Raw genomic sequence first — 113,061 nt, 5'->3', positions numbered from 1 at the left:
TTGTAAATGTCAGAAAATTATTAACATATTAGCCGCACCCGACTATTAGCCGCACTTCCGGGTTTCCACCAAAATTTTTGTCAAATTGCTGCGGCTTGTATTCGTGAAATTACTGTACACTTGGGAATACTCTCAGAAAGGAAACTAGTCCAGAGCTGAGCATCTTGGAAGAGTGTGGTACTCCAACTGTACCCTCACCTTTGAGAAGGGTGGATGGAAGGTCCTCTTTCTCTGCAACTGCGTTAGGCTGGGTGATGAGCCATTGAAATGGACACTGGATACTGCCCTTCCTCTCCCCTCCCCCCCACTTCCCATCCCCAAGATAAAAAGAAATTAGAAGAGGCTGAAGTGCACAGCTTTTTCCCTTCTAGACCTTGGGAACATGCAAAGAAACACACAGGGTCATTTGGCTCTGAAGGCTGAGGGATGCGAGTGCTCTGCTGCAGAGCCTGCGGGGAGCATGAGTCACATGGATCGCCTCGGCAGATCCGGGCTGACAGCATCCACCAAATCACCGCCTCACGTTGCACTCAAAGGGCAGAAATAAACTGGGTAGCAGGAGGGGCTTGGGGAGGTAGTGCTGTGGGACGGGGTTGTTTCAGCCTGTGTGTTTCTAGCTCAGCAGAACTGGACAGGGCAGTATATCCTCATCTGTGTCCAACCTCCTCCCTCTGCTGGAGCAAGGAGGTCTGTGGGTCCTGACCGAGGGCCATGCATTGGAGGTGGGTCCGAAGGTCTGAAGCATGTGCTTTTCCCCTTCTGCAGCCCAGAAACACGGGGAACAGCAGTACCAGAAAGACTGATGTAATAGGAAAAATCAGCACTTCACATATTTTTCCAAACTCATGCTTTCTGTGGTGTTTCCACATCACTACACAGAGCTCTTGCTGACACTGTCATTTTGTAAGTATCTCCATGTATGCCATCATCTCAGGGCCACTCTGATGGGGTGTCACCATATGATAAAATAAGTCTGTCATTGTGTTTGCTGCTTTGCAGAGTTGTTTATTGCTGTGGTTTGTGTCATGTATTAGTTCCATTGCATGGTGTAGATGCACTCTTGTCACACCTAGCAAAGGGAGAAGTCCCAAAACACTTCCTGAGAAGGAGGACCAGGATACATGGAAGACAGCCTGTCAAGTCCTGGCTTGGCAAGATGTAACTGTATTCCATTCCAGCTGAGGACTCATCTACCTTGACATGTTTTGTGCAAGCTTGTTCTTATCTGGTTTGAGGCTCTACCTCTGTGCTGCCTTGAAGCCCACGTTGAAGCTTTCAGTATCACACTCAGATGGAAAGCAAAGCCTAACTAGGACTGACTCTGTGGATGACATTTCTCTCAATCAGGGCAGTCCATGCATCTAGGGAACAAAGGAGGTCGTCACATGAAAAGACAGACAGGAGAGCTGCCAAAAAAGAGAGATTTATAAGATTAGAGCCTACAGTGGTTTGGGCTTGCAGATGAGCTTCAAGTAGAGTAGGACAGAGTCACAACTTCTGAGATCAGGAGACCCACTGAGGAATTGTACAGTGTTGAGGAAGGCCTGTCAATGCTAACCAGGCCACCTGGAAGCAGATGCTGGCACCTTCTGCATCGATGGGCAGGGGTGTGAGCCTGAGTGCTCTTTGCAGGTGAGTCCCAGCTGTGCATGGGGACAGAACCTTTGGTCACTTGTGAGGACTCTGTGTGCCTCTTCCAGCCTCTGGAAGAGAGGAGAGCTGCATCCTGGCTTTGACAGCTGTCAGGCAGCTCAGGCACCTCCATGTTCTCCGAGCCACCGGTGCTGGCATTGTCTGCTACCCATGCATTTTATCCTGGACAGGCCAGGTTTGATGGACCCTGTGCTGATAAGAAATTAACGCTACACTGGCTGAAACTGGGACACAAGGTTTTTAATAAGCCCCATTAGCTTAGTCTTTTATTGTCAGGCTGATTCTCTTACTGAAAAAGTCAAGGCTGGTGTTTTTTGTTAAAGAGATGGTTGGTTCAGCTGTCAGAACCTCAGGTAAGCATCTGAACTGCTGGAGATGGCTGCAGTGCTAAAGGAGTTCCCAAGAGATGTTCACCCAGCCTGATTTTTTTGTCCTATCCAGACATCAGGTGGTACTAGATAATCTCTCTGCTCCAGATACCTGTGAGTGAAAAGATGAGCTGCCTTGGGTACTCAAGCAGTTGTTTAAGGTGAAGAGTCTGAACTGCAGAAACAGGGGTAGTTTTTTGTTGAGGGGACTGTGCCAAGCAGTTTGGCATGACCATTACACAGACCACCACTGACTTTGCGCTCATTTTCCCACATACAGCTCCTAAAATGGACCTGTCCTTAAGCCATGATGATGCCTTGTTTAGCAGATTGATGGGCCACAGCTGGCTCCCAAGATACGCTAACAGTTCAAGAGCAGGAGCAGGAGCAACTGCATGCACCAGGATATGGACCAAGGCTTTCCCAAAATTAATGTACAGTAAATTCACGAATACAAGCCGCACTGAGTATAAGCCGCATCTCTGGGTGTTGGCAAATATTTCGGTTTTTGTCCATAAATAAGCCGCACCCGAGTATAAGCTGCTGTGTCGTTCGCAGCGAGGACCCACGTGCAACAAAGTTGCCAATTAGTAACAGAACCGCGGGAGGGCGGGGTTTACTGGCTGAGCTAAGGCTGTGCAGGCTCGGGCCGCTCGGGGCTGCTGATGGGGCCAGGTGGCCCAGCCCGGCGCTGCCGCTCAGGGCCGGCCGCCGCTGCCACTGGGCTCGGGGCCGGCCGCCACTGGGCGCCACCGCTCGGGCCGGCCGTCGCTGCCACTGGGCTTGGTTACCCCGGCCCGGCGCTGCCCCGCAGTGGCAGGCAGGGACGGAGCTTCCCCCGCTACTATGGCAGCGTTGGCGGGCGGGGACGGAGCTTTCCCGCGCCCGTGGCGGCGGCGGCGGGCGGGGACGGAGTTTACCTGCTCCTGCCACGGCGGCGGTGGGCCAGGATGGAGCCTGCCTGCTCCCGCCACGGTGGGCGGGGATGGAGCACCCCGCCTGCTCCCCGAGCCGCGGCAATGGCTGCACGGGGCCCCTGCTGGCTCCCCAAGCCGCGGCAATGGCGGCGCGGGGGCCCCCCGTCTCTCCCCCGGGCTGTGGCAGAGGAGGGAAGGAGGGAGCTCTCCCGCCTCTCTCCCCTCCCCCTGTGCTGCCTGCAGGGTGCCAGGCTCCACCCGCCGCACAACAGAGTAGTAATTTGTAACAATCGCAAAATGCCGGCTTTGCAGCTGCTCAGCTCGGCTCAGCACTCTGCCTGGCACTTCTGAGGTTGTAAATGTCAGAAAATTATTCACATATTAGCCGCTCCTGAATATTAGTCGCATTTCCGGTTTGGGAGCCAAATCTTAGTCAAAATGGTGCGGCTTGTATTCGTGAAATTACTGTAGTCATATGCATGCAAGCACAAGTTTTAGGAAGGAAAGCCGTGTCAGTGTGGGCCTTTGTCACTCCTGTTTGAGTGAGGATGACGGTGGAGGATCAGGCCTGACACCAGTGGGGCCCACACCTGCTGCCACAGCTGCCTGGGCTGCGTCCCCATGCAGGGTTGTGGGGTGGAGGATCTCCCCCAGCTCACAGGTGTTGCCTGTGCCGTTGTTGCCGCCTGTCTATTGTCTGTCAGTAACAGTGTGATGCTGGCATGACTGCTCCACAGAAACCCCCTCCTCCAGCACCAGGCATCCCCCTGAGGGTCTGGACCACAGGGAGTCCCTTCCCATAGCCCAGTGCCCCTCTGTGCCTGTCCCCAGCAAGGCCAGCACAGACAAACAAGCCAGAACTGCAGCCAGTGACAGCTGTAGGACCCCAAGGCCTTTGTGACCTGCCACTAGCAGACAGCAGTGCAACTTCTATAAACACAAGACTTCTGTGTACATATTTTAACAGCATTTTTCTTTCAGGACGTTCTGTCATCTCTGAAACATGCTTTTAGTTCCATCTGAAATTTCCTGGGCTTTTCACTCCCTCTTCTCATCTCCAAAAAAAGGGTCATTTTGGTGAGAAACATTTTCAGTGGTTTTCTCAGAAGCATCTGCTCTCTGCACTCTGCGGGATTAGACAGCTCAAGGCTGGTTTGTTCTCCTAGGAAATTATTTTCTCACTCTCTTCCCAAACTTACCTTCTAAATCAACATTCAGGACTTCTTCAGACTCTGACTTCCAGAATCTATTGGTATCCTGAACTACCCTCCCAACAAAATTAGTTCTGAATTATCCCACTAGTTGTGCTGTTTTTACTTGTTTGTTGGCTTGTTTACCTTGGGAGAAGTGAAAGCTACATGCTGAGGGATAGATATGGGGGATCAGATATGTAGGTCTAAGGGTAAATATTTAGGGCTCAGACTGCCCAGGAAAGACAAATGAGCATGGACAGACAGGTTTCACAGAGAGAAAAGAGCTGGTGCATTAAGAAAGGCTCATGGGCAGCCAGAGAGGTTGGAGATAGTGAGAATCAGCATTTCACATCCTAGCAGGAAAGAGAGAAATGTGAATTTGAACCAGACAAGAGTGCCTCAGAAAAAATGTAGTCCAGCTTGCAAAAAATAACTCCCAACCCCAAAGTAATTTATTGTCACTCAGGCAGATAAAAGAAGCGCATAAAATTGGTTCCACAAGAAGGTCAAATTAAGTGCATGAACAAAATACAAGCACATTATATATGCATGAATATATATATATATACACACACATATCTTCTGTTCAGCATCTCTCATTATAGAATGGGGGATCAATCATAACTCCTCAGGGTTTCTTGTCTTGTCCATTGGCTCCTAGCCAGACAACCTCCCTCCACGGCATTAGACTAGGGGAACGATGAAGGAATAAAGAATTACATTAAAACAGGAGAAAGGGAGATGGATTCACAGAGCTCTATGGGCTGCCAGGTGTTTAGGTACAGGCAGAGACTTCAGCAGTCCTTGTGATGCTGGTGTTGCATTATTACTTCTTCAGTCGGCTGCAGGAGAAAAGTACTACATGAGTACCACCCCCCACTTTTTTTACATCGAGTAATGACTGTCTGTAGCTGAGGATGCAAACAGTTACTTGAGCATCCACATAGCTGCAGTTTAGGTTTCAGTTACACTGAGCTGCTTACTTGGCAAAGAGAGAGAACAACTGTATCAGCACTTGTACTGCACAGATTTATCTAGATTTTGATGTATCTATATAGGCTTTGTCCTCACTTTATGGGGATTATTTTTTTAACCTTGATAAAATGTATGTGAAAACAAGGTGAATTCTTTTACATATGTTATGCTCTTCACCACATATACATCCCAGTGATGCAGCATTTACAAATAAACATTCTCACTGAATTCTTGGTGACAGTGAAAAAAAAATTAGGTGAAACTATCACAGTTTGCCAATGTCACCAGTGAAAACGAAGCAGAAGTCCTGTTTTGTACCCAAACATTCATTAAACTTGTTCATGCAATCATTTATACTTCCCTTTGTGCTCCATTTCCAGTGACAGAAAGGCTGTCAGTGTTTCCAACAGCTGCTTCTGATGCCTGATACCATCTAAGCTTAAGGACATAGAAGAGAGCAGATTCTCTGCTGAGAAATCCTTGCTCCCATGAAAAGGGTCATGACACAATAGTATATTTCACATCACCAGTGCCTTTAGGAAAGAGTAAAAATCAGAGTGTTCTGTGGTTTTTTTTTCTCTTCTTTTGTTACTCCTGGGAGGTTATTGGCAATTTTCACTAACTGCAGTCCAGAACTGTGCTAGCATAGCTGGAATTAAATTGCGGACATCATGGATTTTTAGAATTTGGGTTTCATCCTTGTGCTTGGTTGTGTACCTTCCACCTCCACAACCTTGATATCCAGATCCAAATCCTCCCAAAGGACTTTGGAGCTCCTGCTTGGGTTGAGCTAACATCTCTCAACATTAAGATAATTTGAGTGAAACCACTCTGCTCAGAAGTTTCCCAACACAGTGCTACCATGGGTTTGGGATTTAGCATAGCTCATAACTCTTAAGCAGGATTTAACATGAGTAAGAGCTGAAAATGCTGAAATGCAGCTATACTGTTTCACCAAAGAGGTTAAAGTTAAATTTCTCCCCATTCTATCACCCAGCTCCTCTCTCTTGAAAACAGCCTTTGCCCATTCTGAGTGCCCTCATTGCCACTTACTGTTGACACTGACATGTCTTGTTTTCCAGCAAGTGTTGTCTTGCTTGTGCCATTCTTTTTGCCCGTTGCTGCAAGGAGGGAAGGGACAAAGAACAATTGGATATTTTTATGCTTCAAATGCTTTCCTCTGTAGTAAAGCTGTCTGACATCCGCAGACTGCCCATCTCAAAAACTTGCTTGAGTCTAAGGATTGACCCTTTGTCTGTTCTGCCCTGCATCCAGACAGGAAATCTGACTGCTCCTGTAGTTTGGAGAGCCAGTAATCTCGGCACCTTTCACAAGGACCGTGGCACTCACCCGTCTTCGCTGCCAGCTTATATTACTGATGATGCACAGGCACCCAAGGGCAAACACCAATAAACTGCCTCCAACACTTGCTCCAATTATCACATAGTTAGTCCAAACAGCAGCTTCCTCTGTGGGAGAAGAAAAGTGTTTAGACACAGAAACAAAGAGAATTTTATAGCTTTAAGGTTGAGGTAGGGACATGATGCTAATTTCCATACCCACGTGGTAATGAAGGCTGATCTTTCTGTCACTGTCTTCTATGAGGTGACAGCTCCACAGCCCTGCAACACTGATGTTCACCTCCAACTTTACTTCATTGTGCTTTGAGTTCTTAATGTCCATCTTAGTCCCATTCACACGTTCCCAGCGCAAGTACGCATTGGGTTGGAGCGGTCCAGAGACTTGGCAGGTCAGGGTCATATTGGCCCCCCTGGAGAGTGGCCCAACAGGCTTAGCTGAGACTGTAAAAGTGAGAAAAGGACATGTGAGTGAGGGGAAGGGAAGATGGGTCCATCCATGCTCTTGTGGCTTGCAGGTTTTTCCAGCTCCTCCACTTCATGACCCACTTCTCTTCCTCTCACCTTTCATCACCACCAGCTCTATCTTGCTCTGTGCATGTCTTCCTTGGTACTCCAGTTGGCACTGATACTGGCCAGAATGGTTGAAATGCACTTTGGGAAGCTTCACTTCTATGGTACTTTCAGGTTTTCTTTCAGGTATCTCAAACAGAAAGTTGCTGCTTTTTTTGGTCTCATGCAGCTGTCCTTGTGCTGTGACATTGAAATCAAGCAGCTCATGAGGGTTTGCACTTTCCTGTTGTTTCCAATTCAGCTGTCCTGTGAAACCCTCTTTCCATTTTATCTTCTGGGTGTTCAGATGCCATGACAAGATGACACTGCTATCAACAGTTGCATACTTTCTTTCCAAATTTGGATTCTGAAAACCTGAATTTAGAAGAGAAAAGGAATACAGAGGCAGGAAAAGCCATGGTTACGCTTCCCCATGTCTACCCTTGATCCAGGGTGAGGCACACTGCACTCAGCTTAAAAATTACTTGGAGAAAAGCCACAACATCCTCCAGGAAGGATAAACAGAGTCTGAGAATAAGACAGCAGAAAGATCTAAAACTCCCAAGCACAGCAGAGCTGAGAAGAACAGACCCTGAGGAAAGGAGAATCTTCTCCTCACCAAGCCTGGAGAGGAAAATGAATGGCAGAGTGTAACAGAGCTCAGGGAACAGAATAATCCCCAAGCTGCATTGTTGGAAGCCCTGGGAAGTCAGTCCTGGAGCACCAGTGCTTGGGATGTGGAGATTAAAAGTTAAACTTATGAGATGAAGGAAACACTGGTTCCCAAGCCTAGGTATGAGTTCCATTTTTGTTATCACATACCTAATACCTTCACAGCAAAGGGGATGTTCTGATCAATCAATGGAGAGTCTGAATGGACCTGACACACCCAGGTCCCGCTGTCCACAGCCTCTAGTTTCTTTAAATTCATTATGTATTTTTGACGGCTCTTGTTTTGTAATTCTGGCATTACTGTGTTATTGTTACTGTCAAACAATGTGATTCTGAGATCGAGTAGAGGACTGGATGAATTTTGCATTAAAATCAGCTCAGGGACTTCATTTTGCAGAAAATGCCCATCCAAAGAGATCATCACTGTAAAAAGAAAAAAGCACAGCCAGTCAATTCCTCCTCCTGCGAGAGAGAGACAAATGTTACAGCAAAGAGAACATGGAGATGCTGTGCTCTGGAGATGGAGGAGAAATGAACTATGATAGCCCAGGACAGAAGAAATGCAGCTGGATAAATAATCCCAACAGAGATGTCTCCCCAAGCTCTATGATCCTCTCCCCTCCACTGACTCACATTTAAAGATGTGCAGTGAGGTGCGGACTTTGTGAGTGCCATATTCACAGGTGTAGATGCCAGCATCGGAGAGCTTCAAATTCCGCACCCACAGCTGTTTATATTGCATCTTGATGACAAATCGATCAGCATTGAAAGCTGGTTCTTTTGAAAAAATAGGCTTGGTTAGGAGGGAAGAAGTTTCTCAGCTGTATGAAAGAAGAAGGGGTAATGAATTGGAAACCTTACTTTTCCAAGATCTACCCTTTTCCATATACCATAAAGGAGTATCATAGTACTTCCAGTGCACAACTGTGTCCCGGGGTAATTTTGAGTCAGGAAGTATGCCTGTGCAGTTTAGGGTCACCTCCCCTCCTGCGAGCCCAGTCTGGAATTCGTGTTGGTGAGCCATACTGGAGATCAGACCTGAAAGTCAATACCCACCAAAAAACCGCATAAGTTCACTTTCTGAAGGGTAGCTCAGTAAACACTTCCCAGCCCTCCGAAAAGATTTTGATATTTCTCCTCCCTTTCCAAAACACTGAAATCATTCTCAGTTTCTGAATTTATCACTCCTTTATATAATTAATTAATTAATCAATCAAGATCTTTTATTACTTGGCTAATGGTTATTCTCTTTCATACATATTCAGAGAAAAGTAAAAATACCAGTTTTCATGTTGGGACCATCATTCATAATTTTGAAGTGTCAACAATTTTACTGAAACAACCTTTTTCCACTGGATAAGACTTAGTTATTCTACTGGTAGCAAATGAAGGACAGCATAGGTCAGCCCTCCTTCACTTTCCAGTCAACACTGACAAATTTGCTCACACCTTGCTTCCTTCTTTTTGCATGGACAAAGACTGAAAACACAGAAAAATTAAGAAATAAAGTGAAAAAAGAAAGAAAGAAGGCTGACCTAATGTCAGGTTCCTGCTCTTGGGAATCGGGCTATGTGACAGTATAAGAAATAGGATGTATAAGGTTGAAGAAACATTAGGAGTGGTTTTCTGGGAGAATAATTTCCTTTCTTTCACTCTAAAGAAGATTTCTGCAGAAAACCTTAAGAAGGAGATGAAATTGCCAGAGATAAGATTGGAAATAACAGGGTTGTGGTGTCCTGCCTCACTGCTTGTAAGCTCTCAGAGATGCCTTACTTGCAAATCCCCCAGGTGACCTGAGTAGTAAGGTGCTGTAGAAGTGTAAAATGAAAAGTTTACATGAGTTTAATGTAGGGTTTGCCAGAAGTGACATCCCTCTAAGAGGTAATCTGCAATGATACCAATACAGGATTTTGATAATTGCACATTGGACTACAGAAGTTTATGATTTTGTCTTAAACTGTGAAATTAGAAGTGTGATTAATAAAAGTTGGTATCTTTTGCTTTTCATTTGGTTCTAGGGTGCTCAAGAGATTTCCGATCTGTCCGCTGTGACCAGAGGAATCAAAGCTGAGTATCGGAGAAATGCAGGCTTGGCCTTATTCATTGTCTTTCCTTTCTTGGAAAATGAGCACTAAAAAGTCCACCAAAACTTGTAGCATTAGCAGTCAAGCTAAGCAAGCCAGTAGCGTTCAATTTGCAAGGGCAAATCTGAGATGGGATTCTGAAGATCATATCACAGATGTGATTAAGCATCACAGATATATTTTTGCCCACACAGTTGGAGACAGTGAGGCAGTATTTTCTACTCTGCTTGGTGTGTATCCTGGTTCTCACTGGACCCCTCCCTCCTGCATCTCTATGGGGCAGCTCCCCAAACCTGGCGATGCACCCTGGTTTTGGCTGGCAGGCACAGCAGGTGAGCTGGGAACAACCTGTGTCCCAAAACTAAACCATTCAAGGAACCTTATACAACACATCAGAAAGAACCTAGAAATACACTGAGTATTGTGAGGCTTGTGAAAAGGCTGTGAGAGCCATGAGGGTTTGCTGAACCCAGGACTCACCTAGATGCAGAAGCAAGAAGGCGGCAGGCACGCAGCTCACGGCTTTGCCGCACGACTCCATCGCTATGGGAATGCTCCTCCCGTCCACAGAGAGCAGGGCTGGAAAGGCTGTCACTGCCAAGGGATCTTATCCTGGAAGACCCAAATGCTCTGTTAATAATGTTTGATTTTCAGACCTTGATGGATTCAACCTATGTTCTCAGTCTGCTCCCACCATCCTTCAGCAGCAGCAAAATGGAAGTTCATTGGGAAAGTCACCAGAGCCCTTTGTATCAGCAAAGAATCCATCTGTAGCATGCCCCTGGAGTTTGGTAATAAACATTTCATTTTACTCATCCCTAGGCTTCTGGCATTCATCAGGCAGCAGCTGTTTATACTGCCAAGAGTTCTATGCTTTTTTACTTCTCTATGGTGGGTTATCATCACTCTTGCAGAGATTAAAGCTAAACACATACAGGGCTGCATTAGCAAGAGCACAGCCAGCTCTGCTGGAAGTAGAGTGAAGTAATTATTTCTCTCTATTTGGCACACCTGAGGTCTCATCTAGGATACAGGGTACAGTTGTGGGCCCCCAGTACAAGAAGGATGCCAACAAACTGTACAGAGTTCAATGGAGGGCTAGTGAGGTGGTGAGGAAGTTGGAGCACCTGACATACAGAGAGAGACAGAAAACTGGTCTTGATAGGGAGAAGGGAGTCAAAGTGGGATCTAACTTCAGTTTCCCATTATCTAATGGCTACACCTAGAAGAATAAACCACATTCTCCTCAGATGTGCACAAGGGAGGAACAGGAGGCAGCAGCCATATGTTGAGCAGGGAAATGTTGATAGATAGAAGGAAAACTTTCTTCCTACTGAAGGTGGTTCAGTAATGGAATAGATGCCAAGAGATGCCAGGCAATCTCCACCATTGGAGATAATCAGAAGTTGCCTTGTCAAGCCCTGAGCAACATGTTGTAGTTTTAGAGTAAAATCAGCTCTGAGTAGGAGAATTAACTGGAAACCTCCCAATGTCCCTTGCCATCTAAATATTGCCATTAAATTTTGTGATTCTATGATTACAGCCACCTTTAGGCTGTTGTTAATACTTTTCTTCAGGTTTGAGTTTATTGTTTTGGGTTTTTTTAACTCCTTACCTTAAAAATCTCAATAACCAGCAAATCTGATGTTGGAATGACCTGCTTGAATTCTTGGGACTGTTCAATGAAAAGTATGGGGAGAAGGAAGGAATGCAATCCAAAAGAAGAAATTGCATTAATGGTAGCAAAACCTTAAGTGGGAACTGGAAGCTAATGGTCATGTTAAGGTGACTTATCAAATTAGATGCAGTTTCTGACTGTAGCAAAGACCAAGCTAATAGCTGCAGCTGGGTGGGCTGAAGGGGACCATGGCTGCTGGTGCAAGGGCACTACTGAGCTCTCCATCCTTAAACCAAGCATATATCACAGAAGGGAAGCCAAGCAGCTTAAATGCTCTGGGGAGTGAGCAAGCCAGTGAAGCGACCTTACTTCTCTGAAAGCAGGGAGTCCCCATGTCAGGTGTGGGACAGACTGAAGGCTGGAGTCTTAATGGGATGAAACTCAAAAGAAATTACTGAATAATTTTCTACAATACTTATATGTACGATGTGCAATATTAAGTGTAATATATTTTATGAGAGGATAATTTAATACTGAAATTAATTTAATGATCAGAACATGTGAAGCTATCAAAGAGTAGATGAAAACATCAGCACTACGTTTAAATAGAGATCAGGTCAGCACAACATCTGACATCCGGACCAATGTGCGCACATGCACAGATTAAAAATACGTGTGCAAGAGCAAGACAGCAGCCATATGCACCATCAGAAGAGAAACAGGTGGCAAAGACACAGTCAGAGGAGACTTGCGGCTTGCCACGTGCTAAACAAAAAACCCACCCCAGGCCAGGAAATATTTGCATGAGCTGTTTTCTGCGAAAAATGTAAAACAAAGGAGCAAGCGCAGATGATTGGAGGTGACTCCTAAAAAGATGCAGAAGCAGTGATGAAGCAGTTTGCTGGGTTAAGCTACAGAATAAAGAAAGGGGCGCTAACAAGGCATCTGTATGCATCTCACTCTGAAGGAACATCGATAACTGAAAACTGGCACAGGGCGCTGAGCAAGATCCATTCCTGAGGTGACAGAAGAAGCCTCATCCCTGCTGTGAAATCTCACATCACCTGTTCCTGTGGGATGCAAAAGTCAGCCCCCATTCTAAACTAATATCTGTGAATTAACAGTTTGGTGATGGGTTTCAAATTTTTAAAACCATTAAACTTTATATAAAACCTGAAGGTAATGGAACAAGTAAAAATTAATGAAATCGCTGAGTCACACCTCATAATTTTGTTTTGACTGGGAATCTCTATTCTCCTGTCATATGGCTTCAGTTTGTTCTTTGCCTTCCTGCTTCCTGGTTATTGAGCAAAACCACACAACTAGAGCACTGTGGGACTGGTGAACTGCTGACCTTGTGCATCTTGGTAGATGTAGATTGATGCACCTTTGTTCTACTATTTCTTCTCTTGGTTTCACAACTTCTGCATTCCCACTTTGTTCACACTAATCTTTGTATTTCTGTGGCAGATCTCCACAGTGTGATGTTACCACCTACATGTTACAAATCAATGAGGAAAATGGGTTGCCTTCAGCTAGGATTTCTTTTACATGCTTTCCCTCTCTCCCTGTTTATTTCTACTTCTCATGCATGCCACCTCCTATTCCCTCCTGCCTTTCCATCTCCTTCTGCACCTCCCCCCGCCCCCGGTCAGATCACAGGGATGCTGCTCTGGAGTTTACAGATCTCAGTGAGCAAGGCTCGATTGTGATAACCGAGGAGCAAGCTGCTCTCATTAGCCGATGCTTGTAGCAGACCCACAGCCTCCTTATAGGCAGCCCAGCTGTTTCTTATGGTGGTACTCATAAATTAAGCGGTGTCACAGAATGTCCCCAGGCACTGGAACAAACTCATCAGTCCTGTTAAATTGCTAGTACATTTCCTGACACATTTTTGGCCAGGGATAACTCTGCTCTCCCCAGCAACTCTTGAGATGCATTTAGGTGTTAGTATGGGCCAGGGACCTCTCCCATTAGGTGACTGGCATGTGGCCAGTACATTTTGGAGGTTAAGTGAGTTTAATAGCCCAGACTATCTCATGCCAGCTGGCCTCTGTGCCAGAAACAGTCCAGGCATACTTGATTTATTAGCACATCTAGCAACAGAGGAGCAGGGCTCCCTCCCAAGTGAACATTGATTTCCTTTTCATTTTAACTTCCCCCTCTTACTAAACTGGTTTAATTTCCTTCTTGACTTACTTTAATGATCCCTGCCTCTCTGAGGAAGAGGAAAAGGAGAGCTGAGGTAGTGAGTGGGCTTTCTCCAGAGAATGATGCCTGCAGGACCAAGTCATGCCTGGAAAACATCTGCCTGAGAGCATGGCTGGCAGCCCCTCGGTCCCTCCAGCACTGAACCTCAGTGGGTGATGGCTGCAGAGACCTTTCCACAGGCTGGCACTGGCATGACACAGGAGGGAACTTAAATTTAAAAAAAACCCAACAAATGAAAACTCGGCAACCGCTCCTGATGCAGAACAGGCCATCTTTTCTCAGTGTGTTCCTGTGCCTCTTTTGTGCAGTGTGGTTTTGTTTTCTCCTCTTGCTCTTGTTTGTGGCTGTGCTTTTGATCTGACAGCAGCTCGTTCTGTCAGGGTTGAGGGGCCCCCCAGCCCTCCCTCCCCACCAGGGCTCCACACCTCAGCTTCCGCCGCGGCATTTCCCCTTGCGGTGCCTGCCGGGCCAGGGCTCAGGGATGAGCTGAGCCTTGCCCTGCTCAAGAGTTAGGCTCAGATGTGGGGCTCTGGGCTAAAGGGCCTCACCTCTCTTCTTCTCAGTTTAAAAATCTGAAACAAAGCTGACTTGGCTCTTTTACCAAATAGTGGTTTCTTTGAATTTACTTCTTAACATTAAAGCAAATGTCAGGTGAGCAGCAGGCAGGGTGAGAGACCAAGTGCAATGAAAATAGCCAGCAGAAAGCAAAGTTTTGACAGCAGTGAAGGTCATTTCATGGTCCCTACTGTCCCCCTGGACTGTTCGACCCTTCCTCCATTTCCTCCTGAGCATCTCTGCGCTTCCAAGAGCATATGCCACCCTCCCATTGGAGCTACTGGGAGAGGGAAGCACTGGAGCAGGATCCGTGGGATCACACAGGTGAAAGCAGCTGAACCTCCCCGAGAGAGGTCCCAGCATCAGGACAAGGCAGGGTGATGATGTCACTGTGTCAGCATCAGCTGAGCTCCCCTCAGCCATGAAGTAGCCATGCCCAGTCACATTCCTGAAACCATGTGGAGGCCACAAGAAGTGGCTCCACCTCCACAGCCCAGGCTGCTCCCGTCTGGCCTAAGGGGAAGCCAAGACTTGCCCTTCTAAAGCCACCAGAGGCTGTCACTAATCAAGGTACTGTGATGCACTCTGAAATCAGCTCCTTCATCACCCTTCCAAGCCCTGTATCTGCTTGGGATGACATTTGGGTATCATCCCTCCTTAATTTTGCTTTGGTGAGCACAGGGTCTCCATGAGGCTGTGGCAGATCAGGTGAGTATGGTCCCTGGGTGCTTAAGAGCCACTAGTGGGGACAATGCTCAGTTTGGATGAGCTGAGCCCTGCTGTGCTGCAGGCAGCTTTGGCAGACATGTTTGTGAGACACTGGGGAGGACAAAGGAAAAGTCGGGGAGACCCCATCACAGCCTTTCAGTATTTAAAGGGATCTTATAAAAAAGATGAAGAACAACTTTTTACATGGTCAGATAGTGATAGGAGAAGGAGAAATGCTTTTAAACTAAAAGAGGGCAAACCTTAGGAAGAAATCTTTTACTCAGAGACTGATGAGGCATTGGAACTGGTTGTCCAGAGAAGCTAAGGCTGCTCCATCCCTGAAAGTGTTCAATGCCAGCTTGGATGGGGCTTTGAGTGACCTGGTCTAGTGGAAGTGTCCCTGCTGTGGCAGGGTGTTGGAATGAGATGTTCTTTAAAAGTCCCTTCCAACCCAAATCCTTCTGTGATCCTATGATTCTAACCTTTACCAGGGACTGTTGAGTTCATAGTGGAAAACATTGAGTAGTAATCTGAGCTCAACCTTCACGCACCGTGTGGAAGAAGGAATATCTGAGGTGACTGATGGAGGCTGAGTAGGATATGCCACTTGAAAGATTCAACTAGAAATGAAACTCCTGCTTTCAACAGTGCAGCAGCCCTTGGAAGGGGAAAACAAATCTCTTTTCTGTTGTCCTGAAATTGAAAAGATCCCCTTTTTTCCAAGAAATCCTGCTCACTCAGCCTTGAGCTAATGGATCAGGCTGCATTGGCAGCTAGTGTCAGGCAGTGAGCCAGTCAGCTTGGATTAGCAGAACAGACCCCTCCGGTCTCAGCACGTACAGATGTAAGTAGACATCCTTACTTAGCAAGAGACCGGCATCTTCTTATTTTTGTAGGCTTTTTATAGAATAAAGTTCCCCTTCCTGCAGGGTATGTGGAGAAGGTGATAGCAAGTGGCAGCTGGTAGAGGGTTGCTCCCCAGTGCATTTGCAGCCCTTGGGGATATGCAGTCACCAGTGACAGGCCCTCATATAGGACATATTTCCCTATATATGGGTTTAAAAGATCCATGAGATCCCCAGGCTCTGAGGCAAGTTGAGCTTTTCATATCTCCTTTTTTTTCCTGCCCCTTTCAGAGAAAAATCCAGGGAGACAAACAGTTTTTAGTTAAAATTAAAAGGCCTCAGAGAACTGCACAGTCAGAAGTATTATCAAGTCAAAGGTTTAAGATGATTTTACAACAGACCTTTAAGCAAGGCAAAACCAATCCATCTGTGCAACTTGAGTGGAGTAACAAAGTTTGTAGCATTAAAAAACCCAAAAACAGTCTGGCCTCTTAGCAAAAGGAAGAGTTTCCTTACCTCTTTTCTCTCAGCCTCTCCGTTTCTGTCTCCTTGTGTTTGTCACCTGCCGTAATTGATCTCACCCAGCTACAGCTGAAACAAAAGAGGAGTGAAGTTGATGTTCAGCAAGCAGATGTTTGGTTGGCCTTGATGTCTCCTCCTCTCCAGCCAGAGTGACAGCAAGGTCTTGCTACCAGTCCAGGTTCTGCTGACATCCGCCGACTTCTCTAGGCAGATGGTGATTCTCCAAAGGCACGTGATTTCGACTCTGGGTGTGAGCAGCAATGGACCTGGGCGGAAGGCGATGCATGGCAGCGGTGGAGAGAATGAGTGTGCAAAGCAGAGAGAGCCTATTGGCCATAGGGCAGCTGATGGAGGCCGTGACAGGGCTGAAACCTGGACGTGAATGGTTGGGAGCTGGTTCTGCTCCACTGAGGAGGAAAGCTCATAGACCAACAGGTTAGCTGAGCAAATCCAACCCATCCCAGACCTCCCGCACTCTGTAAGGGTAATTTGAGCTCCATTTCCCAGCCTGTCTCCTGCACCACCACTGAGAGGAGGCACCTCTGAGGAGCTGACCCCAGGCCCACCTGTGTGGAGTATGTCTGAGATTAAGGGCGAGATGAGAGAATATTTTCTGTGTAGCAGTGGTGGCTTTTTCTTAGCTGTCTGCCAGCACCCACCCAGCTGCACCTTCATTCCCCCTCCTCAGCAAGGCAGAGGGAGAAGATGTGAAAAACTCTCTCAGGTCAGGATAAGGACAGGGAGATCTCCCCCCAGCTACTGTAATGGACAAAACTGACTTAGCTTGGGGAAAGGCTAATTTAATTTATGGCAAATTAAAAACAAATAAATTGATAAAATAGCGATAAATTTAAAAACAAGCAAACAAAACAAACAAAACAAACAAGCAAACACAAATTAAAAACTAAACCCCAAACAAACTTTAAAAACCTTCTCCCACCTCTCTTTTCTTCCAGGCTGAACTTTGCACCTGACTCTTCTGTCCCTCCTCCCTCCTACAAAGTGTCACAGGGAGCAGGTGATGGGAGTTGTGGTCATTTCAGAGCACTTCATCTCTGCTGCTTCTTCCTGCTTATGCTGTTCCTCTGCTCTACCGTGGGGTCCTTCAAGGAATGCTCTGATGTGAGTTCCTCCCATGGACTGCAATTCTTCAGTTCATCTTTACATTAGGAAGATGTTTTTTACAGTGAAAGCATTCAGTCACCAGAACAACCTCCCCAGGGATGTGGCAGAGTTGCCATTGCTGGAGGCTTTCAAGGGTGCTAGATAACCTCATCTAGGAGCCCAGTGTGGCTCCTCCACAGGCCACAGCTCTTGCCAGAAAACCTACTCCAGTGTAGGCTCTCCACAGGCTTCAGGGGGATCTCAGCTCTGGCACCTGGAGCAGCTCTTGCCCCTCCTTCTCCCCTGATCTTGATGTCTGCAGGGTTGTTTCTCCCACACATTGTCCCTCCTGTCTACCACAGCTGCTGTGCACAGGTTTTTACCCATTATTAAGTACACTGTCACAAAGGTGCCACCAGCACCACTGATGAGCTCAGCCTTGGTCTGCAGTGGGTCTGCTCTGGGGCTGTCTGGAGGTGGCTCTGGCTGACATGGCGCTGGCTCCTTCTCACGTCTCACAGAAGTCACTGATGCAGCCCCTCCAGTACCAAAATCTTGCCCTGTAAACCCAGTGTAAGGTTAGTCTTCAGTAACCTCTACCAACCTGCACCACTACTGAATCTCAGCTGTTTCCCTTCTCAGTAGGGTGGAGGAGGGGGCTGTTGTGGTTTCCCACCCACATTTGGTCTCTCTCTCTCTGAATCCCAGCCTCAGCCAAGGTGGCGGAAACCCACTGAGCCCCAGACATGGCTGAGATTGCATCTCTGTGCCACCTACTCTTCTCCTTTAGGCACTGACTTGCCCCTTTGTCTGCAGGATGGAGATCCAAGGTACAACCAGGCTTTGGGAGGAGCAGAGACAGACAGCCACAGCAGCAAGGTTCACCATGTGCCACCAGCTGTGACAGGGACAGCCGTGACCAGACCTTCAGCACAAGAGATTCTCCATTGATTGTGACTTTGGAAAAAGATGATGTCCTATTTCAGAGAGGAAGTCACCTGCATGAGACAAGAATTTCCCAGTGTGGGATACAAACGGGATGGGATGGGATGGGATGGGATGGGATGGGATGGGATGGGATGGGATGGGATGGGATGGGATGGGATGGGATGGGATGGGATGGGATGGGCACTCTGCCAGTGTCCAGAACTTGGGAAAGCCCTTTTCTGAGATACAGTTCTCCTTCAAGAACTTGACATATCACATCAGCATCTTCAAAACTCTCTTACATGTGTCAAATAGAAATGTCCTTTCTGGTCCCCAGCTGTAAGAGAGGGGATGTCCTGGGGGGGGGAAAAAAAGTTAAGAAAACTCAGGTTGGGGATGTAAGACTGTGGCATATCAGTGCTTGGGGATCTGAGGCATTAAGCTGATGCTTCAGTTTGTGCAGATTTTGGCTTGCATTTTGTCTCCCCAGCACACTGTAATGCACAAACATTGGCTTGTTTTTAAACAGTTGGTTTATGTCACTGCAAATATCTACCAGAAATAGCATTCCCTGAAGGGGTAAATCTTGCAAAATGCACTTGAACTTGCTGCAGAGTTGCAAGGAGAAGCAGGGCTGTGGGTCTGAGGAGGCAAAGCTGCAGGCTTGTCATGTGAGAATGCCTGTTCTGGATCCGCTGTCAACCTAGGGTGGGGATCTATCTCTTGGAGCTGCTCCAGTTGTACGGTGAACAGGTGCCTCTGGGACCAAGGGTCACAGCATGCAGTGACGTGTTTGTATCACTTTCATCCAAGCATCTCAAAGCACTTTGCAAGCATTAATTAAACCTCAGAATCCAGAAGGGATGAATAATATTAGCCATTCTGTCTCTCTTCTGAATATAATATTCCTCATAAATATTTAACTGGTTTTTAAGTTCTTTGCAAGTCTGGTTCTCACCTCTCTGGGACAGTTGCTGTACTGCACCCCTGGGGAAAGGGGGCTCATCCAGCATCACACACTGACCCTGCAGCACAGCGAGAACAGCCTGAGCACTACACATAGCTCTCCCCCCACAAATCAGTGGCTGTCATGTTTCCCTGCTTTATCCCCTGCAGAGACATTCTGCGCTGTCTCTCTTTGCTCTAATCCCATCACCAGCAATTTTTTTGCAGTCTGGGGTTGGAGAGAAATGGCTCCTCTCTGCGAAGAGAAGCTTCCAGGCTGTGCTGGGTGATGGTCACAGTCTGCAGACTCTGAGTGTCTCCAAGGAAGTGAGAGATAAAGGGAGAAAAGGGCCTCAGAAATCAGATGTTGAGAAAGACCTTTTAACTGGTTTCACTGGAAAGTCATGATGCCTCCAGAGATCGTCTCCTTAAAACCAAGTTCCCTGCACATCAGTGAGGGCTATGAGTGTGCTCTGTAGTCTGATAGGTAAAAGATACCCAGATATGTTAGAAAATTAGTGATTGCCAAGTGGTGTTGGAGAAAAGGAAGGACAAGTGTTTGATGCAGCATAAAAAACAGATCTTCAGGCACCTGACTGTCAGTGGCTTCAAAGGCCAGGAGCGTTCTCTTTGCAACAGAATTGCTAACACCTGGTGAGCTTCTCGAGGGGCATTTCTGATGCTAGATGTGGGAGCTAGAAACAACAAGCTGGCTGCTGAAGGGGCCCAGTGATTTGCCCCAGCACAGCTGTTTTACTCAGAAACTGGGGAGAGATACCTCTCTTCAGGCACTTGGAAGCCTGAATTGGGAAGAAAGGGCTCCCTTCAGATATCATGAGAGAGTATTTTCTTTATAGCAGTGGTGGCAGATAGCAGATATCATAAAGATTCGTTTGCTGATCACAGTGGAAAATCAGGAACTCTCCAGAGAGAGACTAGTAGAGCAAGACTAGCCAAGGTGTGCTGGGAAATCAGGGACTTCTTGGAGGGCACTGGACAGGGGAAATCAGGAACCACTCCCTGCAGAAGTGTGTCACCAAAAGTGACAGGAGCTAACCAAAACCACTTCCCTGTAAAGGATATTTGAGAAATGCAACAGGCAGGAGAGAGGTAGCTGGGGTAGTTTTTAGGAACCTACATAGGATGCATATCGCTTACCAACTCGCTGTTACTGACCTCGGCAAAAGCGAGGGGGAGGAGCTGGTGACAGTAATTGTTTTGATGCGCAGCTGGAGGTGTTCCATCAGCACAGAATCCCGCCGCACAATGCACTAGATGGCGGCATTGGCTCGGGACAAGGAGCTGGCAGGGACCGCGGAGCAGCCGCCGGTGTCCCCGCAGGGCTTTGCCGGCCGTGGGAGCTCATGGAATCGCAGAGAGGTTTGTGTTGGAAGCAACCTGAAAGATCATCCAGTCCAGCATCCTGCCATGGGCAGGAACGCTTTCCAATAGACCAGGGTCCAACCTGGCCTTGAACACTGCCAGGGATAGGACATCCACGACTTCTCTGGGCAACCTGTGACAGTGCCTCACCACCCTCACAGGAAAGAATTTCTTCCTAATATCTAATTTAGGATTTTGAAGGGCTGGGGAGTGCCCGAGTGGAGGGTCCTAACTGAGCTCCTGACAGCCCCCAAAGCTTGTTAGGGAGTTTGCTGGTGCATCCTCCTTGGTCCAAAACCTGTGTCATTTTACATACAAAAAGGGGGACTGCTGACCTGGTGACAAGAAAGAAGATACGGAGTGCTTGTAAAAGAAGAGGAACATGAGAAACGTCAGTAAAAATGAGAATTACCAAATCCTTCCAAAATCTGCCCTTGTGCATGACTTCCTGCGTTTCTGAGCACCAGGAGTGTCCTTCTGCCACGAGACCCTCTGAGACCCATCCGTCCAGATGGGAGTGATACCCTTTCCAGAGCACACCATACGACACCTTTTGGAGGGAGCCACATGGAACTGGCAGGCCAGCGGGATGGAAACCTAGGAAAGAAACTCTTGAGCATGATGGAATCCACAACTATGAAAAGACTGTCCCAAATGTTTTGGACCTTAGTGGGAGGCACAAGATTCACTACCCACAACAGTGTTCCCATAAGAAGCTTGGTTTGACAGGTTTGCCTTTAGAAGGCAAAAGTAAAACCCTATGTATTTTGGATTTATTCAGTAAAGTGTTGAAGAAATAGAAACAGAGTACTAAGTCATGGGATTTTTTTTTTGCAGGATTAGTGTTGATATCGTTCCAACAAATTTGACAAGCAAATAAAAAATTCAGTGTACCTTAGTAGCATACATAATTTGAAATCTGGTTTTAACATTTTATTTTTTTAAAGGCTGTGCAGAATACACAAAGACCACAAGAGATGTATTTTTCTTGTTGTTCTTTTGTCAGATTATGCTATTTGCTAGCACTTAGCCTCTCACTGTAAATCCCTCAGAAGTCTGGGTTGCAGAACATCTGGACCTAGTTATGATTTTTTCTAATGATGTTGGTCTTTCTAACCAAAAAAAAGATTAGTTTGGGATGAAAGATGGTCTTCCTATTCCTTTTGGAGGAGTCCTACGCAAAGGAATTTGCATGCATAATACTTTCTTTGCATTCCTTAAGCCCTTGTCTCTGCTAAAAGGGAATCCACTAGATTTCCTGTGGGGTTTTTTTTTAAATTTTCATCCACTGTACAATGAGTTTTCATGGTAAGGTCTAGATAGCTCGGGAGCTACAGAGTTGGCTTCTGCGAGAAGCTGCCAGAAGCTTCCCCCATGTCTGATACAGATGCCAGCTGGCTCCAAGACACTGATGGCCAAGGCTGAGCCCATCAGTGATGATGGTAGAGCCTCTGGGATGACACAGTTAAGTGGGATGGAAAAAAATTAACAACCACAGCAAGAGAGTTGAGTGAGGCTATGGGGTAGGAACGGCCCTGCAGATAGGTCAGTGCAGAAAGGAAGGGCAGGAGGTGCTCCAGGTGCCAGAGCACAGATTCCCCTGCAGCGCATGGTGCAGACCATGGTGAGGCAGGATACTGTCCTGCAGCTCATGGAGGACCCCATGAGAAGCCCACACTGGAGCAGAGTCGTGGTACCTGTGGCTCCCTGGGGAGAGGAGCCCATACTGGAGCAGGTTTGCTGGTGGGACTGGTGACCCCAGAGGGGACCCATGCTGGAGCAGTTTGTGAGAAACTGCAGCCTTTGGGATAGACTCAAATTGGAGAAGTTCATGGAAGGCTCCCTCCTGAGGGAGGGACCCCACATTGGATCAGGGGAGAGTGTGAGGAGCTCTCCTCTGAGGAGGAAGAAGTGGCAGAGATAACATGTGATGAACTGACTGCAATCCCCATTCTCTGCCCCCCTGTGCTGCTGTGGGAAATAAGGTAGAGAAAATTGGGAGTGAAATTAAGCCTTGGAAGAATGGAGGGTGGGATGGAGTTTTTTTAAGATTTAAATTTATTTTCTCAATAGCTTTCTTTGATTTCATTTTATTGGTAATAAATTAAAATAATTTCCCCATGGTGAGTCTGTTTTGATGTGATGATTATCAGTGAGTGATCTCTCCCTGTCCTTATCTGGACCAATGAGCCTCTTGTTATACTTTGTCTCCCATTCAGTTAGAGAAAGGAGTGATGGCGTACCACCACATTCTGGTATGTTGAAAATATTTGTCTGAGTTTTGCGCCTGTAGCTGTATCCTTATGGAAAAGCATCAGGTCTCTTTCCTTCATATGTCATTTGCTTTATTTCCTGTTTCTATTTATTGACTCCACTTGAAACAGGTTTCCAAATTTATTTGTTTTATTGCTTGCTTTTTTGGTCCTTCCACCTCATCTCTACTGACTTGCCTTGTGCCATCTTGATTTGGAAATAGTTTCCTATATATAGGAATAGTTTATAGGAAGGAAAATCTAAACTGCATAAATACTTTCAGGCTTCTGCTCACTGTAGCTGCACCATGTCAGGCATCTGCCTATCATGACAGGCACAGTTAACAGCTGGGTACAAGCTTAGTGTTGTTGAACTTCTTTCAGAGGAGCAGACAAAACACTGAAGGGCTGCCTGGAAGTAAAGCAGAGAAAGGCTCTGTATGTCCATGTAAACCAGCACTGCTCCCCTGCTGGGCTGCTGCCTCCTCTTCCAGAGCAGAGCTGACCATGCATTGACATCGGCCTTATGCAAACTGCCAAGAGAGAAAGTCCCAAAATCTGGGATTTGTACCTGAAAGGAAATGAGTCAGGAGAGGATGGGGAAATTACATAAAAGGAGATGTGATAAAATGTGGTAAAATAATGGCCATCCAAGGTATGATACACTTGGGAGTCCCTCTTTTACCAGCCTTTGTGATGGGAGAAAACAGTGAAAATGGAAAGCTTTCAATTCAAAACTGAGAGAGGAACCATTTTCATACAGGGAATAAGCAGATCCGAGTACTGATTGCCAGAGGAAGTCAGAGTACAAGGAAGCAGGGAGGTTTAAAGACAGACCAGGCACACATCTGAGCAATGAGAACATCCAGGCTGGTAACAGGCAGTGGTGAAAGTGTTACCCACAGAGGAGAGAGCATCCCATTGTGTGTGAGAAGAGAGAGCAAACTACTGCCAGGTACTGAGAGACTATTATGTGATCCTGATGGATATTGGATTGCCCCTCAGCCCTATGGGGGTTAACCAACCTTTTCTCTACCTCCAAAGGATCTGGCAGAGAGAGGTGATTAAGCTAGACAGATCACTCCCACCTGAAAAAAAAATTGCAGCATTGTCATTTGTCTAGGAAGATGCCGGTACCATGCTAAACTGTCTTGCCTTATGTTGGGTTCTGCTCCAGGATCTGCCTGAAATTGCATGGGATGGTTGAAGCAGACAAGTCAACCTCACAGCTCTGCTGCACTTCTCTAGGATTCAGTGAGAAAGGGGTAATTTTCAGTAAAATACATGGATAGATGAGTAGCTAAAGAGCTGTGAAGTCCAGATGTGCCTCCTGGAGTGGGATCGTTGTGACTTTTGTCTGCTGCTGCACTACCTGCAGTCTGAGGATACTTGAATGCATTCACTACCTGAGTGACTGAATCTTTTGGGGAGAGAAGGTGAGAGTAACACAGTAAGAAGGTTTGTTCATGTGCCTGCTGAAATAATGAAAAGCTGCCCTGGCTGTGGTGACCTTCTCTTAAGCCAAGGGAATCTTCCATGCTGAGCATGAGCCACCACAGCCTGGGGACCCATAAGGGGGAAATCACAAGTGTGACTCCTGTTACTAATAAGTGTTTCTTCTGGGGCAGCCTTCAATGGCTGTTCAAGAGCAGTACCACAGTCCTCCATGGCTGTTCAGAGGGGAAGTGAAGAGCATTCTCTGACTGCATGAAACCAAAACACATTGAAGGTCTTGAGAGGCAGGGCCTGGCAGACTCATGCTTACATTGCTAAGTGCATCCTTAGCAGGAAGAGAGTGACAAAGAGCCACAATACCACTCATAGATCTTTCAGAAAAAAATGTGAGGACTAAAGGAATAAATGAATGAATGAACAAGGACAGTCAGATGGGAAAAAAAAAGAAAAGAAGGCTCTGAAATGCAGCAAAAAGGAGAGACTGAACCTGTGATTCTTCCTTCTCTAGTGACATTTAATTTCCCCTTCCCCACTGTGAAAATGTCAGAAATGAACAGGCAACTTCAATAAAACAGAACTGAAAGAGAAAGAGAAGGCAGCAAAATCCTTAGAAATGACTTCACACAGGCAGAGATATACCTGGCTCCAAAGAGGCACGATCCTCCACAAGCACACACAGGGTCAATGGGGTTTTTTGTCATATGAATTTATTTTAAGTTCTAAAATTAGTTTCTAATAAATTAAAATGCTCAAAATGTGCAACAGGGCAGTGAGCAGGGCAGTGAGCAGGGCAGTGCAGGGAGAGGGAGAGGAGAAGAGAGTGAGCATGGGGAAAAAAACATTGTCAGAGTGCAAGGGAGATGGATTCCAGCCATGTCCTGCATCCAAGTGTTCCACCAGAGAAAGCCTGAGAGAGAGGCCGTGAAGGAGGGGCAAAGAGTGGGACAGAGATGTGGCACCAAAGCAGGCAGTAGCTACTGGCTCAGATACCCCCAACAGCTCCAAAGCATCTCTGCTGCTGGCCACCTGACTGCAGTGGTAAGTCTTCCTTGCCCTGGCTGCAGCTTCCAGCCCCTCTGCAGGTACAGAGCTTCCAAGGTCCCCTGCACTGCTCATGCCATCCCTCGTCCCTCCTGAGAGGTCTGCATGGTGCCCATCTCTCTCTGCGTGGCACACAAAGTTTCATCCTCCCATGCAGACTAGCCCTGATGCCCCCTGCTTCCATCAGCACTCCGTTTGCTGGATCTTCCCTTTCTGGTTTTCCTCCATGGACTTCCACGGGACATTGACTGCAAACATCCCTTCCAGTGCTGGGAAGGCGGGAGTCTGCGCCTGAAGGGGAAGCAGAGGCTACGTCAGACACAGGAGACAGACTATGGCATGAGTCTGGCCTTCTTCCTGCCACAGAGGACAAGTCCTAATGCTTGCAACCACAACGCTCCCATTCCCTCCCAGAGCCAGGGAAAAAGACACTCTCTGAGACATGCAATTTCTTCTGGGGAAGGCTGCCTCGACACCATCCTCAGTGGTGTCATGAGCAGAAGGAATAACAAAGACAGCACTTGCCTAAGGGAGAGCAAAGGCTGACCTGGGCAATGGTCAGGCCACTGTCAGGTTTGATGGTATGTCAGATTTTATAACACCTTTTCAGACAGAGGTAATACAGGCATGAAGGCTCGCGCAAAATGAGATAAGAACAAATTAAAGACAGAACCACTGTCTCAAGTGGCTTTCTAGACAATGAAAAAGAGGTAGATCTCAGGGCTCCTGAAAGCAGTATAGGGTTACACACAGACGGTACAGCAAGGAGGATGAAATTAGAGAATGGCATGGTAGGTGTGATCTCAGCTAAGAGGAAGGAACTGGGATCTTACTGACAGGTTTCTGCCAGGCTGAAGGGAAATGAAAAGCACAAGTCTTCAAAGACCAATCATTATTAGCACAGAGAGTGTGAAGATGCTAATGAGTCAGGCAGCTGATAGAGTTGAGGAGCTTCATTTGGAAGAAAGAGGATGAGAATATCATGCAAGACGAGACACAGATATTTTAGGAGAAAGGAGCACTAACCTGAATGACAGGATCAATGAAATGCAACAGTACCGATCAGATTGTTAGGATCAGGGAATTGGAATAGGAATTCCTAATGAATTCCTAACAGCCCAACAGGTGTGCATGATACACTGCAGGGAGCATCCAGTTTCTAACCAGCGAAGGAACAGCAAATGCAATCTCAGAGGGTGCCAGCAGAGAGAGGGAGAGAACCAGAGAAGAGCTGATATCTCTGCTCCAGGCACCTCATCTGCACTCTGGCAGAGGATGAGCCCAGCAGGGAGTCTGTGCAGAGAAGGGTGTGAGTCACAGAATCCGAGGGTGGTTGGGGTTGGAAAGACCTTTGGAGATGATCCAGTCCAATCCCCCTGCTAAAGCAGGGCTATCCAGAGCCAGCTGAGGAGCACCCATGGATAGAGGACCCGTGCTACAACACGGTAGCCTGGCTTGCTCAGCACAGCAGGGCCATGGGGGCATATGGAAATGCTTTGGTGTGGTGAATATCCTGGTGGGATGAGAACTGTTTAAGCAAACAGCTGGACACACAGGTATCCTACTTCCTGCTAGCTGAGACTTTACAAGTACACTGTCAAGGGGTTCCAGTCCAAGGTTTTGGGCCAGAAAGGTTGGTTCTGATCACCTTGCCCTGGACTTGCACACTTTAGAGAGTCACACAGAAACTGTAGATTTCTGCCTCATATTATCCTTTACCATCAGTGCTGATTAAGGACAGATGACGAAGAACCTGTCACAAGCTGCTCTTGCACTACCCACAGTGGTTTTTTGAAAATTTCCACCTTGCTTCTTTTGTGATGCTGCATGCCTTCAGTCTTCAGTCTCTGTGACTTGCTAAGACTTTTCATCAATTTTGTCACATCCCTTGTCTTCAGCTCAAGGCAGTTTCAAGGCTCCCAGCTCTTTCACCAGGGTAAGCTCTCCCAAACTTACCTTGCTCTTATCGCCCAGCCCCTTCCCCATCAGAATTATCATTGTGGGCCCTTTCCATGAGGTTAAGTAGAAGGCAGCTGCATCACAGCTACTCCCAAAAGGTGTCCCTTGTCTGCAAAATGAAACCCTGAAGGATGATTTTGCTATGTTGTTAATTTGCAGAGCAGTAATGTGAAAACTGCAGAGAGACGGTCTGACTTGTTCGCACAGTTTTTTCCAGTGACATGCTGGGGAAGGATTAGTCCTGGCCTGGTCTTGGGGATTATAAAGGCAAGGTATGAGGAAGAGTTTTCAGAGGACAAAGTACTGGAACAAGCTGAGCAAATGAAGGGCATTAAGTTGCCAGAAGCTGAGAGCTGAGGTGTGATGGCTGAGCTAGAAACAACAGCCCTGCATCAATATCGGTGTCTGGGCACCAGCAGGCACTGATACAGAACAGGAGATGGTTGCATTAAAGCATCCAGCTAAGGAATGAGAGAGAGGACATCCACAAAAGCTTGGCAATTAGCCCTCCTCTAGTACAGCATGTCTTGATCTCTGGGGAAATAAGCATGAAGCTTTTCAAAGCTGGGCTGTGATTGTCCCTTAGGAGGTTTTCTTCCTCCTCTCAGGTGTCTGACCTGCCCCCAGAGGAATGCCATGGTTAGCCAGACCTGCCAATGCCCAGGCTACAGCTTTCCGTGTGTCCATGACACTGTCAGCAGGTTGCTCCAGCCCCATATCTCCTCTGGCCACTGTGTCCCCCGGACCTTTCACTGGTGTCTGGAGTAATCTAGGGAAGGTCAAATAAGGGTGGATGTACTGGAAAAATAACAGAAATGGGGTGATAGACACTTACCCTTTTTTGTAGGGCCAGAGCTACAACACAAACAGCAAGCAGGAAGAAGAGGGTGAGTGTGAGCCCAAAAGTAATCTGCCCACTGAAGATGGAGGGTGCGCTGGAGACCTGGGCACCTGTGAGGAGGAACCACAGTTAGGAAGGAAGGGATGGTTGATTTGGCACCAAGGAAAGGGTGGCAGTGCACAATGGACAAAACGGGAGGGAGTGCAGGGAACTGGAAGGAAAAGCATGAGGAACTGGTGAAAGCTAAGAGAGGATGACAAGAAAATGGGATCCAAGTGGTCCAAGGGGAGAAGGACAGGATGAGGTGGAGAGAGGAAAGGTCACCAGAGAGCTAAGTAGGGTAAGAAGAGTTTGTTTGCAGACCCATGGGGGACAGTACCTGTGATGTGCAGATCATATTCCACTGCTCCCAGTCTGCCTTCTGGGCCATACACACTGCATTCCCAGGTGCCTGTGTCCTTTTGTGACACCTGGGATATTTCCAAGATAGGTCCCATCTGGGAACTGTGGCCCTCCAAGTTACGGGGAGCAGCCACAGCCAGCTTGCTCTTAGTAGGGGCTGAGTCAAGGTGTGTCCACTGGAAACGCTCATGTCCCTGGGAGTGCGTGAGGCGGCAGATGAGCAGCAAACGATTCCCCTCAGAAACCGGTCCTTGGATGCTTGGAGTCACTGTGGCAAAGGGAAAACAGTAACCTCAGGAAAGACTACAAGCATATCCACATCTTTTCCTCGTCCATCCTTCTTCTATTGCATCTCTTCTTTATTACCTCCTCTAAATTATTTTCTTTGTCTTTCTCATTCTTAAGAGGAATAATCAAGTCACCCTGGAAAGCCCCTGATTCCAGCAGTGCAATGCCCTGAAAAGAGATCTTGTTTTCTGCCCTGGGGTGGGAACCCATGACAAGGAGCTACCCATGCTCATTGCACAGACATGTGGGGAGGTTTATCTGCAGTGAGGGACCCCAGAGGGGTGAAGCAACCACCAGTCTCTCCTCTCACCTGTAACCACGGTCAAGGTCACGTCCCTGCTGATTGTCCTGTGTCCTACAGAGACAGTGCAGCGGTACTGCCCTGCATCACCCAGCCCCACAGCCGGGAGATGCAGGGGGAAGCTTCTACTGCTCAAATTCTGGGACATGCCCCAGTCTTGCAAATGTCCTCCTCCAAGGTGGCTCCAGTGGGCTGCCACCACACTCATCCCAAAGGCACTGGGAAGGTAGCTCAGCCTGCACGGTAGATCAGCTGCAGACCCAGCTGCTGCATAGACCACAGGGTTGGTTGGGCCTTCAAAACCTGAGCCAGGGAAAGAAGACAATGTGAGGAGGTGCCTGGAAAGAGCTTCTCAGAGAAGTGACTGACCTGGGAAGTGAGGACAAGGTGGGAGCTGGGAAGCTGGGGCCACTGGGGTTAATCAGTCACATCAAAGGTATCAGCTTGGGGATGCTGGGGTATCAACACAGAGGCTGAGCTGACCTAGAATTTGCAGGTTGAATGTGGCAGAAATTATCTCCTTATCAGAATACCGAAGCTGGCAGTGCCAGGAGCCCGCATCACTCATGGCTGGGTGGAGGATGGAGAGAGTCCCAGACAAGGAGCAGAGGGTCCTGGAGGTGGGGCCTGGGTGCTTGTCATGGAACCAGCATGTCTCCACAAGGCTGGCACGGTGGCTGGAGTTGCAGCTCATCAAGAGCAGCTCATTTTCTATCACCGGATTGGGTGGACTGAGGGTTACTGCAAAAAGAAGATTTTGGGTTGGAGTTGTGAGCTAAGGTCATAGGGGAGCTACCAAACCAGCCTTTTGTGCCTGCACTATCCTAAGCTTGTCCCTCAGGCAGCTTTCCCTTCAGAGCTGAGGGCAGACAGCAAGAAAGTGCACTTTCAAGAGGGTGCTGCCTGTACTCTCACCTGCCCTGCCAAACACAGCATCCCAACCCTATCCCACCTTCATAACCTCCCCAGTCCTGAAATCAACATTCTCCAGGTTTTCCATCCTCTCCTACCTGTGATCACACCCAGCTCCACGAGGCAGCTGTGGACCTCTGTTTTGTATTTCACCTGTGCCTCATACAGCCCAACGTCCTCACTCCAGACGGGGTCGATCCGCAGGGAGAAATTGCCATTGCGTAAGGCAGAGTCCTGGAGTGACACCCGGGGCTTCATGAGCAGTGCTGTCTTCTGGAGGCCCGAGTACCCAACTTCCAGCACCACGTGTGGCTCCTGGTGTACACTGGAAGCAGTACAAGTGAACAGCTCATGCCAGAGGCAAGCATGACACCAAGGGAGGGGGCAGGAAGGAGGGATTATGGGGAAGGAGATAATATGGAGAAGGAGAAAAGGGGCTCAAAAGACCTCCAACCCCTCAATTCCCCCAGAAGGTATCTCTTTTGGCCCTGGTATACCTTCCCCCATGCCGCTTCCACAGCACAGATATCTTGTCAGACAGCTGCTTTGAGCTCTCCTTCGTCTTTCTGGGGCCCAAGTGGCAGGGCAGCACGGCTGAACTCCCCTCTCTGACCCACACTTTCTGCTTCCTGCTTCTGCCCTCCGATAATCCTGGTAGGATGTGGCCAGCTGTAACAAGATGGAGAGTTGAGCAAAGAGTGGGATTCAATATTATCCCATTCTGGTGTGGGGATGCAATCTTTGCCATAGTGGCTTAGAATACAGCATGATATCTGGCCACTTTCTGTGGAGTTGGAAGGGCAGAAATTCCCCCTTCCAGCCTTTCCAGGGATCAAGTAACACCCAGCGTCCAATCATTGAGCTACTCTGCCCTCCCCAATATGTTCAGCCCCTCTTACCAGTGAAAGGCGGCAGAGTGAAGGTGAGGAACAGCCCCAGGGACACCAGTCTCATGGTGGCATCGAGCAGAGGGGCTGCTTCTCACTCAGTTCTGTGCTTGATGAGGTCCAAAGCTTGAAGAGATCAGCAAAAATGAGGCATGGGCACAGAAGGTTGTTAGAGTGGGTGGGTGAGCACAGAGGGGTCAGTGGGATGTGCTTGCTGTCATGCTCTCTCTCTCTCTGTGATCAAAGCATTTCTCTAAATGCCTTTATATTGCAGGTGGGCAGTGAATTTCCTCATATCACTAAGAAGATGCGTCACGGCCAAGAAACCAGTAGGAGCCTGAGGCACGTGAGGGCACAGGAGGGAGGGACCAGAGACACTGTTCTAAGCATCTTTTAGTGGAAATTCTTTGGGTCGCTGTTGTTTTTCTCACAAGTTTCGCTTCTATATAGCCAGTGGAAAAAGTGTAGAAGACACTTCCCAGCAAGTACCCTTCATGTTTTTCTTTCATCTCTTACCTTTTTTGGTTTGATCTTCCCATCTCTTACAGATTCTCTATTTGTTTCAGGGCTTTTGAGAACATGTTGGTCTCTTTTTTCTGCTGTTCTTTCTTTTATTGTTTTTCTCATTATTATAATTCTTTTCCTTCTTTAATCTTTCAAATGTGCTGATTTAGTGGTTTTTTTCTCATTGGTCAGTTCACAGGCAGCCTTAGGAAAGGGTCTGTGCTAAGCTCCAACCAGGACACATGTGATTCACCAATCTAGAGTCCAGGGCTAGTATGGGACACAGTTGAGGTAGTCCAAGGAGACAGAGGGGAGCATTCAGAGAGAAAAAATAAGCACTGAAAAGAGGGGTTGCATGCTCTCACTCTGAGGTGTGAGAGAAAGGAAACCTCCTGCTCCAGCAGCTCTGGGGGAAACCCACTTGAGCTCATGTGCTGAGGGGGCTCATCCTAGCCCCCATGCAGCTGCTGGCCTTTGCACAGGGCAAATATTTCCATCCATGTGCCTCTTCCTGGGGCCCCTTTGTCTCAGAGAACCCCCACTGTTGTGGTTCACAATTTCCAGCAACCCACTGGCTCTGCTTCTTTTGGACTTACCAGCCCTTCGTGATGGGTGTCAGACACCCAAGCCCCTCAGTTGCTCATCCATCAAGAGCTTGGGCTTTTTCTGAGGCTGAGGGAAGGGAGGTGACTCCTAGTGGCCACTTCTTGACAGTAGAAGGAACTCTTGCTTACTGTCTCATTTTCCTTATCTGTGTGGTGAAGGCGGGGTACAAAAGAGAGACAGGGCTATAGTGCTATGCTTCCCTTCAGCAGGGCCAGCTCTCAGGTCTTTCATCCACATGGGTGTTCAGCCTCCGGAGTAGTGCAACCTTGTGTGCCTCCATGCCCATGAGGGACTGCTCTGTAGTGGCCCTTCATGCCCTCTTGTGTGACAGAGCCCCGGGGATTGCATGAGAGAGGAAGAGACAAGTGAAGATAGGGGAGAACTTGTGACAGCAGTCAGGGGGTGTTTTTTCCTCCTGTTCAAGAAAAACAGTTTGTGGTGACCAGTTCGAGCAGAAAACATCAACCTCTCTTTCCCTTGAATCAGCAGCGCAAGAATGGTGTGAGTGTGTGGGTGAAGACGAGAGAGAGAGAGAGAGAGAAAGAGAGAGAGGAAGGAGCTGGAACTGTGGTGGGGAGACATGTATGGCTCCACAGTCCAGCACCCTCTGCTCCCCTTCTGGCTTTTTTCAGGGGACGCACCGAGCTCACTGCTGTCCCCCTTCATTTCAACCCTCCCTGCACTCGTAGCCTTGGCACCTTGGCACTGTCCCCCTCTCGCCCCCCAAACCATCCTTAGTGGAACCTGTACTCTGTGAAATGTTTGTCTCTTGTAAGACAGCATAGGAGAGGATGTGTTTCCATCCTGCTGCCGCTTCCCGAGGTCCCAAGGGACTGACGGACAGCCCAGGAAAATGACAGGCATTGCCTGGCACTGGGGGGGCATTTGGGACTCAGGGCTTATTATGCTGAGTGAGCATGTTGTGAAATGAAGGTTTTGGAGGCACCATTTTACTCAGCACCAGGCTATCTTTAGCAAAGACACGGTGACGTTTCTGGCTAACGACCCACTTTAAATGCTGACTCCCTCGAATGGCATTTTCGTCATCTCCCAGAACAGGACCCCGGCGCAGCGATAACAGTGACCAGAGAAAGATCAGCAGGGAACGTCTTCTGAGAAGCTCCTGTGTGGGTCCCCTAGCTGGCAGGCACATGTGGGACTCTGGCAGAGCCATGGGAAATGACAGGCAGGCTACAAAGGGAGTGTCCAGGGTCAGGGAGACAGGAGCCCAGCTCACTAAATGCTCCTTTGTCTGTGTCAGGCATTAGTAGATTCAGCCATGTTCCAGGCGCACCCACAGCAGACACCTCATGCACAACCTTAATACATCGCTTTTCTTGTCTGCCTTGGCATGTCTTACAGATGCAACTACTCTTACCACGAAAAACAGGAATAGAAAACACTATTCTGCAGTATCATTGAGTTAGTGTCACTAAAGGAATTTTTCGTCATGTTTTCAGATTGCTGTGACACCATGCTTTTCTCTGAGAGATTCCACTTTCACATTTTGGTCCTTGCAGCATCCAGTCTGAAACTGGTCACAATCTTCTGCTTTATGCTGACTTTCTGAGGTGCTCCAGAATTTATCTGGAGACTAGAGCTGATATAAGAACCCACTCTGTGGCTTGTAGCCTGGGTTATCAGCTGGTCTGGGTGTTCCTGAGAAAGTGCTCGCCAGAAGGACCTCAGGTAAAACATCCTGACTGCTGTTTGCCCAGCACAAAAGCAAACACAGCAAGCAAAAAACAAGTTACTTACTAATAAGAGATAACTAATAACTCTGTGGCAAGGGACTGTAAACAAAAAGCAGCCACACCCGGGCAAACAGAAGGGAAAGTCTGGCAGGGATGTGGTGTGAGCAAGAGCTGCTGGGCAGGTTGGTACTCAATAGGCACCTGCACAGGCATCAGGGTTTCCAGGGATCAGACTGGGATTAACTGCAAGAGTTCTGGCAGTGAGTGGGAAGCTTAGGGAGCTAAAAGAGGTCTAAGGTCAGCTGCAGAGGGCAAGGAGTGGAGCTGGCCCTCTCTGGGCACTTGGGACAGATGCAGTGGCTCCCAAGCCAAGATGGTGTTGCTGCAGAGCGGTCAGGCAGCAGAACACTGAAGCAGAAAGAGGCACTGCCCACATCTTGGTAGGCTTTGTGTGAAATGCACAGTGGGGAAACACATCAAAAGAGCACCCCTGGGGCAGAGGGCCACACAGAGGGCCATGGTGGTTTCTACCAAGGCACCAACCCAAGATTCATTCTGTGTATGGAATTAAGTTGAGGGTGGGTACAAACTTCCTTTTTTGAGGGAGGCAATGGCTGCTCCAGTCTTCTTTCTGTCCCTCCGTGATGCCTGGAAGCAGCAAATTATTCCCCTAAGAGCAGGGTATACCACATGTCAGAGGGACCCATTCACCTGAGGTGAAGGGTCCGTAAAAGGAGTGAGGAGAAGAGGATTGGAAAGGAGAAAGTCCACGTCATTCAGCAGATCCAGGTGAAACCCTGCAAAAGTTCTTGGAGTAAGAAGAGTGACTTGGTGCCTGACTGGCAGGCTTTTCTGGAAATGCCCTCTTTAGAAGGTTTGCTGTATGGACAGTGCCTGAGTCTCCACAGGTCTCTGATAAGGTGCTGAAGAGAGCCTAGCAGTGGCCTGCTTCTCAGAATCCCACAGAAACACCTTTAGGAAAACTTACCTTTATGGGGTTTTAAGACAAATCTTCAGCCTCTTTCTACAGTGCTAAAAGGTGAGCACCCTTTGTATGACAATCCTCAGCAGACAGCAAAATATCCTGGAGAAATCTGAATTAGAAAGTCAGGAATAGCACTGGGGGGTGCTGACTGAAGCTGTGGGCTGCATTTCTTCTAAAAAAAGCCCTGGTGATTTAATTACTGAAGACAATCTGCAGCATTCATGGGCATATTTGGCAGCTGGCAACTTGTATCTGGCCAGCACTCACTGTGAAGAAGTGTATAAGTATTCTCTTTCAAAAGATCCTTCCTGCAGGAAAGATGGGATGCTGCAGGATCCCCTTTGACCATCCAAAACTACATGTGAAGATGATGATGTCTTATCAGTACCTTGGCCAGTATCTAGTTAAGTGATGTCTTTGATGACACAGCCCTTGTGTTTGGCAACACAGAGGACAAAGTGGATTAACTACAAAAATCCATGCAGCAGGCTAGGTTACATTTTGACTCATCTCTCATTGCAGCATTCATGCTTTTAATCCAATGGAAAAATATGCAATAGCCTCTCAAATGTCCCAGCGCTGCAGTGGGTTTTCTCAAGAGCAAAGAGGTACCCAGGAGCTCAACACGTGGTGGCCAGGTGGTGGCAGGGCAGGCTGTGAGGATGATGCTGGACATAGAGTGAAACCAGGGTGCCCAGATTCTCCCAACAGACTGCAAAAAAAGCCCCTTCTTAGGTGTGGCTTCTTTGGCTTTCAGTCTCTTCACAGTTTTTTAGGGAGACCGTCTAATTGCTTTTCCTGGAGATGTTTTGGCCTATGGGACTTTCAGAATAGATGGGGATTGTGTCTGCTGGTCTCAAGACCCAGCAGCAGATCTGGGGGAACAATAATATTTCTCCCGGTGCCAAGAGAGAAAGTTTGATCCAAATATTTCAGGCTCATATCCTTATTGCTGCTGTTTCTCCTGACTGGCTATAACAACCACCACAAAAGGATGTGCCTTCTGCTCGTGGGGCTCAAATCCTTTCTGTGTCCTGCTCTGGGCAGTACCATGGGTCTCTCCAACACAGAAAAGGCACATGTCTCAGATGCTGTTGTTCAGGGCACAGAGGGATCAGGCTCTAGGCTTAGTTGTACATGTCCTCAGGAGCTGTGAAAAGTAGATCTGATTCATGTCCTGTGTTTTCATGGTGCACCATGGCAGGAGAACAGGAGCCTGTGTCTCATGGCACACTGGATCTCTGAAAGCTGCAGGCAAACACTTAGTATGTATGTATAAAGAATATGTTGTTTCTTTCTTAGTGGAAAAGCTAGATATGAAAAAGTGTAGGGTAACTAAAGGAGCATGTGATGCTATGAGAAATCATTTGCAGGAGAGTACAGCCACAGGGAAGGTTGCTGTGGGTGATGGCACAGCAAGGAAGAGCACAGCAGTGCTCCAGAATTGTCCTGAAGAGAATAAAGGCTCTGATTTGGTGATCCCCAGCCACTTTGCTCTGAACAAAAAATTGGTAGGGAAGGAGATGGTGCATTTTTAAACTGAAAGAGCTCATTGTAAATCAAAATGGATTTATTCCTTTACAGTTTAGTTTTCAGCTGGATCAATTCTCCACTGCTCACCAGTGTTGACAAAAGAGAGGCAGCAGGAGAGATGAAAGGGAGGATGGGACTGCCCCTTTCTGCAACACTTTGCATTTGTGCTGGCTTAACAGGATTGTGTGCCAGACTGCAATTCAGAGGGTGCTGGCAGCTGAGCTGTTTTTTCAATTTCCTCTCTACTTGGCACCTCATGGCAGGTAGCACCCTGTAAGCAGGTATACTTCTGTAAGACATCTTCTACAGCCCCACTAAGAAAAAGCCCCACAAAACCAAATATACCCACTTGTTTGTTAATCACAGAATCTAAGGAAGGCACCTCTGGGTCTCCACTCCACCCCTCTGCTCCCAGAAGTGTGATTCTCAGACTAGACTGGGTTGCTCAGGGCCTGGCCCAGGCAAATCCTGAACACCTCCAATTGTGGATAATCATCGTCTGCTGAGCTCTTGCCTTCAGCACTGTATAGAGACCTCACTATCTCTGGAGTAACCCCATTCTCACCGTGCTGGAAGATGACTGGCACATACAACAGCCTTTTTGGTGTAAGGGCTGACCCTTATTCATCCTCAAAGGAGGCTGGGACCAAAGAGTTGGAGCTATAAATGGACTTTAAAATTCCCAGGGAGGGGTGGGGTCTCCTGTGTCATGATGAGGGCTGGGAGAGATCTGGGTTCCCAAAATGGAGAGCAAACTAAATATTAAAAGTTCTACCAGGAGCTGGTCAGTGGGGGTGCAATTGAGGTGACATGGAGTAAACATGGGTTTAAGCTTGATTTTTTTTTTTTTTTTTTTTTTTTTTTTTTTTTTTTTTTTTGGTGCCATTTATAATTTTTCCTGATTCTAAGAAGTTTCTGTTTGTAGACATCAGACCCCATTCTCCCATTCTCCAGGAGTACGTGCTGAGCAGTGTTCTCTCCACTGTAACAGGTTTCTCTGCCAGGTTCTCCTCTGAAAGCCACAAAAGACCAAAGGACTCTCTTTAGCTGCACAGCGTGTGACTGAGTAGAAGATAAAGCAGCTAATGCTTTTGTGTCCTATGTAAATACTTCAGACCCTTTGCTGATGAAAGTATCCTAAAAATTCAGACTCTGTGAGCTTCCAGTGCTATAGGCTGCTACAGGATCTGTTCAACATCCAAATACCCATGGAAGCCTTATACTGCCAAAACACAGTTAGGAGGGTTTCAGTGCTCTGCAGGTGTGACTGTCTCTTCTCGCATGGTGCATATATTTGGCTAGGTTGATGGGAAGCCACTGCCTCCTAAGACCCCTGGTAAAGTAACACTTAGAATTCAAACATAAGGTTCTATGTTGAGGAAAAAAGTATGCGGATCACACTTCCAGAACAGAATACAGTATCCTGGGAAGACAAGACTCCAGGGAGGGAGATAGATGATAACATGCTGTATAAAATGGGATCTCAAAGAGTGAACAGATTGTGTTACCTCTGTTTACAGCACAAGTTACTGGAATGTGTCCATATTTCGAAAAAATATGTGGAAAAATGGAAAAGTATTTAGAAGAGTGTTACAAAAAAAAACCCTCACTTGAGAGCCTGGGGATCTTGCTTTGAAATGAATGAATCTGAGGTGTTTGATTTCTTCTCCCTAGTCTGAAGAAAACAGTGGTGAGCTCAGGCAGCAACTTTACTGAAAACAAAAGGAAATTTATTTTACATGTCACAAAGATGGTATAATCCTTGTTAGAGGAGGCCAGGAGTATAAATGAGTTCAAATACAAATTGGGTTATTTATGGAGGATCAGTTCCTCTCTGGCTTTCAAATATGCTGACCTGGTATGAGTGGCAGCTTAGGATGTCCTTGACTCTTGCACAATCCATCTTCGGTATTTTTTTCCCATGAGCAGAAGATGTGAGCTAGAGGCAGGCTCTCCACTGCAGCAGAGGAACACAAAGATGACCAGCGGCTTGAAATTAAACCCCAAAATCTGTCTGGAAAGAGGTGCATGTTCCTCACAAAAAGGCACTGACACAGGAAGAATTCTTGTTGCGGCCTCTTCACCACCTGCAGACTGTTTACACGAAAAATGGTAGATGGCATCCTCTTGCTCAGCCCTAGGATGTGGGACTCTGCAGGATTAAGGAAATCGAGCCAGGTGATCACCATCATAAGAATAAAACAGTGTCTACTCGGGTTTCTTCAGGCTTTTCCCTTACTCACAGCCCCGACTAGAGCACCTTTCTAAGAGTTCGTGTGTGCCCTTTTTAAGACTCAGAAGTAAAAGCCAGTTTGTCTTGCTTTGCAAGACTCCAGTGGAGGGAAACAGTGGATGAACATGACTGCTGATCTGAGGCACATGAGCCACAGGGAAAAGGAAGAGAAAAGCTCCTGGACTCAAATGATGTGAGGTGGCAGTGGCATGTGGGTGTGGGGACTTTCCCCTGAGTTTGGCAGGGACTGCCTGTTTTTTCCCTAGCTACAGGTGCTCAGAGAGCTCATTTGTTCCAGCCCTGAAGGACATACAGGGGTTTCTATGTTTTCATTATTTTTTTTTAATTACTATGCTTTTCTTCTGTGTGTTGCTTATTAAGTCAAAATAAAAGTCACTCTGGGGGACTGGTAACCCCAAGCGCTCTGCGTACCCCCTCTCTGAACTGTAAAACCAGATCAGCTTGTGCAGAGGAGGAAATATGGGTAAAATGGTCCAGGCAAGAGCCAATGTAAAGTTCAGAAGCCTTAATAATGGAAAAGGAGTCTACAGTCATACTGGCACAAGAGTAGTTATTCAAAAGAAAAAAAGAAATAAACCAAGCAAATAATAACAGCATTTCCAGGTCTGTGAAAAACAAATGTTTGAGGTCAATATAAAAACCAGTTGTTCTCAAAGTGAAGTGGCATACTCATTCAAGGGTTAGAATACGATCTGTAAACCTTCTGTAAAGCCTCTTGAGGCTGGGATTCCATCTTACAGCTGCTCTCATGAGGAAACTGATCCAAGAGATGCTCTTCCAAGCTTGTCTTCTGGTCTCAATTCTAGGGAATGACAGCCCCTGGCTACATATTCACTGCCACTGGCACAATTTCTGATAATATGATCCTTCGTGGGGTTCTAAGACAGACTAATGAAAAATTTTGGTTTGAAAGGAGGACAATAAAATGTGAGTGTGTAACTAGAATAGGTAATAACTAAAACTACTTCCATGGCAGGTTGCTACAGATAGCTGCCTGAGCATGAATGACTGCATGGTAAACTGTGCTGAGGGTGGAAGGGACAGAAAACTTTTTAAATGCTATTGCTGCCATGTAGAACTGAAGCTGTAGTCAGTGAGAAAAACAGACCCCTACTTCCTAAGGGTGGAACAGTAAAACTCCAAGGCTATACCCAGGGATCCTATAAGGGAAGGAACACTACTAGGAAAGAGTCCAAAATCCATATGTGCCTTTTCTAGTGGAGGTCCCTCGGGCTTGCCTTGGACTCTCTAGGCAAAGGACCGTATCTCCTGGAAGACAGAGACACCTGTGTGCCCTCAAATCAACCTGTGGACACTCAGCCAAGACCAATCTGACCGTGACTGACCACACAGGGACTTCTCAGTTCTCCGGGTTCAGCGCTGGTGTGATCAGAGCCATTCCTGGCTGCTCCCCGCTGGGAGGCAGCTCACAGCTCAGCATTTTGGATGAAATCTGTTCGCAATTTTCCGGTCGTGTATTCCCGACCACGTCGGGTTTGATGCCACCAGGGAGCCCTTGTTAGGCGGGAAATCTGTGCTTGAAGGACTCCAGACATGCCTCTCCCGGAGATACTGCATCTGTCCCCGGGGATCAAGAAAAGCAGCGTGAGGTGCACCCTCCATGCTGAGAGGTACCAGTCTGAGCCGTGTTGGATTGTGCTGCCTGTTCTCTCAGGGTGCTGCTGCTTTTCAGCACAAGCAGAAGTCTTGAAAAACGAGTTTAGGGCTCAGCCTTTGTGCCCCGAGTTAAGGCAGAAAGACTTGGTCCTGCTGGAGGTTACCCTGGAGTCCTCAGTGATAAGAATATGTGCGGCACTAAGGTGTTCTGCTGTACAGCAGCTGGGACACCACAGCTGTCACCACTCTATCCCAACTCCATGACACCTGTCTTCCTTTCTGGCTGCAGTCTGGAATCCCATCTGTAGGCTTTTCACACTTGGAAGTAAAAGCAAAAGCAGCCCTGGGAGATACTGGAAACACCTATAGGCATCCTGCCACAGATGGATATTTGATCTGAAGTCAGGATTTGATCTGAAAGCCCTTTAAAGCATAGAGAAACTGAGGCAGAACAGGATCCTCTCCCAGCGAGAAACGGGAGTCAGCATGGCACACCATTAGCAATGCTATACCAGAATGCTTATTTCCACAGCTATGGAAAGGGATTCACAGACCTTGAAGCAGTCTGTATTTTCTTTAGTTATAAGCAAAACCTCCTGACTCATTTGAATTACAAGGCTGGCTTTTCCAAACATCCCTGCTGAGTCTTCTGTGAAATTTACCTTGTGAAGAAGCATCAAATTCCCAGCTCAAATCTGGGTCCATATTTACCATGCTGCTGTTCTGGAAGCTCGGGAGGTTTGTTGGAGCCATATTCAATAGCTTCAGCTCTTTTCAAAACTGGATCTGACACAGCAAAAATGTGTAAGTACCAAGAAACTTCCCAAAAGAAAACAGCAACCAGCTGTAAGTTTTCCAGTGGGATTTCTGGTGTGCTTATGAACAAGCCTACCTTGGGTCATGCTGGGGTCATGCTGGGAAGTGCTATCCAGAAAAGACCTTTTTGTCAAGTCATTTGGATATGCAGCAACAGAAAAGCTGCTGAAGGATGCTTCAGGGAAGGGGCTTTGAAAGGTTTCATTACAAATTGTCCAGCCTAATAAATGCATCCTAAAATGATGTGTGAATTGTTGTAAGACCAGGGAAGGTCTAAGCCATGACTCTACCTGAGCTGCCAGTGAGGCGTTGGCAGATGCAGGTAATCACAAAGCTCTGGAAACTGGCTATTTTTGCTACATCTTACATTCTTTACTGGTTGCAGGATCTTCTATCTTGGATGCAGGGAGCCCTGGTAACATTTTGGACTTAGGGACAAGATCCTTCCTCACAGGACGTGCGGCTAAACACCCTGCTGACATGACACCACTGCATGACTTAAGGCATTGAACTGGGAGTAAAGCCTCTTGTACTCAGGCAGAACACTGGAAAAGCTGACCTGGACTTCTTGAGATGCAGTGTTTAAGATACATGGTAGAGAATGGGAACAATACATGTAATTTCAAAAAACACTCGTGTCTATAGAACGTGCAGCTCATACAGCCCCCTGGTGACAAGTAGCATCAGGCAGATGTCACCCACAGCGCACACGAGTCATGTGCTCTTCTGCCCCCTTCCGTGAGTGACATGCAGCAAGTCACCGAGCCCCCTGCCGTAGCCTGCTGCACAGGGGCACCTGGCGAGGTGAAGCTTGTCTGCTCCAATATCCCAGTTCTGTGAGGCTCAGCTGAGGAACTGCTGTTGTGCACAGAAACTTCCAGCTGGGACTCAGACTTCCTGAACAGCCTGAGACAAGTAAGGATCTTCTGTGTGTGATAGGAAATGGCTCCCGTAAGAGCAAAGCTGTGCTTGGTGGCACCACGCCGGGCCCATGAGCCATGTTGTGTGGCTGAGACCCTTGAACACTTAGAGACCTTAGGTCTCTCCTCACCCCTGTGACTGTCCAGACTTTGCTAAAACCATGAAAACTCACCAGGAAATAGTACTGGGTTTGCATGGCAAGGTTTTAGTCAGTCATGCAGGGGCTCCAGGGGTGGTTTCTGTGAGAAGCTATACGTGATAGACTGGCTGCAAATCCCTGCACTGCTGGAGGGGAGGACATAGAGAAAATTGGGAGTGGAATTGAGCCCAGGAAGAAAGGAGAGATGAGAGGAAGGTGTTTTAGGATTTGGTTTTATTTTCTCATTATCTTGTTCTGATCTGATTATTAATAAACAAAATTAAATTTTCCCTAAGTCAAGTCTGTTTTGCCTGTGACAGTAATTGGTGAATAATCTCTCCCTGTCTTTATCTTGACCCATGAACCTTTCTCAACATGAGCCTTTGCTGTATTTTCTGTTCCCCATCCTGTTGAGAAGGGGAGCATTAGAGCAGCTTTGGTGGACTTCTGAGGTCCAGCTGGGGTCAGGTCACCACAGAAGGAAACCCCAAATTCACCCAGTGATGAGACGTCCTGTCCATCTGCAATATGTCCTGAGCTTGAGCCCACACACATAAACAGACTCCTTTTCTGGGAAAACAGACTGCAGCAGCCATGAGCATGGCTATCTTTGACTCCGTGTTTGAAATAAGGGAGAGAGGTGGGAGGGAAAAGTACACGGGCTTCTTATGGATCTGGGAAGGCAAATTGTTTCAGTTTCCCATGTGGCAGAGCAATGTGTCTCCTAACCAGAGGCACTAAAGAAGCCCCTGATCCCAGGGGAAGTGGTGGGGGAGAGGAGAAATAATTGATCTTCACCTTTTTTTTTAAAGCTAGTGCAACAAGGTGATTATGGACTTTCCTGAAGCAATAAGGATTTTCCTCCCAGACCAGCAGGGGCTGGAGGGCTCAGTTTTTCCAGGTCTGAAGGAGGGTTCACAACTCTGCCCATGTGATGGTTTTGATTATTCCAGTCTTGTATCATCTATTGAGTTAAAACTGGTGTGAAAGACAAGAGAAGCTGGGCAGAGGGGATCATTTGCCTAAGGGGAAATGAGAAGGTGACAACTGTAAGATACAAAGAGGATTCATTTCTGGGCTCAGCACTTCAAAATATCTTCAGACTCAGCTCACATTTTTCATGGCAGGCCTCTATTTCCTCGTATATTGCAGAAATTGGTAGGTAGAAGATCAAGACCCTAGCCCAGCTCCTTTGGTCACATTGGAGTTGATTCCAGAACTACATCAGGTTGCTTAACCAGAAGCATAATCTGGTTTTATTTGCTCAACAAGGCAGCCTTGTTGATCACCGGCAGCAGCCAGAGCTGTCCCAATAGGTTTGGCATCCCTTTCACCACAGCCTTCAAGTTTACTCATCATTCTGGTGGGGTCCTGCCAAGAAGCCAGGGGTCACTCGCTCATCCAAGTTAGGACAGAGACCCAGCTAAGACCTCATAAGTGGCTCTACCTGCTCTCTGCACTGGTGTCAGCATTTGCTTTTCCAGACCACACAAAAAGGCCATCAGAAGCAGAAATTGTCAGTCTGGAGGGAAGTTTAGCAGAGCCTGCAAGAGCACAACTGTGACACCTCCAAAATTCCCTCAAAGCAAGCAGACTTGGAGAAGGAGGAGCTCTGCTTGGCTGGCAGGACCAGATCTGCTGTAAGCTTGCAGCAGGTTGCATCGGAAGCAAGGGAGTTTGCCCCCAGCTGATGAGGTTAACAGATGGTCATAGGAATTAAATTAAATGAGTGGAGAATTAGCACAAGCCAAGAAAGGCAAATAAGGCCCCGAGAAGGTATCATCATTTCTGAGGAATCACTCGTGAAGACAGGCTTTGTTCTTACCTGGATGACACCACCATGACATGACTGATCTCATTGTGGAAGAAGAATTAGGCTGAAAGATGAATAAACCTGCAGGCTCAGACACAAACCAAGCACACGGGCAGGCTTGAGATGAAGCACAGTGCAAAGCCCTGGATTCTCAACTTTTTCTGGAAACCTATGCAACTGCTTGCTGAGCTCACCCTGTCAGCCAAAGTACTACTGGATACAGCATGAATCTTTGCAGATCTACAGGAAAGGAAGAAACTGTGTGATTTTCTACTGTGTTATCTGTAGCCCTCACCTCAACTCAGAGATGATGCCCTGCGGGTCATCAACATGAAAAAAGACCCAAAGCAGAAATTTTTCTGTTTCTGTATCTCTAGCTGTGTCTTCTAACTACCCACAGACAATGACAAAGGTGTTCACTAAAAATGAGTAAGATGGAAGAAATAGTAGAAACTGTGGAAACAAGGGGCCCATAGAGACATGGAGAAGCTGTCTGGCAGCCCCTTGTCACTTCCTTCTGTCCTGCAATATTTCTCCCAGAGGAAAGGAAGGGTGGCTGCTCATATTGCTAGTGCTGGCCTGACAATCAGCTCCTGTCCCACTTCCTCTGGATGACTGCCTGGATGGAGCCAGTAGTACTGGTGTTGCATCCACATAGAAAGAGATGGAATTATGCTTCCATAACTTCTCATTGGCAAGCACGTTCTTCACTACCCCTAGCCAGGCACTGCAGCTGTCGTGGTGGGGAGGAAGTATGAAAACTGTAATCTGCCTGTGCAGAGACTTTATCATCCGCTGATAATTTGTCTTCAGTACCGAGCAGTAAAAACTGGCTGCCGAGCAGAAAGTTTGGGGAAGTGCTGAGGACTTGCCCAAATCTGGAACAGACACTGGAATCTGTAATTTTTCTAAATGGAGCAATGCTGGGAACACCAAATTGCAACAGCGTAGCTCTGAGGTACGCGCAGGCTGCTGCAGCCCAGGGATCCCAGTGCCCAAGGTGGAAGCTGGGAGGAGTGTTGCAAGTCACTCGCAGGCAGCAGCGACCTGCTCTTGGAACCTGGATCTTGGGGGAAGGCGGCCAAGCTGGCTGCGGTTCCAGCTGCCAGCAGCTCCACCAGGAATGGGTGCTGGGGCGAGATACAGAGATCCCACCTAGGAGGCACCCACGGGCAGCGAGGGCTTGGCAGCAGATTCGGCCCTCTGCACAGCCCTGCACCGGCATTTGGAGAAAATGACAGCAGAAGCTTTGCGCCTCTGGAGACAAGTGTTTGCACTCCCAGTGCCTGAGCCGCTGCTGCAGCCGAACAAGCACAAAGCCGCTGACGCTCACACAAAAGTTGGTATTATTTACAGCTCCCGGTGGCTCGTTGCGCGACTGCCAAGGCACGAGTTTAAAAAGAAGAAACACAAACAGCAGCTTTAAAGGTCTGCACAGATAAAAAGACAAATGCTTGACAGCTCTCCCCAAGGCAGCTGGTGGGACAAAGAGCTGAAACTCTTGCCTCTCAAAACGCTCCCTGGTCGCTGCGACTGGTGCCGTGTGAGTCACGCCTGGAGCCAGCCTGGGCAGGGGGCCATGGGGCAGCACGGTGACAGCAACACCGGCCTGCGTCCAGCAGCTACAGCTCGGTTTTCCTTTCCACACCCCTTCTGCCCAGTGCTGAGGCCCAACAGCAGTTGCAAGAGTCAGGACAGCCCTGGAGCTTCGTCCTGTGTTTCTGCCGTGCCCTCGCTGTAACTGCAGCGTGACAGGGGAAGCAGGACCCAAACACGCTGCACCAAGGGGCCCCTAAATAACCAACACATGCCCTTTCATGAACCTCCGGCTCCCCTCTCCACCCACTGCTACGCAAGCCACCCCCTCTTCCCACAAGCCAACTCCCACCGATCCCTGCAGGATGTGAAGACACAGCCGTCCACACCAGCGGTTTGAAACATTTTTAAACGCTTTTATTTACAGTGCTTGTTGAAAGCAATATATATATTTATATCTATCATCCTCGTGATGTCTGTGCCATAGAAAATGCTGTGGCTATATTGCCTTTAATTTACAAAAAATGGTCACAAGAAAATCTGAAGGGAAAAAATGGAAATCAAAGTTTGGTCCCCAATTGTTTCTCTCTTGATTTGTTTTAAAAAAGCCTCCAAATTAAAAAAAAATTACACAGCTCAGATGAAATTCATATATAAAAGCAACCCTTGTCTTCTGAAAAATTCACAAGGGCCAGCTTGCTGTCATGTAAACTTGGAAAAAAAAGAAAAGCTTAAAATGGATCCTGTCTCGGTGTGTTGCTTACTAGAATCGTCATTTGCTTGTAATATTCTTTGTATCTCGGGGTTCAGTGGGAAAGCAGATGAAAAGATGCCTAGGACTGGGGAATGCACCATGAGATTTGTGCCTGCACCTCCTGGCTCAGGGAGGAGCTTGGGCAGCAAGGCTGGGGAGCAGGAGCTCTCAAGAATCTCACACCAGTGACAAAAACAGGCAGGCAGGCGACAAGCGGACAGGAGGTGCTTTGCCACATGAAGCACCTGGAAAGGTTGTGTGCCCAGGAAACCATGAGATTCTTGCGGGAAGAGGAGCACCGGTAGTGGGGCACAGTGAAGGGACACAGGGGACTGGAGTAATTTCAGCAGGGGAATGTCTTGGACAGGTTAGGTTTTTGGGTGAGGAGGAACTGCTGTCTTCCCTGTTTGAGAGCATTTCTAATCTTTCCTCATCTGAGATTGTGTGAAGCCAGAGGCTAACGGGCAGTGCAAGCACAGGCTAGACTGGAGGAGGAGAGATGGACGGAACAGGGGAGATGGGAGGGGAGGACTCAAGCCGAAGAGCCGTTTTCTGTCTTCTGTCTCTTTGGATCCACTTCATCCTGCATCAGCCATGGGGAGGAAAAAGAAGGATTTACTATCAGTCACCACCCCAAGGTACATAATTTCTCCACAAAATTCTTAACTGCTACCCTTTCCTCCATATGGAAATCTTCATTAGGCCCACCCTAAATCCACTCCCCTTGAAAGCACCCTGCAGTGCCCGACACAGCTCTTCTGTTGGTCGCAGTTAAGATGTGGGCAGTTCAATTCAGAGGGACACCACACTCATGCTGTCATTTCCAGGAGGTGTGAAAAGCAGAGGCTCACACCACTCCAGACAGACCCCAGGGTCTACCCTTACAAGTCCTGGCCTGAAGCCCAGAAGACACAGGTAGCTGAGAGGTCATCAGCAAGCACAACCTCCAGCACCTCAGCTCTCTCTCACTTTGCACCACAACTGCTGGTGGAAGGACCTAGATCCTACAAGGAGGACAGAGTGATTTACTATCCACTTGCCACATCAGATTTGTTTACCTGTCTGCTGCTGAAGCAATGAGACCTGAGGCCAGTTTGAGATTCTCAGCAGCAGCATCCATGTGGACGTGATCAACAAACAGCAAGTAGCCTTGTTCCTTCTCCCTGCCATTATTCTCACACTACTACTCACCTTCTCCTCCTCTGCAGATCGTTTCTCTGCATGGCCATCCTGCTCTTGCCCATTCTCATCTGCTTCTAAGCACAACCAAGAAAGGAAAATCATGGGTTTAACTGAAGCAGCATTTAAGGGAATGTACTCTCACAGTCAAGAGGGCTCAGAGAAGGAATTTCCCTCCACAATCCTCTGTTCCTCTGCAACCTCCTATTCCTTCAATTTTCCCTACCTTCATCCTCATCACCACCTTCTTCTTCATCCACATCATCAGGATTTTCTTCATCATCTTCATCAGCTCCGTTCTCCTCATCCTGAATGAAACAAATTGGTCAGAGTAGAAACTGGTGCCAGGATGAAATTTCCACATGCTCTCTGCTACAAGCACAATTTCCAAAGCTCCAGCCACTTCAGGTGTGCATTGTTACTCCAACACTTATTCCCACCACCCCTGCTGAACACTCCCTCCCAACCAGCCTTCCTTCACAAAGCCAATCCTTCTAGTCCATCCCCAACAACATGAAGCTCCATGTCTCCCACAAGCTTACATCCTGATGAGCTGCTGCCATCCCTCCTAACAATCAAAACATCTCTGTGATTATAGGCTAATGACTTAGCTGAGGCTCATGGTACATCTGCTTCCAGATCCCTCCCGACCTCCATCAATCTGTGCATTTCCTCACTGTTCCTCCCCCACCATCTCCAACACATGCTCCTTGTGCACTTCAGGATACCTCAGCGGATGCAGGACCACATCTCTGGGGTCACATTCTCCAACTTGTTCTCAGCCCCATTCCCTTCTTTGACCTTGTTTTCTCCCTGATGGGCTGTGCTGACTACACTAAGTCCTTCAAGGCTCATTCTCCACATTTATCCAAGAGCTCATTTTCCCTTTGCCTCTATGCTGGAGCTCCCTTGGCCTGCCCTCTTTCTTATCTCCCATATTCCCCTCATATTCTTTACCCACAGCGAGCACAAAAACCTCCACGACGTCACCAAATCTGTCCCTCAGAAGGGCCTCACCTCCACTATCTCCTTCTTCTTTTCTTTGTGGACTGCTTTCTCTTCGACTTTTTCCTTCTTGTCTTTCCTTTCCTATACATGAAATGAGGTGCGGAGGGAGGGGGGGGAAAACAACAACATTCCGGCGGTCAGCGGCAATAAAAGACGGGGATGCCTAAACAAAGAAGGTTTGGAGGAAAGGCGGAATAGCGGGCGAGGAGACATATTAGGCGTTAAATCCGCCGCCTGACAAAGGAAAACAGCAGCGAACGCGCGTCACAGCTACTTTTAGCCCGCACACGCGTGTGGAAATCGAAAGCGGCACGAAGAGTTTTAACGATTTATTTAAAAAAAAAAAGGCAACCTTGCCCGTAGGATCGAGGCGTTTCCGGACCTCTCTGTCTCTCCGTTCTACCCCTCCCTCCTCCTTCCCCCGGCCACCCGAGGACCCGCGCTTTGTGTCCACACAACTTTGCTCCTGCTCCGCCGTGACACCGCTTCCCCCCCCGGCTCCGAGCGGAGCCGAACACAGCGCGCGCTCGCGCCGCCCAGCCAATGGGGGGCGGGGGCGGGGGGCTCGAGGGCCCTCGGGGCCCCCCTCCCCGCCCCGCCCCTGCCCCCCCATTGGCCAAGCGGCGCGCGAGGGTCCGCGCGCGCCCCCCGCCGCCAGGGCACCTCACGGAGCCCTCGGCCCCCCCCTTCTGCCACCGAGCCCATTCCTGCCCCTCCCGCCGGGAGCGCGGCTGGTTGCGAGGATGGGAAGAGGGGAACGGGTGGAGAGGAAGGTGTCTCACCTTAGCGCTCAGCTCCGCCGGTGCCTCCTCGACGCGTTTTTCCGACATCCTGGCCCCCTGGTTGAGAAGGGAAGAGGCCGGTGGGAGCCGTGCGAGGGAAGGAGAGAGCGAGGAGGGGTCAGCGGGTGGGAGCGCAAAGTCCCCGCCGTCCGTATGTGGCGGCAGGATCCCGCCCCAGGAGCCAAAGTACCAGGGTCTCCCGCGGTGGGGGGATCCGCCGGGGCAGGGGATTTATACAGCGCCGGTGACGAGGGAAGGAGGGACCTGGGGAGGGAGGAGAGAGGGACAGGAGGCGGAGGAGGGAGGGGAGAGGGACGGGCCGCTAGAACAATGTGCGTTCAGCCACGGCCGCCCGGCAGCGGGGGCGCACCGCGGGTCCCTGCAAGGCGCCGCACGGCCCCGTCGAGGCCAGCTGAAAGCCCCGGTCCGCACCGAGGTGCTGCGGCTCCGACGGGCAGTGTCCGGAGAGGGGAGCCCAGCCCTCTGCCCGCAGCACACCCGGGGAACCACCCCTACAGGCTGGCTGGCTCTCCAGGAGGAATCCGGAGGAGGCGAGAAGCGACGCTGCGGGGCCGTGTGGGAGGGCAGCGCTGGCGACACGCGGCCTCCTGCCTGGAATTTTCCACTCCAGCTGCCCGCCCTTCCTCCCGCTGGAAGCGCTCCCGGTGGCGGGGCTCCTCCCGCCCCTCCCCTTCTTCTCTCCCTACCTCCCCCCGCCCCAGCCTTCCCGCCCGGCGCTGGGCGCTTTTCCCGCGCTCAGCGCGCGGCGGAGGGGTTGGGCGGGGCCTTGGGCAGAGGTGGACGGTGCTTAGCGGGGAGGGTGGCGGGGCAGGGGGCGGGGGCGCGGACTAGCAATTGCATCCCCCGGTCCCCATATAAGGAGGGGCTCGGGCTGGGGCGCCTGATTGGGCCATTCAAATGAGCTCTCTGCCTGGCAACAGGATTGCTATTGGCTGGCGGCGGCCGGCGCGCCGGGGGCGCGGGGCCGTTTGGTGCAGTGCGAGGCGGGAGGGGCCGCTGGCACGTGGGGTGGCGGGAAGGCGCGCGAGGCCGCTCCCGTCGCTGTGGCGCGGGCATGGTCCCGCAGGGCTCGGCTCTCGCTCGCCCGGGACCGACCTCCTGCTCCGGGCCACCGGCCGGGCAGCGTAGGGCGTGCAACACTGACCCCTGCCGCCTGTCCGCCTCGAACCCGGACTCTGGCAGACGCTCTGCCGGTGCCTTCCTCCTGGCTGAGAAGGATCACCGCCCAACTCCGAGTCTCCCTTTAGCCAATAGTGTTTCCCGCACAACTGCAGGTGGTCGCTTGTAGCTGCAGGGATTTGTTGCTAGCAAAACAGATGTTCTTGCAGCTGCGGTTCAGCCCGTTGTTTCCCAACTTGAGTAGACTGGGATGACTAAATTCCCTTCACCTTTCCCAGAAGGTTTATATTGTCCCACTCTTAGTCACAGGCTCATACAAAAGAAAAAATAAAATAAATCTGCACACGTTTGCAGGCCTACCGACAGAACTAACCATGCACATGAGCTCATATAGATGTACATGTGTATGCATTCTTGCAGGTACAAGGCAAGGTTATTAAATCCATCTGGTTGGAAAATGTATTGCAGTACACGAGCCCTTCCTGTCCTTCAGATGCAAAGTCAGGATTTAGAGGTGGTGCTTTTGAGTTTAATCGAATGTGTCTCAGTTTAACAGCAAAAGCCGTTGGTATTCGTGGAATAGAGGGCACTGAGTATGTATCTCCTGAAGGGAAGTATGAAAGAGATTGGATAAATTATAATCTGTGTGACAGGGCAGTGGAAGGTCCCCACTTTGTCATCTCATCTCCTCTGCAGTTACAGCTGCTTCTCTCATGATTTAATTGATGTTCTTCCCAGCTACACACCGTGCAGAATGCCTGCCCCAAAAAACAGTCCTGTAACTCACATGCACAGATCTAGACTAGTACCAAAATAAACCAAATTATGAAAATAGATGCACTAATTTTTTTCCCCTTACTGTGTCACAAAACCCATCTGGCCAATTTCTCAGGTCTAGCTACTGTCAGCATTCCAGCCCGGGTTTGGTTCAAGTACCCTTCCTTCATCCTTCTCTTTTGCAAGAAGAAAATCTTAATTTCTAGATACACACCTAAGAATAGGACCCCCAAAAAATCTATAGAGTGGCTGGATGTTGTTCCTCTCCGCTTCTGCTTGTCAGAAGGTGTGTGGCTCATTGCTCTGCTGTTCTCACCAATCCAGGATTTTATCCTTTTCCTTTGCACACTCAATTGCTGAAAACACAAAATTACATCGACACATATCCCTTGGCAAAGACATCCTCACATTAATTCACAAACAGGCCTTGACACTACATCCTAGAGGGGAGAAAGCAAAGGATTGTGTTCAGAGATGTTCCCATGCCCAAAACTCCGTGTTGACACAGACTACGCACCCACAGATACAAATATACAAACACTTGTTTGTGCAAGGGGAGCTTGTTTCCAGCAACCTGTGGGATGGAGTTGTTGGGTCAGCACTACAAACTGGCATGGCAGCAGCGACCTCTCCTTTTCTCCCCAGCACTTGCAGTGTGCAACCTCACCTTGTCTTTCCCACACTCCCCACCACATTCCCTTTGCAATTTTTACCACATCTGCTGCTTCTTGGCATTTGTCTCCTACCTGTGTTCTTGGCAGCACTCTTCCCATGACCCTCTCCCTGCTTCCCTTCGTGACATCCTGTATCTTATGTACAAAATTTATCTCACACCCCCTCCTTTGTTTTTTCACATGTCCCATTTTGCTCTGCATGATTGTATCAACTATGCTTTTCCCCTCAAATCCAACGTGAAACTCTTCTTCATTCCTTGTGACTTGTTTGTTTCTGCATTCCAACTCTTCTTGCCCTTTGGATCCCAGTGGTGAGATTCCCTGGGCTTCTAGTGTGCAGCTGCTTCCCTCAAGCCCTGAGGGTATCCATTGACTGTCTCGCCTAGCTTTTCCCTGTGACTTCTGCTCCTCCATTTGATCATGCCACTCTGCATTTCTCCTGCCAGATCAATCTGCAGCTTTTCTCTGCTCCTCTCTCCCATCTGTGCTTTCCCCTTTGTTGCAAACGCAAGTACACTTATTGTGCGCTCTGCAGATGCCAGTCCCTGCTCAGTATGTTCTGTAGTCTTTGTCTGTAGTTGCTTTGCCAACTCAGCAGAATATATTCCATCCTTTTCAGGGACTTATGTCCTTACACAAAATGAGGGAGGTGCAGAAGTTACATGACAGATCACTGTGTGGAACAGACACTGTCCATGTCTGCCTCCAACCCAGACAACAATGAGAATGTCATTTTCTCTGTACTATGTCACAATTTTGGTGCTGTACCCTGTTTGTGCTTGGTGTTTATGTAGGTGTGTGCATGTGTTTAGGTGCAGTACATACCTGTTTGTGTACAGAAGGGATATTTTCCCTCTGTTACATGCTTTTGCTTTGGTAAGTGTAGAAAGTATGGTACTTTTCTACTGAGGCGTGCGTTGAGCTTGCAGGCGTGTGCCATCATACATGAGCACGTGGTTGAGATGTTTTTGGGCTTTCATGCGTGGTATCTATTTTTCTGCTCCCAGCACATGCGGGGTGAATGCACCTAGAAGCAATTATTTATGCATTTTGGTCTATTACCGTGCTAGTCATGTCACTGTGTTCTGATGGGGGGCAGAGGGGATGGTGACTTTTATGTTTATTTTGAAGGCTGAACTAACTAACTATAAGCCATTCTCTGAGCAAAAGCAAAACACAATAACTGGGTATTTTAAGAATTATATTTGCTGAGCTAACTCCTAAGTGGCTCCAAACCTCTTCCAAACCGTTTGCTGAATAACAAAAGAGCAGAAGGATGTGTATTTGCATTAAATTTTCTTAGATTTACATAAATCCAGAAACAGAGAATATCTGTCCTTCCACTTACAGCAAAACTAGCAAAATCTCAATGTGCAGAGGGAACATGTTTGAATGCACTTATGTATTTAACCCATGCTGTTCATCTTTCTGTACTGTGTCCATTAAAAATCCCAGCAGATAATCCACTTTGTTCTTCTTTCACGATGCTGTACACTGAAGTTAAGAGGAAACACCCAAGAATTCAACCACCAACTTTGCATTGGGAAATGGCTTCCTGAGAGGAGAGGCAGCATATTTAAATAAGCCCTGCAGGAGGGCTGGGAAGCAGGGTAGGTAACACAAGGAGAGGAAGCAAGAGGAGTAGAAGGGAATGACGAGGGGTGACACAGCCTGTCAGAAGACTGGAAAGGGGAGGGATGTTTTCAATCGTGATTTTATGTGAGCCTCTCTTTGCTAACGCAGCACAGATGGAGGTCATGGTTCTCACTCACAGTGTGACAGACACACTCTTAACACAAGCAAAATATTCTGAAAGTAATCGCTGCCGCACAACGCAAGCTGCAGCCACCACAAGCTGGCTGTAGCGTCCCAAACAGGAATTGTCACATTTGAGGATCAAATCAGAGCTGTCCTTCACTCAGGGTGCCCTTCATCTGGGGTGACAATTAGTTGTTGGGTGAGGATTACATAAGAGGCACAGATGAAGAGAACCAATGAGGAAATGGCTGTGGGTAGCTCTCACTTCTGGTAACGAGGATTTCTTTGTCTTCCAGGCGTCCACAGGGGTCCTGGAACATTCGGGCACGTTACAAAGCTGTTTCTGCCTTCCCGGCCCAAATGTTCACTCCGTGCCAGCAGCAAGGTAGCAAGGCAGGGTTTCTCACCGTGCCCTTTATTTACCTTCACCACGTGATGCTGTTTGCTTTCCCCGTGCCGTGCCGTGCCGTGCCGTGCTGTGCCGTGAAGACGCCGGGGGTGCCGGGGAAGCCGCGGGCAGCAGCAGCGACGAGGCGGAGCCGAGGGCAGCGACCTCGTTCATCGCCCTGCGTTCTGCCCTTCGCTCACCTCCTCCGGGCCGCCTGCTGAGCACCTTCTCCCCGTCCTTCCCCCCGCCGCCTCCAGCACGACCTGGGCAGCTCAATGAGAAAAAAAAAGAAAAAAAAGAAAAAGATAAATTGAGAGACGTAATGGTTTTTATTCATGGTGAAAAGAGAAGCGGCATGAATAGAGAGTGTGAGAGGAGCTTTTCATTCACAGCCCCACATCGCTGTCATTCTCATCCAGCAAACGGCCATCCCCTTGGAGAATGTCGGGCATACCGTGGCGAGTGCTGTGCAGAAACCTCTCCTGCGAATACTGCAGCAACAGATCCTGCATTCCTCAGAACTGTGGCCTTGTCCACATTCCACAAAAAGGTTGCCGTTCCAATTCCTCCTTGCAGGGTTTCACACAGCATTTGCCACCAACATGACTCTCTGCAAGCAAGGCTCCCTCAAGGTTTGCTGAACTGGCAGTGGCCCGGAAATGCAGCCTTTGATAAGGTGTCCATCAGGTGCAAGGACTGCCTGTAAGGCTGCAGAAATACTCAGGGAGAGCCACAGCCTCAGTCCCCAGTCTCACAAACTCAGCCCTTGGGTTGCGCTTGCACAGGAGCAGCATTAGAAACAGAAAAAGGATCTGCAAAGCAGTGTTTGTTCCAGACTCTTTTCTGTTCTTTTCCCTTGTGTGTTTGAAGGCAGCAATGCCTGACTTATAATTTGGAAAAACTGAGAGAGCCCTACCATCTCTGGGACATTGCAGGTGTGGAAGGATCACTAGTATCAAAGGGACAGCTCTGGGGTAAAGAAGAATGTAAAAAAGAAAAAATCTCAGAGATGTTTACATTTCTGCCCTGGAAGCTCTTTACCTCCCTTTGCATCCTTACACTTGAGGTCAACTCCACACTCCAATCAAACACCAAGAGAGCCTCAGAACAAAAGGAAAACACAACAGACAGGAAAGCTTTCCAGACTGGAGGTCTCTGAAGGATGATTCGGGTTTGCAGAAGCAGCATCAGAGACGCTGAGGCAGCACCAACAAGGGCTTTGTGTGAACTTCAACACTCATAGATGAGCTCTGTGAGCTGGTGACAGGAGGCAGTTTCAGCAGCTCACTTATGAACAACCTCCTTCTGGGAGGTTTGGCCTCACTTAGCTCATGCCCTGCCCGTAGAACTTGTATCCACATCATGATCCTGCACCATTGTGCTGTCGACAGTTCCCCTAATGTGGATGTTTTCGTTTCAGCCTCTGCAAAATGCAATTACTGTGTACAGAAGGGACTTCTGAAGAGCCTTCTGCATGCATACAGGTTGGGGCCTCCCATGAAAGGTCTTCTTTCTCAATACTGAGCAATTCTGAGATCTGCTGTAGCAAGTATTGTCAAGTCCTCTATGTATTCAACACATGAAGCATGCTACTGGGTCATTTTCTTCCGTCAGACTCTGAAATCCAAGGACATGGCTCCTGCCACAACTCAGGAGCTCGATTTCTCAACCACTTATTGCAACCTTCTATTTCCAGTCCTCTGGCACAGGTCCAGTCTGGCTCCTGCACATGGCGGGCCGGATGCAACAGTCAACAGAAGCACCACTGAGGAAGCGTGCCCTGGGCTGGAGCTGGGATGAGTCAGTCTGCTCTCTTTCCTGTAATCCTGCGGAGCTGACTGTAGCTGAAGGCAGCCAGCATTCCCCAGGGATGGTGACAAAGGTGTCATCCCCCTGCTTTCTGGAGATTCCCGACCACTGCTGTAGGTGCACACAAATACCTACGCTGCTTCGCCTGTGATTCCCAGTGGCTGTTCAGGATCAGTGTTGACCCACAGCTGGCTTACAAAGTATCCTCCCTGCCTCTGCCAGCAGAGCACTGAGTGCACACACTGTCCACACACTGTCCATGTGCTCAGCACAGCCAAGCAGCTCTGTGGGTGCCTCCTACATGCCCATGCTGTGCGGGAAGCCTGGGATAAGTGCACCTCTGCAGCGGCCAGGCATGGCTGTGGACTCTGGCCAGGAATCAACTGGCCGCAAGCCACAGGGATTACTACAGAATCACAGAATATTCTGATTTGGAAGGGACCCATCAGGATCATCGAGTCCAGTTCCTGGCCCTGCACAGGACCATTACCAAGAGTCACGCCACGTGCCTGAGAGTATTGTCCGAACACATTTTGAACTCTGTTAAACTTGATGCTGTGGCTACTTTCCTGGGGAGCCTATTCCAGTGTCCAGCTACCCCCTGTGTGAAAAACCCTTTCCTGATAGACAGCCTAGACCTCCCCTGACACAGATTCAGGCCATTTCCCACGGGTCCTGTCCCGCAGAGAGCAGGATCAGTGCCTGCCCCCGCGCTGCCCCTGTTGAGGAGGCTGTGCGGAGCAGTGGAGCCTGCGCGGTCCCTCTGCTGTCACCGCATCCTCCCGTTCCCTCTCCCGGGCTCCCCGGCGGGAGGCGCGGCCCGGGGGCGCCGCCCGCGGGAGCGCCAGGGGGCGCTGTGCCGCTCGGCCCCGCCTCGCCCGCGCCCTCCCGCGGGGCGGGCGCGCATGCGCATTGCGGGCGGGGCGGAGGCAGCGCGGTCCGGAGCACGATGGGCGCGGAGGCGTGAGCGGCCCGGGGCCTCGGGCTGCGCCGAACTGGGACCACCGACACCGGCAGGCACGGCCGGGCAGGGGCTGGGCCGGGGGCTGGGGCCGGGACCGGGACCGGGACCGGGGGGAGCTCTGCCGTCACCTGCCCGGGCTGGCGGTGGGGCGGGGGGGCCGGTTCCGCCGCTCCGCCCCTCCCCGCCCTCAGCCCCGGCTGCGCTCACCGCCCTCTCCCCTCCGCAGAGGCCGCCCCCGAACGAGGGAAGCATGTTCCGGCTGATGAGGGATGGCGAGCCGGAGGACCCCATGTTTGCCATGTGAGTCGGGGTGGGCATCCTGCGGGGGGATCGGAGCGAGGGAAGGGGGGAGGGCTGCGGCACGCACCGTTCCCGGGGAGGAGCGCGCTGCCCCCGCGTCCCGGCAGGCGGGCAGAGCCCGGCCGGCCCGGGGAGCGCCGCTGCAGCGCGGCTGGCCGGGGACAAACACAAACATCCGCCCGAGGGGCTGCGCGGCGAATAACAGGCATCACGTCGGTCCTGATCCTGCGATAGTTGAGCGTGGTCTTAGAGGAAAGCATAATAAAGTGGGCCAAAAGGCATCGTAGCTGTCTGAGAGGAAGAGAGGGCTGGAATAACAGATCTTTTTCTTTGCGCAAGGATTTTTTTTTTTTTATGCAAAGTAGGGTTGCAGTTGAGATAGATAAAATCTGCTCTGTCCAGTGTTTGTTGCTGTTCTGCACAGGAAGTCATTAATGGAGCTGGAGAAGGCTGCTGAAGCAGTTGTCAAGTTGTGAGGAATGAAGTAAAGAGAAGACAACGAGTAGTTTTGAAACATGAATATTGAAATCTAACAAAGGTCCCAAGAGCTCTTCCTGGGATTCCTTTCACTGAATGCTTTTGTTTCCATCCTCACTACTATTGATAAATTTTGGCAGTGACACTAAGTTGGCAGCCAAAGTGGATAAGGAATAGACTGTAATACAGGAAAAATTTGATTATGTCAAACAAGACACTACTAGAAACTTGGTGAAATTTATGCACGTAGAAGAATAGTCCACTTTTTGCTTATGAAATCAATACTAAGCAAGAATTTTATCAGCTGTAAGCAAATTAGCAGGAGAGGAAACCCTGATGTCCCAGTTAGTCACCGAATGACAGTGTTCTCATTAACATGGCAGGTATGAGTCTAACTTTTATTATGGGAAGCATTTCCAGTAGAGACAGAAAAGTATTGGTTTGTAGTGGGTACTTCTGTGATCTCAGGTGCTATAGAGGTCATTAATGCTCAAGAGGGATAATTGTAGAGTATAAGATGTGCAGGAGAAAAGCTATGGTATTTCCCAGAGGTTTCTTATTGTGGCCACTATTCTGTGACTGTCCTTACCCTCCTTTTCTTCCTCTTGCTTCACCAACATGTGTGAATATGTACAGCCCTCAAAGTGGAGGCTGCAAAAGAAGGGAAAACCAGTTAGGGACCCCAGTTATTGTTCCCTTTCTCCCTCAAATCTGGAACAGCTGTATGTGGTCTCAACCCCTGGGGGGCAGAGGGCTGTCAGGCTATGCAGTCTGGAGGTTCCAGTCTTGCATTTCACTGTTTGTGTTTGTGTATGTGGAGGGGTGAGAGGATGTTATGTAGGATCTCCTGCTCCCTGTGCCATTAAGTGTAGTCCTCACTTTGCAGCCAGGAAGGTCTTCGTGCACCTCCCTACAAAAGATGTTGGAGCAGTGAGGTTCTGGAGTGGCCTTGGCCCTTCTTGGCTCCAGAGCAGTACTGGAAGCAGAACACCAACCAGAAGGTTCTGAGTACACAAATTAGTACCTGAGAGAGTTTCTGTGGTATGAAACCTTCTATCACAAGAAATGTGATGGGATCCAGAGGCCCTTCTAGCCCCAGTAATCACCATAGACAACACAGAATTCTCAGGATTTCGAATTTTTTGATTGGGAAGGAATGCACAGTTGTGTAAAAAAAACTTCAGAGGTGGGAGGAGTGGACTGTATGGGGCTTTGTCCTCACCATTGCTCTCTACCTTTCCAAAAGGGATCCTTTTGCCATTCACCGGCAGCACATGAACCGCATGCTGTCTGGGAGTTTCGGGTTCGGGCCGCTCCTTGGCATCACAGATGGGACCACACCTGGGGCTCGCCAGGCTGGCCGCAGGATGCAGGTAACAGAAGGGCTGAATACAGGCTAGAATTTCTCAAACTGCCCTGTCAGCTTCTGTCTCCCACCCTTCCTGGGCTGGGCACCTCCTTCACACAGGTAATGGGTGCAGAAGAAATCTCTTAGGCAGTGGTGTTCTGGTCCTTGTCTTTATTCTACCTGTATTAAGGTGTTGAATGCAACTGCATTCTAGGTTGGATGGGAGGAAGGGAGTAAATATGTGTTGTTTTTCAAGGATGTGAATTCATATAACAGGGAGAAATGTAGGAGCATCACCTCATGTCTGGTTTGTTAGAGGTGATGTGGCTTGAACCCCCAGGAATCCGTGGAGTGGTTTCTTCATCTGTTTGTAGAGCCTGAGTGTTCCCAGTTCTGTTTCTGAGAACGATTAGCATGTTCTGATGAGGATCTAGTGTTTGGCTGTTGCAAAGTCATTCTCTCTTCTGTTTTTCTGTTCTTCTGGCAGGCAGGAGCTGTTTCACCCTTTGGGATGCTTGGCATGGTAAGTTTACTGGTTTTCTGGGTCAGATTAGAGGCTTTCCAGGTAGTGGCTCCATACTGAGATTCATCAGCACTGCCTGCAACCAGTGCTAAAATGTAGCCATCTGTGAGCATGACCAGCTGTCCTACCATGAAGGGAGGATGGGAATGTCTGAGGAGACCAGGATGAGCTTTAGATTTATAGTAAACGGAATAGGGAAGAGGGTATTGAACTGAAACTGGAAGCATCTGGTTTCTCTTGGACCTCTCATTGAGTTGCTTTATGACTTCAGGCCTTTACCTTGTTTCCCCTCTAATGTTATAATCCTGTCCGTGAGCTGTTTTTGAAGAGGGAGTCTAACCCTGTGTCTATAGGGAAGTCGTATTTGCACCTTGACCAGAGAAAGGCCATAAAGCTGTTATAGCACAATATTTCATGGGAATTGGGACAGTTAATATCTGGGAAGAGCAGGCAGTCCCTTAATAACCTCATATGTCTGAAAAGAAGCTACAGATCTGGAGGTAATGGAGGAACTGTGAGGATGCAAGGAAAGGACTTGGCCATCAGTAGGCAGAGGGGATTATTGCACCTCCTTTGCCAGTGGTGGCAGCTGGAGAAGCCGCAGAACACTTCAGGTAAACGGGCTGGAATGAGAATGGCTGTGTGTACGTGAGAACACTGCACTTGGAGCGTGCCAATCTCCGTCTTCCACCAAAATAATACAGTGGAAATAGGTTATTCCAGATCCAGCAACTTTAGCTGTCTTGCTCTGCAGAATTGCCTCAATGAAAGAGACTTTAGCGTCCCGGAATTTTTGTAGCTCAGAGGAGGATTAATAAGACTACAAACACATAGACTTCAAAGCATAATAACATTGTGTGTGAGTACTGCTCTGCTGGAAACGAGAACAAGAGGCTACTTGAGGAAACAAAAAAAAAGAAATCAGCAAGTTTGAACTGACATTGTAATTTTGTTTACATATTGCACAATTAACCTGTGAGACCTGCTGGCCCAGGGTGTTACTGCAGCATTCAGATTTACAGGATGAAAAGGCAGTTGTTTGTAGGGGAAAATAAGCAAATTTGTTGTTATGCTCGAAAAAAAAGATCAGTGGAAACTTTCTTAAGATCACTGATAGTGCACGTGCTGAGATTTCTTCTCCTAACTTTTCTGAGTCCCCAGGCTCACAAACCCCAGGGCATCGGCAGTTGGATCCAAACTAAAAGAACAACCTTTTCCAGAATGTTGGGCAACGCAACCTGAGAGAATGGAGAGAGCCGCAATCCCAAATTCTGGGGATTTTTTTCTGTGCTACTGAAAGAAGATGAAAAAAATCAGTGTTCTTCTTCTTAGGCAGCAGGGTTTTTTTCAGATAATTTATTGTTCTTTCTTCATGTCTCTTCCCAGAGTAGTCACTCTTGTGTTCTCTTTTCCTTTTTATCAGGCAGGTGGCTTTATAGATATGTTTGGGATGATGAATGACATGATTGGAAACATGGTAAGAGCCCTCCATGAACCGTTCTGTATTGAGGGGAGTGCTGAGGGTGCTTCTGCCGTCCCTCTAATGTCTCTTATCTTACTGTGCTGCTTGGGATGGATTGAGCCACACCTGCCAAAGTGGCAGAGGCTGTAAGCTTTGCTTCATCCCTGGGAGAGAGTTATAGAGCTTGTTCCTGAGTGCAGGGAGAGGAGAGGGGTGGGGAAGGAAGTGTGGGGGTGGAATTGTTTAGCAAGAAATAAGTATTAATTTAACAGGAAGATGTATTCTCCAGAAAAATGGACCCATGGGGATTATATTCTCCCTATTGTGTTTCTTCTTTTTCATTGTATAGAGAGAATTAAATGCCATCTCTTCTTCCCTCCCATCCCTTCTTTCCACCATTCCCCATTGCTTCTTGCAGGAGCATATGACAAGTGGTGCTAACTGCCAGACATTTACCTCCTCAACCGTCATCTCTTATTCCAACCTGGGTGATGGACCCAAAGTCTATCAAGAGACTTCAGAGACGCGTTCAGCACCTGGTGGGGTAAGGAGAAGGCTGCTGGCTTTGCTGTGAGAGGCTGGGCTTCGTTTGGTGGCTTTGTGGGCGGCCACCTACAGCACTTTGGCTTCACAGTCAGCTGCAGTTCAAGGAGCACATTGTGCTCTTGTGACTCACTGAACCATGCCAAGGGCCCCTGGGAGGAAATGGGAAGTGCTGGCAGTGGAGAATCCATTCTTCCCTCTTTGCAGCATTACGTCTGACATCCTGGGAGTGGTGGCAGTGAAAATTGTGTGAAATACTCCAGGCAGGAATCAGGGTGCCTTAGGGGGCTGGGAGAAGGAGTGGAAATGTTGATTCTATGTGGGATTCTGCCCCCAGATCCGTGAAACAAGACGAACCGTAAGGGACTCGGACAGTGGCTTGGAACAGATGTCGATTGGACACCACATCAGGGAGAGGGCCCACATCATGCAGCGGTCCCGGAACCATCGCACAGGTGACCAGGAGGAGAGGCAGGACTACATCAACATGGATGAAAGTGAGTAGTGCCCATGTTCTCCTCCCAGCAAAGCCAGGTGCCCCTTCCTCGCCTGCTCCTCCCCACCTGAGCTTGTTGTCTCCATGCGCAGGTGATGCAGCCGCGTTTGACGACGAGTGGCGGCGAGAGACGTCCCGGTTCCGGCCACAGCGGGGCCTGGAGTACCGGCGTCACGAAGGCAGCGGTGGCCGGCGGGCCGAAGGGACTCGTCTTGCCATCCAGGGCCCTGAGGATTCTCCCTCCAGACAGTCCCGCCGGTATGACTGGTGAACTTGGAGCAGACCTGTGGGGGGTGCAGCGTGGCCACCCCCAAATCTACCTACACGCTCTTGTAAGTCTTAACAAGTTCCTTCCTTGTCTTCTGCTGTGTGGCTGCCTCCTAGCCATAGGGTTATTTTTTTTTTTCTTTTCACCAATCTCACATTATTTTGAAGTTTTGGTTGCGAAGGGGTTTTCCCACTTTGAGTGAGCAGGTGTGAATTTTGAGAAGATGCTGGGCTGAACAGGGAGATGGAAGCTGTTTAACTTAGCTTTGTCACGAACAAAAGATCTATGGTGTCAGCCTTAACTGATGGCTGGAATAGTATGATGTGATGTAGGATTGCAATCTGTGTTTATATTGTCATTGTATAGAACTTGGAGACCATTTACTGTCCATCCAGTTTGAATATAAGTAAGCGCTGGTGTCTACTCTCCTGTGTTTTGAAAAGGTCTGACTAGGATGTGATCTAGTGCTTGAAAAGGGACATTTTCCCCTTATTTTGATGTCTAGACATCAGATTTAAACATGTTTTTATCTGTCTTCTGCTTTCTAGGCACCACTTACAGTAATTTCACGAATACAAGCCGCACCAATTTGACTAAGATTTTGCTCCTAAACCGGAAATGCGGCTAATAATCAGGAGCGGTTAATACAACCTCAGAAGTGCCTGCCAGAGTGCTGAGCCGAGCAGCTGCAAAGTCGGCATTTTGCGATTGTTACAAATTGCTACTCTGTTGCACTGCGGGTGGAGCCTGGCTCCCTGCAGGCAGCACGGGGGGCGGGGAGAGAGGCGGGAGAGCTCTCTTTCCTCCTCTGCCACAGCCCAGGGGAGAGACGGGGGGGGGGGCACCGCCATTGCTGCAGCTCGGGGAGGAGAGGGGGGACCCGGGCCGCCCCTACCGCGGCCCGGGGAGCCGGGGGGAAGCCCGCGCCGCCATTGCTGCGGCCCGGGGAGGTGGGGGGGAAGCACGCGCCGCCATTGCTGCGGCTCGGGGAGCCGACGGGAGCCCCGCGCAGCCATTGCCGTGGCTCGGGGAGCCCACGGGGTGCTTTGTCCCCGCCCGCCGCCGCCGCGGCAGGAGCGGGGAAACTCCGTCCCTGCCCGCCGCCGGCGCCACGGGCACGGGAAAGCTCCGTTCCCGCCCGCCGCCGCTGCCGTAGGAGCAGGGGAAGCTCCGTCCCTGCCTGCCACCTCGGGGCAGCGCCAACCCGGGGTGACCGAGCCCAGTGGCAGCGGCGGCCGGCCCCGAGCTGCAGCACCGGGCTGGCCCACCTGGCCCCGTCAGCGGCCCTTAGCGGGCCGAGCCTGCACAGCCTTAGCTCAACCAGTAAACCCCGCCCTGCCGCGGTTCTGTTACTAATTGCACGCGGGTCCTCGCTGCGAACGACAAAGCGGCTTATATTCGGGTGCGGCTTATCTATGGACAAAAACCGAAATGTTTGCCAACACCCAGAGATGCGGCTTATAATCAGTGCGGCTTGTATTCGTGAATTTACTGTACTCTTCTTATGTCTTCTGTTTCCTTTCCTCCCAGGTACAGACAGTGAAACTCTGAAGCCCCTTCAAAGCACCACTTGGACCCTCCTCAAATTTAGTATTAACCTCCCTTCCACTTAAGAATTAAAACAAAGCAACTAATCTTCTGCATTGCTCTTTTTCACCCCATTTGGGTGCTGCAGTGGGGCATGGGGAATCTCACTGATGTGCAAGGAACACATTAATTGCCCATTCCCTCTGCTGTCCCTTGGCTCTGTTCTTTCTGCCAGTAGTGCTGGGCATGAGGAGCTGCCACCTTTCCTCTTCCATCCTTTCCACTCTTTCTGTGCTGGGTTGGGCTGGTTCTGAAGTTTGTGTTTAGTCCCCTGTGAAAGGAATATGAGGGAATTCTGCTAGAACCCCGTCAGTCCCCTCACTGGGATGGAAACATTGATTCCTTTGCTGCTCCTTGGTGCATCTGTGGAGAAGCAGAAGAATGTGTGCATTGGAGAAGGGAGGAGCAGAACAAAAGCTGGATCAGCCTGTGGGCCCCCTGACCCCTCTTCAGTCAGCTCCCCGCACTTTTTTTAATTTGTGAAACTTGTAACTAGATGTTTACTGAATAAAGAAACAAACTGTAAAGAATTGGTGGATCAGTCTTTACCTTCAGGTGACCTAATTGTGCCTGCTGTGGAATTAAGTAACCTCTTTCACATCCTTGGGAGATTGCTGAGAAGCTTGGTGTTAAATTCTAAGGGTTTGTTTTCTTATGGAAAATAGCCTAATAGCCTTCCCATGTAGTCACAGAGCCAGATGATGCTCAACATGACAATTGTGAAAGAAGACCCAAGAACTCACCATTTACAAAAAATGTCCTCTAATTGCTGTAGTTTTGCTGTGCACTCAGGGGAAATTGGTTAGTCTTTCTTGCTGCCTGGTCAGCTGTGCAGCCCTGAATTGGGCCTCTGGGGTTCCTGCTCAGACAGGGAATACTTCCATTATTTTCTTATTATATCACTGCAACCACAGCTGATATTATGAATGACCTTTTCTTAATTTCTTCGGTATTGGGTGAAAATTGAGAGGCATTAGGAATGTAGGACCAGGGAAGATCTCCTGGGTTCTTGGCCACTTTCATGCTCTGGCACACACTCTTACACAAACCTTTTCATCAGTCTATTTGGAACAGAAGGCAGGAAATCAATGCATAACTTACACTTGGAAGTGGTGTGCTGGGATCTTGCGGTGTATCCCTCTGCTATACGTGTAGGCACTACCAGAGAGACACACCTTGCTGGGGACTGACTGTCCTCCCCTGAAAAAATGATGCAGCATGCACCCTCAGGAAGCTCAGGGCAGAGTTTGCATGCGTTACACCCTTCAAGGAAGTGCAGAACAGAGCCAGGGCTGGTGGCAAGCTCTGTCCCTACTTCCCTGTGCTGTTTTGTCCCATGGCAAACCCCAGAAGAAGTCATAGAACAGTTAGATTTGGAAGGGACTTCAAAGACAGCAGCCTGCTGCCTCTGGCAGTGGAGTGACTTTCTGGAGGTGTCATAGTCAAGGTAAGCCCTGAAGAGAGCAAGGCTGAAGGAGGAACGACACAAAAAAGCAGGGCTGGGGAGAGGTTTCATGGAAGTCGTCTTGGGGTTGCCAGACTGTAAAAAAAGGGACTGCAACAGCAGCAGCCCTCTGGCAATCTGGAGCCAGTGCAAGATACAGTGCTTTGATCCAGCTGAGCTCAGAAAGGTCTCACTGCATGGAGATGGCGGCAGTAACCAGCTGTCCGGTCCTGGCCAGGTTTTGAGGCAATGTCTAAGATGGAGAACAGGAAGGAAGGTGGTGGTGGGGGGGATTAATGCTGACCTTTGATTGTGAGGATCCATTCCTCTTTGGGCATGGATTTCCTAATCTTGGTCTAATCCCAAATCCTTTTATCTGGATTCAGCCTTTGCTCCCTGTTGGGTGCTATCCTGCTTACGGATTTAGGTAGGACCCTTGCGTGCTCTTCCGCTTCGCAGTGGGAGGGTGATTTACCTGGCTGCCTGAGCCTTGCTAACTGCTGTACAGTCATTCCCGAGGTCTCAGCCTTCTCCAGGGGCAGCAAGGCACTGGTGGTCTAGGAATAGGGAAAAGAAGGTCAGTGAGAGGAGAACTTTGTGTTAAGACAGGAGCCCCAGGGAGAGTTTTAGAGATCCCAAAGCAGGAAATAGGGGAAGTAAATTGAGAGGGCAACCCCTTTGCTTGTGCCAGGCTGACATGGTACATGAACTTCCGACTTCAGAAAGCAGGAGGATTTTTTCCAAAGAAGGGAACATACCTGCCTGGGGTTAGTTTTTTCCTATTAGTTACAGTTTCAAGTGAAATGGTTTCCCTTAAAAGCACTCCACCTCTTGTAGCGGGGCATGGGAAAGGCTGGGATGAGACTTTTCCATTTCTGACTTTTCCATTTCATCAGCTGAGCCAGTAAGATGGAGAAAGAGAAGGTTGGATGTTCTCAACATGAAAATCAAACAGATGGGCAGGACATGGTTCCAAGTCATCCTTATCCATCTAACGGAGACAAAACCCCTTCTTGCTCTTTTTCCCATAGCTGTCACCTTCATATTGGATGAACTGAAGCACCAAATCAGTACAGGTAAGTGGTACTACTAAGCACATTCCTAAGGAGCAAGTAAGGCACCTGAAGTGAGAGAAAAAAGGGGAGGTGGGTAGAATGTGGTGGAGAGAGGCTGGAAACACTTAGTAGGAAGATGGATAGTATAACCTTGGATGAGAATGCATCAGCTACACACAAATAAACCAGAAACTGAGGTGGTTTTATTTGTTATATATTCAGATTTCCATAACTGAAAATATTTCCCAAAGATCAAACCCATTACGGCTAGTGGGAGCTTTGTCCTTAGAGGTTTTTGTGGGTGGCCCTGAAGGTCTGTGCATGTTTCACTGCACTTTTTGAAGGATTGTAAAATACTGAGGCAATTGTAGAATACTGGGGAGAAAGAAGTCTGGGAAAGTTAACCTGGTGCCAATACTTGTAAATAAAAAATTAGATGATATCCATACCTGCAAACCAGGTAAACTGACATTAAATCAAGATAAGAGATGCAAAATGTGTTACATTTACAAATAAATATTTGTGTCTCAGTGTTTATAATACGTGATTTCACTTCTCAAAATTGTTCCTGTCCAACAACTGTGATAATTTCTGATTAAATTATGAGTTGCATTAACAAAGGCACTACAGCAACCCAGAGTCAGAGGTTACAACAGCACAAGGTATTTTATTTGGCCACACAAGACTATGTTCTGATGTAAAATAAGTTAGTAATTATTGAAACAACAAAAAGGCCAATATTATAAGTTTTAGTTCACTGATAGATTTCAAGTAATGAGGGGGAAAAGGGACTATTGAATATGAAATTATTTCCAGTAGGATGTTGTTCTGAAACTAATGCTCATTAGTAACTTGATTAATGATCTGAAAGAGGGCATTAAACCAGTGCTGATGAAGCTTTCAGAGGATCCAAAGAACAATGCAAGTAATAAATGTTGGGGAAAGATGAGATGTACTGAACAGTCAGTAACTATTGGTGTGTTTATTTATAAACACTAGGTATTTTTGGCTGCACTGAATGCAGAAAAGACATTCACCCAGGGACAAAAACATAGTCTGAGCTCTTTCAGGATGGAGAACTCCAAAAGGAATTGGGATTGGAAGACAACCAAGGAAATGAATGGTGCTTGCATAATTCTTCCTCTGTGAAGATGGGTTACACTGGGATATATTAGCCTGTGTTTACCAAGAACAGAGGTAAAAATTCTCCTCTCTGAAGAATCACAGAATGGTTTAGGTTGGAGGGGACCTTAAACATCATCCAGTTCCAGCCTCCCTGCCATGGGCTGGGACACCTTCCGCGAGACCAAGTTGCTCAGAGCTCATCCAGGCTGGCCTTGAACACTGCCAGGGATGGGGCACCCACAGCTTCTCTGGGCAACCTCTGCCAGTGCCTCACCATTGTAACAGTAAAGAATTTTTTCCTAATATCCAGCATAAACCTGCTGTCTTTCAGTTTGAAGCCATCCCCCTTCTCCTTTCACTATGTGCTCTTGTGAATAGTCTTTCTCCATCGTTCTTGTAGGTGCCCTTCAGGTGCTGGAAGGCTGCAATTAGGTCATCCCAAAATCTTATCTTCTCCAGACTGAACAATCCAAATTCTCTTTAATTTTCTCGGCCTTTCTTTGTAGGAGAGCTGTTCCATCCCTCTGATCAAATTGGTATATCAGAGTAGTGAACCAGTTGTGGGAAATCTGGGTATTGGACACTAAAAAGGAAACCACAGAAGACTCAAGAAGGGTGAAACAAGGATGAGTGGAAGTCTGGAAACACTGCCTAGCACTACAGGTTAACATGAACTCAAGACTCGTGCGTCTGAGCTCACTCCACTGGAGCACAGGCTGGCGTTACCTAAACGGGAAGGAGGCTTCTGACAGTAGAGGGCTCTTCAGCCCAACAGAAAACCTGCAGCGACCTCACAATGGAACTGGGAATGAATGCAGACCTTGTGTGAGAGCAGTAGAGCACACCTCCGTTTCCCAGCTCTCCCTACTCCAAACCACACGGGGTGTCCCAAAGAAAATTTGGGGAGTGGCGACAGGAACAGGGCGAGGGAGTTCTTGGCCACTTGAGAGGCCAAGTGATGTGATTTACACCCATCCCTTTGGGCTTCAAAGATCTGAGTATGAGAGGGAGAGGAAAACAGACTGGCACAGGGCTAGACTGAAGGGAAAGGTGGGAAAGGCAAGAACAGACCTTTTGACTTGATGAAGGCTTCAAAGCAGGTGGGACCACAAATAGCTGCAGGAGACAGAGCTCTCTCTGGGCACAATGTTTTTTTCGGGAAATAAACAGGCACTGCCATGGGGCTGGAGTGTAAAATCATACAGGCACTGGCTCCAGTGCTGATGAACAAAAGGATTTAAAATAGACCTCAATCCAGTGTATAACTTAAAATTTACTTGTTTGATTTGAAATATTTTTTTTACTTTCCTTAACACTCTAAAAAATTGACTTGATTTTATTTTTCAGCCCTGTCTCAAATGTAACTGGGACTTTTTTTTTTTTTCTCCCTCCTGGGAATTTTCCTTTTTAAAGACAGCGCTTCAGAAACTGTTCCCATGAGGAAACTTCACTTTGGTTATTATTACTTCCACTATCTCCTCACATCTGGTTGGCTTTTTAAATCCTCAAGGCACTTAATACAAACTTAGCATGGTGGGAAAAGGTAATAAAAGGAAGGGAAATAGAACAGGCACTACCTATCTCCAACTGCTGGTGATGTAATGTCCAGAGATAAGATGGAAGATCAGACACTAGCCTCACAATTTTCATCCCTTACTAATCACAGGAGACCTAAGATTGCAAAAGAATAAATGCTTGAGAAAATAAATGAAACCCAGCAACATTGCCAAACTGGATGAGGGTATCACACAGGAGGATGTAGGTAGTCTTGAAGGTGTCAGTAACAGCAAAAGGGCTAAAGTTTGTAGCACAAAGTTAAAGGGAAAAGGAATATAGAACCTAAAATCAAGCTATAAACTGGAGCTTCTTTGATTATAACCATCAGAAAAGAACAAGTACTGTGGATCTCCAAAGGAGAAGACATGCAGTCCAGGAGGTATTTCTGGTAGCTATAGGTGTGGTGTTACTGTGCCTGTGAGAGATGCTGATCAGACTTCACCTGTGAAAGAGAACAGTGCTCATTTCTAGCCAAGAAAGCTTAATTTGAAGTGCAGGTAAGAGAGCGCTTTTGCACTCTATTTGAAGAGCAAGTAAGAGAGTGTGGAGGGCTCACAGTGCAAGAGGGGGCTGATTTGGTTAGTTAAGCAAAGAGAAGTCTGTACTCAAGGGAAATAAACATCAGGGAGGAAGTATAGCTTCAGCTTGAGCCACACTGGCACAGGCACAAGAGAATATAAACTAGTTGAGAATTCATTTAAGCTGGAAATTAAAAATCTTTAACCACTATAGTAGTGGGGTTCTGGGGCAGCCTGCCAAGGACACTAGTGGGGACAATAAAATTAACCAGTTTAGCATTGGCGCCTGAGAAGCTTTTGCAAGGGATTGTGACACCATAGTGGTAAGAGATCACACTGTGATAAGGACTGTCCTTACTTTTGCTCCCACCAAAGAGATAATCCATCTTCCCACATCCTGAAACCGGTGCTAAAATCTTCAGAGGCAGATACAGGCAAAGCTTCTCCAGAAACATTTTCTCCTGATCTGAAGGGACTGGGGCTTTACTGGCCTCAGAATACGAGGGTGCAAGGTTGCTTTTAACACATGCACAAGTGCTACAGGAATTCTGAATGTTCCTCTTACTGTAAAAGGGTCACAGCTCTCAAATCCAGCTGACATTTTGCTGCCTATTGAATTCATCACAACAGGAATATAATTGCACACTGCACAAAGAATTTTTGCAAATGAACTCCTTTTCTTGGCAGGGGAAGAGCCTGCCACCAGCAGAGGAGGCAGACAATAGTCCAGCCTAGTTCCACACTGGACCAAGAGGGATGCTCCTGGAAAACTGCAGAAGATGAGAGAAGAACCAGTAGAGAGAACAGGTGGTTTTTATATGAGTATTTCAGCTAAGCAGTGACTAGTACTAGGAACAGGGATGAGGAAAGAAGAGCCCTGAAGGTGGGAACACAGACAGACTCCCATGGAGACAATGGCAAAAAGGGAAAGGGAAAGGGGTCACAGAAGGAAAATGAGCAGCTATTCCAAGGCATACAAAGGAGACAAGAAGGATGTCAGAGATCTGAGAGATGTATTTGCAGCAGCTGACATGAACTGTGAGATTCTTCTGTTTACTCTGCCTTGCTCTGCATCAGAATCCTGCAGAGCCACAGCCTCATCCTAAGAAGGATGGTCCAGCCGTGGCGAGCAGCAGGCACAGCCCTCGGTGGCTGCTGTTGTCAGGGGGTCTTTGTGCAAAAGTACAGCCCCATGAGCAGCAGAGGGGGACACACATCATTTGTGCCAGCTCTCCCAAGAGACCAGACTGTGGGCACCCACCTGGCACAAGGGGCCTTCAGACGAGCATTGAGCCACTGCCCTGGTGGAGAAGAACCAAGGCATCCCTGCATGGAGTTCTGGGGGACCACAGTTGCATGATCACCCTGCAGACCAGCAGATGCAGTCTGGCTGGCATCGCCATGGCCCCTGCCGCACTGCTCCTCAGCTGGCACCAGGAGCTCACAGGAGGATGGAGGTGGTGGGCACATGTCATGCTGCTGGGCAGGGCTGCTCCCGCCAGACAGGCCTGACGAGACCTGCTGTCCAGACACGTGTCCCCCAGCCAGTGTCACTGGTGCAAAGGAGACTTGGTAATGTGTAACAGTGCTTGGGTACACACCAGCCATGCATCAGGAAACAAACCATCCTGCCAAAGGTCTCCTTTGGAGAGTGGAGGCAAGGGCAGCCTCAGCAGCCCCAGTAAATAAAAATATTGAGCACACAAAGACCACCTCTGATTCCAGAGGTACCTCACCAAAGAGCAGTGGAGGATGGGGAGAACCTTACAGAAGTTCTGCATGGCATCTGCCCAGCTGTGACACTTCTCCCCACTCACCAGGTACGGATGGGCACTGCAGCAGAGGCCAAGCTGCTGGCAGCAGCTGCCCAGCACCTTCACCACCTTCATGAAGGGGAGCAGCAAGCTCCCCAGAAGAAATTGTGCCCCAAGAATGCAATAATTGCCATCATTAACTCCCATCCCTGGTTACCTCTTGGCACAGGGCAGCTGGAGGTGGCTGGCAAAAGTTGGACATCAGTGATAGATAGACCAATTCAAGTCCTACCTCCTCCCTTTTCTGAACCCATGTGAAAGCCAGATGTAGATACTCAAAGAGGGGGTTGCAATGAATCATTGCACAAGAGCTGTTAGACTTTCTGTGCTGGGGATGGCAGCTCTCCTGCTCCTCATTTTGGGATGGACATTTCTCTGTACCCTCTCTTCTACAGCCTCCTAAAATCGGTTCCTTTGCAGGGCTTAATGTATCCAGGTATTTCTGTTCTCCTCTACTCAGGGTCTGTTTTCTCAGTCTTTTCTTTGGAAAAAAAATGGGTTAAAACATAAAGACTTTTAAAAATTAAAACTTACAATAATGCTCAGTACTTACCTCGCTCTTGCCATCTTCAAAGTGATTTACAAATGTTAACTAATTAATTAATCTTCACATCTCCTCCAACTGAATTTCAAGTCATGGCTGAAGTGAGCAGAAAAATAAAAAGCATGGTTTTCAGGTGAAGGACAAAGGCAAACCTATGCTCCTGCTCTCTGTTTGCCATCCAGCAAGGCAATTTGCAGCAATACTTTCATTCTGCACTGCAACCCTCTCATTTATTTTTCAGTCCTACCAAAGGTCTGAAGCAATTTTATGTGCTACCTCCAGCTTTCCTTTTCTTAATGGAGGTCTTAAAAGGTGCTCCCTTTGAAAAGTAAACAAAATGGAAGACTTTCAGAGCTGTGTTTAATCCCAAACTCTCCTAAACACCATAACACAGCCAGCATTGAGAGGTAGGCAAATGGGAAGGGGGAGCAAAGCCGATGTACATCTATGCTTGGCAAAAGCTGCTCCCAGAGGGACGAGCTGACCCTGGGAGATCGGGGTGAGCTGCATGTCATCTAACAAAGTTACGGCAGGAGGACACAGCTGGACTTGTGCCAGCTGTGACTGAGCTGTGAGGATCTGAGCCTGGGGGCCTGGGGGTTCAGCACAGCCTGGGGCTGGAGTAGCAAGCCCCCCCCCAGACCCACACTGGTCCACACAGTGATTGCTGTCATCCATGTGGGGAATTTGTGCTCCCAAGGCCGCTGGCAGTGCGTGGCACAAAGTTCAGGCACTGTTCTGCCTGGCCTTTGCTGCACAGGACATTACACAAGTGCTGTCACACAACCAGCCTGGAACTCTCAGTGCTGGCTTCCACCTCCACTCCTGGGAGCTGCAGCCTGGATTTAAACTGTAGGTTCAGGGCATTGAAACAGACCCCTTGTGTCTAACAGCCTCAGTTTGGTTAAAGACAGCAAAGCCAAACAGACCAGAGAGGAGATGAGACACTCGGGGCAAAGAGTTGTTACAGCTGCTCTTCCTAAACAGCAGATTCTTCTGGGACACAAATATCCTCGTCCAGTACTGGTAACTTTAGCTCTCCCTGGGGGTGACACTGCTCCAGCCCAGCTCCCGCTGGACATCAGCCAGTGGTTGTTAGGACACGTGCTTTGTCCGGCTGCTCAACTCCATCCCAAGCCCATTCTCCTCAGTCTGTCTTTCTCATCACACCCCGATGGCTTTGCAAGCAGCAGATCTTTCAAAGGGTGTGAGGTGCCAGACATGTAGCAGATGCTTGACAGGTATCTCCTCCCCTGATGGCACCTCGGTCCAAGACTAGCCCTTCCTAGGGAGTTGAAGATCTGATAGACATGGACACTTTTCCTTCTTGCAGACAATCGTAAGCACACTGCCTGTCCTCCCTGACAGACAGATGAAGGTGATGTGATGTGACGCAGGAGGCTCAGGTGATTTAAACAAAAGCTGGAAGCTTTGTCACAATCCCTCCCAACAACTTAAGGAAAACAGGATTCATCAGGTAGGCTCCCTATGGCTGCAAATTCAGGTCTCTCTAGGTAGGTGTACACAATCCTGGCTCCGCTATCCCCTCATGCGTTTCAGCAGCCAGATTTGAGTCTCCCATCTGGACAACTTCATACCAAACTCTTCTATTTGGCACTTCTGTGCAAGGCTACAGCCAAGGTGCTCGATGCCTCATGCAACAGAAGAGGGCAGGGTGTGGGGCTGTTTGAGCTCTTGGAACACCCCAGCCAGCGAGAGCCATCACCCCAGGACAGCTGGCATATTCCCATCCCCAGCAGAGCCAGCTGCTATGCCCAGCCCTGTGACCACACACAGAGGGACAAACAAAGCTGCTTGGAACTTTTAGGAGTTCATGGGTTTGGGTGACGGGGCTTTCCCATTGACTGTTAGCACTGTATTACAGCAGCCTGGAATTCACAAAGCAGTGATATGGCATTAAACCTGCATTTTGTGGGGTTTGAGATCTGAGATGGTACCTTGCTACCACCAAAACAGGCACAGACTCACTCCCCTCCCCACCCCCTTTGCAAGACTTGCTCACACCTACATTACCTTGGCTCCAACTCTCACCTGTCTGCACAGGGAGCTGATCCAGGAGAAAACCCACCCCAGCCAGTGAACCCAACAAGGCCCCAGAGACAAAGCTCCCAGGTTTCCTTCACTGGATTATTTTTTCCATGGTTTGCTCACACACAGAAACATTGGTTCAGGGAATCAAATTTTAGTCTTGGCACAAGGCGCAGAACCAAGTGGGGGTGGGAGTCATGGTGTCAATTTACATTTACATCAGCTACACGTCGTGGAGAGGCAGTGTGACACTGACATCCATCTGACTCGGCTCCAAGCCAGCCTTGAGGAGGCATCCTTTGAAGAATCTGAGTTTTTTTCCTGGGCATCTCACAGGAGTCACTTTCACTGATTCGATTTTTTTTTTCCAACCAGACACCACCATCACCCGAGAACAGCTTGTGCAACATCCACCCTGTGATAACTCACACATGTGGGCATTGACACAGCTACCTTCACCTGTCATGCAAGTCACCATATCATTTCCCATTCTGTCCAGGATCACAGGATATACAGTATTGACACAAGTAAGGACTTCTTCCTCAGTCTCTGCGCCTTCCTCTAAGACTACCTGAAAATCACCTTTCAAAGAGTCTAGAGGAAAATCAATTACAGTAATTTCATGACTATAAGGCGTACCCTTTCGACTAAAATTTTGGCCCGAACCCGAAGTGCTTCTTATATATGGACAAAGTGCGGAAATTTGCCAACCCGGAAGAGTGAGCCGCGAGCCGTGGGGGGAGCCGGCAGGGCTGTGGCTGCCGGGTGGAGGCGGGGCCTCGGCCAGCAACCACGCGGGGGGAGCCGGCAGCGGATCCTCGCTGCAAAAAAGAAGTGCGCCTTATAGTCGTGAAATTACTGTACACAACAAATACTTTAAATAAGATTTATGATTAATTTCTGTTTTATGGACTCTCATCTCACCACCTTGGCACCACCTTGGAAAGGAGAACCTAGTATTTTGAGGATATTCCACCCCAAAACGGGACAAAGGCTCTAAATATCACAGCTTATTTTGGAATCTCTACGTGGCAAAGAGACACTACTACCCACAGAAGCAAAAGTTTGTACAGGTATGTCCATAGATCTATATTTTTATTGTTTTATATATATTTATAATATATTTTTATATTTTTAAAAAGAATCCCTTCAAAAACTACCCTCCCACCTAGCAAAACAAGGATTAAACAATCAAAGACAGTGTCCTGGAGCAAAGTATCCTAGGGGTCTCATAGAGCCAAAACGACTGCTAAGCACCAGCACCCTCCTTCCAAGATTTTGGGTGCCAAGGTGACTGTCACACCTTTATGGCTCCTGAAACTGACCTGTCAAAAGACAGGGAAAGAGAAACACATGGCCATGGCAATAGAGGCTTGAGTGGTTGGGGAAACAGCAACGCGTACAACCTGAAGCTCAGAGTGTGAAATGCTGCAATGAAAAGGAGGGAGACACTGCCTGGAACGTTGGTAAGGATGATAGGAAAGAGAACAAACATGCAGGAAGAGTTAGCTGGCAAGATGTATCTCAGAGAAGAGCTCAGAAGCATCACACTTGGGACCCCTGCTACCCCTCCATCCCCCAGACCTCTTCTTCTCACCCTCCCAGTTGTAAAGGGAGATCCGACTAGTTTGATTTAGACCAAATCTTCGCGCTGCTCCGAAGCCTGTGGGCACAGAGGAAAAAGAAGAAAAATAAAAGTTCAAAGCGGACACTCAGATTCATATCTCACTTCCTTCCTAAGTGCACAGAAAAAAGTGCCCTGATGTTCCCCCATACACATGCTCTGTCTGCCCACACTGCTCACCCTTTGGCTTTGGAGGTTTTCTTGCTCGCCTGGCGCTGGTTGGTGCCAGGGGCTGGCTCCCTGAGCTCTGTGAGGTGCTGCTCTGGGTCTTGGGAGGTGGCTGCTGCAGCAGCTGCTGTTGTCACTTTAATGGTCTTCTTCAGGTTTGCCACCTGCAAATAGCAGCAATGCAAGAACAAATGGGTTTCCCAAAGCTGAGGATTTTTTAGCTACGGGTGTTTAGTTTCACTTTGGATTTTATTCTGAATTTCTTTCTAAAGGAAGCCCCGGAGCTAAGAGCTGCAAGCTCACATCAGGCAAAAGAGCCAACATCTGTCCAGGCCCCTGCAGAGGAGTATTAAGTTGATTTAGGACTCTTCTTCAGGCACAAGTCCCTGGGGGCTCTGGCCTCGGGAAAAGGCAATGCCTCACTTCAGCGAAGGCTGTAACACTTCAGCTGAACCAGGGTACTGGTTCTAGTTGTTTTAAGGTGAGGAGCACTGGGTGCTCCCTGCTGTAACCACTCACCTCGCTCTCGATCTGCTGCTTCAGGGCCAGCTGTTGCTCTTTGTGCTGGTTGGCCCGGCTGACCTGCTCTTCGATGCCCGACAGGACAACCTCACAGCCTTGGCACCTAAAGAGGAGACCCACAACTAAACGGGCCAGGGAATTGGCACAGCATAAAGAGAAACATGAAAGACAGATTTCAACTCCAGAGGCAAAAAACACTGGGAGGTGACAGCTATGCCAGGCAGGGAAGATACAAGGGCAGGAGTCTGACGTAATGACACTGGGAATTATGTTATTATCTGGGAAGGAGACAGGTAACAAAGCCATGCTGGGTTAAGAACTACAGATAAACACTCAGAAAGCCTCCTGCCAGCAGCCAGCATTGTGCAAAGACTGCTGTATCCCCATCATCCCTCTAGACACAAACAGGGGAATTTGGGAAATTATTTTTAGAAAATTACTTTCCATTAGAGTATGGGAAAGGGGATCAAGTAGGTCACCTCCCAACACCACCCATCCTCAGTGACACACAAAGGATCCAGGGAAGCCACCAGCCATTCCTGCAGCCTTTTTTGGGTGTTAGTACTGGGGGCTTCCTCCTCACCACTCCTGCAATGTGCGGGTGATGGTGCTAAGCTCCTCCCTCCGGATGTCCCTCCCAATGCTGTAATCCACCTCCAGGCGCTGGTTCCGTTGATCCAAGCTCCCTCGCAGCACATCTGCATACACAGCCTCAATCACCAGGTCCTCCAGCTGCCGGACATTCTTCAGCTGTAACTGCTCCAGCAGCACTGAGTAGGGGATGCACTGTGGAAACATGATGGTAACTAGCACGAGATAATCCCAGTGGGACAACACATGAAAAACAGGGCCACTACCTTGATCTTGGCAGCCAGAGTGACGACTGACAGGTGCCTCAGTTTGTTCTTCTGGGCCTCTGTCAAGGGAGGGAGGTTTGCTGCTTCAGCTGTTACCAGGGGAAAGAATGGAATATTAGAATTCATTCCTTGTTTCCCAGTTCTAAACAGAAGCATCTGTACCACACCCATCTCTTAAAACCTCAGCACACCTCAGATACCTAAACCTTTCCCCTGGCCCCTCAAAAAGTCTTTGTCAGAACGCTCTTTGGCAGCTGGCAAATGGCAGCGTTAATTACAGCCAGGTACCCCGCTAGTCTGGGGCCCAAAGCACAGCCAGGCGTGTGCCGGGCCGGGGGCTCAGCCCTGGCTGCAGGGGGGGCTGTTGGGGGAGGGAGGTCCTCTGCGCCCCGGGCCTCCGGCGCCTTTCCCGCCCCGTGGGATCCCCACCACCGGGCCGGGGGATCGGTGCCCCGCCCCGCGCCCGGCCTCACCCAGGTAGTCCGCGTAGGTGCCGTAGGCGAAGATGGTGAGGAGGCGGAACACGGAGGAGAACTCGCCGTCGGCCAGCTGCGGGGACATAGGGTCAGGTGGCGCCGCCGGGCCGCGGGCAGGGCCCGGCGGGGCCGCGGGGCCGGGCGGGTCTCACCTCGCGGACGGCGGGCATGTCCAGCAGCTCCCCGAACACGTAGATGCCCGGGGCCTCCAGCACCTGGTGGATCAGGCTGGCTAGCGCGGCGCCGCGGGCCGCCTTGGCCAGCAGCAGGAACTGCTCCTGGCTCTGCCCCGTCACCTTCCCTTCGGCCGCCATGGCGGGGCGGGGCCCAGCCCGGCCTGGCCTGGCCTGGCCTGGCCCGGCCGCTCGCTCGCCCCCCGCAGCCCCGGCCCTGGCGCTCCCGGCCGGCCCCGCGCACCCGCCCGACACCGCCGGCGCACAGCGGCCGCTTCCGCGTGTGACGCGCACCCGCCGCCCATTGGCGGAGCCGGCGGCTCGTCCGGCCCCCGCCGCTTCCCCATTGGCCGGGCGGGGCGGAGCGCGGCGGCGCAGTGCCATTGGCCGGGCCAGGGCGCCCCCCGCTGGCGGGGCTGAGCGCTGCGGGGCGCGGCGGCGCCTTGTCCGTCCCGGAGCCGTCCTTTCCATCCACCGCATCCCAGGCCATTCCCGGCCACTCCCGGCCGCCCTTGTCACCCCGCCACGGCAGCGTTCATGTCACCGGGCCAGCCCAGGCCGTGGTCTGCCTGAGGCGTGCAACCTCTGCCCAGGCAGACAGCGGTCACCGCCTGGTCGCCAGCCTTGGCCCTGCTGGTCACAGGCACCAGCCAGTCCTCAGCTCCATTCTGCACTTTTTTCATGCCCTGCCCTGATCACCAGCAGCGTCTGCTCACCATTCTTTTATTTTTCATGACCCATCCTCTGTCAAAAGTCCCCCAAGCTGCACAGCCACAGTGAGATATGTCCCAAAAAGCCAGTAAGTGTCAGATGAATATCCACGTATCTATGGGTGTTCCCAGACTGGTGAATATCGGCTTTTCAACCGTACACCTGGAAATGTTCAAGGCCAGGATAGATGGAGCTCTGAGCAACGTGGTCTAATAGCACACTTCCTGCCTCCAGGAGGGGTGTTGAAACAAGATGATTTTTAAGGTCCGTTCCAACCCAAACCATTCTGTGATTCTATGATTAATGTTGAAATAACTTGAGAAAACAGATGCACTAGTATATGGCATGGTGTTTTTCACATCTCAATGATCTATTCTATAATCACCACACCAGAACTAAAAGAGGTGCATGGAATACCTTGTGTGTGCCTACACATCACTCTCATTTTTGATTTCACACCATTAAGATCTCGCTATTTTGGGCAGTGTTTTGGGGAAATGTAGATGTAAAAAATCTTATGTTGCAAAGTACTGTAGTTACGAATTTAAGTTGTGCATTTCTTAAATCCCTGCATGCCTCCATTCCTCTACCGCATTAATTTTTAGAAAAAAATGACTTTACTATCTGCTGAATCATTAACCATCGCAATTGTCAAGAAATGCATCCCTGATGCAGGCAGGGTATGGCCATAAAAAGATAGTTTAAATGCTCCACAAGGATAGAAATGTTTATAGTGAACCTTAAGTACCTCTTCATGGGTGTATGAGCTGCAGCAATGTGGTCATTGTTGAGGGCACAGTTCCCTGTGCCAGGTGAGAGAGAATAAAAAGTGGGGGTCATTTGGGGAAAAAACCCCAAAATTTCAGAATTTTTCTCATCCTGTATAAATCACATGGTAGGCAGAGGTGAGTTGTGAGGGGGACTGGGAGGAGTGCAGCCAGTGTATATTTCAATAAGACATATTAAGCTGTTTGGCCAAGAGTTTCCAATGCATCACAAATTTCCCCACGGCTGGCTCCTTCAGAGATCCACAATGATTTTCCATGAAAGAAAAAGAGGCAACAAATTGATGGGAGCTGATACAGCCTATGCAGGTAGCATGGTTATAGCATGTTAAAATTGTAGAGTTATCAGGGCAAGTTTGCACTCCAGCACATGATTGCCAGTGAGAGATTTGGTCTTCAGCTTAGCACATATTAAAGGCAGTTGATTTGTGCTTTGCCAGACTTCTGTGAGCGTAACATCTTGAAATAAGTGTAACATCTTGAAATCTTCATCTGGGTAAAGTCTACGTTTGTTAAGCTTTTACTTGCCAGTATCAACAACTCTCTTCTCTTGCTTTGACTCTAGTTCTTGTCACACAGCTGCTGTGGCTGAGTCATGGAGAAGGCTCCTTTGGGGTACAATTCTGCTCCAAACACAATTTTGGAGCTAGAAAACACAATCCGTGGCTGCCTTGGGGAGTTGGATCGTTGTCTCCCACGCTCATTTGTACGTTATATGGATAGTCACTACTCCTTCTCAGGGTCATCCTCTTCAGTCCCTATGGTGCCTTTAGTGTTTGTTCTCCTTACTGAGGCTGCTGATAGAAGGAGGGAATGGTGTGGACAGCAATGGTCAGTGTGAAAAAATGAACTTTTAACGTTAATGATCATGCCACGAAGATTAGGTGGGCATCACTTCAAACTAATTCCAGGCATAAGGAACAAAATAGCTTTGACTGCAGGGCCAGAGAAGCAAACGTGCCCTGAGAGGTGAAGGCACCCAAACTTTCAGCCCTGCTCTTATAGGATACATTTTCATTTATGTGCTCTGATGATCTTAGCTTTCAGATGTCACAGTCTCCTTTGCCTCAAAAATCTGAAGCTGAGCAAAGAAACTTCTCTGGTCATCTTCCACTGGCAACTAAGCATAGGCACAGTCAATGAGCTCCCCTAGGAAAGTTCCTCACACCCAGCATGTTGTGGGCATTGTTGGAAGTTTCCCTGGGTTCTCAATTAACAAAGTAATAAGGAGCATTTCCTATGCTCAAGCCAGGTAAAATAGGACCAAGACACATTTTACCCAACAGGAATTTTTTCAGGAAGATCATGATAACACAGGGAAGCAGGAAAGTCTATCAGTCTGTATTCTCAGAGATAGCAATATTTGGACTTCTCCATACAGCAGAGTGAAAGGAGAGGCAAGGTAGGTAACGTTGGCCGAGAGCTGTGAAGGCAGGTTACAGGGCAATATTGACAAGGGCACCATCTCCTCCCTGCTTTTCCCTCTCTGTTTCTGTATTTAGGCCAATTCACCATGGCCTCACACCTGCTGTCTTCACTTACAGCAGTGCAGGGTGCATTCAAATCAGGTTCAAATGTAACCTTGCTGATTTGTAGTGTTTTATTACTCTCTTTCCCACATCCTTGCCAGCTCCTTCCATGTCAGTTTTATCTCTATTGATCTGTTTCTCTCACACTCTCTGACACGCTTGCTGCCTTTCATTATTAGTTAGATAAAGCCTGGCAGCCTGAGCGTCCTAGCTACATGATGCTCTCTCTCTCCTTCTCCACTTCAGGCCCAATTTCTATGTCCTGTGTGCTGGGTCCCCATGTTTTTGTCTGCTTCCTTTTTGTTCTGCATCAAGGGCAAAGACCAGAAGGTCCTTTGAATGACTCAAATCCTGCACTCTCCAAATGAGAATGTCATTATCCTCTCAAGTGCAAGTTATGGGTGACATCTCCACAACTTAACAGAACTTTGGCCTCATCCCTAGATTGGAGTGCTGGGTGTTGAAATTAAATTCCAGCCTCCTGGAGTCAGTAGCTTCCATGCTTTTGCTTTCCTCACAAAGCAAACACCTATCTTTATGGTCACAGGGAAACTGTGAAATGTGATTTTCATGTAACCAAAGAGCTGAAAGTAGGAGGCGAAGAGTGCAGATGAAAGCAAGTCTGTACGACATTTCATAATTTTAAGATAAATCTTGTGACATGGAGACATTCTGTGTTGTTATTTCTGCATGTTTGGGATTTCTGATCCTAACTGTAACCACCCCCTAGCATCATCCTCTTCTGCTCTCACTCTGATCTTTACAGAAGGAAATCTCCATTCTCTTTGCGCTATAGGTCCACTTTCTTTCCACTGTGCTCACTGTCCCACTTTAGAGCTGTACAGGCTCATTCTAGGTTGTTCCTTTCTTCACCATCACAGAATCCAAATAACTTGTAAAAAAACTGAAGACATTTTTTTCACCAGTCCTTCTCCAAACATAGCAGAGTCACATCTCATGAGACAATTTTTCACAACTGTGTGTAACACGGACTCTGAGACAAAAACACTGTAAGGACAAAAGAGGCTGGCATGACTCCCTTGGATACTAAAGGTTTTTAACCCTTTAGTTTGTACTGGGCTAATGCACACAGGGGTTACACCTAAAGTCAGCCTATTATTAGCTGCTTGAGGGTAAGTGCACAGTAATTCTTCTTCTGATCTGCTCTCACAGCCCTCAGGATTTTGCAGACCAGGAACTGTCTTCCAGACAGGCCTCCGGTTGTGATTCAAAGACTCCAAAAGAGGGAGAATCTTGCACTTCACTAGGTAGTTTGTTTCTGTGATTAATCACTCTCCAGTGACTGGCTCTTGTTATTCTCTGCCAGAATATTTGGTAGACTTTTCTCCAGGAAAGGAGTGATACTGCAAGCAAGTCATGTCTCATTCTGCTTTTTGATATATTAAACAGGTTGATCTCTTTAAATTACTGAGATCTCCAGCCTTCATGTTACCTTTGATTCAAAGTTATTTTTAAAATATGGAGCATAAAGCACAGTACAGTTTTCCAGCATAAGACTTACTCAGACACAGAGAGAGGTTTAATAGTTGCCTTGTTTCCCATCCTTACTTCTGTTTTTATAGACAGGGATCATCACTTCAGATCCATTGCTGCAACCTGGACCACTGATTATGTGTTCAATTTCTGCCTGTTATAATCTCCATATCTTTTTTAGAGCACTTCTTTTTGGGACTGGAAGTTGTTTCCTGTAGACATGAGCATATTTTTCCTGTTCGTGGCTGCACAGTTTGCTCTCAACAGTCTTATAAGAAGTTTTATGAGAATGACCACCTTACTGAAAGGGGCAGGTCACTCTGTCCTGGTCCTATCCTCATTATTTTTAACACTCTAACAATATTTGTGCCCTCAGTAAATTGTGTCAGGATGAACTATATCTGCTCACCAAGTGCTGAATAAAATGGTGAGTCATACCTGACCCAGGACTCATTCCTGGGCATCCATGTAAGAAACACTGCCACTCAATGGTGGGCTTCCAGGGATGACCTCCTTTGTGTTTACTGGGCGTTAAATGGAGTTAACCAGCTCACTTAACCTCCTGCTCTGTTAATGTTGCATAACGCTTTTTTTCTTATCAGCATGCTTTGGGAAATTAACACTTCCAGGAGCCTGGATAGATCTAAGCCACCACCTTTCCCAAACAAACCTGTAGTCACATCAAAGACTGACAAGAACAAAACAAATTTATGCAGCAAGATCAGTTTCCTCCAAACCAGGCTGATTGGCATTAACTGGAGACTCTCATATCAGCTCTTTGTTGCTTTGCCTAGAATTTTTCAGGTCTTCTGTTTGCTCTTTACAAATATTCACAGGGCACAGTTCTCTTCCAGTCTTCTGGGATGTCTCTGATATTCCAAAGCTTATTAACCCCTTGTTTGGTGAGCAATAGGGCAGAGGAAACTGGGTTCTCTGTGGACTTTTTTCCTGTATGTTCTGTACTTTCCACTACCATACCCTCAGCCAGGATCTCTTGATGGCACCTTTGCCACAGCTTGCCACGTCTGTGAGGCACAATTTCTTCTACAGTCTACATCACTGGGCTACCCTACCACTCTCTAACATTACACAGCTTTTTTTACATAGTTCATAGCTTTTTGTTTTGTTTCTGAAATAACACGGCTTTTCCAACATTTTCTGCTTAATTCTTTTGGCCTGCTGGATGGACTGCTCTGACCTGTGGGGCTTTGCCCAGCAGCATGGCTATAGGCTCTCTTCCAGCACAGGCATTGGAAGCATTTCTTTCCTCTGTCAGGCTGCTGGTTTTCATACAATTTGTTAGAGCTTATTTACCTTTTAGAATCTGATCATTTTGTCAAATCCATGGCAACTAACAGACAGACAGACAGACAGATAGACAGGATAGCAAGGCAACAACATGGGTCTCTCTTCCCTTAGGAAGCAACAGTAAAACCAGCAGCAGTGGCTTGCCTGGGCTCAGGACTCCTGGGTGTAAATGGTCTGTACGTGATCACTGCCAGACAGAAATAACAGCCAGTAACACCTGATTCCATCTCTGCCCTAAAATTTCCATGTTATTTTACATTAGCTTTCCTTTGAAAAAGAAAGTAAACAAGCTATTCCATTTATATCAAGTAAGAGTGAGGTACAACTGACATCAACCCTTGAGCTCTCTGTTCCCATCCTCTTGACGGCTTTCCTGACTCCCCCCACGACATCTACCAAGGTTTCTTTGGTCCCTAAAAAATCCTGCTCCTTGTCCTCTCTCATATTTCTGACTCCTTTTGCTGCCTTTTGTAGTTTTACTCTTCAGGGGGATTTTCAGTGTTTGCGTCATTTGGATTTTCACCCTTTAGTTGACCTTTCCCTAGTTGAAATTTCTCCTCTGTTTTGTGCTTCCCAATTATACTAAACACATTCGTCAGGATTTGAAAAGGTCAGAGAGAGCCTGTGTGTCTGATGTAGCCCCTTCCAGAGCTTTCTACCTTCTGCTATTCCCAGGTGAGAAAGCAGGAAAAGAAGTGCAGAGAGCAAGACAAGCTGAACGCTGACTTGTGCTGCTCCACCATATCTGTACAGGGGGTTTCTTGGGATGAGAGTGCGAGGGATCACTGAGTAAGGTTTGCACAGATGATTTGTACAAGTCCTGTGAGAGCTAGAGATGAAAAGGCTGGAGTGTGACAGGAGCCAGGATAATCTCTGACATAAAGCCCCATATACATGAAAGGGACAAAAGCTGGGGGGGTTTGGTGTGTGTGTGCCTGGTGACACACAGTGGTGCAGCATCTCGTGCAAACCTTGGCTGTGACATCGCTGCCTGCAGTGTCCTCCTCCCACACCACAACTTCCTGGTGACAGCAAGCCTTAACACATCCCCATCCCCATGCTAACCCTCCAAACACACACCAACATCACTCCCAAACATGTGAAAAACCTGTTGACTCTCCTAAACCTGCTTACAAATTCACACACAAGACTCAAGTATCCTGGCATTGGGAAGCTCAGAGCAGCCTGGTTCATGAGCACAGATCACAGGAGGTCTGGTGAAGAACAGACTCAGACCTTTCAGATATCTGTCCAAAGCTGGCACAGCCTGTTCTGGCCATCCTGTTGTGCTCAGGCTTGGTACTGTGTGTCCATTTGTCACCTGCGTGCATCCCTGATGCAGCGGCAGGTTGCTTTATAGCTCAGTGCTGTCTCTACTATTTCTTTCTGGTATTTTTTTTCCCAGGTTCAGTCAGAGTCTTTCCTCATCACTTTATGATGAAAAGTTTGATTGTTTTCGAGGATCTGAGGAAATTACTTTCTTGCTTCCTCATATTTCAGGCCCTGGAGTGGAAACTGTCTCTCTGTCATTGACTTTCTTCTCTCGCTCGTTGGTTGCTCAGCTGCTCCCTTCTGATTTAGTCTGTGCTTTCTGTTTGGTTCTTGATGGTGGAGGGAGATGTTCCCTGTGAAACACTCGGCCCCTCAAAGGCACATCAGCTTTTTTCTTTAATTTTGCTGTCACATCCCCACCATTTCCAGACGCATCCCATCAATCCCTGGCAGAAACGCGCTTGGGGACACGCTGAAAAGACCTGGGTGATCCCTCAACGGGTAAAACACACCTTGGATGGATCCCCCTCCTCCCCCTGCCGCTTCTCCATCGCTCATACCTCACCCGTGTGTCCCACGGGCTCTGCCCGTGAGGCTCGACCGAACCCCGCCGCCTGCTCCGCCGGGGGTGTGCCTCGCCGGGGCCGCCGCTCTGCCGCTCCCCCCGCCCGGTATCGCGGCGGCCACGGGGCCCCGGGGGCCCGAAGCCCGGGGATGATGGATGCGGGGACGGGGGACGGGGGGCGGGACCGAGGGGTGGCATCTCCCCGAGGGCACTGCTGCGGGGCGGAAAGGCGAGGGGCGGCGGGCATGAGCCCCAGGGGGCGGCCCGGGGGAGGGGGATCCCGGGGGGCCTCCGCCCCCAAGGACGGACCAGTCCGGGGGTGGCATTCGCCGGAGCGAGCTGGAGCGACGGGTCCCTTGGAGACACCTCTCTCCATGGCAACCTAATCGCTTCCTGTGAAGATCCCGAAATAACCGACGAGACGGGGGAGCGGAGCCGAGCGGAGAGGAGCCGAGCGGAGCCGAGCCCTGCGGGCAGCGGCAGGGAGGCGGCGGGGGGCAGGTCCGGCGGGCGCGGGGCTGCGGGAGCGCAGCGCGGGCGGGCAAGGAGCGGGAGGAGCCTTCGCTCCCGGCCGCCGGGGCAGGGGGCTCCGGGTCGGGGGGACGCACTGCCCCAGCCCGGCCGCTGCCCCAGCCCGGCCGCCCCGGCGCCCCCCGCGGGCTGCAGCGGGGGCCACGGTGCCGGGCGCGCCCGAGCCAGCAGCCATGGGGTTAACGGGAGGCAGCGAGCGAGAGAGAGACAGAGAGAGAGAAAGAGGGGCTGGACCAGTCCTCGGCAGCTGTTTATTTCAAGGCATCTCTCGCTCCCTCTCCCTCAGCCAAGGCTCAGCCTCAGCAAACCTTCCTCCTCGTCTTCCTCCTCCTCCTCCTCTCCTTCCTTCGTCCTGGCCATGAGAGGCACGGGCAGCAGCAGCTGTGCTCCCCCAGCCCTCTGCTCCGCCGCCCCGGCTGCGCCCCACTCGTCTCCCCGCAAGGTAAGTTCATCCTCTCAGCCCGGGCTTGGGGGACAGAGTGGGGACGGGGCTGCAGGGTCGGGGGAGAGGGGGTTGTGTGCCCGTCTCCAAGTCATCTCTCCCCGTCTCCTTCCCTGTGTCCTTTCTTCCCCTTTTTCTTTTCCCTTTCCTGATCTGGGTGCCCTGTCTCCTTCCACCCGGCTGTCTCTTTCTCCCCCCACTCATTTTCCTCCTCTTTTAGTCAGGGGCAGGGGATGGCTGAGGAGCCGGGAGGGAGGGGGCACAGCCGAGGGATCGCTGCCTCTTACCCTCCAGCTCCGGGCTCCATCACAGACCTGTTGTGCTGGAGCACTGGAGCCTGCGCTGAGGAAGGCGACTTCAGCCAAATTGGCGCAGCTGGAGAAAGGAAACAGAGGGGTCAGTCCCACCTCCTGCCTGGCCAAGGGTGCACCATGCAAAAGAGAGCAATTCAGATGTGGAGACTCAGCACTTGAACCACTTGGATACCCGGGAACAGTAGGAAACTGGGAGGCAGAAGATTGTCAGACTCATGACATGTATTGCAGGCAGGCACTAGATGGCAGGGGACCGGCATCCTAGAGTGCTGCTTGGAATGGGGCCACACTTACAGTTCCCAAATGCAGGGAGACTTAAGCTCAGAGGACCATTGATGGGCTTCACATACCCATTCTTTTGCTATGAAAACGTCCAAATGCAGCATCACCCTCCGCATTGTGAGGATTGCCATAACCAGCCTGTAAGTGCTCACCCTGGCAGTCTGGTACAGGAATTCCTATCAGCAAGCCACTGAATGCTGCGGGACCTGCACTGACTCAGGGTGAGCAGTGTCAGCCCCTCTGGGATCCTCCTGGATCCTCCTGGGTGCTGCCACCAACCCTCTCAATCTCAGACATCAGGTAGAGCAGCCTGATATGAGCTGCTGCATTCCAACTACCAGCCCCCAAATTCAGCCAGTTCTGGGAGGTGCTGCTCTCAGCCCCATGCATAGCAGGAACTCTTTCCCTGGATGGGCTTGGCATCTCCACCCCAGGGTACCAGCATTCAGATTCACAGTCCCAGCTGCCAAAACTCCAAGTGCAGCAGAATTGTCTCCCTGGGTCATCTGCTCTGGGATTCCTCTGCTTCCCTGTCCCCACCCAGCCAAATACAGCAGGGCATATACATAACCCCTTTCCACCAACTCCGGGGTTCATGCTTCCTGCTGCTAAACCAATAATGACTGCATCTCTGCCTCTTGGACCATGAACTCCAGGGTGTTCACGGCCACTGACAAAAATACAGGTGTGGTGTGCCCAAGCCATCATGCAGTGTGGGGGGGTCTCACTGCCAGTGCCTGAACTCGCTCTGCTCAGTGCTTGGAGATAGCTGCTAGGTTCCGTGGTCCCAGATCACAATCTCATATCAATAGCTGTCACCATAGCCCTTAGTGCTGCCTGGGAGATTAAAATATGACAGCCAACCTAGCATTCCTTCTCTGTAAGGAGGGCTGGGTCCTCCTCAGGTCTGTTTTGATTTTTTCATCACTATTTCGAGTGGAATTGTTGCAGTGGGGGAGCTGGGCGAAGCAAGGATTTGCATGAAGCTCTCGGTGCTGCGGGGTTGCTAATGGTGAGCATTATTTCACCAGCAGTAAGTTTCATAATCTTGGCCCAGCTCTTGTGAATGTTCCATTTTTCAGGGTCATGAGCCACTTTACCCTTCTTCCATCCCTTCCCCCTCTCCCCAAACTGGTTGGCAATTTCATTGTTCCAGTGGAATATATCCGTCATGTGAGGTCATCACTGCATAAGGAGAGGTGATTGATTGCTTAGGTCACCGGGGCCTGTCCCATGCTGGGCTTTGAATGCTGGTTTGGAGACCTTGCACCGGACTCTGTGCTCAAAGGCAAGGCGAGGCGATGTGGGGTGCAGAGGGGCACGGTGATGCATTCCCAGCAGCTTGAGTCGCTGAGCAAACAGACTGCTGCATTCTGAACTAGCTGGAGTGCTCTGAGAGCAGACAGCTTCATTCCTAGAGGCACAGTATCACAGCAGTCAAGCTCTAGATGTTACAAAAATACAGATAGATCATCATCTGCCAGCTAAGCCAGACAGAATCGGGTGCAACTCTTTTCCTATCCCTGGATGGAAGGAGTCTCTACCCACTCCTCACTAACATGGCTTGTGTGCGCTTGGCTTCATCCAACTGCTCTCAAGTCAGAGCTGATCTCAGCTAGGCATTGAGAAAGCTGTGAGATTCTCAGATTTTAAGGCCAGAGGGACGATTTTGATCATCGAGACTGACCTACAGCAGAGCACAGGCCAGAGAATTTCACCAATTTAATTTCCTGCGCCAAGCCCATAACTTCTGATTGAACTGTAGCATCTCTTTTAGGAATACAGCCAGGCAGAAGCTGCAGGCAGTAGGAACACACCACCTGCCTAGGTGAATTGTGCTGGTGTGTGACCCTCTTTATTAATAGTATTGTTCCTCATTTGAATTTGTCAAACTTCAGCATTTTGTAACAGAAGGTTACAGATTGCGCTTGATGTGAGGGAGCTACAGCACACAGCTGGCACCTTGGTTCTTTTATTCCCGTGTTGCCTTTTTTATTTGGATAGGATTTATCTATGGCATTAAGGTATACAAGAATCCTGAACACAGAGAAGGAGTTATTGTAAGTGAATCCTAGGGCTTTCCAGGGGCACAGGAGTATCTGAACTCCAGAGCTCAGGATGTCACATTCAGCATTTAGTCAGAACTCCCTGCTCTGAGCAGGACTGCAGCAGGGTTTGCTCCTAGCCGTTAGGTAGGATGTAAATTCCCAGCCCTGCTTGGTGAACTGATATGTATGCTTTGAGGCATGACTACTGAGATCTGGTCTCTCATGTCCCATCAGCAGCGGGTCCATGCTGCAGGAGACTTACGAAGAGGGAGGAAGCACAGATGGGTGTGGGGAACAGCAGCAGGATTCATGCTTCCATCCTGCAAATGCATGAGAGCAGCTGCTAACAGATTAGCCCCAGTCTGGAGTGATGGTGGGGTCCATAAGGAGTAGCAAAGAACAGTGTAATTCTTACTCACTACTTTCAAGCACAAAGATTCACAAACTGAATTCAATGAAGTGCCCCGGGTAAATAGCTTTGTCATTCACACTCTGTCATCTGTGCATCACACGACCAGAACACTGAAATGAAGGCTCTGTATCTACAGTGAAAGTATACAGGTTTCTTCCTCAGATTCTGGGAGAACCTGTGTCCAGTTTTATTGCCATCAGACCTGGGAAACATGTGAAAGCAACAGCCTTGCCATGAGGTACTGGTGCAGAAATCCAGTTTCTCTGCTCTGGCACACAAAGGCTTCTTGAATGGTATAAGGTGGGATTTATACTCCCAGGTAGTAAGAGCATTGGCATACCCTCCTCTGCTCTGAAGGTCTATCAGTTTATTCAGGATCCACACTGGGAGCTGCATCCAGAGCCAGAAGAAAGGGCATGTGTTACTCTTGCCCTCCCACCCAGCAGGGTCGGTGCCCAGGACACAATCCTGCTGCTGGTGGCTGACCGCAGAGTGCCCCAGACATGCTTTGTCTGCTGTTTAGTCAATAATCCACAGGGACATCTAAGCTCCATTTCGAACATAAATGCTCCAAGCACGCTGGAATTCAGCCTTCACTACTTGGTATTTTCACCTTCCTTTGCTTCCACACTTTCCATGCCATGGGAGACACCTCTCTCCTGCTCCCAGCTGCTCCACAGTCTGTTCTGGGTGTACAGGACACACTCTGTCTTTGGCCACGATCTCATTAACAAACCAGAATGTGTTGACTTCGCATCAACAGACCAACCAACTTTTTATCATTCCTGCACTCCTCTGGAGGCACCTTTGGGGGCGGGGGCATCGGGAATCACCAGCCCGTCACTCTAGGCAGCAGAACCCATGCACAGCAGTGTCTCCAGTCTGAGGCTTGCATCCCCTTGTATGAGCTGTCCCCTCCTCAGCATCATGTGCACATGAGGTGGTCAGTGCTGGGGCTCATCCCTCATCAGCTCATTCCATACATTATCTGCTCCATAGGGCTGAAATTTAGACAACTGTGTGTGAAAACCATCCAGGATTTGGCTCTATGGGGTTTCTTATTCCCAGGTTTTCAACCCGGAAGTCCGTAGACTAGGGTGTCATTACTGGAGCTCACCATCTCAGCTTAGAAGAGCAGTGATGTCTCCATTATGAGATCTCCCAACAAGTGAGGAGAGCACAGTGACCCCAGCATTCCTACCCCCAGGCACATTTCTAAGGGTAGAGCCATAGCTGTTAGGAGGAGTGCTAGAGGTTACACACGCACCACTACTGTACCACACTACCTGCACCTGGAGAAGGTTGCCCCTGCTGGGATGGCACTGTCCAGCCACACATCTCCTGCTTCCTGATGCAAAACAGCCCCCAGGCCCCGAAGACTTGAGCTGTGACTGAAAGTGCTGTGACATAAGCAGAGCAGGCTCTTCATCACAGGGAATCGCTGTCCCGTGGTGAGTCCCAGGTATGGCCTCAGGCACTCCAAGCCACCTTGAAACCTCTCCTGCAGCTTGTGTGCCCTCTAGCCTGGGAATTCACTCAAGGAGGTTCTCTATGCTTGGAATTCCCTCCCTTTCAAAGTCCAAAATAAATTCTGTCATGGATTTGTGTTGCCAGACATGATCTTCCACAGTATCGTGATCATAATCCAGGTGGCCAAGATCTTGGCAGCATCTGGGTTCAGAAGAAACTTGCTCCATTCTGTTGCCTCTCTGCAGAGCTGCATTTTAATACTGAGTCCCCTCCAAGGCTTAGACGTTCAGCAGCAAAGAACAAAGAAATGCTGAGAATAGCTGCTCTTTTCTCCTCATCTTCATCTCAGGATCCCTCCAGAGACTGATCTTGCCCCGGAGGGAGGGGCAGGGCACATTAGCCAACAATTCTTTTTTTCTGTGAACTTTGTTTAAATATTTAACAGAAGGAAACTAAAAATATCCCTGGTTAATGCAGCAGGAGCTAGACAGCTACTTAGTCTTGAGTGCCCTTCCTCCTGGCCCCTCTTCTCAGGTGTACATCACAGCCAGCCCTGGGCTCTTCCCTCAGGAAGAGAAAGCCTCCCACGCAGGAGGGGATGCAGTTTTTGTTCAGGGCATGGGGTGAGCAGAGGCAAATGGCAGTTACCCCTTGGAAGCCGGAAGATGCAGCACAGCTGGCTCAGGGCTGGAGGGGCAAGGTCGGCCTCTGCATTGACTCCCTCAGCCAAGCATCCCTGTTTCTCAATCCCGGCAGCCGCAGGAGGGCATGACCATGGGTTGTCGGCATTCATGCTTTCCCCTTCACGATGAAGGAGCAGGCTGAACATCTCGCATGATTTTTTCTTTTTTGTCCTGTATGTGCGTGCGGTTGCCGAGAGGATCCGGGGTCAGACACACAGGAGCTCACCGGGGGAGGGCCGGCACGGCGCTGTGCCCGGCCGAGGGAAGGGGCGGGCAGCATGAAGGGCAGCCGGGCTGCCACCGGGCTGATGCCGGAGCGTGCTGAGCGTCCAGGGCAGAAATCCGGCTGAGTGGACCTGAACTCACTCCGTGCTTCTGTTGCTCAGCCGTGGGAGGTGGAAGAGAAAACTGAGGAATAGGGCAGAAGGAGAAGGATGGGGCAGTACAGAGGACATTAGAACAAGGAGTGTGGGAAGGTAATTTCATGTAAGCTAAGAGGAAAGTAAATACTAAATATTTGATAGGCATATTTTTTCTTTTAAATTCTTTAGTGGGGCTGGACTTTTTCTCGCTGATTCACTCTTTCTCAGTCATCTTGTTTTACCACTCTAGTGCTTCCCCTCTCACTCCCTTGCTCTGGCACACAACGAAGAGGCTCTTTTTTAATAAATGGATTACACACTCCACACTATAAATAAACACAGGAATTAAGATTCGAACTTGTTCCAGTGATAAGCAAACAAAGATGCTGAATCCCCCTCCCGGCCCTCAGACAGGAGAGTCCCTAGGGAAGCTGCGCATGTGCCTGGGCACGTGTGCTCCGGCGATCGCTCCTTGCTTTTGTGAGCATACGCTAATGCATGTGTTTCTGCGTGGACTTGGCATCCGGGGGGACGATGCACCTCTGTGCATTGGGGGCATGGGAGCGGGAAAGGGTGCACGTGTGTGTGCATGGACTCCCCTCACCCTGCCTGCCGGGGCCGGGAGCTCACCTGGGGTGGCACACAGCTGCCTGCAAGGAGAGAGCCACCACCATCACTGGAGGGGACACTGACACCCCTCCTTTTTGGTTCCTAGTGAAGAAGATGAGACAAGATCCTGACTGAGGAAAGACACTGTTGCATCTGAGATGGAGCCCAGTGCCTGGTAGGTTCACAGCTTCCCACACTGGCAGGTGAGGCGGGAAGAAAACAGGAGTGTGGGTGGTGGGCTGCTCCCGGCTGTTTGGCCTTTTGACAGGAGGAATGTTTAGATCAGGCTCTCTTCTTCTTCTCCCCAACCTGCAGCAGGATGCCTCCACTCCTCTCCTGCATCCACTCCCTGCAGCTGTGGCATCTCCTCCTCGTCGTCTTGGCCGTCCCACCTCCTGGCACATGGTCTCTTCGCTCCCGGGGCCCAGTGGCCCCTCGGCCTCTTTGCATCCGCCGGAGCCCCTCAGCCCCGCGGTCCATTTGCATCTGGGAAAGGACCTCGCAGCCGGAGCAGGATTCCCGCTCGGATTCCCGCTCGGCCCTGCCGCGCCAGCGTGCCCTGCCCGTGAGGGGAGCAGAGCTGCGGCATGTGGTGCGGCTGAGGCGCCAGGCCGTGGGCGCCCGGCCCGCCACCCCATCCGGATTCGAGGATGGCATGCCCTCCTCCCAGTACCCCTGGGCCATCGTGTGGGGTCCCACGGTGTCGGATGAGGATGGAGGGGACACAAACTCAGCCAACCCAGGCTTCCCACCGCTGGGATACACCTTTGTCTCGCCACACGGGATGGCGACAGCGCAGCCCAACTCCCACTCGCTCCTGCACAATGCGGGGCTCAACCTGCGCGAGACCCCAGCCACCCTGCGGCCCTTCTTGTTCGGGCCCCGGGGGGAAGGTAAATCTGTCTTTCGCTTCTTTCACCCCTGGTCCCCTCCAGGAGCAGCTCCTTCTGCAAAACTCATCAGGAACCTCCCCTTGCCCTGCTGCTCTCTGGGGACCAGAGGGAGTGGCCATCACAACCCCCACTCCTCTGTCTTGCAGGTGTGGACCCCCAGCTGTACGTCACCATCACCATCTCCATAATCATTGTCCTGGTTGCCACTGGAATCATATTCAAGTTCTGGTGAGTGGGGTTTGGGCCAATGGAGGCTGTCACTGGTGTCTACAGGAGGACTGTGAGCTTGGAACCCATTTGTCCTAGGGGTGCAGATCTGGTGCTGCAATCCCTTGCAAGGTTTGGCATTTGGCCATACTGGGCTCTAATGCTGAGTGCAGTGGGGTACATCCCACAAACCTCTCTGTCTTCAAGTGCTGGGGTTTGTCTCTTTACCTCACCCCTTCCTGTCTCCACAGCTGGGACCGAAATCAGAAACGCCGACGTCACTCGGGGCAGCAGAGCAGTGGGAGGCAGCAAGAAAGCCAGCAGCCCCTCACAGACCTCTCCCCCACCACTGTCAGCATCCTGGGGCCCTATGGCAACCCCCTAACCCCCACACCTGAGGCAGAGGAGGCCAGGCAGGGCCAGGAGGGTGCAGAGAAACTGGGTGGCCATGGGAAGAATGCAGCCTTCCAGCTCAACCGGTGAGTGGCCAGTGAGCTGGGGCAAGAGAGGCTGTCAGGGGACAGGGGTACAGGCACACTGAGGCAGGGCAAAGGTGACATTGACTAGCAGGAGTGGTGGGTTGGGGCAGTGTAAGTACTATTTAATTTCCAATTCCCTCTTTCCCCCAGAATCCCACTGGTGAACCTGTGAAGCTCCTGGGAGAGGCTGAGCTGGCTCCCCTACCCTCCTGTCACAGCTGGCGAGCACGGACTCTTGCTGCCTCTGCTACCCCAGGAAAAAAACAACCTCCTTGTGCCACGGCCCATCACCACCACCATTATTTACTAACCGCACTGGGATGTGCCTGGGCAAACGGAGGAGCTGGGTCTCCTTAGCCTCCTGCTGGGGGAAAGTTGGGGACCCGCCCTCCCCATGCAGGACAGGGTGAGGAGAGAGCAGAATGGTGGGAGGGAAGACAGCTGCTGGTGGTGTGAAATCTTGACCTCCCCAGCCCCTCTTCTAGCGTAAGTGCACAGACACACTTGGATCTCCATGACTCTCTCACCAGTGCATGCCTGACATTGGGGGTAGGCAAGGTGGAAAGGCGTACCCCTGTCCCTGTGGGCCCTCACCCTCCGTGTGTCCCTTCCCATGTCGTGTGCTTTGCAATGAACGTCTGGAGTTCAGCGGCTACAGGACTTCCTGCCAGGTGACTTGGATGGTGGCATCTTTTTTCCTGAGACCTTGGCCCTCCTGAGAGTCCCAAGGATGTGTGAAGCTTGGGCAGAAGAGGCTCACAGAGCACCTGGACCCTTTCAACAACACATTTCCTTGAAGGAAACATTATCTTCCCCTAGATGGAAGATATTAACACCTTTCCAGTTTCTTTCTGCCTAACAGTCCTTTGGGTTTTTTCTTTTCAGCTTGTATCTTTCTTCCTCTCTCCAGCCACAGGTTTTTTCCCCTCCATTCCCACCCCCATGCCACTTCTCTTGACAGTTAAAGTTGGAAAAGACTCCTTTAGCTTTCCAAATGTTTTGATCTGTTGAAAGCCCCCTTGCTCTCCCTCTCCACCCCTTCAGCCTCCTTCAGCAAGGTTTTTCTGAGTAACACCAGTCTATGATGATGCTTTCCAGAAAATCCAAGGTGAAGCCCTCTGCTCACTATGTTATTTAGCGATGTTCTGTACACAGCTAAAGCGGGAAATACAGACATTGCTGGGCACGAGAAACTTGAATTTTGCTTGGCTCAAGAAGAGATTTGCTTTCAGATACTCCTGGCACAGGCAACAAGGCAGCAGACAGGACTCTGCGCCTGGGATGATCAAGAGCGGTTTAGAGTTGACCTTGGCAACACTGGAAGGGTTGCCAAGTACTGCTGGTAGGTCTCTTCTGGAATGCAAGGTGACTGGAAACCCACAAGGCAGTGCTCACCAAGGGCATGAGAACTTCACCTGGGCTCCCAGGTGAAGCTTCATTCAGTTCCCCAGCTGCTCAGAAACTGAAAGCAATGGCAAAGGTATCTGTCCAAACTGGTTGCCTGCGCATGTCCTTCAGGGCTGTTGTGGTCTCTGGAGCTGGCAGCCACACTGTCACTTATTTGCTTGAGCAGGATCCATGCATCTTCACCTCTTCCCATGGGTGTCACTTTGAGGAAGTGTGAGATGACAAATTTCAGCTTAATGACAATAGTTCCTCTTAGTTTTTATGGACAACTTCAAATTAAATAAAATCCCACACTGACAACCACTGAGGTGAAAAGATGCACATTTAGATAAGGTTGCCCCTACAGTGTACCTTTAGTTGCTGGACTGATGAAATCAGAGGCATGAAAATCACCCACAATTTGAAGGCCCTAATGCACCATACAAGGTCTCTGACAAAAGTCATCTTGGAGAGGGGGAAGCGGCTTTTCATCCTTTATCTCTGCATTAAAAGCCTGTTCTTTATAAGACAAAGCACAGGGAAATTCATAAGAGGCCTGGTTCTGCCCATTTACCCAGCTGAACCATTAGGTGTTCTTGGGTCCCATCTGATTCACAGCGAAGGGCATTTAAATGAGAGTGTAAATTACAATAAGCTTCCCCAAAACAGTAGAGATTTGGAGAAAATGACAGGTCAAATAAAATTACTGGCTTATTAAAAGCACAGAGTGACTGAAAGATGTAGGTGGAAAAGGACTCTGGAGATCTCTAGTCTAAGCACAGGTTGAGTCTGTGCTTACAGCAGGGGATATTAGTGCTTTACTGTTGACTGATCTGTTACTGAGCCTGTTCTTATTCAGGATCCATGCAAGGCTTTGGTGCCCATTTAAGCTGCAGACGGACAGGGAAGGACCAGGTGGCGGTTCCTGCTCGCTGCCCCATTCATTGCTGCCCCCATTCCCCCTCTCCCTGGCATGTCCCTGCTGGGGAAGGACATCTGCAGGAGGGTACACAGCTGATTGCTGGCAATTTACTATACCTGGAACTGGCTGAAGTAATCTTCCAGACCAGATTAATTAGATTGTTCTTTGATCAGCACCATTTGTTGAAACAAGGCCAGAGTTTAGGCTCTTCCACTTCAAGGGCTGTCCTTGGACTTTCCACATGCTGCGTGGAGAGAAGGTTTGTAAGAAACCACAGGAGACAGGCAGGAGACCACAGGAGGCATAGTGAAAACATTTTCCAATACTTGTGGGGAAGCCCTGCACTCTCCTGGGAAGGCTTTTGTAAATTCTGCAAACAAAACAGATTTTGGTGGTTTGGGTTTCTTCCTTCCCCTTTTATATGTCTCTGGTTTTGGTAAAAGCATCTCCAGGGAGTGAAACCTTTCATGGATACTGATGCTGAGGGGAAAGCTGGTGAAGCTGTGTAGAAAAAACTCTTTCAACAACAGAGGCTTTGGTATAAAGAACATCTTTTCTAAGAACAATTTTCCTAGCCAAATATGTTTTTATGATAATCATTCAGTCTCTCACACAAAACAGTTTAGATACAGGGAAACAACTTCATTGTCCTGCCCAAACATTCATTGCTATGCTTTGTCCCAGGAACAAAACACTCAGAACACATGTGGACACACAGGCTTCTTCCAGTTAATAAATAATCTCACTGGATCTGTTTTCTCTATGACTGGGGCCTTATAAACCATCTTCCCCCACACAGACTGGAACCAGAGCATGTATGAAGTCTCTACCCTGGCCCAGGGTAATATTTTGTAGGATGTGCACATGGATGGGTTGACAGCACTGAGTACCCATCAGGTTTCCCTGTCTTCTAGATGAATGGAGGAGAATGAATTTTTTTTTCCATTAGAAATGAAAAGGGTTTTTTCTTTCCATTAGAGAGAAAAGTGTGCAGGGAAACCAACTGGAAGTGTTCATAATCTTGGCCTAATTCTGCCCAGCATTTCTATGCTGTTTGTTAAAAGGGAACATCTAGGTGGGCCAAGTGAGATGAAGCAACTGTGTCTCTGCTGAGCTCCTGGAGAGTCCTGGCTTTTTGAACACAAGGGTGGTCTCTCTGTGAGCACAGTGGAATGGAGGAAGGTTCCTGCTTTGGAGCACGAGTTAGAGTCTCCTTCTCTTTACCCAGGTGGTACGACCACAAGGCCAAATCCTGCTTGGGCTTTCCCATCTAGTTAGTTCCAACTGGTAGGCAGGGAGCAGACTTCCGGTGTGTGCTTCCACACCTCTCTTCCAGTCCAGTTGCTAGGGACTCTCATCCAGCCAAGCATCCCAAAATTCAGAGAGGGCTATCTACCTCTTCCACAATGGCACCCAAGTGCCCTTGCAAATCTGGTCCCTTAATTTCCCACTCCACTTCCCAACGAAGAAAAATGCTTGGAAAGCAGTGGTTTGTTCGTTCCCTGCAAGTTCTCAAACAGGACCACCTTGAAATTGTTCTGAATTAAACTGTGGTTTTGATTTTTTTCACTCTGACAAACCACATCTGTGACACAGCCTTAGAGCTGAGACCTGCAGCACAAAAGTCCTGGGTCAAACTCCAGCTCCCCAGCTACATCCCTGCTAATGTCCCACTGTAATCCTGGCCCTACCCTAGTAGGACCATAGAGAGAAGTCCCCTTCCTTCACCAACTGCTGGCTCTCTACTCCTCTTTTCCTGTTGTTTTCCTTCTCCCACTGTTTTCCCTCTTCCCACTCTTGTCCTGTACCATGGTCTCCCCACTGGTTCTCTCTCCCCTCCTACTGTTTCGCTCTCCCTACTCCTCTCTTGTTCTCCCTTTGCCACTCAGTCTCGTTCTGCCACAGCTTCCATCTTCCCCTCCAGCCTCCCTCCTGCTCCTCTGCTCAGTCTCGCTCTTCCCCCTTCCCTGCCCTTGTGCGCTGTGATATATATTTTTGTAGGATTTCTCTTCTCCTTGTGGTGAAATATTCAAATCTTGTGGGATGTTAGTTTCAACATTTTTAAATAAAACTTTGCAAAATATTGAAAGGAGACCTCTTGCTTCTGAGGAAAGTGCTACAATGGAAAAGTCAGGGTGGGATGAGAGGGACTGCACCCTGGAGACACCCCATCGGGATGGGGGCTCAGACTGCTGGCATCCCACATTCTCTTCTTGGGAATAGAGGGGGCAATTTGGCCCTCTGTCCATCTTGCCTCGGTCTCTGCCGACTAAAGGGGCCCTTTGACCACTCTCATGCATTTCCCTGGAAGGCGGCGCCCGGTGGAGGAGCAGCTCTTTTTCACCCACTTTTCCACCCAAAGCCGCTGTCCTGCCTCTGGAGCCGCTGCCTCCCAGGCCCGCCCTGGGGCTGCTTGTCGCGCGGGGGGGGGCCAGGGTGTCAGGGAGAGGTGACAGAAGCCGAGGGGAAGGCAGGGACCTGCAGCGCTGCAGGCGCAGAAGCCTCCCTCACTCTGTTCCCCGCGGCTGCCTCCGCAATTTCTATTTACAGCCCTGCTGCCTCCCCTCCTGGCCACAGTGCTGCTGCTGCTGTTGCTGGTTTCCAGGGCTGCTCTGTAATTAAGCATCCTTGTCTCCCGCAGCTCTTCCACTTCGCAAGCCCAGCGGCAATCGGGGCTGGGGGCTCACCAGGCTCGATGGCCACTCCAAAGGGCTGCTCCCTGGCAATGGTTGGAAGACTGCTGAGGATGGGGATGGTTCCCAGCCCCTGCTCCCTCTGCCCTGTCTGAGTCCTTTGGGCACTGGAGGTGTCCCTTATCCTCTGCTTTATTCTCGGAGGAAGGAGCAGGCTTCGGAGAACAGACCTGATTTCTGACTCTGGGGTTTCTGCCCACTGGAAGGACCCTTCCTGCTAGGGCCAGGCCCTTCCACATGGCACCCTGTGCCCTGGACAGGATCTCTGTGGGTTGGTGGTGGCCCCAGGCCCATCAGAGAACAGATGCACTCCTGTGGTGTCTGTCCTGGGTACAGACACACAAGAGGCTGAACAGCACCTCTTCTGTCCCTGTGCTGAGTGTGGGAAGGCAGAGACTTTCACCCCTGCTGCTTTAGGTAGAAGATCCTCTCCAGTAAACAGCTTTGGGGCTGGGCAAGGCAGAGAGACTTGACAGAGGGGGCGATAGGTTCTCATTGTGCTGAAATTACATTCATGTACTCATTGGTGCAGTGAAATGTTTTGCACAAACCTCATCTGCTTCCAGCCACAGCTTCAGCCCTTCCTGTTGATTTCTCTCTGTCATCAGATGCTTTTCCTCTGGTGCCCTTTCTACAGAGGCTGGGGCTGCAGGCACTCAGCCAAGCATACCCTTTTTCATCGGGACTCACTCTCTGACTCACAGGAGAAGCTCCACAAGCTGCCCCTTACTCTTCTGTCTTCCTGAAGCACTGACTCCCTGGTCTAGTCCCCACCCCTTCCATCACCACTTCCCACTATATCGCTCCTACCCACCTGTCAATATTGACTTCCCACCCTTCCAGTCTGGCCCAGCCCTGACTCCTTTTCCAGCATCTCCACTCCTTTCCAGTCTGCAGCCTTGCCTCCTTCCCTAGCATCTTCCCTACATCCTGTTCTCCAACAGAGAGCTAGCACTGGGAGTTGCATTCTGAATGAGGACAGCGGAGATGGGAGGAATTAATGCAATCATTTAAATCAAAGAAGAACATATAAAACCAGCACAATGACTTCAAGATAGATAAAAATCACCCTAATGAGTGGTCAAAAACAAGCATGAGGTGTTGCTGACCGCTGTGATTTCCTGGGAAAGAGAGTAATTTTGAAAACATCTCCAAAATCTGGGATTCCCTCCAGCTGAATGCCTTCTACAACCTGCTATAAATTATCCCATTAAGGGAAAAAAATCAGATGGAAGAATCTGTATTTAAGGAATGTGGCAGCAACCAAAACACTTGCTTACTTCCCCTGCTGAAGGACCCTCTCCAGAGCTGTGGCTGGACATTAGGACCCCATGTGCTCTGCCTCTGCCCTCCTTCCCAGGCCTGTGCTGCTGGATATGATTCCTTTGTGCTCCTTTGCAGTACACCTTGTGAGAGAGCCATCACAATACTGTGGGCATGAGGGGAGTGGTGGGAAAATGTCTGTGGAGCTGTGGCACCCCTGTGCTCCTCGAGGAGGGTGTGGAACAGACATGGGAGCGTGGACAAGCTGTGCTAACTCAAGTGTGAACCTTTGTGCAGGGAGAAGGGAGAGCATCAATCACAGGTAGCTCTGCAGTCTACTAAAGGGACCTGGCTGTGTGGATGGCCATTTAATTAGGAGAAATGCACAACTTGAAACTGCTATAAAGAGTCGCCCTGAAACAAGCAACATCTCATTTCAGCATCATGTAAAAGAGTTGAGTATCTCCCTTGGTTCATTCCTGCTTTGATCCTTAGAGGCAGAATTGAATCTTTATTGAGGGCTGCTGTGTCTCCGAGTGCACATTGCACTCAGTGAATAATAGGCCATTCAGTGACGCATTCCACATTGATCCAAAGCCCAGCTTTCTCTGGGAGTGACCAGAATACAAGCAAAACCATCTTCAGCCTCAGATCAATCCTTACAAGGGATCTGGCAGGGAAGCAAATGCCAGTCTCTGCTCCAGGGTCCTGTCCTGCCTCTTTGTGGCTCCCAGTTAGTGCTCCAGTGGCTGGAGAGCAGATGCTCTAGGGTAGCCAGTCTAGTTTGAAGTTCAGACTTTGTCGACAGCTGGACATACCACAAGGGTTCAACAAACAAGCAAGCAAACAAGCCTGGGGTGACTTGCTTTCTATCAGAGGAACATGGTGTGATGCCTACAGCATGCAGTGGTCAAATCAGAGTTACAGCCTGGCCTGGCTGGGGAGCCAGTTGGTTTCTTTGTTAGTTTGCCTATGAAGCGTCACACCAGAATCACAGGCATTGTGATTCTGTCAGATACTCTCTAAGCCTTGGTAAAGTGACACAGACTGCAGAAGCTTTCTGAGCTCTTCCCAAACCAAGGGGCAGCCAGTGGTGGGTGTCCTCTGCTAGTGTCAGGAGAGTCAAGTCAATCTAGCCAGGTTAAGCCACAGTTTTCCTTGTATGAGTTCATTAACCAAAACATGAATGCAGCGGTTAGATTCACCTACAGGGGAGGTTTGTGCCGGTCTTATTATGCTGATTCAGACACATTTGGCGATAGCAGGAAGAGTTATCTAAGCCTGAAGTGGTTTCTCTCCCATGCCTTTTACTGCTTTGCCAATTCTCTTCTTATGTCACATATTACACAAATCACACAAACATCACATGAATGAGATCCGACACTCTGTGTACCCTGCGTTGGCTGGATACACAGCAGGACCCCTAAGAGGTTCTTTTATAATGAGATTTCTCTTATACCAAGCATCAGGGCCTCCATGACAAAAGTGAAGACCAAAAATACTGTCCTGGGTAATTGTGGGTTTCTTGTACCTGCTCACATTGGCCAGCTTACATGTAGCTCCCTGTGCAGTGCAGTAATTCTGAGTGGAGGATATGGGGAAGAGACCAATTTTCCCCTTGTACCTGCAAGGGCTGGGTGACTAAGCATAACACTGCCTCTTCCAGCGTTTTGGTGACAGTTCTTTGTTGATACTCAGGCAGTCCTGCAGAGAGAAACAAATTGCCTAACTAAAATATAAGGAGCTGAGGCTGCCAAGCAAAGGCCTAAAGAGAGGTATGAAGGGAGCAGGAATATATGAAGGAGGACAGGAAAAGGCAGGGTGAGGAGAGAATGGGCAGAACCAAAAATTGTGGCTAGGATTAAATGGTAGGGCTGGAAGGAGAAGTAGGAACAAAGGCAGGGATCAGAATAGAAATTTAGAGCTAGGGGGCATTAAAAGCACTGGGTAAGTGAAGACAAGGTGGGTGAAGCAGGGCTCTGGGAGCTCACAGCGACCAGGGTGCTGGCCAGTTTAGCCTGGACATTACCCAGCTCTCCTTATCCTTCCAGCTGTTTCAGGACCAGCAGTTGAATCATCCCCTGCCTGCCTGCCTCCTGGGGAGGGAAGGAAAGGGAAGGGAAATCACATGCTCATGGGTCAACCCTCAGAGCTCAGCCTCATTGCTTCAGTGCTGACCCAAACCATGTGTGAGATGCAGGACTGTCACAAAATGTAGGTCAGGTCTAAAGGTCTAATCCTTTTGCAAGTTTAGAGGTCTCAGCCCTCTGATGTTTGCTCCAAAGGATGATACATTCTCACTTAAGAGATGCTGTTCCCTTTTCTTGCTTCCTTATCTATGTTAGTTGTCCAGCCATCACTTTCCAGCAGCTGAGATGGAGTCCACTTCATGTGACCTACACAGGTACCAAGAACTGAGCCATAGGGATCACACTCTGAAGATGCATGGCACTGAGACCACCAAAAATGAGTCTGTCAGAGTCTGCCCGAGTCTGCCCTTGTGCTCCCAGAGCCAGTCTTTTGGACTCTAGCCTTTACCACTAAAGGGCAAGGACAGTTCCACCTGGAGCAGGTACTGGATCAGGTACTGGAACAGGTACTGGAGCAGTGCCTGGTGAAGGAAGAATCCTTTAGACCTGGAAATCTGTGCACTGGAAAGCCAAGAAAGAATGATGCATGAAGAAAGTGCTCAGCAAAGTTGAAGCCAAGGATGCAAATGAAGGAAGGAGTGATTAGTGGTATGAAACAGAGAGCACCATCCTCTGCACCAGAAGGGCCTGCTGGAAAAGAAGTGCATGATAACCGACTCCAAGCATCCGTCAGGATGGTAGATGAAGGAAGAAGCTGGTGTTTCAAAACTTCTGAGCTCACTTTGCATCCTGGGTGGTTGCTGCCATTTGTTTTCTTCTTTGGTGATAATTGTACGTCGTTTCTCTGCACGGTTCACTGCACAAATGATTTCACATACTCGCCCGAGCTGTGCTTTATTGTAGTCTGTTTAAATATGCGAAATTGTATGCAACTCCATGTGACGTCTTATGCAAATTGCTTCTTGTGTTACTGTGCATATTTGAAATTAATTTGAGTATGATCACAGTCCTGACTCTGAAGCCATTGTTTAGACTGAGCACTCATCCAGCTCCCCTGATCCAGTTATCTCAGGAGCAGCAGCCTGAGCCTCCCCCGCCTGCCTCAGCCTTGATCCAGAAGCATCTTGCACTGGAGATGACACAACTTAGATGAAGGTCATGTTCCAGGTCTCTGCTGAGTTTGCCAGTTAGTGCAGCCAGAAATGGAGTGTTTAATGGGGAAGCTGGAGCATCAACCTCATGTCCCAGAAGGGTCTGCAGACATGCGCTCATGGGGAGCAAATTTTAATCCCTGCAGAGCCAGGCTAGACTCTGGACAAGGACATGCCATCCAGTGGTTCAACAGCTCACCAAGATATCCAAAGGCATCTAGGCTTAGGAGAAAGCACTGGAGTTACAACATCAGGAATTAAAGATGCTTTCTGGGAAGCTTGTTAACAATCTGTCCTTTCTGGCAGTGGATCTGCAGATATAAGACAAATGCTCTACTCACAGGTGTTCCATGTTTTTAAAAAGATCAGATTCCATTAAAAATATCTGCTAAATACACCAGCCATAACACAAGCAGCAATATATTGTCTACACGAATCTCTGAATACATTCAAGCCACTTCAGCAACATTCTTCATGCCAATTTTCCCTTTTCTCCTCTTCTTGGTTATGAGTCAGCAGCTAGGCTTGAAACCCCTAACCTTCATCACTGAGGAATGAAGACATCACTCTGGCAAGGCCTTAATCATCTGTTAAAGAACAGAAAGAGACAGTCAACCACTGAGCTTGCTGTAACTCCCATTTTATCCCCAGCTCATATAATGCACAGTAATCTGGCTGTGAAGTGTTTCATGTGAGGATTTCTGCGTTGGGCAGTTGAGTGCATTGGGCGTTGGGCAGGGAGGCAAGGGTGGCTGAAGCTGTGTGCCGCATGCCAGGGCTGCTGGTGTCCAGGGCTGGCAGCAGAGAGGAGCAAGGCAGGAGGTGTTCCCAGGTGGGTACAGCTGGTTCACTGTAGCACCCAGCCTGCAGCTGCCCTCAGAGAGCTGCTGTCATCTTTCCCCTTGACAGATGCTCCTGGGGCATCCTCTTCTCTCATCCCCTTCTGCCATCCTGTGCCAAGGTGGTCTCATTCAAATGACTGCACACTCTGGGAAAGGGGTGATGGATGGACCCTGGCCACTAACCAGTTCCCTGGCTGGGCACTAAGCCAGTGGGGGAGCTGGCCTCAAAGCCCCTCAGTGCCCAGCTTACTCTGCCCTGGGCTGCAGTGTGGAGGAGCCCTCTTCTGCTCATCAGAAATCCCCTCAGATCTGCAAGACACCCAGCCATGACCTGAAGCAATTGATCTTCGGCCTGCCTGTCACATACTGTCCCCTCCAATTTCTGTGCTTAGCTCTCAGCACGCTGGAGGCAGGAGGATGCACATCCTGCACTCCCTGGGTAATTACAGCCCTGCAGCACTCTGCAGTATCCCCAGGACACCATCCCACAGCCCCACTTCCAGGCAAGCCCCAGGCACCCAGCTTGGCTTGAGCTGCTTTAAGGGCGAAGTCTTTATGAAAATGTCCTGCAATGGCAAAAGAAGAGAGGCTGGCAGAGCAGGCAGCCCCATTGCATCCTCTTGCTCAGAGACTTCCAGTCCCACAACAAGTTGTCTCCTGGCCTCACTGCTGCTGTTCCAGATCCTTGCACTGACAGGTGGGAAGCTCCTTCTAATTTCCATCCTCAGTGTACCCATGGCCCAGCCTGTGATAACTCATTCCTGTGCCAGCATTGTCCTCAGGCTTAAATTCAATGTCAAACCCTTTTGTTAACACAGAGTTAATGTTGCTTGGTGATAGCTCATTCATTCCCAGAACATTATGTTCATCAAAATGAAAACTTGTGGAAAAACAGGGCATTTAGAGCTAAAGTACATGCCCAGGCAACCTTACTTGTGCACCTTCTGAGCTGGCAGCTGCCAGAGGGACTGTCAGCTCTCTATCTGCATTCACTGTGTCAAGTATAAAGTGTTCTGTGATGACCAGTGAGAACCTTACCTGGGACTGGAGGGCGTAAGCAAGAAGAGGAGAGCCAGTCCCTTGGGGACAGGCGAGGGAGGGATTCTGGCTGCCACCTCTGAGACGAAAGGTAAAGTGTTTCTGCCCATGGGATCCCCAGGTACTTTCAGTGCACCACTTTCAAGGACAGAAGGAGATTACATGTAATTAGGATGTCCTGGGGTAAAGATTTCACCAGGCACTCCACTCTGCAGCAGCACTGAAGGCAACAACTTTCTGGCAAGCTCATTAAAATGCAGCCATGTGGCATCAGTGCTTTGGGAAGAGTATGCCAGTGCTCACCGAGAGAGCAGGTCCTGACCCACTGTACTGCAGAGTCACTGGGGTGGGGGAAAGCCATCTCCAGAGCAAGTTTAGCAAGCCCAGCAGGTTTGGCACAACCACAGCTGGGGAGGACTCCTGCAATTTTTGGCAGGATCAGGCTGTTTGCCCTTTTGTGCAGTTACAGTCAGGCTGCTTCTACCACAGAGGTTGCTGTGTCTAAGGTGAAGGATGCTAGGAGGCTACCATTGCTCCAGCCCCATCCCAGGCTCCATATTAAAGGATTTCAGACCAGGATTGTCAGCACAGCTACAGAGATGTACAGTGCACAAGAGCCAGGGCTGAAAATTTTGGAAATTTTAATACATGGTGGTTGCAGAAGTTTCAAGCACAGAAGCAAAGAATGGCCAGAGAGACTCCCTCTGTACACCACTTCCCTGTTACCCATGCTGCTGCCATTTCCACCTCACCTTTCTCACTGCATTAAAACATTAGTGCTTTAGAAACTGCTAATGTTTAAAACAATTTTTCTTACAGTGTTTGCTGCTGGGTACGTATTTTCTAAAGAGTGACTTGTAGGAAATTCAATATGAAGGACAGGCATAAATCCTGCCCTAGACAGACTGCTCAGCATCCTTCTGTCCAGCCAGGCTTTGTGCTGGGTTCCTGATCCCCAGAAGTTTTGGGGAAGCAAGTAGCATTTCTCAAATTTATTCTCTACTTTCTGTAGTTTTTTGCATGTGTAGTGTGTGCAGTACCTGCCCTCTTGCTGAACCCAAAAGGGCAGCTGGCCATATTTGCCATAGCAATGAGCTATACGTGCCATAGCAATGGGAGCTGATCTGGGGGAAGTGAAGGGCTGTCAGTTGGCAGGCCTGGAGGGCTCCACTCCAGAAAAAGGTGACAGAGAATGAGCAAAGAGCAATTTCTCAGGTGGCAGTTGCTCCTCAGACAGAGCCAAGGCTTCTGTGACAGATGTTCACTCTGCCTGCAAGGCTGGAGGAAATGAAGCCCCAGGTGACCGTGGTGCTGAGAGAGTTCCTAGAAAACACAAGCATCCTTGCTAAAATGAGGCCCAGGAATGATGCAAAAGATTTTCTAGGAACTCTTTGAGTATCTAGGTGAGACTGAGAACTGCCCTGAGGATGTGGAAATCATTATGCCAGTCAGTCATGGAGGAGGAGCTCAGCCAGCTGAGTGGGAAGGAAGCACTTGAACCTGCAAGAGCGCTACTCGCTACATCTCTGGACTCACCTGCCCTGATCCAAGGACTTGCTGCTTCCAGCGAGGCACTAGGCAGAAAACATGTGTCCTTGGGTCCCAATTCTTTCAGGCAGAACACCTGGCCACAGCTGGATTCCCTAAAGCTCTGTCTGGAGAAGCTTCCATGTGGAGAATCAATAAATAATCCAGGAGCTTTCGGGTCTAGTAAGAGGGCCCAGAAACAAGTTCGCAGCTCTTGTGCACTCAGCCTGAATAGTGGAAAACTATCCAGAAAGCAGACAGCACTGTGGAGGGTGAGGAACATAAGGATGGAGAGTACAAAATGAGAAAAGGACAGTCCTCTGTCAAACAGGCAGAACACGCTTATGGATACAGGCAGTTGAATCTGCTTGCCTCTGAAACAGAAGAAATGAATCAAATCCTGATGGGATGCACCCACAAGTCTGAGTGAGCCAGAAGAAGTCATTGCAAGGCCACTCTCGATAACTCTTGATTGGTCATAGGACCTGGGAGAAGTACCTGAAGAAGTACCTGGAGAAAGCAAACATCTCTCGTGTCTTCAAGAAGGGCAAGAAGGAGGATCCAGGGTCAGTCAGCTTCACCTTGATCCCTGAGAAGATGATGGAACAGGTAATCCTGGAAATCATTTCCATGTACATGGGTGACAAGAAAATCATCAGGAATAGTCAGCATGGATTCACCCAGGGGAAGCCATGCTTGACCAACTTGATAACCATCTATGATAAAATGCCTCACTTTCAGCAGGGCCTTCGACACTGTCTCCCACAAAATCCTCACAGACAAGTTGCTGATGTATGGGCTGGATGAGCAAACAGTGAGATGGCTGAAACCTGGCTGAATGGCTGGGTACAGAGGGTGGTGAGCAGCGGCACAAAGTCTAGAGGGATGCCAGTGCCCAGCACTGACTCCTGGCTGATAGAGGCCCTCTGGGTGATTCCTCAGCAGGGGCAGGCTGGACCAGATGACCTCCAGAGGTCTCTTCCAACCTCAGCTATTCTGTGATTCTGTGAAACCACTTACTGGGAATGGTCTCTGATGCATGCCACTCCAAGCTGTGCCTGGGCTTTGTCTCAGACAGCAATAGCTGAATTGGGCTAAAACTGCAGCAGCCGTGTGACAGAATGGGTGACTGCAGATCCCCAGATTGCCCTGTGTCCTGGGGCTGAGTACTCTGGCACAAATACAGTCATGGCTTCAGGAGATGGCAGGCTTAGCATCTAACAAGGACAGGATGACTTCCCCATCTCAGGAAGAAGTGGAATGAGAGAAGGATGAAACTGGTATGGGAAAAGACGACATGATGGACAGGGAAACTGTCTGCAACTTGCTCTGCTTCTCATCAGGAGCTGCTCCCTCCTGCCATATGGCTATGTGCCCTGCCTGCTAAGGAAAAAGGAGTGTCCAGGTATATGATATGGGGGAGAAACAGTGGCAAGCTTGCAAGATGTGCTGTGACTAGCTAACACTACTGCTGCTGAGCTTAGCTCTTTGGGAACTACCGCACAAGGAGGATGATGAAGTAACCCTGGGAGATAAGCTGTCTGCAGTACAGTGAGAAGAATCAAGGCAGCTGGTGAGTTCTCCCTGCTGATGTTGTAAACACATCCAAAAAATTATTTCTCTGAACATGATGTTTACCTGAAACTTGGGAGCCTTGCCCTGAGGGATCTGCTCCAGATGCTGTGAGAATTCTGGGATACAATAAAGGCACAAGCACTGCTGAAATCTGAAAAGCCACCCAGAGTGATGCAGCCCAAGCCTGTTATCTCTGAAAACATCTCAGCATGTTTTAGTCCATAATGAATTCCAGAGGGGTTCACAGAGCACAGACTTGATGCATCTCTGATGTTACACACTGTTAAAACACTTGTAGCAGACCGTCCTTCTACACTTTGCAGTGCTTACCCATGGGGCTCCTGGCAGATTCTGTTATCCCTAGAACCCAAACAGCAGACTACTTGTCCAGCACTGTGTTTTATCCTGGCTGGATTTGCCTCCTTCCCCTTCAGCTGGCCACAGCCCCAAGCCCCTCTCCCCCAGTCCCTTTCTCATCCCTGTCAGGCAGCAGCTGTATGTATGAATTAGCTTCCCCTCCAGTGTGCACTTCAAACCTTAAAAAACCCTCCAACTTCAACTCATCAGGAAGATCACATTAAGCCCATCTAATCTCGCTGTCTGACAGGCTAACTGCACTAGTGGAGTGGGGGGGTGTAGTAGATGTGATACATCTTGACTCCAAAGCTTTTGATAGAGTGAAAGACACAAACAGTGGAAAAAAAACCACAGTTGGAATTGCCAAAAGATGCACACAATTGCCGAAAAGGATATGCAGCTGGTTTGGGGAGATTGCACTGTCAGGGCAGAAAGGCACTTTTCAACATGGCTGTGGAAATCGGTAGATTCATTTTCATCACTGAGAGCTTAAGCTGTGTGATAGAAAAAGCTTTTTAACTATCGAGCAATAAAATGCTGGACTAGATTGGCCAGGGAGCCTTGTCACTGTAGGCTGTTGAGAACAGGTTCAACAAATATCTGTCAGGAATGAGTTGTGCTTACTTAATCTTGTCGTCAGGTCAGGAGGCTGAATTACATGATTGCCTGAGGTCTTGTCCCAATTTCATTTCCCCCAATTAAATTAAATAAACCTCAGACATCATTGTCAGAAGCAAGCTGCAGCAAGCTATACTTACTGCATCCCCCCCACCCCCAGTCAAGTGTTAGATCAGCACTAATCCCATCCAGGTGTAAACCAGGTTCAAGACCTACCACTCTTTCCCCAAAATGAAAACTAGCACGATGAAACCCTTTCAGTTCTGCTGCGCAGGCATGTGGTACATTTAGTTCAAATTGGCTTTTGTGTATTTTTCCAAAGAACCAAGCCTTTTCTGAGATGCTGGGCTTTAAACTTCCTTTCTGAGATAGCTTATGGGAGCAGGCATTGTGTGGGAGAAAAACCAAGATGTCACCTGCATAAAGAGCACAAGACCTTGGACTGATCTCCTACCCTAGAAGGAAAAACTCTTTGGGGGATGGAGCAGAAAAATGTGGGCTTGTGGGTCTGTGTTCAGCACATCTTTTCTTATAATGCTGTGCTTGTCATGCTAACCTGCTCTGCCTGCCAAGGAAGCACAGCAAATTGCAGGGAGAGGTAAATCTGTGCAGCCTTAAAAAGAGCCAAACACAGAAGAGAAAAGGACTGCCCAACTAAATCATGGCTGAGCTCCTTCCCTTCTATAATGGTCATTTCACTGCATACATCCCTGTGCATAAAATGGATTTTTAGAGAGTTCATCCATTCCAGCCTTTTGCTAAGTGAAGAAAGGCTCCATATCCGCTCATATGGAGAGCAGGGGTAGGCACGGTGACAAACTCTGTTATTCTAGTTCCCCCACACTGCTGCTAGCCCTGAGCCCATTTCTGAATATGAGTGACAAATTGTATACAGCATCCTAAATAAGATTAATGTAATGATCTCTTTAAGGCTGTTGTCTTTGTGATCACGTCACATCGGGGCTTCATAATCATCTCGTGAATGATGAATGCACCCAGATCTGTCTCTTCTTCTGTCGTTTCTAACCAGCGAATCTCTATGTGTAATAGACATTCCTGTTAGCAGGAGCAAAGAACAGGACCTCGCACTTCTCTGCTTCAGACTGTGAGTAATTCTCCTAAATGCATTTAATCAGCAGTCTTCCTTTTCATGTTGCTTTTTGCTGAGCTAGAGCCATTACTGCAAGCAGAATTATTCCCAAGGCCAGTGACATTCCTCCATGGTGGCAGTTCCCTTTTGACTCTACACATCATCTGCCTCTGCCCGGCATTTTACCCACCTAAAATTCTCCTACTAATTCCTTTCACTTCAGCTTATCTAGCTGCCTTCCAGCCCTTACTGCATCAAATGCCCTACTGAAATCCAACTAGATTTAATTTACCAATTTCTTTTTTCACCCAGGTAAGGGAAAGGAGGTAAAGAAAAGGATCAAGTTAAGGGCACACAGTGCTTTTGTTGATAAACCCATTTTGTATTTGATTCCATTTTCCACTTACTGCTGTAGCTTTAATTCTGTTTTCCTTCTGTAATTTGTTCTTAACCTTATACTCTGTTGAGACTAGACGAATGGGTTTGCAGCTGCCCAGAGTACTTTGTTTTCTCTCTTCCTGAAATATAGCTCCTTTTTCCCAGCCCTGACATGCTTACTCTGAAGTTGATGGATATGCTGCAAATCTTTGCTCCCAAAACTGCTGCTTCCTCAGACGGCTTTGAAAAAAAGCCCCACAAATATCAAGGTAAAGTGGTGAGCTCCAGTCTTACTTCTACAGAGCTTCTCAAGGTTTACTTTTGCCTTAATATATCAAGTTACTGTTCTCCACCCTTTCCTCTATCCTCTTCTTCCACCTTTCTCAGCATCATCCTTCTTATTGAGAAATGACACGAGGCAGCTGTAAAGACCCGGAGGTGTTTTAGCGGCACTGTGGTGAGCATTGAAGGTGGTGTGAGGACTGCGTCAGCTGAGCACCCACCCCTCTGCTCTCCTGGTGAGCTGAAAGCCACAGTCTAGGCTATCAGTGAGGCATGTTTCTCAAAAAGAGGGGGGCTGAGAAGTGACTGTTTAACTTCTGAAAGAGAACAGAGATCCCCTGAAACTCATCACAGGTTTTCTGACTGAAAAGAAACATGAAGACACCTAAAACAAGAATTTAAAGGAGTTACTAAAGTCTCTCTGCTTCTGAAGGGGTGAAGGCTTTGTGTAGGGAGGGAATTCATATGCTGCAATATAATTTTAAATGACATTTCAGTGACTGCTGCTGTTCAGAAAAACACGAGTGTCACAGCTTAAGGAGTCACCTCCAAACCAACCAGATCTTGCTGTTAGGAGATTCATCTGTAGTATAAAATGGGACAAGTTGCGCTACAGAAGGTGGCAAGCCAGCTGGAGAAGAGACATTCGTGCAGAAAGGCTTTACAGATGCTAATGCTGCTGTCAGCACAGATGCATTTCCACAGGGCCGAACGAGCATACTGCCCTTCTGGCTCATAGCGTTATGAAGACACTGAACACTGGCTCATGGCAGATCAGCAGCACAAAAAACACTGACCCACACAAAAAGTCAGGTGGAAAGGGATTTCTAGAAGTCTAGTCCAATTCCCTGCTCACAGCAGGGTAATTCCAAAGCTAGACCAGCTTGCTTAGGGCCTTGCTCACACAACTTCTGAATACCTCCAAAGATGGCGATATCTCAGTCTTTTTAGGAACCTCTTCCCCTCCTGAACTACTCTCAAGGGGAAGAAATTTTTTCTTACACGTGTTTAGAATTTTTTTGTTTCAACATTTGTCCCTTGTTTCTTGACCCTTGTTTGCCCCCTTCTCAGAGTCTGGCTTTCTCTTCTCTACAGCCTTCCTTTAGGTAGGAGCAGACAGCAACTAGACACCCCCTCGGTCTTCTGTTTAACAAACCCAGCTCCCCCAGCCTTCTCCTTGTGCACTGTGTGCTCTAGCCCTCCACCGTGGGGGCCTTTGCTGGCCATGCTGCAGTTTGTCAACGCCCCTCTTGTACTGAGGAGCCAGTCCTGGGTGTAATCTTCCAGGTGAGGCCTCACACCACTCAGATGGATAGGAATAGTAATTCCCCTTGATCTGCTGTCTACACCTTTGCTAATTCAGCCTAGGCTTCAGGGAGCCATCATTGCTTGCAGGGCTCACTGCTGAATCGTGTTTAAAATACTTCTTGGTAACTTTTGTGCGATCTAATAAAATACAGGGGTTATTGCCACTGAGAACTTATCACCCTATTAGAGCAGGCTTTGCCTGTGCACATGTGGTGTGCTTTGGCTGTGCCCACTTAAGAGAGACCCTCTCAGGCACTTCTGATGTAACTATGATTTTTTTTTCCCTGTGCTGAAGGTCCTCAGCCACTCTTGCTGTCCTGACACATCCAGTGAATGATACTTTTTCCTCCTTCAAAATCACGGGATTTGTATTCATGGCACATTGGCCAGAAGTTTCAGTAACTGTCCTTGCTACACTACAGTGGCCAGATGAAGTCAGCCTGGAGCCAAGGCTGATCCAATCCTAGGTTGTTAGATTCCTGCCCAACAGGGACCCACCTCCAAGTTCACCGTCTCAGAGAAACCTACTTCTTTCAGTGGAAAAGTATTCGATTGTTGCTGCTTATGCTTCAAAATCAAAGAGTGTATCCCAGGTGCGTGTTTTCTGCTCTTTGCCCTTAAGAGAGCAAGATGCCA

At 49.0% G+C, this 113,061-nt stretch overlaps 5 protein-coding genes and 2 long non-coding RNA genes across 11 annotated transcripts; 2 read left to right on the top strand and 5 right to left on the bottom strand.

Moving 5' to 3' along the window:
* Window positions 1-4,471: 4,471 nt before the first annotated feature.
* CD4 (CD4 molecule) lies at window positions 4,472-11,176 on the bottom strand. The gene is made up of 9 exons (XM_033052384.1): window positions 10,253-11,176; window positions 8,550-8,726; window positions 8,322-8,465; window positions 7,839-8,111; window positions 7,029-7,391; window positions 6,666-6,908; window positions 6,457-6,575; window positions 6,160-6,227; window positions 4,472-4,973 (listed from the first exon to the last, which is right to left on the bottom strand). The coding sequence occupies exons 1-9, from the start codon at window positions 10,311-10,313 to the stop codon at window positions 4,958-4,960; spliced, it is 1,464 nt and encodes a 487-aa protein (XP_032908275.1). The 5' UTR covers window positions 10,314-11,176; the 3' UTR covers window positions 4,472-4,957.
* A 14,345-nt stretch (window positions 11,177-25,521) lies between these two features.
* LAG3 (lymphocyte activating 3) lies at window positions 25,522-31,007 on the bottom strand. The gene is made up of 8 exons (XM_033053345.1): window positions 30,941-31,007; window positions 30,539-30,710; window positions 30,140-30,366; window positions 29,613-29,870; window positions 29,139-29,432; window positions 28,518-28,808; window positions 28,133-28,248; window positions 25,522-25,629 (listed from the first exon to the last, which is right to left on the bottom strand). Exons 1-8 carry the CDS (start codon window positions 30,993-30,995, stop codon window positions 25,522-25,524), a joined length of 1,521 nt encoding a protein of 506 aa, XP_032909236.1. The 5' UTR covers window positions 30,996-31,007.
* A 14,734-nt stretch (window positions 31,008-45,741) lies between these two features.
* On the bottom strand, window positions 45,742-48,340 carry LOC116993076. The gene is made up of 4 exons (XR_004417182.1): window positions 48,297-48,340; window positions 47,506-47,587; window positions 47,292-47,356; window positions 45,742-46,683 (listed from the first exon to the last, which is right to left on the bottom strand). It is a non-coding gene; the product is annotated as an uncharacterized LOC116993076 (long non-coding RNA).
* On the bottom strand, window positions 48,333-49,593 carry LOC116993077. Its single transcript, XR_004417183.1, has 3 exons — window positions 49,502-49,593; window positions 49,070-49,126; window positions 48,333-48,368 (listed from the first exon to the last, which is right to left on the bottom strand). It is a non-coding gene; the product is annotated as an uncharacterized LOC116993077 (long non-coding RNA).
* A 6,930-nt stretch (window positions 49,594-56,523) lies between these two features.
* Window positions 56,524-64,113, top strand: MLF2 (myeloid leukemia factor 2). The gene is made up of 9 exons (XM_033052610.2): window positions 56,524-56,632; window positions 56,806-56,879; window positions 58,603-58,729; window positions 59,192-59,227; window positions 60,651-60,704; window positions 61,108-61,233; window positions 61,570-61,729; window positions 61,821-62,060; window positions 63,527-64,113. The coding sequence occupies exons 2-8, from the start codon at window positions 56,830-56,832 to the stop codon at window positions 61,997-61,999; spliced, it is 732 nt and encodes a 243-aa protein (XP_032908501.1). The 5' UTR covers window positions 56,524-56,632; window positions 56,806-56,829; the 3' UTR covers window positions 62,000-62,060; window positions 63,527-64,113.
* Window positions 64,114-74,767: 10,654 nt separating this feature from the next.
* COPS7A (COP9 signalosome subunit 7A) lies at window positions 74,768-77,761 on the bottom strand. The gene is made up of 7 exons (XM_033053440.2): window positions 77,489-77,761; window positions 77,334-77,409; window positions 76,861-76,949; window positions 76,587-76,789; window positions 76,001-76,106; window positions 75,494-75,645; window positions 74,768-75,352 (listed from the first exon to the last, which is right to left on the bottom strand). Exons 1-7 carry the CDS (start codon window positions 77,648-77,650, stop codon window positions 75,313-75,315), a joined length of 828 nt encoding a protein of 275 aa, XP_032909331.1. The 5' UTR covers window positions 77,651-77,761; the 3' UTR covers window positions 74,768-75,312.
* Window positions 77,762-85,003: 7,242 nt separating this feature from the next.
* On the top strand, window positions 85,004-98,302 carry LOC116992122 (PILR alpha associated neural protein). Of its 5 annotated transcripts, none has more exons than XM_033051358.1 (7): window positions 85,004-85,109; window positions 85,991-86,146; window positions 92,433-92,501; window positions 92,642-93,219; window positions 93,366-93,447; window positions 93,678-93,905; window positions 94,056-98,302. In XM_033051358.1, exons 3-7 carry the CDS (start codon window positions 92,485-92,487, stop codon window positions 94,075-94,077), a joined length of 927 nt encoding a protein of 308 aa, XP_032907249.1. In that variant the 5' UTR covers window positions 85,004-85,109; window positions 85,991-86,146; window positions 92,433-92,484; the 3' UTR covers window positions 94,078-98,302. The 5 variants fall into 5 exon arrangements, with proteins under 5 accessions (XP_032907249.1, XP_032907250.1, XP_032907252.1 ...); XM_033051359.2 differs by lacking the exon at window positions 85,004-85,109 and adding an exon at window positions 85,452-85,674 and having other exon boundaries at window positions 92,645-93,219; XM_033051361.2 differs by lacking the exon at window positions 85,004-85,109 and adding an exon at window positions 85,453-85,674 and having other exon boundaries at window positions 92,433-92,529; window positions 92,645-93,219.
* The last annotated feature ends 14,759 nt before the right edge of the window (window positions 98,303-113,061 follow it).

This window comes from Catharus ustulatus, chromosome 2, assembly GCF_009819885.2.
Source record: "Catharus ustulatus isolate bCatUst1 chromosome 2, bCatUst1.pri.v2, whole genome shotgun sequence".
Taxonomy (NCBI): domain Eukaryota; kingdom Metazoa; phylum Chordata; class Aves; order Passeriformes; family Turdidae; genus Catharus; species Catharus ustulatus.
Note: the sequence above shows the minus strand (reverse complement) of the source record. Positions and strands in the feature narration are given on the sequence as shown.

Coding starts and splice junctions, on each gene's coding strand:
- MLF2 (XM_033052610.2), top strand. CDS start 56,830: ATGTTCCGGCTGATGAGGGATGGCGAGCCGGAGGACCCCATGTTTGCC. Junction 58,730..59,191: donor AGGCTGGCCGCAGGATGCAG/GTAACAGAAGGG, acceptor TTCTTCTGGCAG/GCAGGAGCTGTTTCACCCTT. Junction 61,234..61,569: donor CGCGTTCAGCACCTGGTGGG/GTAAGGAGAAGG, acceptor TTCTGCCCCCAG/ATCCGTGAAACAAGACGAAC.
- COPS7A (XM_033053440.2), bottom strand. CDS start 77,650: ATGGCGGCCGAAGGGAAGGTGACGGGGCAGAGCCAGGAGCAGTTCCTG. Junction 77,410..77,488: donor ACATGCCCGCCGTCCGCGAG/GTGAGACCCGCC, acceptor ATGTCCCCGCAG/CTGGCCGACGGCGAGTTCTC. Junction 76,107..76,586: donor ACCCGCACATTGCAGGAGTG/GTGAGGAGGAAG, acceptor TCTCCTCTTTAG/GTGCCAAGGCTGTGAGGTTG.
- CD4 (XM_033052384.1), bottom strand. CDS start 10,313: ATGGAGTCGTGCGGCAAAGCCGTGAGCTGCGTGCCTGCCGCCTTCTTG. Junction 8,727..10,252: donor CTTCTTGCTTCTGCATCTAG/GTGAGTCCTGGG, acceptor ATTGACTTTCAG/GTCTGATCTCCAGTATGGCT. Junction 6,228..6,456: donor TAAGCTGGCAGCGAAGACGG/GTGAGTGCCACG, acceptor CCCTCCTTGCAG/CAACGGGCAAAAAGAATGGC.
- LAG3 (XM_033053345.1), bottom strand. CDS start 30,995: ATGAGACTGGTGTCCCTGGGGCTGTTCCTCACCTTCACTCTGCCGCCT. Junction 30,711..30,940: donor CACTCTGCCGCCTTTCACTG/GTAAGAGGGGCT, acceptor ATCTTGTTACAG/CTGGCCACATCCTACCAGGA. Junction 29,433..29,612: donor ATTCAACCTGCAAATTCTAG/GTCAGCTCAGCC, acceptor TCCCTGGCTCAG/GTTTTGAAGGCCCAACCAAC.
- LOC116992122 (XM_033051358.1), top strand. Junction 93,220..93,365: donor GTTCGGGCCCCGGGGGGAAG/GTAAATCTGTCT, acceptor TCTGTCTTGCAG/GTGTGGACCCCCAGCTGTAC. Junction 93,906..94,055: donor GCAGCCTTCCAGCTCAACCG/GTGAGTGGCCAG, acceptor TCTTTCCCCCAG/AATCCCACTGGTGAACCTGT.